General features: G+C 39.2%; 2 protein-coding genes across 20 annotated transcripts; both read right to left on the reverse strand.

Annotated features, from left to right (window-relative positions):
• Window positions 1-1,108: 1,108 nt before the first annotated feature.
• epb41l2 (erythrocyte membrane protein band 4.1-like 2) lies at window positions 1,109-88,857 on the reverse strand. Of its 19 annotated transcripts, XM_088932383.1 has the most exons (23): window positions 88,575-88,857; window positions 56,545-57,164; window positions 54,557-54,772; window positions 43,044-43,148; window positions 40,229-40,271; window positions 32,780-32,855; window positions 31,439-31,657; window positions 30,763-30,850; window positions 28,758-28,910; window positions 28,396-28,493; window positions 25,190-25,362; window positions 20,940-21,073; window positions 18,013-18,072; window positions 17,192-17,254; window positions 15,086-15,232; window positions 13,665-13,826; window positions 12,093-12,146; window positions 11,325-11,849; window positions 10,188-10,316; window positions 9,372-9,470; window positions 7,878-7,958; window positions 5,023-5,137; window positions 1,109-2,054 (listed from the first exon to the last, which is right to left on the reverse strand). In XM_088932383.1, the coding sequence occupies exons 2-22, from the start codon at window positions 57,151-57,153 to the stop codon at window positions 5,030-5,032; spliced, it is 3,342 nt and encodes a 1,113-aa protein (XP_088788509.1). In that variant the 5' UTR covers window positions 57,154-57,164; window positions 88,575-88,857; the 3' UTR covers window positions 1,109-2,054; window positions 5,023-5,029. The 19 variants fall into 19 exon arrangements, with proteins under 19 accessions (XP_088788509.1, XP_088788519.1, XP_088788528.1 ...); XM_088932393.1 differs by lacking the exon at window positions 18,013-18,072 and having other exon boundaries at window positions 9,351-9,470; XM_088932402.1 differs by lacking the exon at window positions 17,192-17,254 and having other exon boundaries at window positions 9,351-9,470.
• LOC148840300 (uncharacterized) lies at window positions 18,691-19,669 on the reverse strand. The gene has a single exon (XM_088932552.1). The coding sequence runs from the start codon at window positions 19,562-19,564 to the stop codon at window positions 18,932-18,934; it is 633 nt and encodes a 210-aa protein (XP_088788678.1). The 5' UTR covers window positions 19,565-19,669; the 3' UTR covers window positions 18,691-18,931.
• Window positions 88,858-102,392: the final 13,535 nt, after the last annotated feature.

Below are 102,392 nucleotides of genomic sequence, written 5' to 3' on the forward strand. Positions count from 1 at the left end.
TGCATTATAAACTCACTGATCACTGAACACCTAGCAACCAGTAGTCAAGCTGGTTGATGATGTTGCCTTGAACTGCTGCCACCTGCTTCCATCAGAGAAGCCATTCTCGTTGCCGTGCAACAGCAAAGGAGTGAACAACATACAGTAGTTTATATCATAGAAGTGACGAATGGGAGCTCGCAGTTCTTGGTTTCCTCAGGAACTGTGGGCATTTCCACAGGAAGCCACATTCCTCTCGGGGGTACTCAGACTCACTTGGGCCAGATTTCCCAACCCCCTGGGAAATCAAACCAAACTGGGTTATGCCACTGGTACAGTGCTCCGTCATTGAGCCGCTTCCTATATAACGACAGTGCACCTGACAGTTCCAGTCTCATGTTCAGCATCAGACCAGCAGCTCCAAGTTCTCCACCAGCTCCCCACATGGCAGGGCATCCTGCCCCGACGACCGCGTACGCCAATCAGACCAGACCAGTTCACCACCACAGCTTCCCCTTCTCCATCCTGCCTCGGCCATCTCCGAGCCCCGCCACTTCCCTCCGGAAGTCACCGAGCTCCAGCCCTTGGACTACCAGCCTGTCAGCAAGAACCAGCAGCCTCTTCCAGCGAGCGTCACAGTCTGGCAGGGCTCGGTGAAGTGCTGCAGATCGCGGACCGCCATGCTCAAGAGGCCCAAGAGGCTAATGCACTTGAGCAAAGGCAATGAGGGGAGCTGTGCAGGACTTATCTTGCAAGCTTTCCTGCACGACACGATACAAACCAACTCCACTGCTTCAGCATCTCTCCAGGCTCCTGCTTCAGTCCCTGTTCAGGACCTTGTTCCTCATCCAGCCCAGAACTCAGAGAAGCTCCCTGCTTCTCGGAATCACAGCTACATCCTCCCCTTTCCTGACTAGGGATCCTGATGACCGTGAATGTCACTTTCAATTGACTTGCATAAATGGCATTTTAGATTGCTGTGTTAATATGACTTCATTTTTTTTTTGTTTGTATGCATGTTTGAAGGATGTTCATGTACCCAGGAACACAAATGAAGTGCCTTGTGGAAGAAATAAAGTTCTTCCAAGTCTAAGAGAAGGTTCTGAGTAAGCAAATAAAAAAAACACACTTGGATATAAACAAGCTTTTATTTTAACAGCGTTACAGAGGAAAAACAAAACACATCTTTAAAGCTGCTAAAAACCTAAGTGTATTTTTGCTATACACAGGGTCAAAAAAGCAAACTGACATCAACAATGGGTTTCTGAAATTCATGTCATCATATTGCTAAGAAAAGTTATTTTTTATCTACAGGAAAAGATCAAATATTTCTTCAGAACAAAATTCTGAAAACAATTACACAAATTAAAAAGCAAATTAGCCAGAGGAAGATCTAAATCGGTTTAGACATCAAGACAAAGTGTTAAAGATAGCAAAAGTGTTCTAAAAATATAAATCAGATGAATTATGCCAGAGAGTTATGGAAAGCAAAGAATTAAGCTGCCTAAAATTTAAGGTTTTTATTAGGAAGAAGTTAATACAAAATACCTCCCCAACATGGAATGTTTAAGTTGACTGCATCTGAGAATGTGTTGGCACTGTAGTGCAATGTCCTTAATGACACAGTGCTTCGTCTTACCTGGTTCCTTTATATATATCCGAGGAAACTTTGCTGCACATTTTTATAGATTATGAGGTACATTGACCAGTTCCAAATCTAGGCTGCTCACTTAGTTATACTGTGTCTTAAGATGTATATTTGTTCACCCATCAGACTTCTTATGATGTTTGTTAATCCAATACCATTCTGTACAAACTAGAAAAGTATCCAAAGTAAATGTTTCTTACAATAAAACTGATCACGTATAAATTCTTTTTGTTTTTAATAATGGTAGACAAATTTGCAAAAGCACAGAAAATACAATGAAAATGATCTAAAAATGTTAAGTGGTTTTCTTAAAAAACAATAAAAATAATGGTATCATCCTCAGCTGTTCTTCTTGCGTAGCTGAACAGCTGCTTCATTCGGTGGATTTCAGGATTGACTTAAAAATCCAAGTGTCCTCTTCTCAGTTCTAAAAAATAGTAAGAATAACACAATAATAATAAAATCATAAAACAGCAAATAGAAGCAAAATACTACACATTTCTTTGAGATCTTTTTTTTTAGCTCTTCTGTATTCAGAAGATACTACTGTAGGGCTTGTTTATTCTTAATTAAAACTTTCTATAATTAATAATAAGCAAACAAGAGTTAGTTCAGCATTAATCAGCAGTGTTAGTCATACTGGCTTTGACGGAGCACGCAGCACACAGCACACATTTTCCCCTGGTGTCAAACTGTCGATGCTCCACATGTCGCTGTTTATGCCAAAGGGGGTAAACTGTTCACTTGGTAACAGATCACATCTTTCTTCCTATGCTCCCAACCTCTTCTGTAAAACTACAAAATTAATTGCTGGTCCAGAAGCCTTTCAATTTTTCTGAACATAAAAAATAAATGGATATGAAAAAACAGAAAGAGAAAACTCCCAAGCAGGTAGAAATGGTAGACTTCATAAAAGCAAAAGCTGATATAGTTCAAGGGGGGAAACTGAACTCAACAATTGCATGAATTTCGTTATCAAAAAATGAAAATGCATATATGGTTTTAGCAATATACTCATCCTTGTGTGCTGAAAATAAATATATATTGTAACGAAGGCTCCAATGTAGGGAAGAGCAGATCGCTACAATATGTATTTATCCTTCAGAAACAATCTCATTAGAACAGCTCCTGAGTCTGGCCTGGTTTCCTTCACAGCTTTTTAAGGCGTTACCCACTGGAAGGTGGAGGTACATTTTTTTCCCCCCCATCTGCTCATAAATTTTAAAAATGATGATGAAACACAAACTTAACAAGGAGTATGCCACACATGAAACAATGACTTGATAAATAAAATATTTACTTCTTTAGCCCTAGCCACCTTCTACAAATAAGACTATTGTTGTGTGACTTTTGCAACAAAAGGAACTCTAAATTGTACTAATCTATTTATTTTTCCAGAATGAGATTTGACCTTTCCTGAGGTGGTATTAGTGCATTTAAACTTCAGTGGTGCAGTACAACAGCAGTACAAGCTGAAAATAAAGGCTCTAATTGCATGTGAAAAAATACTGTGGTGGCAGGGCTACCATAGTTTTCACGGTCCCAACTTCTTTTGTATATATTTTATATAGATTATAGTTTTAATCACCTCCAAAGATAATTATCAATTACGAGATTATATATATATACAGTTCAGCAATCATATACATTGAGTGTACAAAACATTAGGGACGCCCACTCTTGAAATCAACTGACGAGGTGAATCCAGGTGAAAGCTATGACCCCTAATTTATTTCACCTGTTAAATCCACTGCAATCAGTGTAGAGGAAGGGGAGGAGACAGGCTGAAGAAGGATTTGAGACAACTTAAGACATGGATTGTGTATGTGAGGGAGAAGAAAAAATAGTGCCTTTGTGAAGTGCCTTTGAAAAGTATGTGATAGTAGGTGCCAGGCACACTGGTTTGAGTGTGTCAAGAACTGGGTTTTCCAAGCTCAACAGTGTCCAGTGTGTATCTGGAATGGTCCACCACCCAATAGACACCCAGCCAATGGCAGGCCGGTGGTCAAAAATGGCTCCGTCTTTGATGAAAGAAGTGAAAGGAGGCGGGCACAAAATGTGCACATCAACAGACAGTCGACAGTTCAGTACAACACTGGTGCAGGAAAATCCATAAAAGAACGCGCCACTCACCACACCTCAACATGGATGGGGTGTGGGAGCTGAAGAACTTTAAGTTCTACTTCTTTCAGGCCATGTAAACAGAACTTATTTTGGAGGCTATGATTTTTTGGAGGACAGGATGCCAGGGTAACACCCCTACTCTTTGAGAGAAACACCCCGGGATTTTTAATGACCATAGAGAGTCAGGAGCTCAGTTTTATGTCTCATCCAAAGGACAGCGTCTATTTTACACCATAGTGTCCCTGTCACTATGCTGAAGCATTAGGACCCACACAGTCTGCAGGGTGAGCACCCCCTACTGGCCCCACTAACACCTCTTCTAGCAGCAACCTTAGATTTTCCATCCAGGTACTGACCAGGCTCACACCTGCTGAGCTCCAGTGGGTTGTCAGTAGTGTGTTGCAGGTGATATGCCTGCTGGCTTCCAGTGCCTTTGAAAAGTGCCTTCTAAATGTAACTGCTTAAAACTTAAGTGTATAATGATTTGTACCCTATGCTCTGCACTATATTACTAATACTTTCTAATTAAACACGTGTCACTAATATTGAGCCAATTCCTAATACAACAAGGCAGATGGTAAAATGCCAAATATACCAGTGTAAGCTAAAACGTCATGAAATTTAACATTATATGCAAATATAATATTTAAACAAATGACATGCAGACAATTAAGACCTTATGAAAAATTACCAATTAGTTTAAAAAAAGTCACAAATACACAAATTTGATTGCTCAAGGCAAATTCATGTACCTCGCAAGCAGAAATTCATTTATAAAGAAACTTTGTTCATCCACTGTTGAAACTCTTCAATGAGAATAACATGTCTTTAAGCAAGACTTAAATTGCTGGGAGGCAATCGTTTGGTCTTAAAAAACACTACATAAATACAAGGAACTGTTATTGTTGTTCTTGGCAAACTGGGCTGTAATTTTGTGCTAGTGTAAACTGAGATGGAAATATTACACATACCTCAAGTGAACCACTCTGAAAGTGTGTGATGTGTCAAGATGCACAATCAAAACTGATTCAGATCTCACAATAATTACTGATCTTGGATATCAGAGGTACTGCAGCAAAGGTACAACCAACAAAAACAGTGATAGAAAGGAATTCAAGAAATAACCTAAGGCTGTAAAACATAATAAGAAAAAGCACTCCAGGCTGCGTGTAGCATTTGATAGTGGTTTTCAAAGACGTCAAGCCGGAAGATAATGTCAGAGAAGCAGAAGAAGAGGTGACGAGGCCTCTCTGAATGTTGCGGTCCCTTACCTGGCATTCAGTCCTCCCCCTCCTCTGTGAGCTCGGTCTCTTTGTGCACCACCACCCGGGTCACTGACATGTCAGGGTGCTGCTCTTTGGCTTCCTTAATTGCCTGGGCCAAGGCCTACCCAGAATTCCACATGCAAACACAGGGTGACGACAAAGTCAAAGAAAGTGGCAAAACAAAATGAAAAGCAAATCAGTCAAGCTTGCCCTGGTGATTTAAGCAAATTCACTTATTTACTTGCGATTCTGTCTGGTCAACAGGGTCTTGTATGGAAGAAGAGCAGAGCAGGATGAAACCGAGCTGAAAGTTGTTAACTGCAATGTTGAAATTAGTGGCACAACAGACTGAGATCATGAGATAAATCTAGCTGGTGAGCGAGTCTCTCCCTGCCCTGTGCCCAAGTACCCAACACCTGCATCTCAGTGTGGCCTTGTTTTTGTATCTAATGAACGCTCCAGGTTCTGTCTCAGCAGTGTGGTAAAAATGACAAGCTGGAGAAGACTTTAAAGGCTCTCTGACAGTTGTATTGGATGTTTCAGTACAGCAGAGCACAGAGGCAGAGAAAGATAGGCTAAACCCACAGGAGATATCCATCTTGCTTATTTTAATGGATTACTACATGTTTGGGATTACTATTGTTTTAGTTAGTAAATGTTATTTTAATTAACCTAAACCCAATGCAGTAGTACTTTAATTATCATAAGGTAGGATTACCTACTGTATGTCTCGTAACCACACATACCATATACTGTAGTATATTATGCAACTGTATAGGGGTGGACATGATCATATGCTAATTGGGCTATTTGTGATGATTCTTTGCATTGAACCCTTGCAAATGTTAAGACCCTTTTGTATAAACATCTTTTCTTTAAACAGGGGGACATTAAAACACGCCTTTTGAAGGTCACATTTTCTTTCCTTTTTGCCTAAAGTGGTAAAACACACTTAAAATACATATTTGCAAAAATCACCCTCACTATCACCAGTGAATACAGTCTCATTGTTCATCTGAGCTGCTTTCCCAATGTAAAGTACATCTCATTCATGTCACCAGCAGATCGATCGTACTTTCAAACAGCCCTGTTTTTGTTTTTTTCATGCTGAAGTGCAATCAAAGCCAAAACCAATCTAAGGGTCTACAAATAGAAGAATTGGAAAACCTGTATCCGTGTTTTTATTTTTGTGATGTACTATAAATATTTACTATTTTTGAGTCATTTAGAAATCCACGACACTCCCTATGGCTGAGAACCTCTGCTGTTCTGTAATTAACTTGACTGAGCTCATCTTGTTTATAAGCCTTGTCTGCTCGTTTCTGTGGGAAGGATGTACTGTCTGCTCAAACATTAATAACTCCAAATGGCATTACTATCATAAAGTTGTTTGTAAATTAATTTCTCAGATATTAAGTTCTGAAAACCACTTTTAATAAGCAGAAGGAGGTAAATTCCATATCAATGATAAATTAGTGGGAGGATTAAACTAAATATTTAATTAATATTTTCTTTACTCTGAACATGGATTGTTTATCCCTTGTGAGTACACATTTTCCAGTTGCTGAAAATTTCTACTAATGCACATGACATTTGCAAAACCATTTCAATAACAATTTATTGGAATCATGCCACTAAGCCTTTCCTACATTATATGCAAATAAAGAGATCAATAATATGGACAACCTTTTACATTTCCTGTACCATATAGATTTACAAAGTACAAGAATACTAAGTAGCACTGTTTTTTCTATTATATCAATGGTACAGGTGATAATTGGTGGATTTTAATGAATTGCAGTGTTATACACTGCTGTGAAAAAGATTTAGCATTATACTCTTTTTAAGCAAGCTTTTTCCTTCTTCATACAAAAACAATTCTATTGCAATCTCCTACTGAACATTTAGCCATTTTGTTTCAAACTAGAAGTTTATCCTGTTAGTTCTTTATTTTATAACAGGAAGTAGCATTTTACCATGATACACATTTACACACAGAAACTGGAGGAACATATGACAATAAGTCAATTATATTTAGCTGGTAAATGTGATGTATTAGGCACTACATCTCTTCATATTGCTCATGTAGTTTACCTTAAGTTATGAATATTTGTTTAAATTCTGATCAATGTAAATTAGATTAATTTATATAAAATTATATAAATTACATTAAAGTTTGCTGAACAACATGCTTGGTTTCTTCTTGCTCAGCTTAAGTTCTTGTAATAGTAGAAAGCACTAGTGGAGCAAACTACTTATGCTCATAAACTTGTTGACTATTCCAGGATCTAAGACTTCTGCACTGCAGTGTGAGATACCAAGAAACATATGAATAGGGATAACATTTTGTCACAGTAAAATATGTAAATATCACATTATCATTTAGAAATCCAAGACATTCTCTATGCATGAAAAGTATGGAACAGCAGAGGTTAACAGTATAGTCAGTACAGTCATAGCTGAAAGCAGCAAATCTAATGAGTAAGCCACAGGACAAATACTTTTCAATTGACAGATTCACTAAGCGGACAACAGTTACAGTTGAATTGTAATGCTGTTTGGCTGCAGCTTCAGTCTCAAACAGAGTTTGATTTTGCAAATTGTTTTGCCTTTCATGCATGTTTGCTACTGATTTCTATATACCAGCCCTATCCAAAATGTTACATTTATAATGGCAACAATGCACAGTAATTTAAAACACCTGTGCTGCTTACTTTTTAAGTTTAAGATTTAGATGACTGCTTAGATTTCAAAGCCAATGTGCAAATGTACAGTTTCCATGGTAGCAGCAATAGCAGTAACAATCATATTCCTAGCCATGACATCACAGCACAACTTCACAGAACAGAGCCAGTACTCACCTCATCGTGGTCAATGTCTGCATCTCCTGTGATGACAATGCGCTTTTCAATCCTGGTCTCAGAAAGTCCACCTTTTACTGTCTGAGGGGAAAAAAGTTAATCTAATAAATACACTTGTGGTTGGAGCATATGGATAAGTAACAATGGAATTTACAATTCAGACCTTAATTAAATGGAAAATCATTAGAAAAAAAGCAAATATTTTTGCACAGTTTTGTAGTTTCTTTACATCATATTCAGAAACTACTAATTACCAATACAGAACCATAAAAATAACTAAAAAAAATCAACCACAAATCCAAAATTGAAAAAATGAAATTTAATTTTAGAGAATTAATGTCTATGAAACACTTGATTCATTATAGCTTCCAATTTAAAAAGACTGAAGAGAATGGAACCTTTAATCTCTTTTTTGGGATATTACACCAAAGAAAATATCAATTATTAATGTGACAACATCAGAGGACAAGCTATGCCTTTTCTCTAAAGATACAACATTCTCAAGTGGCATGTCACTGTAACATTTGGTTGGTGACATGGCCCTCAGTGCACATTTAATGATGACAACACTCTCCCAGACTCAATTAGCTGTCATAGACATGACAGGCTTGCTAATGGCTCATCTACAATCTGCCGTCCACTCTGTCGCTAATGCTCATACCTACAGCGACAGCATCACCGTGTGCTTCCTGTCCACACCTATAGCTAGATGGATCACTGGCCTTCTCCCATTTGCAAACTCTCTTCTTTATGTTCTCGACTAGTGACAGAAGCTTACAATGAAGTTAGGGGTCGCCGACTTTAGATTACAGTATTCACTCCACACTTGTTGCTCAACGTTATTAACATCATCTCTTTGGAGACGGTAATTGTTTTTGACAATGTCACTAGTATTGTATCTATGCAAGACAAAGAGTCAGTTCATGAGATTTTGTGTGAAAAATAAAAGCGCAGCTGAAATTAAATATTTGTTATAAAACTCTTTTTAGGGTTTTAAGTTCTAAATGTGCATATACTGTGTACAATGTACATTTTTAACACATTACAGGATTTACGTTTGTTAGTTAAAAACGAAGTTAACCTACTGTACATGCTACAGATTTGTTCATTTGATCATGTACTGCTTTCTTCGGTTAGACCATTTCAAGATGTTAGATCTTATGTTTGCCAAGGGATTACTTGCAATACCAAAGATGGTGTCTGCAGGCCAAATCTCAACACTGATATCTGACAATTACAGAATCTACATCCAATGAAAATACCCTCCACATTCCACTTGAAATAACCCGAGATAATACTAGACACAGAAGAGAAACCATGGGTAAAAAGTTTTTAAAAGAAATAAGGAAGAACAGCAAAAATGAAGACTGGTAAAACTAAAAAAAATTGTAAAACAAGGAACTTCTCAAAATCGGGGTCGTCTCTGCCCCTTGACTTCTCGAACACAATGATACTAGGTGGTGCGTCACCTACCTGCCCTTCCCGAGCCATTACCTTGGTAATGTGTGTAGTGGTGGTGGTGCAGAGGGATTCAGAGGTGATGGTCTGTGCAGTCATGAGAATGCCAGGTTCACCTTCTCCACCGCCATCCAGCTTCAAGACAAAAGGCACTACAAGTTCTCATGCTTTCACTTAAGGCCGTTGCTGAACTAGGACATTCAAAGAACGCCCAAAGACGAAAAACTCTCTGGGACAAAAAGTACAAAATATGACACAGGTGCCGGACAATCCTGTGCAAGTAAAGATTACCGCAGTCAAAAGAGGTGTATTAAAGAGACGTAACTGTTTACGTAAGGAGAGTTGTGCTTTCCTATACAGTAACAATAAAGCTGGTCAATGCACATCTTTCATTGAAGCATCTTTATGATGAGGCTAAAGGACCTCACATTTATTTAAACTCACATTTATCAAGTACCGAGGCTGTACTCTTACGTCAGTTTGAAAGTTTGGTAATTATGTGCTCCATACTGTATATTCTATTCTCACAAACTGAACTTGCATTGATCCTTTTATTTTACTGAAAATTATAGTATTAATGTGTGCAATGAAAGCTAAGTACTTATTTTCCAATAATTCAAATCTATGCTTGTGGAGATCCACAATAGCTTACAAGCATGTAAAGATATTGGGTGAAATCCAATCAAGAAATATGGCAGAGAATTTTGTTTAATTATTATCTCTCAGGAAGTCTCTCAAAAGAGTCTCTCTCCTTCCATATACAGTACTTTGAACTGTTTGGACATTTTTGGAAAAATTGCCCTTTGATGTAGATGACTAACTTGTCATGATATCGTTTTTATGTATTTATACCTGAGAAGCTTCATATGTGATCGTTTTAGTCTCAGTGTGCACTATAGGAACTTCTTTTGTTGATATTTCCATTTTCTGGGCAGCGAAGGCATCAGAGATGGTCACCATCTCAGTCTTTACCACAGGAGGCTGCAAATGGAGATCAAGGCAGTGAACAAAACAAACACTACAGTCTTTGTCGGCCAGCTAATCCACACGCATGCCATGAATACAACATCAAGCACAGTGCCATCTCTACAAAGGCTAAAAGGCTCCGTTCTCACAAGTGACAAATGATCTCAGTACAACCCACAAAAGTAAAAGATTGGGCAGTGAAAAGTGACATTCGGTTAACACTATCAGTAAGTAAACAGATGGTTTAACCAGTAGGAGACAGCAAATACAGAGTTCACAAGAAAAAATTACAAAAAAAACTATTAAGTGTTAAAAAAAACTTCCAAATTCCAAAGGATTCAACATATTTTTAAAGCTACAGGATCAGTCACAATAAATGCTTTTTAAAAAACCCAACATAAATGATCAGTACAATAATTACTAGATGCTGTTTCTCTACCAAATGAGTTATCGGAAGGTCAAGATTTTTTCTTGTGTTCAACATAGAATTATGAGGGTTAAAAACTTAAAAGGAGCATTTTAGACAGGGGAAACGATCACATCGGCTTTCACACAGTGAGCTACACATGCATACTTCTCATAGCAAACCACATGCATTCGACAGACAAGAACACGTATCACGCTTCCACTAAACAAGACAAAACACATTCACATGGACTAAGACTGGGACACGGAAATAAATCATAAATAATAAGTGAATAATCAAGTTGTAAAATGCAACTAAAACTTAATGAAAGAATGGAATATTTCAACTGACAAGGGCTGCTTCAGTTTAAGAGAGGCAGCCAGAAACCAAGACCAAAGCAGGCAGAGCTTGTGCTGCACGACCAGCATGTTTCTGCATGGGGAGGTAACGGCGTTTTTTTGTCAGGCAACCCACTGTGAAAAAGAATAGGGCTTCAATCCCCACTCATTCGCTCTTAGGTTTTCAGCAACAGCAGGAATGGGAAGACAGCATGAGAAAGCGGCAGGTGGCACCAAAACGAGTCCGGGTCTAGAAAACCTCGGCGAGCCGGAATTTACCTCCGAGCAACAGATAACCTGCGGAATGTGCTCAGTTTCACTGTGAAACATGTCTCCGTTTACTCTGGGCTCCTCCACCGTCGCTGCTTCGGGCAGCTCCTCGGTCTCCATTCGGCCATCCTCCGCTTCATGTTCTTCATGCTCTTCGACATCTTCCTCCACCGCAGCGTCTGAAGAAGAGAGAGGCGCTGCGACTTCGCCTGCTGGCGTCTCTGCCGCATGCATGCTCTCCCGCTGGGAGCCCTTCTCCTCTGGTCCTGCTTTGATCTGGTCCGGGGACACGCCAGTCACTTCAGGATGGTACTCCACTTCGTCCTCGCTTTCGCTGTGGCTGCCCGAGGATGTGCTGGCCCTCTTCTCCTCCTTCTCCTGCTTCTCTGAAGAGTCGCCAATCTCTGGGCTAACGGCGGCCTGAGCTCCCGTTTTAACTTTGGGGGTTCTCCTGATCTCTTCAATGACTACCGTCTCTTCTATCTCAACCTCTGCCTGCTCGCCCGTCTCTGGTTTCTGTTTGTCATCTGAGCTCTACACAGGGAAACAAAACAGAAACGGATGGAAAACGCAAACATACGTGATGAAAGCAAAACAAAAAAAACAGAAGGGAAAATAAAAAAAGACAAACAGATGGTGAATGGATCACACGTGGTGTTTTGTGAAAGGTGTAAAACAGAAGGAAAAAGGAAATCATGAATGCTGAAATAAATGAACTCGAAACATGTGTAGTAGAAAATGATGCGATACTAAATGAATCTTATAACTAAAGTCCACCTCGGTAACGTCTTTGCTGCCTGGTTGAGATCCATCTGTTCTTGTTGGGGTTTTCTGTGGAACATAAAAGCAACCAAAGGAACCAGTCACTCAGACTTTACTATCATCGGGAAACACAACTATAGCACTGTACAGGTTCCACAGAATAATACTCTGGATACTTATAGAAATAAATGAGAAATATTTTTCTCTTGCCCTGCAGCAAATGACTATGACCTTTTTAAAAATGCACACTTTTACGTGCATTGTCACAAAAGTGTAAAAGAACCCTTTACAGTCCTATAGTATTTTATATTACAAACAAAGCAATGAACTGCACAATAAAAGCCTAATGAAGCCAAAACTGTTATTAGCACAAGCAGTTATAATGAAAGAATGATTTACTGATTACAAATGTTAAACCTAAATTTATGGCCAGTCCTTTAATCAATGAAAAGCAGCAGAGAATTAATTTCTGAGAAAGAGTAATACTAATTAGCTTTACAAAAAACATTGTCAACCATTAAATAATATATTCAGCACTGCTTGCAAAACCCTTTAAAGTCTTCCCATCTGTTACAGTAATACAGTTTGATTAGCTACAAAGTTTTTACAAAAGGTAAATAGGTATAAGCATAGGCTATACTTGGGTCTAGTATGTGATCAGAGTGAAGCTGATTCTGGTCTTTCTGCAGTGTTAAGAGAACATGACTCTCCCCTGGATACTGGTCCATTGAGAGTTACCCACTGCACTTCTCCTACTGCACTTCTTTTCCAGTTGAGCAAACTAGAGGGGTCAAGAGACCCGAGCCCAAGGCCGTACAAGGGGGAATACAGGTACTAACCACTACTTGATGCTTCCTCACAACAGGAGCAAAAAGACACTAAGATCTTCTGAAATACTGGTGAAATTTAAACAGGTTTGGTAGAACAAGCATCATGTATTTTTCTTAAAGTGAGAGTCCTCTAGGTAAATATACTACTGATTACATACTGATTAATAGTAAAATTCTTAGAGTCTGTATTGCGAGTTATCTGTGTATGAATGTAAGGAGAAGAGGTACTTTTCCTTAGGATCCACCTATCCATCCGTTACTGTAAAGCTGCGGAATTTAGAGACCCCAATTAACCTAGCCAGCATGTTTTAAGGGGCACAAAGAAACGGCCCAGATAACATGAAAACTGCCTGCAGGAGGAGTCCAAAGCCAAAATTAAACCGAGCACTCAAGAGCTGTGCTAACCACAGATCAATTCACAGTTCAGCCCCCTTTTCCTTCCAAATCATCTACTGTAAATACTGGTGCACTACTGGTGCCCTCTGGCTGCTGTCGCACCATCCAGGTGGGGCTGCACGTTGGTGGTGGAGGGGAGTACCCAAAACTTGTAAAGAACTTTGAGTGGAGTGTCCAGAAAAGCGATATGTGTAGGGATTTCATTATTATTTATCAAGTGTATTACAATTCTTAATTTAATGATGATGGACTGAGCATAAATTTAGAACAGTAATCCAAGATGGAGCTATGGGGAAGCACAGCAGAAGATGAGGCCTGTTAGTGTTTGACTTAAACACCAAACTGTTTTACAAGGAAGCACCTCAGCAGGCTGTGTGGCCAGACAGAGAGAGAGAGACTCAGGTGGAGCTATGACAATAGCACCCTCTGTTGTTCGCTTGGTGGCAGAAGAGAAGAAACCAGTGAAACCAGCAGAAAAGCTTTCTTTACTTAATAAAATGGTTGTTATCTCCTCTTCTAAACTCTACACAGGTTAGAAAATGAGAAGTAAAGAATCAAGAGTTAAGGCAAGGCAGGGACAAGACGACACCTACGAAAAGAAAACACGAGTTATTTCCATGAAGAACCACACTACATGCGAAAACCATAATACAGCAAAAAACAATTTTTATACATCTGCAATTTGAAGTGCAGGATCTTAAAATTACAGGAACAGTTCAAGGGATGAGATTTCAGAAAGGCTTAGAAATGAAGAACATGGACTTGAGGCAGCGGGACAGAAACATGTACAGTAAACCATAATGCTAAGACACTTGCCAAGTTTTAGCTTAATCATTATTCCTGACTTTTCATGGGTGTGAAACACAGAAGTCAAATGCCGATACCAGAACACAGGAATTAAACTATATAAGAACCCAGGTAATCAAAATGCATGTCAAGCACACAGATACAGATGACTGGAAACACCTTCAGAAATAATCCAGAAGATCCAAGGTACCCTGGTTCAATGATTTCTCTTCTTACAAATCAGCATTTCCCACACTTCAGTTTCCCACACTCATCAGGTAAGTAAACAAAAGTGCTATCTCCGTGTACTGTATATACACGAGTATGTAAACTGCATATATATATACACACCCAATTGCAGCAAAACAGAAACAGAAATCCTAAGACTTGAACAAAGAGAACATCTAAATCAAAGAAAAGTAGATAGAATGAAATTATACAAAAAGCAACTTAAGAGTCACAACAAATCTCTGTACTACAGTAGGTTTGAATGTGTAGCATCTCAGACAATTATGCTAAGGAGAAACATATAATTAAGTAGAAATGAGGGGAATATGACCATTTTTAGGTTATTAAGCTCTGTGCTCTTACCATCAAAGATACAAGGAAGGTCATCCTGTTTTCAAATTTTATCTAAAGATGTATTTGTAAAGTCACTCTACAACAGTGCAGCTCTTTGCTGGTCAGAGACAATACCTCATCCAGCCCTTCATGACAACTAGCAGTGCTGGATGATGAGCTGCTGGCTGAAAGCAGCACTGCTATGACACCTGGGGTAAAGTACAACGACCGGCGATCTTTTCAAGCTGTTCCAGAGCGAGTTTGTGACTGCACTGCTGCAGAGTCCAACTGATCTACAGTATGTGTAAGTGTGGTGAGCGAAATGTTACACGTTAATTGTATTAGTGTGATGGAGAGAGGAGGATCCCATCTGCCACCTGAGAGGAAAACCCCTTTTCCTTACGCCCCCAGCACGCAGGCGGATTGGACACATACCCCTTGTGTCTGCAGAGGCAAGGTTGCAGTAAGACGCTTTTCCCACTGATTTGGGCGTGGCTCAGGTGTGGATTCCATAAAAGAGCGCTTTAATTCACTAATACTAGCCTGATGTTTCAAAACATCCTCCTGGGTCTTATCCAGGTCCTAGCAGTAGGGGACAGGGTCAGCAGGGAAACAAAATGGGACAACGAATAACAAGGACATTACATTTTTTAAATAAAAAGGAAAAATAAAATATGCCAAGTCTCACTGACAGCTGAAACATAAAGAGAAAATATGACTATCTTCATAGCAAAAATATTCACGCTAAAAAATACTTAGTTGACCTACAGCAACAAGAACTATTATGAGTGTACCTAACTGAGGCTCCTGATACAATCAGTAGATGGCACAATTGTGCTATAAATAGTGCAGTACTGCCACTTTAATGCAAAATATAATGTATTTTTAAGTATTTCAAAACCATTAGTATTTAGAAATGTATACATCTTCTTATTTCTGGATAGAAACTTAATGGAAATATGAATTTTCTATTTACAATGAACCGTATTTGAAAACCTTTGGTTTGTATTCTGTGAAATGTACTTGTTTTATTTCAGTGAGTCGTGGCATATTTAGCGCTTCTGCTCTTTGTTTCAATGTGCAGAAATATACACAAAAAATTAAATGGTCAAGTAAATATAATGAAACGTAACAATACCTTGCATATTTTTCCAAATTTGATTGTCATTCATTCGGGCAATAAAGAACTAAATTAAACGATGAAAGAGCTCCTCTACATAGGATGTCGCATCCTGAGACATGAGGCACAATGTGTGCTTTGTCAAAATGTTCACAGGATCTCCGGGGATCCTCATCCATTCTTCTCTCACCTCAGTTCTGAGCTGCAGAATCACCACAGAGAGTTGCAAGGACGCCAGGTCAAAACGTTGAATAAACATTGCATCTGTATAATAATACAATTCAGACCAGTACCATAGTGCGTCTTCCAAAGACCCATACTTCAATGTAGCAAAGACTGAATCCAGGGGAATGGCTTGGATTTTAGTGCTTTTCAATTATTGTTGGTATATGGAAAGGCGGCGGAGGACATAGCGTTGTTATCACACGTCCGTGTTAAATTAATTTTTCACATGTAGTGCAAGGTTCTCCAAATTTACATGTGGGCTTTTTGTTCAGGGAACAGTATTCCCCAGTGCTCCAAGGTCCAAGCTGCATGGACAGCACACAGCTGCTAGCATCCAGTTGGTATGCAGGTCACGATCATGTTGTGGACTCATGACGTTTAGCTTTAACTCTGTAGCAATGGCCTGGTGCTTGACTGTGTCCAAAAATCCTTTGCAAGTTCAGAGCACCTCAAGCCTCTTGCAGGCACAAGTACTTTGGACCCCGCTGACGCCGACACCAGGCTCACCATCCACAGATAACTCTACAATCTTGAGCATCAGGGACTGAACATCATTTGCAAAGTTTGGTCTTCTTATTCTCTTACATTTGACAACATTTTCTCAAAAGCGATGTCATCTGACACCCTGTCCTCTTCACCTTATAATGTATAAGCTAGCAGATTAAGTGCTAAGAAGACATCTGTGAATGTTGTTACAAAGTACGCCTAGTTACTATTGCCCTTCATCACAGTCTTCATCACAGGATTTTTGTAATCTACTGACCATTTAATTTTTTATGTACATAGTTAGAAAACATCTAAGTGAGCTTAGTTTGTTACCATATCATAAATACTGTATTAAGCTTGTGATATTAATAAGAAAGCTACCAAAGCAGCAGTCCTCCTTTATTCAGGAAAAGATTAGTCTGGTTATGAACATGTTTACCAGATAAATCAGAAATCTGCATCTGATTGTGCCTGCCTAAACAAAACCTTGGAACAATAACATCCCCACTCCCGATAAAAAGAACAACACAGCAGGTGATTCACAGTGAATACTGTATGAAGGCAAGTATGCCGGTACTAGAAGGTTCACATGCACTCAGGATCCCCATGCAAATCATGCACAGTGTCCACAGACAGAGCCTGTGAGTGAAAAGCAGTCTTGAGGAGCAGCAGCCCAGGACAGGAGCAAGAAACAGCTGTTTTATACCAACCTCCAACATTAAATTGCTATGTCTGACATATATATTTTCCCCCTTTACTCTCAATGACTTCGTCTGTGGAATCAAAATGAAATAAGACAGTTGCAAAATGCAAAAAGCAGATAGTCCAGAAATAAAAAAACACCAATCAAAGGAATGTCAAAACCACTGAGGGCACAAAAAAAAGAACTTTTACAAAAACAAGCTTTTTAAATAGCTTCTAACTACATAACACCTCAAAACACTGCGTTAAGAAATTATCAGTGTTCACCTTCAGCATACACATTAAGGTAACTATATAAAAGGAAACCCAACAGCCAATTTAGTTGAAATGGGCAATATGAGACACTGACAGAAACGCTGTACTGTACGGAACAGAGTTCTGCTGAAATTTAGAATTGTAGCGGGTGAATGAAAAAATGAGTAATGACCACTATGGCTGTTAAAAAGCCAGAAGCTGAAGACCATTTAGCTTTGGTGGTATGTAACTAGACAGCTACTAAACAATGCATGCCCTGGTCATTACAATAAAGCAGAACAGAACAAAAAAAAAATCAAAAAGTACACCACTGGCACCACACAGCTGACTTTTCCTGCCCAAACACAAACAGAAGCTCCAGCAAGAAAAACGCCCAGGAATCCTACAAACAAGCCATCCACCTCCAGCTGCTGCGAGTTTCCTTCTTCTCCTTTCAGCTGTGTCAGGTTACCCACAGAGCCCACGAAAGACAGCACACCTTAGCGCAGCAGGCCATTCTAGTATCTAAAGCATGACCAAGTGATTTCAGAAGAAGGAAACGAGGAACCACAGAATGTGCACTTCCTTCACAGACCTCAGCCGCTCCCGCCTCTGTAGCTGGTGCTGTCGCGCCATCCACCTGCTCTCCTTCCACCTATACCGTTGTAGAAATGGTTGAAGGAGCGTTTGCAAAAAGGTGAAATGGAAGATGGGAGGCTTCATTCTGAGCAGCACTACAAACAACGTGGTGGAGAGAGCACCGTTCCCTCTGCGGTTCGTAGGCAGTGAGTCACAGCGCGCAATGAGGAGACACGACAAGGGCATGCTGGTCTTGAAGATCTTGCACTCTGTTTTTTTCTGTGCATTTTGGCAAATTCAGATAATTATGGTCACTCTGATTTATAAGATGTTCCGAGAACAAATTTGCAAAGCAGCTCTTCTGGAACCTCTGCATTTACTGCAGATGTTAAAGGGGGCTTTTTAAATGTGGCTTATATTTGTAGACTACTGCACTAAGACTAGAACTACCTAATATTTGAAAGGAGTTTTTCCAAAGATAACAAAGCAGTATAAACAACAGTATACAGATAGCACTGACAATATAATTATGCTATAACATTGCATTGACCTCCTTTTTAAAATGAAAGCAACACCACTTCACATACGATACAATGTACTTATTAGGAGCTAGACTACAGTTTCCTGAATTTTGTAGAGCAAAGTGCGTTCATTTTGTATAAGATTGCTTTTATTTTTTTATATAACAGACTTATTTTCGGCCTTAATGTTTATTTCAAACAAACTGAATATAAGCGCCTTGGGGCAACCTTGTTGTGAAAGGCGCTATATAAAAATAAACTAAACTGAATTTAATAACAAAACTGGAGTTTGTGATTTCACCGCCTTCAAGCTGGTGTTTCAATCGGATCTATTCTTCTATTTTACACAGAAAATCTTGCAAGGCTTAAGAAAAACAAAACAGAAAATGGACGGAAAAGCATGAATTGCAACAATCAAGCAGCAGGGTTACACACCTCCTCTTGCTCTGGTTTGTCAATCAGGTCAAAGTCACAAGGGGCGCTCAAAGAGGGCGCCTTAGGCTCCAGGTAGCAAAGGGACAGAGCGAGAGGAAGGGAGAGGGTGAGGGAGAAGGGGAGCGACTGGGATGCAGAGAGAAGCAGGGCGAAAATGAGAAGGAAGGAGGGGATGAGGGAGGGCGAGGTGATGGGGAGGTAGGGCTGAAGGCCGGGGGGCATGAAGGAGGCACAATCTTCGGGCAGAGAGGGGAAACAGATATACCCATCCTCATCCAGCAGTGAGGGCAATCTGAGGCTTTTGCACAAGCCAAAGAATGAGAAGTGAAATTTGGATTTTATCTCCACAGAGGTAATGCTTCCTTCTGCCAAGTCTGTGCTTGCTGGGGGAATGTCGCGGTTGCAAATGGGGATGTCTGGTGAGGAACGTGTTGTGACTTTCTCATGCTCTGGTGTGGCCATGGTCTCGGCATGCTCTTCCGAACTGGGAGGGGGAACACCAGGGTGCTCCTGGTCCAGTTCTCCAAATGACAAGGGGTCGTCCAGCTCAAAGATGGTATCCAGGTTCATGGAAAGGGATGCAATGGAGCCAGTTGGCGAGAGAGGGCACATGTGTAGTGACTAAACAGAAACCAACACCCCCCACCCCAGGCCGAATAAAATTGCAAAGTAAAAACAATAATGTGCATGACAAATAAATCGTACAGAAAGAGTGCGCGGAAAAAGAAAGGAAAAAAAAGAAACAGAAGATTAGTCTGTCGAGCATCTCAAGTCAGGAAGTGTAGCAGATTCAACAAATGGAAGCAGGCGAGACTAAAAGCATTGCAGTAAAGGGGAAAAGCAAGTGCAGTTTAGCACTGGGGTGGGACACAAGCACAGTCTATACCCTCCCCTTGCATTTTCAAAGGTAGTTACATTCATCCTGACTGGCGAGTAGAAAGAGATCCAGTGAGCCGGAACAAAAACTGAAATGGCTTTTAAGAACTGGAAGCAAGTAAGATTTCACAATTTTAATTACCGGCATATGAAATTCAAGATATTATGAAATCTGAGCATTAACAGTGTTCAACTGACTGTGAAAAGAACTTCCTATGGATTTAAATATTAATACACTTGTCAAACCAGTTCAAAAGTATGAAAAAAGACAAACAGCTATCAAGTCTTGCATTCATATGTTCAAAAAGCTCACAACAACCATGACTAGGTCCCCAATTGCTCCGATAGCAAGAGAAGATGCTGAATACAGTCTTTGATACCAAATTACATGACACTAAATACAGTCTTTGATAAAAAAAGAAATGCGATGTGGAATAATTCATTCAATGACAAAAACTAAAGTTAAGCTCAACACTGTCTTACTGTTTACTAAATAAAACTGTTCAGTGTGTCCAGTTAATAAAGACATATTGTAGCAGGAGTTTAGCTTTTAAGCACAGGAGACTTCTTTAGACATATTTCAGCTATGACTCCCTAGAACTAAATTACCTTCCTATATTTGTTTAGACAAGGAGTTCTTTGTAAACTGAAATAAGCATATCAAAATAATCAAAATTATCAACCAATGAATTAAGTACCCAGGTGCAATTTGTCACTGAAATATTGGCTTAAAGGAGAGCAAAAACACAAAGGCACTACAAAAGCACTACAAAAGATTAACCTGGATTGACTGAGTATCGAAAAAACAAGTCTCTTTCCACCCAATGCTTTATTATGGAAATCTTTAGAATATTTGGATAAATATATCTCAGGATATATACAGTACATCTCGTACCGAAAGGTATTCTTTTTAAACTATCAGCTGCTGAAGAAAGACAAGAACATTATTTGCAAGCACAATCACAAACGGAACATTACTGAAATGCCTGTGCAATGCTGCACGTTTGCAGCTTGTACAGGAGCTCAGTGGTGTTTTCCTGTGGTCAAGAACACTGCCCTTCGTCCTCCACAGCGGCCCCCAGGAGGCCGGACAGGATCCGGCCCACCTTACCTTGGACTCCTGGGACAGCTCCAGGGGTGTTCTGGGGAGTGTCCCGGCCTCTCCACTCTCCCTGCCTGCCACGCCGTCTGCCTTCCCAGCAGCATCAGGCGGCAGGCTCTGGTCAGCGATGTTGACCACAGGGGCTGAAGAGTCAAGGAGACGCTGCATTACAATCCCGCAAGGCCGGTTAGTAAAGCACTTCGGTCCCGGCTCTAATCCCACACTGGATCGGAATCATCCCACTTAGTCAGCTGGAGAAGGAAATCATTCGTAGCTCTTTAAAAGAAAACAGTGTGCTCTAGAAACGATTTCTGCTGAAATAAACCACGAATTTTGAACATACCATATGCCAGGTGCTGGGTTGGCGTATACAATTTCAAATACTTATTATTTACACAGGATGGGTATTATCCCAGAAAAAAACAGTTTCTGAAATCACTGACACTGGGGCACTGCAATAACTTTCCTGATGCTGAAAATTTCATAAATACATATGCAATACATATTTATGCATTTTGCAAAATTTTAAATCTGTAACTGGACAATGTACTCTGCCATTTAATTAACAACGCACATGTAAACTACACAATGAAAACAACACTAGAAGACACTGGAAATCGGAAGCTCTTAGGTGATCCCAATCTAATACTGTACACACAAAATAGTCACAGCTCATAAACTTGCTTATAAGAGAAATTTCTGTCGCATTCATAAGCAAGGTATTTAAAACCTGATTTCTAAAACTACTGCAGAAACTACTAGAGCAGAAATGGTGTAAAAAAGTATTTATGCAGATAGGGTTTAGTGAGAAAATACTACAAGTACTTAATACATAAAATTTAGCACATATGCTAAAACATTTTATCAAGCAGAAGTCCTATCAAGGTATTTCAGCAGTTTCAGCAGCGGTTAAACCCGGTCTAAAATGGATTAGAGATGTAATTTGAATTAGTTTGAATTATTGTCTTAACCTGTCTCCCTTATTTTCTGCATTATCATAAACTAAAATTCACTGTATACAACCGAGATGCCAGGAAAAATATGATTTTGTTGTTGAGAGCTTCTGAGCATTTCTCAGAAAATGTTGATGTAAATTTAATTTTTGAATAGTAAAGGAAGCCATTCCATACTGATGTTCTCCCCCCAAATCAGAAACTGGTAATGATGTTAATTTTACAATATGATACTATAACGTTCACACCATGGAAATACCCTGGGTTAGAACTAAATGACTGGGAGACAATTAAACCCGCCATTTGCAAAGCAGTAGAAGTCCACCAGGTGGAGCTGCAACACAGACTTTTTATGATGCCAAAAGACAGCACGCTGACTCCTTTTTCTCAAGATGAAGTTACTGTATTACTCCCCACTTAAAAAAATTACTGCTGTAATCCAATGATCAATCATTGGTCATTTCTCATAATCATGGAGTATGTCTCATCACTTTTAAGTACTGGCAAGTTTTTTTTTTTTCTCAACTCTAGAACTGGACAAAGGAACAAAAAATACAGGAGCTTCTTTTATCTGATCGAGTGAACAGAATGAAACATTCTGCAACAGACCAGGTGTGCATAGTATTATTCTGGGTAGCATAATTAAAACAATAAAATATCATTGTTTAATGAGCAAATAAACCCTAGACAAAGGTGTGATCTTCAGTAGGGCTGGTTTAAAGACGACAAAGAACATAACTTTGTCCAGCACAGCTGTGGACAGATTGTCTTTAAACAACGCAAAACAAAGGTAAACAGACAACACTGCATTGTTTTAAATCACCTTCACAATTCATTTTTGATAAAAGTCAGCTAAAAGCTATGAGTGCTGAACAAAAGTGAAAGCAGAGTTTAAAGAAAGAAATCTGAAATCTGTGAAAACGGATTGCTGCTATGACACTGACTCCTAAGAGGGACAGTATCCATTAGCAGAAGGCTCTTCCTGAAGCTCAGGCCCGGAGCCCACGAGCGGCTCACAAGCCAGACTGCTCTGAGATTCACTGCAGTAACTCTAACTGTGCTGGATATACAATAAGCTTTATGTCACGAGATCACAAGACTGACGCCGCAGTATGACAGCAGAACCAGATGTCATTTGCCTTTGAGGCCATCGAAAGCTTAGCTACACACCATAATAAATTGACGAGATGAAGTCTGGGGAAAAAAATCCATTACCACCACCTCTAAAACCATTACAGCTCTTACTAAAGGATGAACACAGGCAAAACCGATATCTGTCTGCTCTGCTAGGTTTTGTTGGTAGGGAGGAATGGTAAAGTGGTAAAGAGATTTTGTTTGTGAGAAATGAAAAGATGTTTTCTGAATTACAACTTAAACACGTTTGCATAAATTACCAATCTGGACTTGAACTAAGTTTTTGGTAGGAAAAAAATAAAACTGAAGTCATAATGTAATTTTGGAATAGGCCATGCACAGAGGATAGCATGTAAATCACCTCTCAATATTAAATTTACTGATGAAAGAAGCCAGTGAAAGGGCAGAGGAGAAACAAAAAGAAACACAGAAAAGCCTTGCTTGATTTTTGCCAACATGAAGACCTTTCCAAGTGTGAAATTATATAACACACCTTGGCTGCAGTACTAAAACACACATTTACAGTCTCGATTGCTGAAATGGATCATGTCCCCTGATCACAACCTTTGAGGACGGGTATGAATTTTAGAATAGTGTTTGCTACTGAGGCGAAGCAGGAATTTAAGGAAATTAAAAAAAAAACAAGAAAAAAGGACCCAATGCAAAGTCATAACATTTTAAAGGCTGTCAGAAACAGAGGGAATATCTGGGATCATAAAATTCTGGCGCCAGATCCTATGCAAATCCCATTTCTAAATGTTACCAAATATTCTGGGTGTGGTTCCCATTCAGCACATGAGTACTGTCAGAATAGCAGACGTCTCCCCCAGAACAGCACGAGTCCGAGTGAACACGTCACTTTCCGTACCGTTTTCTGAAGAGGGTTGGACTGAGAGGTGAAAATGAAAGCCAGGTGTGCCAGGAGGAGCACGTATAAAATCAGACTGAAGGAAGTCCTAAAAAGCCGCGTGTGCCATCAATCTGTCTAGTCATTCCTCTTCCGTTTCTCTCAACCTTCTCCAGAACAGTCCTCAAGCGTCCTCTGCTGATTTACAGAAACGGCAAGCCTTTTCCCTCAGAGCTGAAGTGCGATTTAATAAGGTTCCACTGCCTTCCTACTGAGGGCTGATCCAGGAGGCTGAAAACATTGCTAGGCAGATAATAATTTATACCCCAAACTGTGTACTCCAGCAGCAGGCTCTTTTAACCAAAGCAACTTTGAAATATCATAAATAAACAGCACATTGTCAAGAATAAACATTAAAACAAGATTAAAAAATATTCGCCATAAAATTATCCTCAGTAGTTACACACTGTTGTGCATATCAACCCAAATTCTAACCAGCTGCAGGAGCTGGCTGCAGGCCTTGAAACCACTGTTTTAATTCCAGTCTTAAAAGGAAGTCCAATGGCTGTGATAAAGCTCTGGTTACTGAGCTCCAGCTTACATAAGATTCAAAGACAGAATCAATACGTACAGTTTAAGCACACTTTGCAAAAGCTACAAAATTATTTGCAAACAATGATTTTCTCTCTTAATTTATATTAGGTCCAATTCAGATTGTCACTGCTAATGATTACAGATAATAGATTTTTTTTCATTTCGAAACTGACGATACCTGGAGACGATGATTTTTATTCCTTGGGTTTTTGTCTTTTTAAATCTTGAAAACCTTAGGCTGATGCCTCGTGGTTAATGAGAGGCACTGGGGCTCCAGTTAGATGCTACCCATGCTGACACTGTATCTCGAGATGTTGAAAGTCTCCTGCCCTCATAGGTTCAGCCATTGTTTAGGACGAACTGGCACTGCTCATTGCATAGGGTCACTGCTCTTAAATCATGACATAATTGTGAAGTGGTTTAGTAACTTTTTTTTACAAATATGACACAGGAAAAGAAACTTGCATGGTTTACAGATCTGTATCTGTCTCATTTCTCCCAGACATTAAAAAAAATGCAGAAAAATGAAAATAATAATCTAGTTGTATCTAACTACAAACAGGTTAAAAATCACCAAGATTTCTGTGTGTTGGCCAACAGTCACAAATAAACAAATCCCAGTTCTTCTAAGACTAAACTTTTTAACACTTTGAGAACACACCCGCCCTACACCTCAATGCATGTGTAGTAGGAGAGCTCGTGTCCAGTTCACCCACTTCGAACTTTCTTACCTCCATCAAGACTCCTAGACACCCGTTTACTGGAGGTCCTCTCAAAATAGGGGGCCGGCCTGTCGATGAGCGTGCTGGCCTGCCGGGTCTGAGCTTGGGTGCGCCCACTGTACCGGAACTTGGAGCCCAGCGTGAGGAATTTGGCTTTTGGCGGCTGCTCAGGTGCTACCAACCTTTAACACCCCAAAACATAACACACAAACGTTAAGAACTTAATAAGTGTAAAAAAAAGACTAATTTAATCATGTTCCTTTAGGTGCAACATATCTTAAATGTTCTACAATGTTGAGTATTCAAGTCGGTAGTAAAGAAACACTGCCTCAGGATGGTTGTCACATTATAACCTAGGACTCTGATAAACAACCCAGTTTCCAGTGCAGTGTCTCAGTCTTTGCACATATGCTTGTACCCCAGAGTATAATCAGGTCTGGAATGTGCTAGAAATTACGTCCTTTCTTTCCACAGTTGTGAGGTACTCTCTGTAACAGCTGCACTTCAGATGAGAGGTCATCAGAGGTGGGGGCTTGAAGAGCCGAAGGCTCCTCCACCTCTCTGGAGCACAAGAGACTGTATCCCCAAGCACACCCTGAACCTGAAGACTTCCAGTGTTGCAGGCTCTACCTACTGACTCACCCACAGCAACATAATCAGGATGCATATCATGCCTTTCCCAAGGCCCAGTTCACACTACGGCATTCCAGGGGAGAGAAGCCTTCCCACAGCTGCTGTATGCACCGCAGCTCAGCAGAGGGTGGGGCCAGGCTGAGACGCCAGTGGCACAGATTCAAAATTCCTCTCTCCAGATGTTTTTTTTTCTGGGTTACAAGCTATGCAGCATTGCTTCATAGAAGGCCACTAATATAACACCAACAGCCATAGCGCTTACATTTCCCCCCCCCAAAAAAGCTATCGCTTGTACGTGGGTCAGAGTGAGGTACAGATGGAAGAAGACAACTCTATAACCTAGCAACTGCTTCATAATCAGAAGGAAGGGTGTTAGAGATTGATAGGGGAACAAGAACACAGTTATCAGCAGTCAAGCTACATTAAAATTAAATCGATGTTTTATCAGTCCCTTACAAATTGTAAGTTTGTGAAACTGCTTGATATACAGTTCTCAAAGAGGCTTGCACTGAACACATTCAATAATAAGAAAAAAATAACCAAATGTATGAAGCACCTAATAATTTGCTGTTTATTTTTATAGAATATCAGCAACAAAGTCATGCATTAGTTTAGAGTCTAAAGCTTAGACTAAACTAGAGTTTAGTCAGCTTGCAAAATACCTTTTATAATTTGCAAAATAGATATTTTGAGGACATTCATAACATATCTATGGATATGATCTCTACAAACCATAAAAAATAAACCAAAGGAATTTGAAGAATGTATTAAATGTATTTGCTGGAAACATCTGAAAAGCAACTAAATTTTTCCTTTCACACAGAGAAAATGCGAACTGATGGAGTGAAGGGGGTGTGTGGATAAGGGCCTATTAATAAGCTATTTATAATAATATAACTTATTTAACATCTCACGATGTTATCATAAAAAACACACAGAGAGGGTAGCCTTCGGTGTAGAATCTGTCACAAAATTTGTTTCCCATCTAGTGTGAATCAATATTTAATGAAAGCTTTATGCCAATTTGTACTTGATGAGGTACTTTATTACAATACTTAACAGACAAAAGCATAATTATAAACACAACTATCTCAAGGTAATCTCTGCAGACTTATACACTTTATCTCTTTGGTACCAAGCGTCACTGTTTTTAGAGAACTTTGTTAGTGTATATCAATGATATATTGATATATATAATAAAAAAATAAGATTTAAAATTCTTTGTTTTTAGGAAAAAAGCATTAGGAAATCAGGTCAGACAGAACTATTATGGACATCCAATTCAAAATACTTCACAGACAGTTCACTCAATAGACAACCATTCCAAAGGCACTGAAACAGAGGGCAAGAGATAATTTAATGAGACAATACAAAGTATTAAACCATGCTTAATTAATTGGCAAGTTTTACATTTTCTAAAAAATAAAACTGAAATTGTGCACCTCTGATTTAGAGCCATGTATGAAAAACTTTACATTTTGTGTTGCCGATTCTGTTTATCTTTTCAACTCTGTCATAAATGGATTTAATTTACTTTATTTGCCATTCCTTTCTAGAGCTACAGTACATGGCTAAATTAATTTGGAAAAATGAGCAAAGTAGCAAAAAAAGTTAAAAACATAAAGGAGCTAGTCTGTAACCAAAAGGAAACCAAATCTATAATCACTCTTTTCAACATTTCAACACTGGATTTGAAAGCACAACATACGATTAAAAACTGTCAAAAGACAGTTTCACTATAAAAAAATCTGGGCAGGTATTAGAAATGAATCTGGATCTAGCTTGGAGCAGTAAGGACGGCGATGGTAACGATCGAAGTCGCACGTAGCTGAAGCACAGTGAATGATTAGTGGACTAAGCCCAGTAACCATGGTGTTAAGTAAATCCTTGAAAACTATCCTGTTCAAATGTGCTTAAGTCTGTTTCTGTAATTTAAGCATTGAAATACTTTCAGTAAGTAACTTGGGTATTTAATGATTTGGAAATGACTCAACTGGGGTACAGCGCTGTTGCTACAGGGAGTGTAACCATATATTACCCAGTGACCTGCTCTCCATTTGTGATGTGAAGGAAGAGCTAATGCCTCTATTCTGGCTGTACAAAGAGTGTAGCCATATCATCTGAGTTTGAAAATTAACTTGAAATATGCAGTGAAAGATCAGAATTACTGACAAATGATGTAATGTCTTTTTTGGGTTCCAAAAGTACTAGAAAAAAAAAGTGGGCATTCGTTACATTATCAGATAAAACTAATGCTGAAATGAATGCTCTATTTTTTTAGTCTTTTGAACAAAAATTCTCCCTAATTTATCCCAACGAAGCATGACACTACTACTCAATACAGTCTTGGTCGTGCACTGCAAGCATGCCAGATGATCTCCAAGTCGATGACATAAAAATCAGAAATGAGCTTAAGCTTCTCTATCGTTCTGCTATAATGCACACTGTAAAGCCAGACTTTAAACCTGTGTAAAATCAAGTTACTTCAGGTACTTTCTGTTCATAGTAACATGCAAGGAGGAAGCCACGGTGCGCTGTCTGATTCAGATTCCAGTGATTTCAGTAAAGAGGGCTCCACACACCTGAAGAAAGTGTGGTGCTCCACACAAACCTTCCACAACTTCTTGGCAGCCTTGTGGTTTGGCAGCTTGAATCCAATGGTGCTTTCAAATTGCTCTGTCTGGAAGAAATCAGTTGGATCCATTACTTCCTCTGAGCGTGTAATAGGATAAGATATGGAACACCTGCTTGAAAAGAACTACTGCCATGCCAGACAATTTAGGTTTAACATGGATGGGGGAAAAAAAATCTCAGATTTTCCATTTGTGCAATCAAGACTGTTTTCAGAGAATTATGGAGTATATCGTCTGTAGAAGGAAAATCTATCTGATGCAGTAATAGCATTCACCGTGTTTCTGTGAAAAACAGTTCTGTTGTTTCTTACCTCTCCTGGTCTAATTTTAATATAGAAATTGCTGCGTTTGTAGGAGATCTTGAGGATCTTGGGCCAGGCGAAACGATTTATTCGGAGTCTGTCTTTGTAAATTAGCAGTCCATTGGCACAAACACCCAGCATAATGTCTACTCCCTCCGAGTCCTAGCATGGTAAAAAAAATAGTATTTAAGAATAGAGTTTGCATTTCTTAAATTTTCATCATTCATATTCTAGCGATGTTTAAACATTACATTCAAAGGTAAGTGTTGAATACAAATTTGCACTTAATTTAAATTTGCACTTAAGTAAATTTATGAATAAAAGTTCACATTAATAAAAATAAAGGAAAGACCATGCCGCATGTTATACCAGAAAAAAAACACAATGGTTTTTAATGTGTAATGTGCTTGATCACCTTCAAAAGCCACAGAGAATGCCAATCTCTAACTCCAGTAAAGGACAATTAATATTGCTGCTCCACAAAAGAATTACTTAAAGGTACTTTTAACAAAATTGTTTTGGAATGTATGATTTTGAAATGTTTTTGGACAGAGAAGGTCTGTCAAGTTCATTACATGCCAACTGATGGGTACACAGGTTTTCTTCTGTTCATAGAATCTTCCATTTTTGTAAATATTCACATATAAAGTATATGATATGGTATTACACATTAGTGAAACAAACAATTTAAATTTACACTCCTGTACAATAGATAAAAAATAAATGCCAGACAGTTCACAAGATATGTATGGGCAATATTCTTAAAATTGAGAAGTAGATGTATTTACTGTATTCTTCTGTGGCAAACCAAATTAATTTGAAATTTGAAAAGTAGAGATTGTGGACAAAACCTCAATGTAAAGTTGTTAAATAAGGCTTCAGGCCACCACATAGAGCCTGTATGCACTGTGGCAGAAACTACCAGTTCACAATCAGGTGAGTATAATGTAAAGACATGGCTCTTGAAATTTATTTAAAAAAAAAACATGCCAGCAATACTGTTAGTCAACACTCTGTATAAAACAGAGATAAAAGGGAAGGGATATAACTACTGTAAACAATAATTCAATCATTGAAAAATACCTTCAAACATTACTTGGCAGGGAGATCTATGGAATTCTTTTATTTATTAATTTTTCCACCCACAAATCTAAATGCAAAAATAGACTTAATTATTTGTTTATACAGCTGATGTGTATACGGTCTGTTCCAAATATCATCTAATATAATTTTCCACTAGCCTTCACTTCACAAGAACAAACCACATCAAAACTACTTCCATGAGTCGGTAGGTTTTCACAGACCTATTTTAGATCTCTTTTTATACTGCAGACTAAAGACAATAAGATTTAAAATCTTATATTTTTCACATTGTCTCCATGTTTGTGGATCTAATAGTTGTGCTAAGGAAATCTCCAATGTACCTATAAACTGCCCCCCTTCTATTTCCGTTCTTTAAATATTTATTTTCATGATCCCTATGGAAATTGCTGCCCCTTGGCATAGGAGTATATTCCGAGTAATGATTGTAAAATGTGTGTGAAGACCAAACAAAAAACCCATATAGGCACCGCAGAAAAAAATAAAACCTGAAACAAATATGTCAATCCTTGTGATGCAAGTCTTGTCCACACCTTTGCAGTGGCACAATGTAATCACCGTCAAAGCAATTTGTCATTAAATGTCAATGTCAAAGCCAAAATGGGAAGATCTGTAAACCACCAACGCATGACGTCTTCATCCACAACCTCAGAACAATCCTGCAGTTCGAAGAAGGAAATCTAAAATACAATGCATTCCCTCTTCAGCGATACAAATCTCAAAACAAAAGAGTGTCATCGAACATGGACGTCATTGGGCGGCACTTTAATTAAATCATGTCCATTGTACTTTTATCTTTAGTAAAAACTCTTCCAACTGAAGACATAATGGCAACAGAAGTGAAAATCAGAGCCAAACGCAGCACTGTTACACAGTGAAATTTTTTTGCTTACTCAGGTCTAGAAGAACCCACCTTGGCATGATGCAGATCCACTCCATACATTGAGAGCTTCTTGGCATTTTCCAGGAACTGAGCATCAGCCTGAGCAGGAGTCAGACCCCTGAAGGAGACACCATTGGTACTCAAGAAAATTAACATTAACCACATGCATCTTACAATTATTATTACTGAACACATTGCTCTCCTCATTCTAAATAACTTACAATTAATTAACCATCATGCCTAACTCTTAATCAGATCTTTCATAGCTTCCTTTTGTATTGTTTAGCAAATGTAACAATTCTGCCTCATAGCAGTCATTTTAGGATTTCTTGTAGTCTTAAATGATAATACTCCACAGCAAAACGAGTGTCACTCGGGACCAGACCTCCAGCTCCCCGATTTACACCTTATTTTCTGCACACACTCCTTCAATGCCTTCGCACACTATTGTAAGGGGTGCTCTCAGAGGTGAATTGGGAGCTGGTCTGGAACAACTGACACCCTCAGCAGGAACCTACTCTTCATGTGGTTCCATAGGCATCAGGATAGAGGATAGAGGACTACAAGCAGGTGAGAGTGTTACAAACACTGAGAACTGCAGGGAAGAACTAAGAAACTAAGGCAGATAGAATAGCTTGGAGTTTCTGGCTCTTAAGTACAGTAAGAGGTACCGGAGCAGCGATAATGGAGCTGCTAGCCTCCTCACCTGTGTGTTTTGTACAGCTCTATCACTTTCTCTTCCATCTCCTTTGTCTGTGAGGGTGCAAACTGGAAATCACTAGTGTAGTCCAGGTGGTGCTCTTCAGGATCATAATCTCCCTGTTCGGCTTGCAGGGTGTAGGAGCCCAGCAGAGAGTGGGTGACAAAGGAGCAAGGCAGGCGACCCGAAGCAATATCCTGACGGAGCTGAAGGCACAGGAAATATCTGCACCAAGAGGGGGAGAAAAACACTTCTCATTTCCATTGTAAACCTTTCAGAAAAACCTACTTGTGGTCACATAACAGTAATCCCTCAGTTATTGAGAAACCCCTGTACGTGTTGTCGTTTAGTAATTCCTAAAGAACCAGTTTTCATTTATCGAGCAGATTTTCACACTTACGTGGCGGGCTCCAGTAAAGCACTGACTACATTAATCTTTTCTCTCAATTCTGGGATGCTGAGTGTTGTCGTTCCCCCCCCCCCCCCCCCAAGAAAAAATAAAATGTATATTCCTTAATTTATAACATTTTAACTCTTTTATAAAAATGACTTTTGTTTGCTAGGTGTATATAGCACAGGCTAGTACATAATGTTGAAGCATTTGCTAACAACTATCGATATAACTACTGGACTGGACCGTAAACAAGCAGATTTGTGATAGTTTTCCTACCTACTGCTTATGCATCATCTAATGACTTTTAGCATGTTACTCAGATAATTAATAACATATGAGAATATCATTTCTGTTATACAAGTTTTCACTTTACAATTAGATTTCAAGGAAAGAATTAAGCTCATTTATTGAGGGATTACTGTATACTGAAACAATAATTTCTGCACTATTGTACTAGGTTCATAAACAGCAATGAATGAGGTTTCAGTATGCTAGAATAAACACGTGATTTAGTATCTTCAATGCCAAGGAAATGCAAAAGCAGAAGCAAATATGGTTTTTAGCATCTGAGAGCACACTTAACTACATGTACAAATGATATGATCTTTTGGATAAAATAAGCTGTATGAGCTGTAGTGAAAGTCAGTTTGTTTTCATGGTTTTCAGAACTTCATGCTGTATAATACATAACATTTATACATATTGCTAGAAATCTTTTTACAGGTAAATGTAGTATGTAAGGAACGTACATTGAAACATATAAGGAACATTAAATGTTTCAAATTTGTCAACTTTATGGTTGTTGAAACAGAGTATAGAAATTGCATTTTAGATTTGCTTGACTAAGTTCATCATGAGGTATTTTTCACAAATCCTACACAGAGAACTTAAATTACATTTAAAAGCAGAACTATTGCCTGTTTCAGACAAGACTAACAAGAAAGGAAGATTACCTGGTTATATCTTCAGTTAGCTGTGATGGATCAGGAGGATAGAATTTTACATTAAAGGCAAACAGCCAAGGAGAGTCTGAAGAAAAAATGAAAAGTATAAAAAGCTGGTTAATTACATTTTATGGTGGAGAAAAAGACCTAGATCAATTTGCCATTGAACTATTCTGTACTCATCTATATACCAAAAATAGGCAAATGACCTACACTCTGTCCTTATTGTATATAGATTTTAAAAGAAAGGTGATTCAACAAACTAAACAATCTAAATAAAAAGCATGAAGGAAGGAAACCATACATCTCATTTCCTATTACAAATAAGGTACCAATAAACTTTGTCATCCTCTTAACAAATAGCTGTAACAAAAACATGATGCTCTCACCAATGGAACTGGGCCAGAACTGTCTCTATTAGACTGCTACATGGTACAAAGAAAAAAAACACACCAAGAGGATGTAGCAGCTGCAAGCAATTATATCACAGTAGAGAACCCTCAAGCTTTGAAGTTTTTTGCTGAACCTCTAAAAACTGCAACAACTCACTTTGGTTTTCAGTGGAGATACGGAACTAGATATTTTAATGCGGTGCTTTCAAACGGTGGTAATAAGAATGAAGAGAGTGACTCAGGCAGTGCTACAAACAGGTCCGTTCGAAGTTTGTAACTACAGAGTCCATCTTGGCTGTCAGATAAGACAGTATTTTACGTCGCATAAAAACCTAAATGTTGATATTTCCAAGCAAAACGGATTAATCACTATTCCTGATAAATTCTCACATACTACAAAACCAACTAAAAAAAATAAATGGTTGTTCTGTTTTATCAACCAAAACAGTTAAACTGTATATTTGATGACAGATTAAGACAGTTCTGTCCTTTGCTCCGTTCTTTACATAGTACAGTGTAAGCTGTCACAATCAAACAATTTAGCCCAATCCCCTCTTCAAATGAAGCCCCATTACCAGGATGATCTTGGGTTTAGAAGCCAGGTTCATGTCCAATGAGTGAAAGTGGTTCAGCCACACCCTTGATTCTCTCACAGAAGCTTGAATTAACTTTCTCTTGTAACTCAGAGAATCAGAACATTCTTCTATTAGTAGTATTATTATTCTGTACTCACAAACGTGGCTTTTGAGATACAGTAACAAGAACACAATAGCATAAGAAAGGTTGTAATGCAGTGGGGTTTTGTTTATTTGTGTTTTTGAGTACTTTGTTCCAAACACACACTTCTCTTTGTGCTGCCTGCTTATTGACCTAAATACGCCTGCACAATAATTTTTTCAAATGTAAGCATAAGGAAATAAATCACGACTGGACACAAAGCTTCTGAGTTACCTATTAATGTGAAGTGTGAATTTTCAATTCGATTCAATTTATTTTTATATAGCGCCTTTCACAACAAGGTTGCCCCAAGGCGCTTAACAAGTGACCATTCATTTTGTGAAGACAGAACAGAAGACCAGAAGATAACGGAGGAGAGGAACCAAAAACTCCTTAGTAAGGAGAAAAAAAATCCTCTAGGGGTCCAAGGTCAACTGGCTGCCCAACCCCTTTGGGCATGCTAACATTATACAATTAAAAAAAGGAAATAAATTAAAAAAACTGTGGAAAAGTACACAAAAGCACACTAGGAATTTATTACTATAAGCTTCATCGAATGGAGGAAGCACTATTAGCACCCTCATTCTGCTTCACTTGAGACTGTGGAGTTAAGTCAGCCTGTGGAAAGTTTGGAAATAAAATACAAAATATGCAGATGGTTTTAAAGCTTATGAAAGAGGAAATGACTTGTTTTTCCTCTGCAGCAGTATCAATACAAATCATGTAATGTAGCAATGTTTACACTGAGGTGCAATAATATTTCATTAAGACACAGAGCAGTATGATATCATCACTCATCATTTAAACCACTTAGAAACACAGCAACTATAAATCTCTATAAATGATCTGCCTTTCCAAATGAAATGTTGGTTTAAATTAGAGTTTTACACTTTTATACAGAGGAACTCCTTTCTGAGTGAGTAGAACCTGTGATTTCACCATCACATCCCATCACAAACTATATGAAGCTCTCCAAAAGGCAATCACTTATTTTTCCCAGCTGGTAATTCCATTGTTAATATTTGTAGTGTAAAGACACAAAGTATATTTATATCATCTAACATGTCTGATCCTTTCTCATGCATCCCAATAATGTCTGAGGCTGGAACAAGGAACTGCTATAAGTATTATCCAGATACTAGAGAAATTTCAGGAAATATTCATTGTACAGTATGTGTTTAGAGTAATTATTTTTGTATTGTAGTGTGAGCTTTTTATGACATTGTGTACTAAAATGTTTGTGTATGCACACATGATTTACTACATTCAACAAAAATGAAAAACCTCATAGTAAAAAGTGTAACAAACAGATGAGATAATCCTCAACGGAAACAACTAATTCACGGAAAGTTTCTCATAACCATGAGTCAAAGATAAAGCCATTTCCTCAAAGACCTGTTCCAAGCCAACAGAAGTCCCCCAGTGAAGCAAAAGAAAAATTAATCTAAAACCAGGATTTGGAGGAAAGTTTCAAGCTGGTCTATTTTAACTAGACTTCTTTTTCAGTCCCCATTCCCATATTTAACCCAGGCGCCCTTCCGTAGGATGTAGCTGGACCGTCAGCAGCCTGCTCTGTTGTGAGAGCAGAGACAGGTGTGCTGCTGTGCTCCTCATACCCCACTCACACAGTGGGGACGTTCGTGAACTGGGGGGCTGGCTGGCGTGGGCGGGGTGCAGCTTCAGACAAGCCAGAATGAGGACTAAGAAGATAAATCAATTCTCTTTCAGAAACGACGAGGAAACAAACTACAGAGCGGGCGGGAAAGGAAAAGGAGAAACGTATCGGTGTAACATATTTAAAACAGCCTGCCAGAGGAAGTGCAAAAGGGGGAAGCTGGAAAAAAATGTTGATGATGTTACGTGACCTTCTACGGCATTAATGTAGGTGTAATGTAATGTAATGTAATGTAATGTAACAACCCATCTGCTTAGGGTTTTTTTGAAAAGTAGAGTGTGACAGGCTGACATCATAGTGAGTAGGCCTTTTCCAGACTCCAACAACTCTTTGTGTAAAGAAGTACCTACTTAATTTTTAAAGGTGCTCAAGTCAACATAAACACTCAATTATTCATAATTAACTTGGTGTTTCTCATATTAGTGTTTATCCTGTCTTGAATGTGGTCTAAATACTTTTGAATTTCTTTTGCAGCTTTTAAAGTGTTTGTTAACTCTCCTAGTTTGATGTGATCTGCAAACTTATCCAAGTTCCTAACTTTTCTCCAGTTGAGATCACTGACATAAATGACATAGAGGAAGAGCAGGTTTTCTCATATAGCTCCCCTGGGGTACTCCACTAAACGCCACACTACAGTCTGAGCATTTACTGTACCTCTTATCTGTTCCCTAAACCAAAGTGTGATCTAAGTAGATACATTACCTTGAATGGTTAAAGTCTGCAATATGACAATTTCTTTATGAGCACTTTTACCAAAACTTTCTGAAAATCTGAATGTGCCACATTATATACTCCTTGTGTATCCATCCATGCTGGTGCTTGTTCAAAGAACTAAACTCAGGTGAGCAAGAAGTACTGTAAAATTTCTGAATCTATACTGATTACCCCTGAGAACAGTATTCAATCAATTGTATTTAATTGGTCTCTAATTGTTAGTTCAGTTTTGTTGCTCTTTACAGAAGAGTTTTAATTATTTTAGCACTTACTATTTCTATTGTATCTTTGTATGACTTCTAGGTATTTGATTTTGGTATTTCTGATCACTTCTTATGCATTTAGGACCAACTAGACCTTTGTCTAAAACTAAGCATTTCATGAAGGTTTGACACAGATAACCTCCTGAATTCAAGCAATACTTCCTTTATGTGCACAGTACATTACAAAACAGTCAATGACAATCATAACGCTCAACAACATGGATCAGGCACTACAGATCTTGCCCATGACCTCTGACCTTACCGAAACACCTTACTTTGCATCTAGTTATAGAGTGCAGATAGGGTTATGGTTATAAGGCAACACAAACAGGAAACCATACAGTACAGTATGTGCTCTATAAAAAAGATTTTATTTATAACCTTTGATTTCTCTAAAAGGTCAAATGCAAAAGTGTAAACGTTCTGTTAGAGAGTACAGATGGGGCAATGGTTATTATAGAACACATAGTTGCCTTTAAAAGCTTCATTTAAAAAAGCATTTTCCCAGTGAAAAGTGATATATTGGCATATCCACTGATTTTATTTAACACTGCTTCCTTCGATTATAAGCTTAACACTAAGATTTATAACGATCTTCTCACTTCTAAAAAACACACAAATCGCCCCTTTATTGAAAAACTAATTTAGACCCCGTCCCTGAACATTTATGTAATTACAGGCTAATTGCAAATTTACTGGCAAAATGTTGCAACCAGATGTAGCATACCAGATTCTATCCTACCAACATTCATCAGCATGTTTAAAGCATTACCTTAAAAAAACATGACTACCACAAATTAATGAAATTGGAGGTCTGGGCAATTTTTCTTTTTTAAACTTTTCAATTGGGTTGCACATATAGTTTCTGCACATAGCACAGAAACTGCCTTGGTTAAGATTTGTAAGATTAATGATCTACTGATGACTGCTGACTTATATACCAAGGCTGATGGCATCAAAAACCATCACATGTTTTGTCAGGGAATGACAAAGTTCTTTTTGCTGCTATCCTAAAGGGGTTTCATTATTTTTATGCAATATAAACTAACTGGTTACATTTGGTGGAATGAGGTCAGTTGTATTACCTCTGGCATTCTTCTGGGATCCATTCTATAGGATATCTGCATAACTAGCATAACTATGCCAGCAGCCATATCACCCTGCAACTCACAACTTGCAGCCCACTGAAGCTAAGCAGGTGTGAGCCTGGTCAGTACCTAGATGGGAGACATCCTTGGAAAACTAAGGTTGCTGCTGGAAGAGGTGTTAGTTTGGCCAGCAGGGGGCACTCACCCTGCAGTCTTTGTGGGTCCTAATGCCCCAGTATAGTGACGGGGACACTATACTGTAAACAGGCGCCGTCCTTCAGATGAGACGTAAAACCGAGGTCCTGACTCTCTGTGGTCATTAAAAATCCCAGGGCGTTTCTCGAAAAGGGTAGGGGTATTACCCTGGCGTCCTGGCCAAATTTCCCATTGGCCCTTACCAATTATGGCCTCCTAATAATCCCCATCTCTGAACTGGCTTCGTCACTCTGTTCTCCTCCCCACTGATAGCTGATGTGTGGTGAGTGTTCTGGCGCACTATGGCTGCCGTCGCATCATCCAGGTGGGGCTGCACATTGGTGGTGGTGGAGAGTCCCCACTACCTGTAAAGCGCTTTGAGTGGAGTGTCCAGAAAAGCGCTATATAAGTGTAAGCAATTATTATTATTTGACACTTTCCCAAATAATTACTCATCAGGACATTCATTTTTTAATAGTTATGCTGATAACATACATATACATCTGCATAATACACCTCACATTTCTTCAGTTGTTTCTATGCTCATTATGAATTCGGCAGATATACGCAACTATTTCTTGCTATTAAGGCTTGATTATTGAAATGGTCCATTTGCTGCTGTTCCTACAAAGCTAGAACATAGGCTGCAATATATGTAAAAATAGTATTGCATGGGTTTTTTTCTGCAAAGAAAGCAAACATCAAAAATCATCAGGCTTTTCATTTGTTAGCAGCTAAAATCTGAACTGACAAGATTTTGCTCTTACTTTCAAGGCTTCAAACGGCCTGAGCTCAACTGACGTCAAGGACTAGCTTTGTCATCACATGTGACAGAACGGAACTTGCTCTGACAAATATGACCCTCTCTGCGCATCAAGGACAGAGCGATGCCCAGAGGAAGACCATACCTTCAGAGCCATGACTCCACATCTTTGGAGCTCCCTTCCTAGATATATCAAGGACTCAAAAACTTGCTCAGATACAGTGTTTCTAAATTACACGTATAGACATTTCTGTTAACATTGTTGTTTTAATGTTATTTATTCTTTGCATGTTTTTATGCCCCATCTTGTATCTTAACTCATGTTTTGGATGTTACAGAATTTAAAATTTAATCCAACCACTTAACATTTTACCCAAGATTTAAACATATGGTTTGAGAACATACTGTAAATCAGCATGACCCTCCAGGATTGTCCCAAGGCAATAACTAAATATGCTGGAAAATAAATATTGACACACAGCGATCTGCTTTCCATATTCACATGAATGTTCGCTGTGCTTCAGTCACATACTTCTTCTTCTTTCTTATCTGCCCTGCTTGATCGGAATCCTTCACGTCCTTATAATCTTGCTTATCACTTTTTTTGTTACAAAAACATCTAGCTAAGCATGAATACTCACAAGCAGAAGTGGCTTGAGGTCTGCATGGATAGCTTGTTTTTAAGTGCTTGGTCGTAATTACTCTGTTCTACCGGTTACATGACTCCATCATGTTCTGAGACAGAGCCTACCATTTAAAGCCACTGAATAAAATAAATACTGAAACAGAATATAGGCAGGACTTATGCACTACTACTTCACTATTTGCTAAAATAGCATCCACAAACTCAGTAAAACCTGTACTTCATGTAGTAATTTTAACGTGACGAAAATTTAACCTACCTAACTTTTCTTAATGCATGTTTTTATAACAACACAAAAATAATGAGTACTTCAAGTATTTCTCTAGGCACAATTCCAAAAGGTTAGACAGTTTCTAACACAGCTGTACAGTTTGGAAGACACAATACTTATATCTGGACATATGCCCAGCCATGAGAACCTGGTGATGATGTAAATGGATACATTATGTGAGAAAGCTAACAGTCAAAAATATAAAGGGCAGAACCTCACAGCAGTTTCCAGGGATACAAATGAAATTCCCCTTGACGTATCAGACCTAAGCCTGGCACGCTTCTGACGTGATTTATAGTAAGTCCAGTGACCGCTGAAAAACTGGCTTCAATAGTCTGGTATTATTATGCTCAGTGCTGAGGAAAATACTTTCACATTTATAAAGATGAATGAGCATCTTTATAAATAAGCACAAAAGTGAAAACGTTCTTCTGAAATTTCAATTAACAGAAATGTGAAGCTTTTATTCATCCAGACTGCGTAGTTTTTGTTTTCTTAAGAGCAAGTGTTGGAGTTTATAAAAAAAAGCATTGTAAAAAAAAAAGTAATATAATGTATAATGTAATGTGTAGCGCAAACGCACAACACTCCCTCCATGGCTGACAGCTACTTTCTGCAAACCTACAAATGCCATAATTTTCTGGAGCTAAAAATGATTAATCACAGCACTAATCTTACTGTAGCAACGTCCATGCAAGTAGAATTAATTCAAAAGAAACAGAACGTCTAATACTTACTTCTAATTTGCCTCTTGATCTCCTTTGAAGGGTCCAGCCAACACTGAAAGGCAAGGTAAACAAAAATGACCTTTTCTAAGCATTAAGTAAGGAAAAAGATGTGAATAGCCACAGTTGTTCCCATGTAAATCCTATAAGCATGCATTACCAGTCGTACAGTACATTTTAAGATTTGACAGTTTGCATGCTTCTGTCATCCCACTATAATTCCCAATCTAAATCTAGTTGCTAGAGAGGGAAGTATCTGCTTTCCTAGTTTTCGGCTTTTTATAAAACTGGAGAAACAATGGTGCAAGTGGACCGCAGAACAGTCTAATTGGTAAAATATGGTCAGGCCCAATTTACAATAAAACGAAATTGAAATCTCAAAGTCATTTTGGAGAAAGAAAGAAAAAATCTTTTATTGTGTGGGATCCTATGAAGAATCCAGGGTTTGCAGAACAATAAGGCTATGATGATGTAATGGCAAAAACAGCAAGAATCTTTGAAGGCCAACAAAATATCATGATCTCTAAGGAATTTAGGTTGTCTGTAGCCATGGCTGTTGGCTCCCCAGACAATACCGCAAGCTTGTAACTAAGAGTCAGACAAGCGTGCCCCTGATGACAGGATTCTTTGTTGACAGCGTGAAACATTTTAGTTCACATTAACTTCCTAAGGTACTTTTTTTATTTCAACAAACATTTTTCATAGTTTCTGAAATAAGTGTACTGTGATTCATTGATCTGAGTACCTCTGACTAACATTATGAATAGACTTCCACCTGACGCAGCAAAAACATATTTTTCTACCAAAAATAAAGGAGTGTAATAAGCCAACCGTCATTCAGAACATAGCAGCTGTGAATCTTTGGTCATTTTTCGCTGAATTAGGATAATTTAAAATGGAACACCTTTCCTAACAAATCTTCAAGTTGGAAAACACACTGGATATTGCATACAGTTCCATATTGGTGCATATTGGTGCAACTCCAGAACAATCTTCCACAAAAATGTTTCTCTTGTGTTTTTACCCACATAAAACACAATACTAATTCACAAAACACATAACCAAGAGTAATCACAGCAATTGGCTCCCAAGACACATAAGATGGAGTTCATGTTTGTTATGTAAATTCATAAGGGAGAATGATATTTAGTTTCCTTGCTCCAACATACAGAACAACAACTGTCTTATGAAGGCTGTTACATACAGTAGTATATAAAAATAACATTCAATGAGATCTGGCTTGAAGATGAACATTTTTAAAACTTTTAGTCAATTTAAGGTATCATGGCATATTGGGGATGGTATATTTAGGAGATGATGAGATTTAGAGCACCTGCACACAAAAAAAAGTAAACTATTGAAACTTTCACAAATTGTACTCCACTTTGTACTTTTCCTGCCGTACTCATGTACATGTTGAATCGATTTGTGTTCATAAAGAGGTAACAAATTAAAGTAAGGTTTATTAAAAGGCTGATTTATATCAGGGGCTTGGGTACAAATGGAAACGATTATAAGACTTTAAATCAGATTAACACAGATTGAGAAAAACACATGGAGTATCCCATAACTCTGTACCATGAACATGATATATTACAGTATTCGTTCTCTTTTAAACCCAAACCTTTCGCTTAATTCAACATTTCAGTTAGGCTTCCTAGCTCTCATTCTCCTACGCCAAATAAAGCAGAAATACAAAAGTTGGCCCACAAGGGACTTAGAAAGCTACAGTGCTGTGGCAACACAGGCTAGAGAGGGCAAGGACTTCAAGAAACTTGTGTCCATGTAATGGAAGGCCGAGCAGATAAAGAACAGCTGCTCCTATGACCAGGGATGCAGTTCTGCACTGAGCTCAGACTGGAGAAATCAGCCATCCTGCTTGTCTTTTCGGTCTTTTGCATTTTTTTTAATGGATGTGCTATTGATTTCCCTCTTAAGTGGCCGGAATATGATCATGATTGGACTGTGTGTGATGACTACCTTAGTTTGGCTAACCGGCTGCTTGAAAGGTATAAGGTAGTGAGCAAAAGATTTGCCACATTTTCCATGGCAAACCAATCAGCACAAATCCCTCCTCTCTCAGTAATGCTTTAAAACCTAACTGCAAAAACAGGAATTTAACCTTTAAAAATTTCAGCATGGACTTGTCCAATCCAGAAGGTTTCAGAACATTTACAGAACTCCACAGCTGTCATTTTAATCAGGTCCTGACCACAAGCTCTTGCAGAGGGACCTCGTCACAGCAAAAGGTGCAGGCAGGAAATACAGAATTCAGCCTTAATCACCTGACTAGACTGTCAACAGCAATCTCTTCAGTAATTAGGTTTCATAATGTACTTATTAAAATAATTCCTGAAAAGATTATCACACTACTAATATTGTGCACCTTTTGCAAACTACTCAAATAAAATGGTCTTTAAATGTCTAGTGACCTCCACAAGTCAATGCAGTGAATAAAAGTAGAGTTTTAGAGTCCAACTTTCAATTAAATCCATTCCTGAATCAATAAGACTGAAATATTTAATAATGCATGAAGATAACTCACTGCAATCATACAAAATAAATCAGCTGAAGTGGGTTTTCTTCTACAATACCTCTAGGTTCTGTAATTCACTGGTTTTCTGTGAGTGGGATCTGTAAAGAATCCTGCAAAGAGGAGCCTTATTTTGCCAACCTAAACACTACCTAGTAATTTATCTGCAACCCAAAGATGTTGATTTGCCTTTAATTATTATTATGGAGTTGTATCTAACCACTTATCACAGGCAAGTCAAACGGTTCACACACATTAGTTATAAATGGAATGCCAGTGCCAATAATACATTACCTTTTGGTCAGTGTTGTCTTTGTACGCCAGTCCAAAGTAGTCCTTCTCCAGGAGATTGAGATGTTCACAAACTTTCTGAAAAAGTATTAGGCCCTTTGCCCGTTTCTAGAAAGACAACAAAATAAAGTTATGCCATTTATTATTTCAAAAGTTATAGCATTGTGGTGTTATGGTAGTTGATTTATTAAATATTGCACTAGTGATGTCCTGTGGTTTTGCACTTCTGACTTTTCCAGAGATGGAAACTTCTAATTCATTTCCCACTTCACTGGAAGGGAAGGTACATTAGTGTCACACAAGTGCAACTGAAGCACTGAACACAGGCTGGTCCACTGAAGAACACCACCATGCCAATTCCTCTCAGAGAAGGCTTCTCATTTACTACACAGGAAAACCACTGTAAAAAATACATTTGTAAAGATTTACTTAACTGAAAAAATAACACAAACTTAATCTTTTTAGATTAAAAAACTCACAATATCTAGCGTGCTATTAGTTCTGCCGAACGGCTTTTTGTTTTTAATCTTCCTTATGTTCTTATATTTTCTGTCAGAAAACGTACTTTAAAAGTGAAATGTGATATTTATTTTTTCATTCAAAAAGGTAGAACAAGTAGACGCTCCTGACTTCAACCTTGAATTTTTGGCATTGCCGTATGGCGTCAATACAACACTAAAAAACCCAGAAACATTCTCAACACCCGCTCAGTGTTCTGTGTTTAATGGCCGCTTGGCAGCTTTGACATTTGCTAACAGAGCAGAATTTAACAGGCCACTCGCATTATAGTAAAATCCCCACAGAACTTTGTGAACTATCTGTGTGTAGGTCCTTTGACACTAATGGTATTATACAACTATTTGAGCTGAATCGGTCTCCACAATAGGGACAAACACACTACCTCCACAGGCAATTTATTTTCCAGGCCTGCAGGAAAATCAAAAGGGACAAAGAACAATAACAACGATTGCTACATTGGAAAAAAAAAGAATACTGATGCATTTTTGTTCGTTTTTGTAGAGAGTAAAATATTTATGGTATGCCAGTTTAATAAATCATCCCCTGAAAAGACACCCAACATCAAACATTTTAATTGCAGCCTTTTTCTCCCCATCTCAACAGTTACTGTTAAACAGTCTTATCCAGTCGGAAAGGACAGTCAAGGAGGCAGTGTGATTGATTTAACAAGCAAAGACCCTCTGCTGATGTAAGAAGCATTTGGAGAACAAAATCCTAAATAAATGAGTAAACATTATAAAGAACAGACAATCCTTTATTGAAAATCATTAACTGAGGTTTAGGAACTCCCATCCAGTGGTAACAGTGAAAGGTACTGCCTTGCTACAAATTTAAGTGAAAACTAGCAAAGATAAACCCAAAGAGGCTCCAAGTTACATTTTCTAAAAAGTCATATTCCAGAGAAGGAGAGAAAAAAATACAGAAAAATGAAAAGAAGTGATCTCTGTAAGTAGAATATCAGCCTGAATGTGATCCTCAGTTCCTACTGCTCATCACACCTGAAGAAAAACCAGTCATCGCAGTGAAACATGTTAAACCGATTTCTTCAGGAAACCGGAGATAAAAATGAGTGTGCACAAATATCTGACTGGGTCCGTCACGGGATGTACTGCAGAGCGTGGTAATGCTAAAACACATCATCGTACATTAATAAAGGAGAGAATACAAAACAATCACAAGCAGTCTTGCAAACATCCACTGTTGCACAAACTCACATATACACATACTGTATTAATAATGTATACTAAGAGGACTAGATTTTTGACAGATGTTCTAAAGTGCACAAAGTATGGTCAGGCATACATGTCTGGCTGCCTAGGCAATGAAAAATTAATATAAAAACGCACTGATGCTTCAAAGACAGGTCCTGTCTAATGAGACTTAATTTATATTTGCTTCAGATACCCATGACTGGGTTTTGGAGAGCTCTTAGATTAAATGTCCCATAACAACTCATATTACTTACTCCTGAATGGATTTAATCCAAACCTTTTTCTACATGTTTTCAGTAATTTACTTCACATCTTGAACTAATCCTACCTGATCCCTACTGCATCACTCTCCAAAATGTAGAAACACACTTCTAGACGGAAGGTCAGCGTTTTATTTGCATTACCAAGTCTACATTTAATTTTTTACAGCTTTAAAACACTCTCCACGTATTGACTTCCTCTGGCATGTTTTAGCACATGTATGAAGATCAGAAAATGTGACAACTGCAAACCTTCAGCAGGTCACAATATCATCATCCATCCATTTTCTACCCACGTTCCTGAATACAGGGCTGCAGGGCAGCTGGAGCCTGGCCCAGCAAGCAACAGGAAGAGACTCCAGTCCACCACAGGGCACACACACCGGGACCAAATTGTTCCAGAAGCCAATTAACCTAACAGCATGTTTTTTGACTGCGAGAGGAACATACAAACTCCACACAGACAGCACCCCAGGTCTGGAACTGAACCCAGGGCCCCAGCGCTGCAAGACAGCAGTGCTGAACCACTGGATCACCATGCCATCCTATCGTCAGATTAGGAAAACATTTTCACCCTGCTCTGAAGTTCCACTGATCTTAATTTAATTGATTTGCTGAGTTATAGCTTAACTCTAGATTTTTTTAAGACAGGGATAAATGAGACTTGGGGAACACAGTTAATAAAGGGGATAAGCATGAGACATATAGAAATGAGTATGTGACTCAATCTGGTTTGCAACCAAAAAGACAGAATTGAAGTCAATGCTCTTAAAGCTCTGAGCTTCTAGTGCAGTGGCTTGGACTCAATACTGGAGCTTTGTCTGAGATTGTGATCATAGGAACCTGTACACCAGAACACTGTCCAGCAATGAGTCAACACGGATGCCATGGTGCCACTTAGGCAATTAAGAAAAACAAATTACAGTTGATCGGTCTGACCAGCAATCCAACAGGGAACCTTCTGGAGAAACGAAGATTTTGGAAATTCCAAAAATTGAAAAAAAATGAGCTTGTTATCTTTACATTACAAATGCACTAAATGAGTAGTTGAAGCATTTGTTGTGTTTTACTGACTCTCAGTACACATACAGATCATACTTCCCAGAGCAAGGGTACTGTGGATATACTGTACATTGAAATACTGAAGCTGTGACCTACTCCAGGAGTACCGATATCACAAAGGTTTGGGGACTCTAAAACATCTTCCGATATCCAACTTCTTTTCTATCAAGGGATTTAGAGAAAGTGGGTGTCATGCATCCATGCCATTTCTCTACCATGGAAAAGATCAGCATGGTTAGTAGATCTGTTCTTTTGGTATGTTTTAAACATTTAAATAAAACTAGATGATAGTAGACATCTATTCATTTCTAATTATTTCAGATTTATTCTCAATGTTATTATAGATGATTAGGAATCACTTTTGGCTCCAAATGTTGCAGCACATAAAATCCATTAATAATGCAAACCAGTATATATGCATATCAATGAACACAGAATAGGCACCACTGTGAAAAAAGCATGTATTTAACATTAAGGCTTGGTAGGGAAAGCCTTTAGAAAAACCAAGATATGAACTAGGACTATGCCTAATTGAATTTGGCAGGATGGAATAATCAAAAGCCTGGGCCGTCTCTTAATGACTCTGGCAGATACATGCTGAACAATGAGGGTAATAGGTTCTGCTTAAACAGGGTCATTTCAAGGCTTAAATGGGTAAACTATACTAAACAAGCCTGTTTTTATTCAAGATAAAGTTTATGTACACTTCAGATGGTATTAAAGAGAAACCAATTTGTCTTTGTTTCTGTATTAAATTTTTCTAGTTCTGTCAAGTTCAAATGTTTGATGGTTATTTGTATAACAGCATTTCATGTTTAACTGTTATTTGCTCAATTTAGAGAAAGGGATACAACAAGGTTTATTAAGTACTATTATTCTATTGAAGTACATCCATGCTTATGAAGATACTGTACAAAAGCAATTCACTACAACACAGAGCTTGTGAATTACACAAAGCATCAATTTTGCACCATTTGTCCGTGCTGTACATCTTCTTTAGGGATTAAGAACAATCACAAACATTCAAACCGAGGACCACAGAGCATGACTCATTTGTTTGCCATCATCTAGTCATCGGAGATCCAGTCTGAATTCCATCACCTCCCCAAGCCATCAGCACATTCTATCCAATCTCATGGTACCCAAAAAGTATCTCATCGTGATGTTCCATAACCTTTACCGATATGATACCAATAATAAAGGTTATTGGGTAAGTGCTGCCTGTCTCCGTTTGTCAAGAACCTGACATTTACGAACATATCATACATAGGTAAGAGTATTTTTACAAACTGTGGCAAAGATCTTTTTCTCAGTTTTAGACAGACCCAGGAATATCACGTTGGGTGTAAGATGAAAGATGTTATGACTTGAAAACCTGCCGACTTCCTTCTTCCGCAGGACTCGTCCATCTTCCACCTTGCAAGACACCTCTCCTGCCGACAGCCTCCAGGGGTCTGCCACTGACCGACTTTGCCTTCCCACATTTCCAGGAGACCCTGTATTTGACTTTTACAAGCAGGGGCAATGAGGTCCGTGTGGGCAAGTGTGATGATTAGCGCAGCCTAACCATCATTCTGAAGGTGAGAGACCGAGCAGGACGTCGTGTCACCTCATCACTTGTAGTATTTCTGAGCAAAAGCTTGGAAGTTACAGTATGCACGGTATTGTGGTGGATACATTTCACATCCCTGTCAGATACCCTTACATCTGGTTAATGTGACTAATACATGGATTATCAACCAAGAGCTTTAACAGAAGCATGAAAATGGCTTGGCAGAGATGTTGACAACATGGAACACAGGTATGACCTCTGTAAAGCAGCTTCCAGATTAGGGAGCTGAGAAGTCGGTGACAGACAGTGCTGTCCATATCATGTCATGTCTGCGAGACTTGCACCCACATGTTGCTGTAACCACCAATGCTGTCAATAAGAAGCTGCACAGTGAGATTACCATCAGTAATAACAAGCTCCTGAAGCTGTTATTAAAGCACTCTATGCCACCAAAAACAGCTAAATGTTCTCGCACACAGATCTCAATGAAAAATGTTTTTCCTACCACTGCCAAATGACACAAAGAACCAAAATGTAAAAATAAAATCCCTTTGACAGTATTCAAGAGGCCTTGATCCATGCGAATAAACATACGGTGTCATACAAGCTGGTGGCAATGAACCAGGATTTGACAACTATGGGGATAACTGACTACTCTAATCAGGTTTAAGGGTTTTCTAAAATACCCAGCTGCTTGGGGTAGCTGTAATTGTTGCTACATGGAAGTGGTGGCTCAGACAATCCATCTAAACCTGCCGATTGTTTTTTTCCCCATGTGGGTGCCTGGATCTCACTTGATCGTTATTTCCCTCAGTTGGCCGTGCTGCTGAAACTGATGGGGCACACCAATGGGGTCCGAATGCCCTGGAGTGGCATCCCTCCCACCCAGTGTGCAGTGTGGTTAACCTCAACAAGCTTGTGTACCTTTCATCTGTGCACATTGACAAGCACGCATCTTATCACATGTGTGCTTTCAGTGTTGCACCTTTGGTCATTTAATACTCAGGAAGTAACTGGTAATACAAAAAGGATACCAGAACCTTACCACTTTCTGTAGGCATATTACACCTTCTTACATATCATTTTTAACAGATTTATTGGTGAACACTAATAATTAGCAATAAATAAATTAAACTAATAATAATTAATAAATTTAATGATAAAGAGTGTTGCAGTATTTAAACACTACTGGTATGTTAAGGAAGGCCTTTTTAACTGAATTAAATTTCTGACTTTTCTGGCTTCTTGGTTTTTCAGTTTTCACAATTTCAGCTGAAGGACATTTAATGCACTGACCACATTGCTCTGTTTGATTTATATATCATTATTTTATCTGTATTGACCTTCGGGTTTCTGTATTGCCTCTTGCTTCAACCTGCCATTCCACAGCAACAGAAAATTATTTTATTTCTCTGTGCAGACCTGTTGGGACTGGCTGGGCATCAGACATGAAGTACTGAACTCCTGCACAAATTTCAAATCTGGGGTCAAGAGCAGCTGTCAGCACTTGTACCCGGTTTTTAATTTAAATATTCTACCTGCCAGCAAATATTTTCCAAAAAAATATGTAGCTATTCTGGCACTATTTTTAAACATTTATTTCTACAAATACACAGCAATAGTAGCAGTACAGTTATGTCATAGTCATTATTTTAGAATAGTGATCTTTAATAAGTATAGTATTATTAAAGTATTAAGTAAGTATAGCGCTTGAGCTTTTGTTTTAAGAAACCTTACTACAGCACATGGCCCGCATAGAACTCAAAACAGTCCCCTTACAAATAGGTTCTCCTATAGGACAGAAGATGACATTGTATAGTGTTCAGATAGACAAACAGACTCATGGACTATTAAGACTATTTCCAAATTCCTATATTACGGCTTTTAATAAATGGGAAAAAAACAAGGTCACGTATACATCTGTCCACATCAGAAAGTAACGTGGCTGCAATAGCACCACCACAATATGCTACATTCTCTGCCATGCAGCTTTCCTATTGCTGCGACGGCCATGCAGGTCCCAGTCCCCACCAGGCCCGGGAGACAGGTCTCCAGAGGCGTGTGCCTTCGTGCTCTAATTGGTCTGAGAGACAACCATGCCTCACTGGGTACTAATTGCGTGAGCCGGCACTGGCAGCTACATGTCAAGGGAGGGGAAAAGAGGCAGAGCTGGATTCTCAAGCTGAAACCCAAGAGCAGGTTCAGCACAAATAAAAATGAGTTTCGCACGTAAACAACCACTCTAAACGAAACTGGTTCAACTTTTATTTTTAAATGCTAGAAGGAATGATCTTCTAAATACAGCAATGTCAGCTTTATTACTTTCTTAACGAAACACAAATGTACTTTACTGTGGGGGGGAGAAAAAAAACAAATTCACTGAACAGACAAAATAAGGGCTTGGAGCCCCCACTCCAACACATTTCTTGTATTTCCTTTTAGAATTTACTATAAAGATAAAGCACATAAGGAAGAACAGAAGCTTTTTTACACCTTATAAATATTACAGAAAACTACAAATGTTACACATCTTACTAAAAATGCCACATTTTCTGGATGAATACCCTCTAACAATTGTATTTACCGATGCCTCAGCTGTACCACAGAAGACAAAGCTTGCACTGTTCACACTGTGCAGCTCGGAATCTGTGCTGGAGAAATGTTTGTCATCAGTATTCTGCGTATGGTGAAACATGCAAAATGCAAAGCATGGACACTTTTGCACATGCTTTACAGTTTCTGGACTCCAAAACAAAAAACAGTTATGGTCCACGTAAGCAGAGATATATACTCACACGTCCAACAATACACAAGTGATACTTAGAAATACACAGTGGATGGTACAAAGACTCAAACATCCTAAGATGATGAAGAATGTAGTGAAATAGCAGCTGAAATGTAGAAACTCATTTGAGTTCTCAGTACAATTTTAATGTGCAGTAAAAAGAAATCCACAACACAAAATTTAAACTTGGGGGGCCAGTGTCTACAGGATTTTATTCACACTCTATCTGGTTCCCGTCCTTAACTAGACTTACTTAACAACTTTTCAGGTGCTGCTGATTTCAAATGACCTTAAAATGCAGCTGACCTGGATACCCAGAGTGCACAAGAACATGAGGGTTCAGAAATTACATTAAATAATATAGTACTAATTAGTGCTGGGCGATAATTCAATAACGATAATTATCGCAATATAATTTTCCTCGATATAATTTTCACAAAATTTCGATAAATGTTCGATATAAATGTTTATGCTTTGCGCGAGTGCGTGTTGCAGACCGGGCCGCTAAAGTGGTGGTGTTGACCCACACGGTAGTGGCTGACAGGATTGGAGTTAGAGTGGAGAAATGAGCGACACTGAAGCAAATGTAGTGCTGCCAACGACCAGCTCGAAGGACGATGACGTCGTCTACAGAAAAGGTCATTCAACTTCGGTAATTTGGAGATATTTTGGGTTTTTACGATCAGACATAAAACAGAGCACTTTAAACTTTGCAGTCTGTCTGAGCCATCTTCCATGTGTGTTTTATCACACTGCAGTATTTAATTTTTCTATTAAGAAATTTATTTTGTAAATTTTACTCATGCATATTTTGACATAAAAAAGACTTGAATACTCTCTACCTCAGATTTGTTTAATGTTTCTGCTGTTTGGCAAGTGTTTGTTGTGTTCTTAAAATAAAGAGTTGTTTAATTTACCAATTAACTGTCTGGTTTCTTCAACTTTCACTCAGGAGAAAAAATCTGCCTTTAAACTTGAAAGAAATAATGATTTGACATTTATCGTGATAATTATCGATATCGACTGATATGAAAATATTTATCGTGATAATGTTTTTGGCCATATCGCCCAGCCCTAGTACTAATCTCTTAAATACAAATGATTGCAAATCCACTTACCTCTCCAAATCACAGCTGACCATCACCACCATTTTCCCCTTGAGTTTGAATCATCTTGCACAGTGTATTTATTCTGGATGGAGTCTTGAACCTGTGACCCATTAATTTCATTGCGACCATGCGTCAATGTCAGAACCTGCTGTTCTTATTGCTGAACTAATACTCCAACTCTAATTTGAGGCGACTGTACAATACTGAAGAACAGGAAAATAGTACTTATTTTCAAAAGTACCTTCACTTTTTCGGAATAGTGTATGCCTGTGTACTGCCAAAAAACAATCCTTCATTTAGCACCAAATTCTATTGTAGGCAGCAGCTACTGTTTGTCTCTCTACCAGTTTTAATCATACACGCTGTTTCATCTTAAAGCGGAAAAATGTGATCATTGTTTCATATACTGTTTCAGGCCACGTGAATAAAGGCTTCAAAGCTGCATCTTTTTTTAAAAATGTCAGTTTGTTTTATTTACTACTTTCAATATCCATCCACCCATTTTCTATCCACTTTATCCAGAGTAGAAATCTCTTTTTCCAGGGACACGGGGAGCCGGAGACTATCCTGGCAAGCAAAGGGCACAAGGCGGGGTACACCCTGGACAGGACGCCAGTCCATCACAGGGCACACACACTCACACACAGTGGGGCCAATTTTCCAGAAGCCAATTAACCTACCAGTATGACTTTGGACTGTGGGAGGAAAACCACACAGAGGGAGAACATACACAGACTCCACACTGACAGCACCACAGGTCTGGACCCCCAGAGTCCCAGTGCTACCAAGCAGCAATGCTTCCTCTGTATCGCTCCGGCTTTCAACGCTATTAACAAAACTGAATAACACACTTTCATGTTGACTTGTCAATGCTATTGAGAGGCTGAAATTTCAGAAGTCATGTACATGAAAGTCCCATTCAATACCTTATTACTAAGAAAATTATTTTTCGTTAAATAATATTTTGTCTCATCTTATTACCAGTGGTGGGCATAAAATAGCATATTAATCTGCTGATTACACCGGCCACTGGCAATCTTCCTTGCCCAGGGTGTACAACACCAGCCGCCAGACAGGCCCCTGCAGAGTGCTGAGCTGTTACTGTTGTCTGAAGTTGGCAAAGCATCATCTTGATTTATCGGGCACCAATCACATCCAGTGCAAGCTGAGACCTCTGCCGGAACACAGCTGGGATTTGAATGACCTATCATCTCAAGGGATCGTCATTTTTCCACTTATTGTACCTAATTACATCTCCCATTATTATATTATTCCAGCACGATGGCTTAATCTCAATATCATCACCTTGTGTCCGACGCTGACAGACCCACTGAAAGATTACTGGTAAAACTCTAAGTCACATGGCTTTACTTTAACTCGCACAGAAATGCACGCACTGATGTGCATTTCATTACCTTCCTGCCTGGAACAAGAACAGAAAAAAAGCAATTCAATTTCAAAACATGTGGTTATACCCACAGACAGCTAATTCTCTGGGTAAAAACGCTTTCTGGTATTGTTTCCCCTTACTCCAAATTATAAAAAAAAGTCAAGCCTGGTCTCACACACTGGGTTAAAATTCAGAACCGACCTTATAAATGTTTGAATTCTGATGACTGATTCTGCTATTACGCACAGAAGGTGCCAATAGAAACAGATACTGTATAACTATTGTTCTTCATTCAATCTATCTATTTTCTATCCGCTTTATCATATACATGGTGACAGGGGAGTGGGAGTCTGTCCTGGAAAGTAAAGGACACAAGGCAGTCCATCGCAGGGCACACACAGACACACATTCAGGCCAAATCTCCCAGAAGTTAACAAACCTACTAGCATGTCTCTGGAAACCAGAGCACCCAGAGGAAACCCACACAAACACAGGGAGAACATACAGACTGCACACAGACAGCACCCCAGGTCTGGAATTGAACCCAGAGCCAGAGTCCTGCGAGGCAGCAATGCAAGTTACTGCACCACCGTGCCGCCCAAATGAGTAACCTTCTCCCAGAACTTCCCTACTTTATCACTGAGTCCTCGCTAAGTAAAGAAGAGGTACTGGCCCCGTCTCCTTTTCTTTTTTACACAGCTCTGTAACAGTGCGGGAGTAGGAGGAGCCGAGGCGAGCACCGGTCAAGTCGATGACCCTTCTGGGGGGGGACTAAAAAGGATGGAAAATAAATAAAATAAAAGGATAGAGAAAATGTGCCGCTGTATAGCGAGGTGTCCAGGCTGGGCTAACGCTATCTAATGGGGTCCAGCTTCAGAAAAAGAACCCGCTTAGCGTAGCGGTATCCAGACTGGGCTCGTTTAGCCAGGTCCAGCCTGGAAGAGCAGGGAGCGCAAAGCCAAAACAAAATACAAACTCCAGCTGAGAAAAGGGGTCAGCCCGCCCCGATGGAGATGCACGGCAAAAAGAACAGGCAGAAAGAAAAGAAAATGAAGGAAAAACGACGGCCACAATGCTCGGTCACAATCGCCTCCAACACTGCCGCTGGAAAGTCCTCCCCTTGCGGGGTCTGTTGTCCCTCCGGGGAGGAGCTCAGTGCGTCTTAAAGGGCTCTGACAGCTGCAGCTCGTCCTTAATCGGCCAGGACAGCTGTGGTTGCTAAGGCAACACGTCACCCTTAATCCGGGGCTCCGCCTCCACACTGAATACGCCCCCCCGTGTAATACCACAGCTTGTACATTGTCTTCATGTGCTTATGTGCTCTTCTCACGTAAAAACTGCACCCAGTACTTCTGGGACAGGTTCTGCAACCCTTGCCAGGAATCATGAAGAAGGATGGGTGGGTGGATGGATTTTCTTCATTCACACAGTGTGACCCCTGGTCGAAAACTAGACCCTAATGCTGACAAATAAATGTAGTTTGATTTTAAAAAGATATTGATTTATTCATGTTTAACTATTTTTTAAAAGAAGGTATGAACACTTAAACAGCAAATGGAAATGGTGATCTCTCAGTTTACCTGGAGGTCACATGAGACAGCAAAGCATGTGAGTGTAATTAACCTTACCTCAACCTCAAAGGGGTGATCTGTGCCATCCAGCAGGGTGACATTGCACGTGACCATCTTCATTTTCTTGGGCGGCTTTACCGAAGGCTTGTCAGCGTTCAGGGCAGGTTTCTGGGCATGCTCCTCTGGTTTCTTGTCTCCACCAGCGTCCTTCACCTCCTCCTTCGATTCTGTATCCTTATCCAAAGTGTCTTCTCTCCTCTCCTCCTTTGCAGGCTAAAATGTGTTTAAAAAAGGGAAAAGCTTTATTAAAAATCAATTTGCATTACTATTAATGTGTGTGGTTATAATATTATTATTAATAATAAATAACAATAATAATAATAATACAGCATGTGATCTCCTGTCACAGCTTGAGGAATTTTGAACCCGTCTCTCAGTAATGCTCCATATGTTTGTACGTAAATATATTATGATGTGTCTGTATTGTAAATGTCTACAGATGTTGTGTTAATTGAACTGAATATGCTTTGGCAACACTATTGGACATGTCAATAAAGCTTCTTGAATTGACTTGATGTGGACCATTATTGGAGTCCATGATAATGCACATCAACTCTCAAGGTGAACTGTCCAGAAATCTCCAGAATATGATTTCATAAACTGCCACACAACATTCTGAGCATTAATAAAAGTTTATTTTTGCTTAATCACTGTAGAAGTGATGTCATTGGGTGGATCAACTTGGAAAATAAAAGCAATCTGTCTCAATAAGTACAGAAACTTCGGATGCCTGCCATGAGAATTTGCAAAGCTTAAGGAAACTGAATTCTCCACAATCATTTTATTTGGGCTTAAAAATGTTTAGGTGCAAATTCTACCACAGGATAAATTCCATTTTCCAATTATCCAAGTTTCACCAGATTTCAAGCTCCATGTATTCTATTATATAGCCAGAAATAGGCCATTAACTTCATGAACTAGATGCATGCTGCTGAAGAACTCTTAAAGTTCCTCCAATGCTTCACATCAGCATTAGTTTGTATATAAAAAATAATGCCTCACGTCATGACAAAGACATTTCAAGATCAAAGTACACTGTGAATATAAGCCCCTTATTTCTTAATTTTCCAAATAAATCTACAAAAAACGTAAAATAGCACCCATGGTTCAGGCAATTGGCTTAATTTGACTCTTATATTTCAGTGCCCCAAACTGAGCCTGCACGCCGTGCCAGGTGGAGAGCTCAGCAAAGTCCGCTGACTGTTTTTTTCTACACCTCACTACCACCTGCAAAACCCATGGATCAGAGTTGCTAGATTTCAAGGGGTAGCAATGTTTGCATAAACGTTCTACTAATATCATAATGACAGCAGATTTTAACTGGTATTTAGCAACAGAACCATTTGTATTTACATTTTTTAATCTTTAAACAGACTTTGATGATAAATTGCACATGATGGGATTCCAGCTACAGGAAAGAATCTCGGTATCACTCATGATGCTTGCCCTCTTCTGTTTCCAGTTTCTTTCCCTAACAACTCTTTTCCACCTTTTTCTAAATATGCAGATTCATTTTTAACAACCTATCCCACATAGCTCCTGGTTTCAAGTTTTTGTCTTTTCTAAGATACGACTTCCAGAAACACTCCATCAGCTGCTTAAGCTCCAAACCCTCAGGCTTGCTTAGAATTCACACCACATGGCTTATCAAAACCTCCATAAACCCACCCTTGTCTACCACTCTCCAGCACTCTCTTCCCGCCAGTCTATAACCCCCGTCTCCTCTAGACCTACTCTTCCAGGCCCACTCAGGATGAAGAATTCGCTAAGTAACCATTCTTGGACCCCTGTGCTAAAATCAGTTAGCCGGAAACATTCACACTGCATCTCCTAACCACCTCGAGACCCACCTGTTCACACTGCACCTACAGCGGCACGGATGCTGCACCGCAGTGCATTTAATTTACTCATTGTACAGCATGTTGCCAAAGTTTATGGTTCATGTCAGAATAGGCCCGTGTAAGAATGAGGGGGAAGGCAGGTACCTGGGTCTCGGCGCTGCTTATGGAGTGCTTCTCCTCCTTCTCGTCGGCCTTCAGCTCCTCCTGCTCGTGCCGGTCCTCAGCTGGCGAGACCCCCGCGCCCTCCCCGCTCTGCTCCTCCTTGCCCTCAGGCTGCGGCGCCGACGGAGACGGAGGAGGAGACTTCTGCTTCTGCTCCCCTCCCTCGCCGCCGTCCTCCTCTGCGGGCGAGCTCTCGGTGGGTTCCGCCTGGCTTGGGGATTTTGGCTTCCTCAGCCACGCGGGCAGGAAGCGGGAAAGGCCCTTGCCTGCGGCCTGCTCCCTCTCCTTCCTCTCCGCCGCCGGGCTTGTCCGAGCAGCGCTGCCGTCTGGCGGGGGGCTGGGCGAGGCAGGCTGATCTGGGGCCCTGCTGCCCGTCTGCCCCTGGTCCTGGTCCTCCGTGGGCGCCTGCGGCTCTTGGGGTCCCACGTCGTTCTCCTGATGCGGTGTCGGGGGGTCGAGCTCTTCCGCAGCCTCGCCCGGCGGCTGGGTTTCTGGGGCCGCTGTCTGCTCCTCTGGGGTCACCGGCAGCTCGTCAGGCTTCTCCGACTCCCTCTTCAGGTCCGCCTCAGTGCCCACTTCAGTCGTCATCATCACAGGTCACACTGGCCAGAGAAAGAAGGAATTCTACACTGAGTCACAGACTGGCACTCAGCTACGCTGGCGACGCTGGAACACAGGCCCGCGTGTCATTTTGAAAGGGCGTTTACATGCAGCTGACCATTTGTAAAATACTAGGATTAAAGCAGAAGCCCGTGTACAATTCTTACTGCTCATTTCACTCAAAAACCAATATCACCGTAACCAGCATGACACTGATGGATCACAAGCATCGCAACAAGGGAGATGTTATGTAATGATGTAGCAAAAACAGAATCATCACCATGGTTAAAACTGGACAAAAATAAATGGTGTACTTTAGTGGACAACGTCAACTTTAAAACTACTGACTTGAATGTATTGTCACTCAAAACTTAAGATCTTAAAAAAAAGGCAGAGGGATTACGTGTGGTACTGTAGAACCAAAAGAGAAGCTTCTGAAAAGGTGTTGGCTCTAGTACACATGCCAAAACTTTAAAACATCCATCACTCAATATATGAATAAAAATACAGCTCGTTTTGCCACTTATGACAGTATATGTTGCATCAGATGTTATAAATATCTCGATTTAAAGCAACATAATGATTGTTTAAGTATCTTTATTTATTAAGTAAGAAGAAACCTTAATGTTTCCAAAGGATAGGCATTTATCATGTGATGGCCATCCAATTATCAATTTGTTTGTTTTCATCATGCTCTGGAACACTACATGCCTCACTGAGTGTGGCATTTAGATGTCATAAAAGACAGAATTAAATCAATATGTGGTTCGAGTTAATGGCAGAAGCGTCGTCTTGTCAGGGAGGAGAGGCCTACATTTGCCGATATCTTTTATCAGGATTAAATTACTGCTGGTGGCTAATAACTGACAGACAACAAAGATAGAAGCACATTTTTATGACGTGAACACAAAGTTAAAAGCACATAGTGCTAAACATGATATCGTATGATCAATGAAAAAGCTAAAACATTTCTAAAAAGCTTAAATTCCCACACTTTGCAACTGTACTAAGAAAACAGGAGAGAAATCAACAAGGTGGGACATGACTTCATCCCAGAAATCCCAGAAAATACAATTTCTTGTATTAGGAATTTGTCTTTTCATATACCCCAGCTTGCTCTCCATGAGACACACAGACAGGGAGGGAGAGATAAGCTTGGGGTCAGAGCACAGGGACAGCCATTTATCCGGTGCCCCTGGAGCAGTTGGGGTTAAGGGCCTTTCTCAGGGGCCCAACAGAGTAGGATTCCTCTGCTGGCCGCGGGATATGAACCGGCAACCTTCCAGCCACAGATGCAGATCCTTAGCCACAGAGCCACCGCACTACACCATACGAACATCATGTTTGTATGGCAGACTTAGGATAATTTAAAAGTATTATTTACAGCAAACAGTCAGACTAGGCAATATTCTCCAGTAATGTATTGTACGCCACAAGACATAAGCCCAAAATCAGTCCTCCTATTAACAGTCTATTTATGAGCAAACAGATTGGATAATAGTGGCTATTACGGATCCAAAATTAAGTCTATATTTATTCCAGAACAACACTGGTGATGAAAGCCAGCTACAGTCGAAGAAAAGTTACAATACCTGCAGTTTCTGTATGCAAAAATGGAGTCAATAAGAATAGCACCGCACACAAAATTATTCAGTGTTGCTCATTGTCTATCAATGGTACTGGTTCCACTCATATCTGCCTGGCAGGCAGCATCTTGTCTCCCTTGTTCCTCATCAATCCCCCATGCCCTCAGCCAGTCACAGTGTGCCACAGGGTTCAGTCTAGGGCCCATTGCTCTTTATCATTTATACAATTTCTCCTGGACACATTATACACAAACATAGTCTTCAGTTTCATTGTTATGCAGATGATATTCAGATTTATTTTAAACCCCCCCTCTGACCTCCCCCCCTCCATCATTCATCTCAAGCTCTGGTTGACATCAAATTCCTTAAGATAGTGAAAAAACTGAAATTTTAGTGGTGGGCAGCAAATGTCAGATGGAAATGCAGGAGAGCTTCACAGTGATGGTGGATGGCTTCCCCATTCAGGCATCAGCCAAAGTCAGGAATCTGGGAGCCACACTTGAAAAATGTTCATGCATTTCCTATGTGAATTAAAGGGAATAAAGAATCTACAACAGGCATGCTGGAGTTTCAGATGGAGGAGATCAGCGGGGTGCCGAAAGGCTGCCATAGCTTCAGCTCACTAATTCCCTTTCTGTTTGCCTCGATCGCAGTACACAAGTTACCAGCGTAAGAGTTTTTTAAATGAGGGATCAAGGAGGGCCCTGTGAGGTCAGCCTGAAAACTTGGGCTCTTTCAACAAAGCAAAAAGATACACAACTTACTGCACATGCATCTTGAACCCTGCTATACACATTCCAGCTTTGGATACAGAGGAGAACCTCCTTGCACAGCAATTTAGAAGAATAAACTGTACTGTACAAAACCAAGAGCAAATGTCAAACAGCCACATTATCATTTTGACAGAAATGCTTAAAGTTTCTTATAAATTCAGCTGACTACAATCAATTTATTCCACAAAAAACAAGAACATAAAGCACCTTTACATACTAAATATATATATAACTTAAGTCAGAAAATTATTTCGAAATCAATATAGTGATTTATAAGCGGTACGACAGTCTCTTTTAATAAGCCACGCAACAAAAACCTGTCAGATCTACCTAGAACAGTCTGTCACTGCCATCCACAGAGGAAAGGGTCCTACAGAGATGAAACATCAAAGGGGGCTGAAATGACGCTTGATAGCAATGAGTAAGAAATGCACAACAGCAGTGGCACCTTCCACATGCGACTGTCTTTAGGTTCTTTACATCAGTCTTCAAGACCCTGATTTCTGCTGCTCCCTGTCATAATGATGACAGAGCTGCTGAAGTCAAGCTGACCCCACCCAGGTTTGACACCGCCAAGAAAGAGGCTACTCCATTTCAAGCCATACCGAGCCCAAGGGAGCCCAGGACTCCGCGACTCCCCCTCACTGCTATCTGACAGACAATGCCAAAGCATGCTTGTAGACGTCTGCAGGGACAGAAAATTAGAGGGCAAAGGGCAACCGCACAGCCCAGTCAGGTTTAAATTATATCATCTCTGCCTTTCAGACAGAGCAAAACCATAGCTAGCATTAAAACAATAATTCAGAAGCTCAGAGTAAATTTAATGTACAAAACCAAATCGTTTTACCATACTGAACATACATTCTCTAACATACTATATATACTATATAATATTCTTCATAAGCAATCTCTCCTATACAGTATATATAAACCCTAGTTATGCATTTTGCCTCAATCTCAATTTTTACCAAATTATCAGGAATCTGAACTTCAAAAGCACCCCTAACCCCCCCCCCCCCCACACTCTCCCCAAAAACAACAAGACGTGGTTTTGAAAACTGACCACATTGTCTTGAAAAGAACAATTTCTCCATGCTGTAAATCAAGGAATACACAGATTACCTGTAAGGGGAGGGTGACGACAAAGAAATATACTGTATCCTACAAATATAGAGCAAAACATATAGCTCGATGAACACGAAAACACTGTAAGCACCAAAGTCTTGCTAAAATGCAAATTTAAGAAAACCTAGAGGCACTTTTACATCTGAAGTCGGCCTGGACTTTATACCAGACATCCTAGGAGCCACCTGCAGATAAGAGTGAAGCAGGACCCTTTCCATAGAGCTGCTCCTGCTGGAGCCTTCAGCTTGCTGTCGGGAGGCCTCTGTGTCCGTGTCAACCCTGCGCTGTTTAACACAGGATTCAATCACCAAGAGAAACACAAACAGGCCACAGGACGAAATCTACAATGTATTTCAAAAGGCACCAAAGAAATGTTCAAAAGGTTTTAACTTTTAGGATGAAGTGCGCTGCACACCACAAAATAAAAAGTGCAAACAATCATGTCGAATGGTTCAATTATTACACTCAAGCCAGAATCTATGTCGCTAAGGAATGGAGTATGGGACCAGGAAAAACCAAGAAAGCGTTTACAGCTATTACTCAACTACACACAGTGAACTCTATACTTTTCTAAGGGAATACACACCTAGCCATCAGCAGAACTTAATTAATGAATTGTCAACTAAATGTTCATGTTCCCTCAACCAGCTGTGTGTCACAAACAACGATACTGTATATGGATGACCTCAGTGTTTGCCTGAAACAGTAAGGCAACAAAAACTATTTGAAACCGCAAATAAACCAGCATTAAAAGTTCTCTCACAATGGAAATAGCATGACTGCATTTGCAATATTATAATTAGTTGAAAACCTTTGTCCAAGGTGTCTCAAAATTCAGATAGATCCCGAGTTTACTTGTGAAATCACAAGTATAGCACTAACCACACAAAAGCAAACACAAACGCAGAAAACAGCTAGCCTCATAATAGAATTCATTCTGTAACAAGGTAGTCTTCATAAATCTTAAACGTTTTATCTGCTGTTTCTGAGGAGTTGCTATAGCAATATGATCACAGTTGTTCATGCAACTCTCTAACAACAGTGCCGATATCTCTGTAGAAGCTCTGCAAGACTTAGTTTAAGAACTGCAATAACACTATAATAATAATAAATCCCTCTGCAATCAGATGTTTTAGATCCTACACGCATGTACTGTATTTAGCTGTTCTTCCTTTATGAAAAAAGTATTTACTATCCTATTCTTCATTTAACAGAATGCTCACAATGCTCAGGGGAAACACAATGTCTTACAATTTTAATAGGAACATGCCTGATTCTGTAACTAGGTGTGACACTATCCAGTCCTCAGGATACACATGCACCTTCGTTTATTTTTCTAAGTTTTTTAAAGCAGAAAAAGGCCTTTCAAAGTTCGGACTGGGAAATTCAGCTACTGTTCTGCCACTAACTGGTAAATTAAAGCACTAAGAGATCTTTGTATGATGCAGCACCTACATACCGGAAGGTGTATACAGTATGCAGTACACCAGACAAACCGATTCTATAACAGCATTTCGTAGAATCTCCATGCATTCACCAGGCTTTTAACCATGGCTCTCCAACTTACAGAACATAACATCCAAACAAAAATACATTTTAACGCAACTGACAAAAGCCACCTATTTTTTGAAAATGCTACTGTCAGCACCACCTCCAACACTATTAATTGCAAACAAACCAATTCTATATAAAAAGAAGTATTGCAGCGCTTTAAAAAAAACCTCCAACAATAAAAAGATTATTCCTGCTTTCAACACAAACTGCTCCCCTAAAATGTTTTGAACATTATATTTTTTAATCCTACCATAATGTGTTTTTTTCTTAAGATTTAACACAATATATTGTGTTTTCTTTCTAAAATGCCTTCTGCTATGAAATCTAGAGGGTTTCTTGCTTCGATTTATTTTACTTTCCACAAAATAATTTAAGATTTTTTTTTAAACAGCACAAGCCCCTTGGTTGATTATAACCAAAGTAAACATTGGGCATTGTGAACTTCTATTGTATATAGACAACGTTCATTTCTTCTGTCAGAAGTGGAAATGACAACACCAAGTTTTATATTACACTGTGATCGAATGCAATCCTTATTTTACCAAGTATTCAGTCTTACTGGGCGTCTTCAAAGCCGAAACCTGACTTCAGTAACAAAGCTGGCAGTGGCAAAACTAGGGAAGTACTTGAGGAATCTTTATAATGTACAACTTCTAAAGGGAGAATTACAACAGAATATCAATTCATATCACTCAAAATAAAATTCAAATGGAGGGGAATATAACTTCTGGCATTTTATGACAGTCCTCTCATAATATCCCCTTGTTAGCAAACACAGCTGCACATACACATTTTTTCCATTTCTACTTGTCTCAATTCCTAATGAAGTGCCCAGAGCACATTCATTCTACTACAATATATAGACCCCTCTTATCCTTTCTCAAATGATTCTAGACATAGTCCAGGGTACCAGCAGCAGGAACGTGAATTAAGAAAAGGCAGACGGGTTTCTTATAAAGTTAGCACATGAAACACGTGTTCCAGTGTGGACTTAAGCAATGTGGGGACAGATAATGGTCTTCTGTGAGAGCACCGTTTGGTAGCAGTGGCCTTTTCCCCATCAGCTTCCAGGGGGCAAGGACAGGCTTGACCCAGCACACTCCATCACCTCCGAGCACCAAGTACAACACGTACTGTTCATAAGCATCTGACATCCCCCTTTGGAATTGTCTTTCCACAATCACTGCTTCACAGCCACGCAAACTGGACACTTGAAAGCCTTGTCCCTACGAAATTAGCAGCATCGCAAAATCTCCAAAAGGCCTCCTTCTGGAATAACTACTTTATGGGCTGGGCTGGGCAAAGTAGCCATTTGCACACACTCCCTACATCCCAGGTTAAACCTACAGCATAAACACATACGTTATACAAGGATGCACGTGTAAATCTGAAGCCCTTTTCCCCCCATTTTTTTTCATTTTACATGATATAACAGTAAAGCCAAACTCTATAAAGAGATCAGGAGAGGGAGTGGGCAATTTGTTTAATTCCTTTGTTTCAAAAGCAGAAAGACCATGTTCATGGGGGATGGCGTTTGAGAAGAGCCAGCGTGCAATGATCCAGACACCAGGGGGACTGCAAAGCTTGGGCTGGGGACAGCTGGAGGAGCATGGGAATGTCCTCGATGGGCACCCAACACCTGAGCGCTTTCAAAAGAGCGAAAGCAATCTGGTTGCTCTCGCCTGTTCGGTAGTTAGCAGTCAGCCAACTGAAGGAGCTCACCCAGCCGTTTCTTGAAAGAAACCAGGGTATGGGCTTCAGGGGCATGGCTGGGGAATTTATTCCACACCCCCAAAACCCTGCGGCTCGAGACCATCCTGCAGCCTTTCGGCCTACTGTCCGGGAGTAAATCTTTCATGCGTCATTGTTATATGGATTTATAATTGTCCCCATGATAAGCGAAAGACAATTTGCATTACGTTTTTCAGATCTTGTTAGAACATTTCTGGTTTTATGACACCAGTTGAATTGGGGAAAAATGAAGAAACTGTGGTTGCGGGGAAAAAATCATTTTCTTTGTACCAAACATACAATATAATTAGATTATACCCTAATATCTCTGGTAGCAAACGCATTCTCTTTCACAATGACCTGGAGTGTCTCTGGACATTATAAAGATCAGCTGTAAACAACATTTTATTTATGTACACACCATACAAAAGACCTTTTCCATTCTATGACTTTCTGAAGAACTGGAAAAGAATTTTGAGTAACATTCCGGAGGAAAACAAAGAAAAACGTTATTAGTTCCCTGATTCATTTTTGCAGGAAAAAAAAAGGGTGAAGTACAGGTCAACGAAACTGATGCCAGAAAAGACACTGAAGCCGTTTCCTCTGCACAGAGGCATGAATGAGGGCAACACACTCATCAAGTCCAGACAACAATCTTCTGTGCTATTAACTCCACACATGACCATGCTCACTGTGATCAAGTGACCCCACTCAAGGAGTCCACTTATCATCTCCATGTTTATTTTTTATTTAAAAAAGCAATATAGAGCAAGCGAGTGGAAAACAGTTAAAAGATTTTTGTTTACTCCTTATGTCAAACAGAACAATTCAGACCATTTGAGGAATACATTCAATACAGTGTCTTAGTCATGTTGTTGCCATTATCTAATTGCCTGATGTAAAACATTTATGCTTCAGAGAAAACTTTCAAGCTGTGTTGCAAACAAAAGTATAAATTTCCCTACTTTTCCAGCTTGATTTCAGAGCAGTCTTTGTAAACTGATTTTAGCTCTGTTCTTTACAGCAGTTATTCTCCAGAGTGGCATCTGTTTAAAGGAGAGGAAGCTTTTCTAAAATTGCAGAAGAGAGCAGAAGAAAAAATACCCCGAATTACTCTAGATCCAAGCACAAATCCGATTGTGTTGTTAAGAAGCAAAGACCATGCCAAAAATGAAAATGATCAAGACTGTGAAATTGTATGATAAGCACAATTGAAAACTGAATGCCTCTGGCCCAGTTGCAGGTATTAGAAGGAAATTGTGACATTGATATAAATCATGTTATTGGTCCAAATTCAATGCATTTTCCCAGTCTGGCATGTGTTCGCCAATGCATCCCAACTAGAATGTGATTCTTGTTCAAGCACAGCCTGCATCTTCCTGCGTCTCCTGCAGTCTCTAGCCCGTGTGGAGCTGAAGGACTCTGCTGCTCAGAAGTGTCAGTCATTTCCATACAAGATGAGGTTTTCACGGAGATGGGGAAGTCTCCACCCATAATCTACAACACACCCCAAGTACTGCTTTTAAAACAGCATTGAAGTGGACTGCATTTCAGTCCATTTTCAGAATTGTTTTTTCTTTTCTAAGAAAGATTTTGGCGAAAACGCTTTAAATGCTATCAGAATTGACCAAAGAATACTAAATTGTGTGCAATTTAAATTAGTTCGCATTTCTGTTTTAACGCAAGAAGAACACAGAATAAGCACATGAAGACAACGTGAAATAAAGACCACACCCTCCATCCTTGGATATAATATTATGTGCCCTGTTCTCTATTACCAGCCCAGTGTTTCCTTTTATCTCCTCAAAAAGGAGCTTTGTAAGGAAACAATCAGCAAAGTTTGGCAAATACTCAATGGTAAAGTTGGAAAATACCGGGAGAAGGGATTACTTATTCACAAACATGTAAGCAATAGTGGTACCTCACTGGATATAGGACAGACTAAATGAAATAAAGCCAAAGCAAAAAAATAAAACAGCCTTACAGTTGCTATCCGTAAGGCAAACAGACTTAGATTACATATTTATACTATAACAGTGCAAAGTAATTTTTTTACACTCTAGAATTATGTAACACATCAAGTGCTGCGAATTCTATTGACATTTTCTGCAGCACCGTTAAAGATTTCACTTCAGAAATGTAACATCATTCAACACGCTAAGAAATCCGTAATAAAACATGGTTGTGAACTGCGGAATGTAACACGCCCATCCCTAATGAACAAGTTATAATTCCAGCGAGACTCCAGAGTTACTTTTCAGATTACACATGAACCACAACAGTTGATATCACTTTGTAAAATGGCTCCAGTACTGAAGTTTAGACTTCATAGAATACATCACCGAAGAGCACATCTGCACTGAATATTCTGTAGTCCACCCTTATTACAACACAACCCATGGGAGCAATAACTATAAATTGTATGAGCCAGGACTTGCCCTGAAATACATTTAACTCTGTTTTTTCGCATCAAATTATGAACTGGTGTCCTCCATGTGCAACATATATTGTCTACATTGTACAACATACGCAGGCTGCATATTTTAATAGCAGCTATGTTTCTTTATGAATGTTCTACAAAAAAAGGAATGCTGGAACCAAACTTACATCTCTAGTTGCTGAACAGTTCTGATCCTCTTATGCAAGTATTCAGCGTTTTTTTACAAAACTGCATCATTGCTTCTAACCTCTCTTCAGACTAGGAGAGATATCTCAACATGAAGGGTTTAAATACTAGACAGTAAACTGTAGAAGAGCTATCACACAACTGTAATAGATCCCTAAATATTGTGACTGCAACAGAAAAGAGGCCCTGAATTTTGAGTTAAACATATGAAAGCAACTTGATCCTTATATTGAGTTTACTGAAACAGTATATTATGTACAGAAAGGTTTTATTTCTGAAATTTTAAACTCAGAAAAGAAAAATACAACAGTAGTAACTCCGTCTTAGTATTATGTAATGGACAAAGATATTTTCAGTCTGTAATGTGTAAAAGAGGCAGTAGACAAGACTGTCACAAAGCAGTTTTTAACCACTATCTCAATGTCAATTGAACAGGAAAGACTGCGAAATAAATCTTAAATATCCTGTTTTCCCAACCCTTCTTCCCTTAAAGACCTTTAGAATATAAGTAAACAAAAACAGTCTTCCTAATACTGGGATAAAGCAAGGTGACATATTAAACAAATTAAACTTTTTGGGTAATGAAGATAGATATTAATAAAATGATCTCCTGTTAAATTTTACACCTGATTTGCCCCTATAATGCAGATGTTTTAAAAAATATTTTAAAAACTACAGCATATTTTTATAGATATGAATCCAGCGGCATAAATTAATTGGATCCGAGTCCAATATGAATACAATTTTTCTGTTACAAAACTAAAATCCAGTTAATTCTGAAGTACCCTGAAAAGGCATTACCCATAATTTCTACTCTGATTTTTCCAAGTAGGAAAGCAAGGTCCTGTGCATCAAGAGGAATCGGAAAGATGTGCCATGTTTATTTGGAAAGGAAATTCTGCTCAGTAACTGAGTGGCAGATGCTGTTCATAATCAAGCAAAATACTAATGACAGCTATTTTTAAATATCACCATAATTTATTTTCAGTACAGTTTCTCACTTAAAAAAAAATCAGTCACATCTTCATACATTCCTGAAGCAACTGTAGAAAACACAAGCAGGAACTGAACATTTTGCTAAAATCCTATGACAAAGTTAATTAGGAGAAAAGGTTTTCTTTAGCAATTCAAGTCAATTGCAGTACTGCTTTCAAGAGAACTGCATTTGTACCGTGGCTTTGTGCTATTATCTGTGATCTCTGCTTCACAATCAATGTGAAGAAAGCTGCAGTTTACACAGTCATGCCTAAATACCCAAACACAAAAAATGGTGTCTCTGCAGATCTCAGCATACACAAACACATACTGTATTCATATACAGAGAACACCACTGTACTTAAACAGGAAAAATGGGAATGGACTCTAACTGCTCCTCAAAGCCTCCTTTTTCCTTTATTCTTTCTGAAAGACTGAGTGTTTCAAATTTGAATAATAATAATTTAATTGGTCAAAACTGGCCACTGTCGATTGTAAGCTCACTTGTTCATGTACTGCAAGTGCGGTCAGGCGTGCGGGGACCCGTCCCAGATACGACGGCCACCAGCCACCCAGGTGCAAGAGGCTTCAAGGGCCAGAGAAGGGCGCTTTTTAAAGAGCGTGTGGCTCAATACACAACACGACCAACCCACGAGAAAATAAAATTCCACAAAGCATAAGAAAAGGAAGTGCTCAATCCTGAAATCTTTTCATCTCTACCTCTGCGGCATAAATTGAGCGCCTTTCTGGGCGCTGATTGTTTCAGTGCTAGGATCCCTGCTTCTTTGACTTTTAGTTAAACCGTTAAAGCAAATCATCCTGCCGAAATCAGAAACACCTGTTCCTAATAGAAGAGGAAAGAAATCGTAAAGGATTTCACCGTTTCATTTTCTGTTTTTAAGACCACACCTCCTGATCTAATCGTTTTAAATCATTTTTTTACAGGATACATGTGTACACAGTACATCTAAACATATGGTATTGTAACGCAGGGGACGGGGGTCTTAAAAGGCCTGCTTGAGACTGGACTGAAAGAAGCTCTATTTATTTTCCCATGATGGTGCTTTCTGCACATCCTGCACTGTGGCAAATGGCTCTTGAACTCTGGCCCACATGACAAGTGGGGGAAATCTGCCTCGGACACACATTCCATCCTTTCCCATGGAAATTCAAACACGTCTCTTTTTTTCCTCTTTAAGAAAAGTCAAACACCTTTTGCAGTTTAGAGAGTTCCAAAGGTTTATCTGACACAATCATTTGAGGAAAGAATTAGTAACTGTAGCTAAATACTAAAGGAAGAAAATGAGTGCTAACTTTTCCAAGACTATTATTGACGCATGTTGTACAAGAAACAATGGTTTTCCAATTGCCATTCAGCATGTTTATGGCATGGGATAATGCATCTGGTTTTTGGAGCATTTTAAGCATGCTATTACTAATTCACATGCACACGCAACCAGTGCTGTATCCAAAAACCTCTCTTCACAAAGATCAAATGAACTTAAAATTAAAAGAAATCCCCACTGAGGGGGCAGAAAAACACACAACTGTAACAAAGGGGACACAAAAAATGTCTTTGCTTTTGGATGAGACCTGGATGAGAGACCTGCTGGGAAAAACTAAGGCTGCTGCTGGAAGGGGTGTTAGTACGGGCAGGAGGGGGGCGCTCACCGTGCGGTCCATGTGGGTCCTAATGCCCCAGTATAGTGACGGGGACACTATACTGTAAACAGGCACCGTCCTTCGGATGAGACGTAAAACCGAGGTCCTGACTCTCTGTGGTCATTAAAAATGCCAGGGCATTTCTCGAAAAGAGTAGGGGTGTAACCCCGACGTCCTGGCCAAATTTCCCATTGGCCCTTACCAATCATGGCCTCCTAATTATCCCCATCTATGAACTGGCTTCATTACTCTGCACTCCTCCCCACTAATAGCTGATGTGTGGGGAGCGTTCTGGCGCACTATGGCTGCCGTCACATCATCCAGGTGGGGCTGCACACTGGTGGTGGTGGAGGGGAGTCCCCATTACCTGTAAAGCGCTTTGAGTGGAGTGTCCAGAAAAGCGCTATATAAGTGTAAGCAATTATTAAAATCATATCCTGTGCATCTGCACTAAATGTAGAGAAATCTGTAATGTTTCAGCCTTTCTGTGTAATTCAGATCCCTCGTCTATTGAATGAGTGACTTAGTCTAAATAAATTCTTTATAAAACCAGCACAATAAGGTGAAGATTATGGTTATCAGGAACTTTAAGGTCCTGCATTCCGAAGTTTGTATCAGCACACATCCTAGTCAGATAGCAGTCCTAAGAAATAAGCTTCATTTAGTCCTTCACAAATTACAGCAGTTTCAAATCAGAGCTGTCCTAAGAAAATAATGAAAGCATAAGTTCTCAGTTAAAGGTAGTGGGCAGTTAGTAGTGACATGCACAGAGAAGGGAGAACCATTCCACTTCCTTCTATTAGTGGTCGGTAATAGTAAATGAATAAGAAGGTCTGTAAGCAGTAATTAGTATTCTGTGGTGGGTGCTTCTTCTTGAAAATAAAAACAAGAAAACTCAGTGGGATAAACAAATGGGTCAGTCGTGATTATTTGCACTTTGCTGCTAAGGCGGAAACGAATACCTCAGCTGATTTCCTGATGGGAAAAAAAAAGGAGACTGAGTACAGACATTCTCATACCTTCCAATCGCCATCCCCTGGGTAACCAAAAATAAGAATTGCGTGTCTTGTTTTTACAGCTTGCAAATTTGTCACTACTGATCATCCTGTAAAACCTCTTATCTTCTCCCCCTTTTTAGCCCCAAATACAAATATTTTTAAACAGGACAAGACAGTGGAAATGGGCTTTGCTTAATATGGCATACTTCTGAGAAGGAAGTCTCAAGCAACAGAAGAAACCCAATTCTCCTTTAAGCTACGGTTTGGTTTGCTTAATCAGAAACAAAGCACAATGCAAAATTATATGATGGAAAAATCACTTTCACAGAGAATATAATGTGGATAAAATCCAAACTGGATCATAACCAAAATAAATGTGGCCCACAGAAAAAAAAAAATTCAAAATCAAATGTGCTTTAAGTAGCACATTTATACTTCTTAGAAGAAATAATTTCAAGTGAGTAACAATTTCTAAATTTGTGAGGCTTTGCAAGAAACCAGTATACATCACCTTAATTGTCGAATAAACACACAAAAAAAAGTTTCGGAGTAAATCCAATCCACATTAGTATTTTCATATTTCCTCTGCAACTACAGAGCATCATTGATGGGTACAAGCTGACGATTCTGAAATAAATTCACATAATAAACTAGACATTACAACTTACTTGTAATCGGTAACTTTTCAAACACATGAACCCAACAGCAGGTATGAAAACAGGTTTTCCCTGATACATGTAGGGCATAGGGATCCGAAAGTCACAATTCATAGTGAAAAACCACATAAAGGGGAATTTCTCCCCATAGGAACCATGTAAATATGAAGCATAAACTTTTCCCATGAGACTGAATGGAATAGTGTTGGGGGAGACTGCAAGTTACAGTGTGCGTTTCAATTGCAGCTAAGCAAATACAGTACAGAGGGTCCCGTTTTAAGTCCAGGTAACATTCACAAATAGTACAACTTTCTTGCATAGAAAATACTTAAAGATGGGGAATAAATTAAATTTTTAAATGCTGGGCATGATGATTAGTAATCTAAGAAATGTGCACAAAAGAAGATGAGATTTTAATGTAAGATTTTCCTCGGCTCAATAGGTTTTCATTACCAGAACAAAATAAACCACAAACCAACTATATTGCTGGCACTTAGTGCCTTGAAAACTGCTGCAAGATCAAGGGTTGTTTATGTGGAGCTCCTCAATTCATCAGTGACGTCAATGCAACACGACACAACACAGGGCAATTTATAATGGGGATAGCTTGTACAAAGAGCATTTGTCACAAAACACTAGAGCAAATAAATTCTGATGGTTAGCAGACATTTCTACACATTAAAAGGCAGGAAGATGAAGCAGTACTTAACACTCCTACTAGTGATACATAGATGTTTTAACCAAATATTCGATCTATTTGATCGTATTATGGAAGCTACACTGCGGAGCACTGATATTTATTACATATACTGTACAACCAAATCTATTGACAACACTTCACATGGACAAAGACACAACCCTACTGAGTAAATGCTGACCACTCTGCTAGCAATCATATACCCCAGGACTCCACTCCAAACTCTTAGTGCCATGTGGTGTATACCGTCATCCTCTTTGGCAGAAGGTTTCAAATGGTCCGTGATCTTAAATTTGTACCCCACATAACTCTAGGGTTCACAGCTTGTCCAACACAGTTGTATGAATAATTCAGCCAATACTATAAGCAATTCCTAATGTTTGTGATTTGCAGTGGATGTTTTAATGTTATGCACCTCTATTGACTAAAGTACACAAATCAGACAGACTGGAACTGGAATCGTGTTGCTGATACAGTATGGCACATGTGTTACTCCAGGTTACTTCATATATCGGCACTTCTTTCCTTGATAGCTGCCACATCAGCTAAAAGGGTCATCTATTGCAAGTCCCAAATTTTAATTATCAGAAGACAAATTAGTAACCCACCTAGGAACCAAAGTTACTGCATAACTATACAAAATAATAGACCACATTATGAACTGTATTACATATTTAGTTAGAATATTGAGAATATAACAGTTGTTCATAACAACCAACTAGGATCATTATATTTATATTATTTCACCATATGTTTAACACTTTTGCAATTAAGACATAAAGGCGATTCCAAATTCCAAACTGGCAGACAGGCCGACATCACAGAAACAAGTTATTTTATTACTTTAAAAAAGTAATTAAAGAAAGTAGAGTAATTTATATAAACAATAACATACTTTGGCTGTTTAGAATCGGATTTTGGCAAGCCCATGCTGAGAAGGAAATGACAAGTTTACAACTGCGGCATGTCTCTTTAGATTAAGTTCACCATAAAAACAGCCTATATAGAGAGAAACTGCTCTTTTTGGTGACCACAATGGTCTTTTCAAGTTAGAAAAAAAATCATCAATCGTTAAATCCATTACTTTCAAGACAACTTTAACTCAAATTGTTTCTTCACTTTTTGACACGAGCTCTTTCATGTCGATTTGGAACCCTACAGATAATCTCTTTTTAACTATGTATGGCTAATAGCCAAACCACAGGCACAAATGTCTGGGACTCTTTATTTCCTTGATTATCCTATGTATTTCAAAACAAATACTGGAGAATGCTGACTCAAACCATTCAAACTTTTTTTCACTTTATAATAGTCAGTCAAGGGTATTATGTTACGGTGGGCATTAAGAGTATTGTTTTGCATTACTTATTCTTATTCCATAGAAGTGACTGCAGTGAAATAGAGTGCTACTCCATTATAACTTGACCCATTACAGTGGTGAACTGGCTATAGCACAGTGAGGTTGGGGCTCCTATTTCCTTCTTACTGTAATCCGATTCAAACAGCCCAGAAAACACAATACAAAGTGTGGCAAACAGCTGAAACCAAAATTCTCTTTCAGTTAAAGTGAAACTAGGTGCGGTTTCGTTTTAGCTGCATTTTCAAGAGATACACATCGCAGGGTCTGAAATTAAGGAAACGTCTTTGGCTCTGTGCTGGATGATGTCTCTACGCCTTCATTAGGACAATGACTTGAAAAATATCCTTTTATACTGTGATAAAGGCCTAGGAATCAGACTATGTTGACAACACTGACATTTATTGTGAAGTATGAAGAGCAGGTTAAATCGTACTACGAAAAATCTGTTTGCGAGATCATGAGAGCTGTTTTGCAAAACACTTTTTAATCACTTCTGAAGTGAGCTTTTATAACAGAAGTACACCAGAGCAGGCCTGGGGGGCCAGAAGGATTCCATTTTCTTTCCACCTGAGCTCTTAATTATCCAAGTGAAAATGATTATTTGCTCAAGCAATCAAACTGAAGCCTTTCCTTATTCTTAATTCTTAGACTGCCTTCCTAAACTGGTGAGAATTTCTTGGTCATTTTAAGGTCCAGTCTACATTCGCCTGGTTTTAATACGGTTGTATGTTTTTATATTGTTAACCTTTTGACATAACATTGCTAATTTGAGGCCTTCATGTAAAAGTTCTGCGGTACAGGAATGAAAGGGCACACACTGGGGGTCCACAAAAAAGCTCCACCATTCAGTGCACAAGGCAGCAGGAAGACCAGTGACCTGAGGGAATCTCAAGTGGGGCTGAGAAAGTTCATACAAGTGCCTGATGCAGAAACTTCTGCTTTCTAACGACACAGATGTACTTTTCAAACTTTTTCACACCCTCATTAGAACGCTGCACGCGAGCAAAAATAATTTCAGACGCACACTTGAAGAAAATAATTGCCGACGTGCACATAAATGGGGGAGAAAAAAAAAGATATAGCCCTAAATACCAATCTTGTATTCTACAACATTGTATCTATAATAAAATCTACAGTAAATCTGTAGTATACTGGCAATATTTGAACCTCATTGCACAATTCACAGTAATAGAAACAAGTTTAGCAATATCCTTGTTAAAAATATTTTACTTTTTAAATAGCAGTTTAATAATATAATAATTATTAATATTATTATATAATATATAATATATTGAAAGCAAATCCAATATATACACAATGATTATTTTTTGTATATTCTATATTAATATTTAAGGATTAACTATTATGCACAGGGAGACATCTTTACTTTAACCAAACATGACCTTAATTGTTTGGTAAGCACAGGCGAGCAGATAGATGTTCAACAGAAACACTAAGCAGCAAGTTGTCGTTGCACACAAGTCATAAACTGTGGGTTTGCAATACCAGTTCATATTTCACAACCAGCAATAAGCGCAGCAATTTAACTAAAAAAAAAAGTTAAAAATGGAGCCAATTAAATAAAACATGCCTGACAGAGTTCCAGTTCTGGAACAGAGCTAATGGAGCACAATGTGATGTGGGCGGTGCGATTTTGTCAACTTCCACTCCTCTGTCTTTAAGCATACAAGCACTGTCAGTTGTATTCTCCTTAAAAAGCGTGTTTTTACAGGTTCTGTTACTATCCAGCCATACCTGAAGGGTAATGCAGAGCAGAGGGCCAGGCAGGACTCTGCCCCTGGCTGGGTGCCAGTCCATGTGTGGGTACACACATACTGACAATGCCGAGGCACCGGTGAACCTATCCAGCACATACCACCACAGCGCCCAGTGAAACCCACAGAAACACTCACCACTTCCCAGTCCAGAACTGAACCCAGGACCCAAACACAGCTCCACTAGTGCTGGCTGTTCGTATCCCACCCTCTCAGTTAATGTTCCCTCTTGCCCTGCACAGGAGAGTGGCTGTGAATGGGGTCTTTACACAATTAAAGTTTTCCTCCCTGAAGTAAGAGCATAATTGCTTTCCCAGATGTTTTTCTTCATTTTACAGCTTCTTGCACTCTAGAATTTTCAGTTAAAACCCAAGATTGTACACATCACAGAAAAAAGCAAGTAGTAAGCTCCATAATTATTAAATACAACACACAATCCAGAGTTCATACTGAAGATCTTTATATATTGGATTTTCAGCAAGATGTTGCAAATTAAGCTTCACTCCACATGAATCAGGCCACTGTGACAAGCCTAGACTGCGCACTGTATTCACTGCAGGACATCTGAGTAAAGCAGTGCAACATGAGAGGTTCCCACAACCCTTCCGAATGGTTAAGCAATCTCTTACACAGGGTGAAGGATAATTATGAGGGCAAATGATGTCAAAAGCAAGAGAATGTAAAAGGAAATGTATCAGAGTTCAAATGTAATTGCAAATCCCTCAAGCACCCATGTCAAATTACAGTCTGATCCTACATACTCCTCTAAGCAGCCGCAAGAGGTGGGATTTGAAAAGAAAAGCTTGCTGGAGCTTCACACTCCTCTTCAAAATGAGACTAAGGTTTGTTTAAACTATCGCTCAGGTCTTCAATAAAGCATGTAGTGTGTTTAGACCACTGTCCTTTACAGAATTGGAACATGAAAAGAATTATTATTAAACAATTCTTCTTATGATCTTAATTCTTATGATCCCCACCCCCTCGTGTTCTTGAGTCCAGTGTAGTAGAAAATCCCAACCAAATACCATTTTTACTAAAATACAGCTGTACTGCAAACAAAACAAAGATGAAATAAATTGAAAAAAGGATGCAATTCAATTGGATTTCCATTCTACAACTTACCCTTTGGTGTATTTCACCTTGCAGATAAAGAACATAAAATGATTATTCTTTAATAAGCAGATTCACGCAGATTTACAAACAATTACCTTTCGGTCCTCCACGTTTAACAGAGAAACAAAGGGAGTCACATTCCAGCAGATATTTTTTAAATGAGGATGGCTTTGCATATTCTGTCTTGCAAGCATACGACCTCCTTTGCTGTTTTTTTACCCATAATCTGATGGATTTCAGGGCCAAAATAACTGAACCGGTTTCCTCTATTTGTTTTTCCTGTTTCGAGTCTTCAAGTAAACCTTAAGCAGCTGTTCGTACTTGGAACGTGAATTTGAATGTCACAGATAAAGGAATTTCCCACGACAACATAAATCCATCTTCCAAAAATCCTGATCTGCAAATGGTTCCCTTCAATTTCTTAAAAGAGTACGTGTTCCATACTCTTCAGAGGGTCTTTGGAATATACAGCATGTGAAACTTTTCTCTAGTTCCTTGTATGCTACGTGTTCCCAGAGTGTCCTGCTAAGTTCAGGTTTAATGGGCAGGTTTCTTCTTCCTTTTCCACCCTTCCAGACGAGGATATTCCATGCTGGTGCTCGCTGCGTCTATTGAATGATAACTCCAGCCTGGCTCCTTCACAGCAGCGGAAGCAGATCTCACCATCGGGCTGCAGCACAGCTACAAATCCATAGCGAGTTCAGCTGGGAACTTGGTTTTCGAACCTTTGTTCTTGCTTTCCATTTGAACGATTAAGTCCAAAGAAAATAGCCTGGTAGGACATCTTATCAAATAAAAATAAAAACGGGCAGGTATGGGGTGACAGCACTTGAGTGGACCGTAACTATTCAAAGTCACATTTGCAGGGATACTATCTGTCTGTTGCCCTTTTGTTCCAACAGACGTGCTTTGTTACTGAAAGCAACGGCTTCAATCTACATGTAGAAACTTACAAGGAACTTGACCATCTCAAGATCACGTTGTGTTATGCTCGCCCATGACGAAACATGTAACACACAAACTGTGTAGAGCAAATATTAAAAAGAGAAAGAAATTATTAGCATTAGGTCACACATCCAGCAGTGCTGCTCCCCTCCAACACCGTTACTCATACAAGAACCACTAAATCTGCGACAAGGCAAGCACATTAAATCACTCCGTCACTTCGATTTCAGGACAAAAGAGTTTCAATGTATTGATCCGAGAATTAAAAGAAGCAGAAAATCTTGTAGTTCGAACCCTAGACCTCTGATCTCTCTCAACGCTGAAGCATCCTGCAGTCCACCACAGGCAGTTCCTCCAGGACATCTACACTGACCACTGCGGCCAGCCAGCAGGAGACAGACCCCGGGCACACTGGCGAGTGATGAGTGAATGCAAAAGAGAGAAGACGCACATACAACACTAACAATCACGTGTTCATCTAACAGGCATTTATGTACTGTAATTGAAATGTGATGAAGGGAAAATGTACCGTTATGATTTTACATCACTGCCAAATATAGTCTCGAAATATTTAAGTTAGCAGCATAATGACAGGATTTATAAAATGTGGGCTTTTCATATTAGAGTCAAGTACTTAATACACTGAGTCACGACCATGAGACGGATACGGCTTTCTAACCATTGAGTAGTCTCCATATGGATTTTATAACACTGTATCTAAATCATTATAAAGTGGTTTTGTTACACGAATAACAGAAAAAATGACTCAAAATGATTCGGAAGTGGAAAGACGTGTGCCCAAATGTCACATGTGACACTGCTCAGGCCGGGTACTTGACTCAGAGTTGCTTTGAAGAAATGTCCATCTGCATCACTGGTGCAAACGTATCCCACTATGGATATAAACCTCAACTAAATCAAAAATATCTAGTGGATCTTTAAGGAATTATCCTTGATTAGGGTAATCACAGGTATATATATATATTATAAGAGTTAATCATGCAAAAAATCTAGTTAAAAAAGGGACATCACCACGCCATTTATTTTTCTCCTATTTCAGCAACTCAATAGCTAGACACAATTCAAACATTGTTTATTCCAGGTCTTGAGGCAGGCTAACCCCTGCTATAATCTGCAGATCCGGACTAGATGGAGCTGCATCAAACAGATCATGATCAAGCAATCCTTCCTAGCCACTGTAACACAGCTTGACATGAATCCACGTATTCAAGAACTCCGATTCAAGGCAAGGGCCTGGATTAAATGGGGTCATATAGCCAGGGAATGACCACCACAAAAGCACTCTTTCAAATCCTGGTACAACCTTTAAAGTCCAAGGTGCATCTATCACAAGCTGGTGCACCTATCATAGGCTGTTTCCATTAAATATCAATGTCTGTACTTAAAAAAAAAACTTTTAAATAGTTTGCATTTCAAATTCATGGGTAGCAATTAAAAATTGAACTATATCTGAAAATAATCTCGGTGACTTTGAACGTTACAGGTGCTGGACCTCAGTGAGCTGAAAAAACTAACCTCCTACAGTAACTTACAAGTCATCACAATGCCTACATACCCTGCTGCATGTAAAAATATATTAATGTCGAAGAAAAAAACAATAAATTATTAATGCATGCACTCAATCTTCCCCAGGGATTTGAATTATGGTCTCAAAATGGATTTACGGCAGAGACATGCAGACAGACCACAATCTATTAAACCCCCAGAGTCTTAAGATCCATTTGAAAAAAAAATTGTCTTAAAGCAAATATTCAGCTCTTAAGAAAGGTGGTGTGTGTAACAATGCTTTACTACCTTTTGAAAGCCATGAAGCAATAATATCAGCACAGTACAATTCATATGAATTAAATAAAATATATACATATACTCTGCTATCCAGTTTATAACAGTTTCCATTACTGCAACACACTCCTAAAAAGAAAAAACTTCCCTCTTTGAAACCAGAACAAAATTATTCAAATTTCTGCCTGCACACAAATTCAGGTTCAGTTCACTCTTCACCGTGGGCAAAGCAGTGTCACATAAAAAAAGTGAAGCATGCAATACAAAATCAGAAATGCAAAATATGTGCAAGTTAATACTGGTAACTAAGATATATATTAGTACTACAGTGCTGTTCTGATGCAGCCTAACTAGAAGCTAAGACAAATTTGATTATTTATAAATCATGCAAAAATTGAAGAGTAAAAGGAAAGTATTGTACTGAACATTCTGCTTCTATGTGGTCATGCGGGCACTGTATTGCTCTCCAAGTTGAAGAGTTGTTTGGTCTGTTAGAAACTTACTGTCCTTCAAATGGGAAGAGGACATGAGGGTGCAGATTATTCTTACTGGCCAGTGAAAACTAATGCAGTATCACAGTCCTTCTCCTTCCTTTGTAATTAAAAAGATTTACCGATCATCGCTAGCCACATTTGTGCAAAAGCAACTTTCAATTGTCACTTCTGCTTCCCAGCTGGCACTGCAGAAGCTGCCCGACCTGAGATGGTGAATCCAGTGGTGTCTTATTCTCAACTAAGAACAGTACTGAGGTGTCGCACAAGTGTGCAGACCCTTGCAATTTGCAACGGCCACTGAAGAGACCCACCACCTACAAAACAGCGTGAAATATGTAACAGCTGTAAGACATTTAATTCCTGTCTTATTGTTGTACTCCCTGACTGCCAGGAATATGGATGCCCAGCACTCAAATTATCTAAAGGGGAAAAAGTTACCATTTTACTTAACTTTGACACTATATTTCTCTTTGTGTGACACTATTTTTCCCACTAGATTGGACTTAATAATATACACAAGGAAATTGTGAAAAGGTGGCCTTAAATATCTTAGTAGATATCCGACAGCAAAACCAAACTCAAGTTTTATAAGGTGGTTCTTCATTTTATTTCCATCCATAATGGAGAGCCCGTAATGTCTCTTGATGGCAATGAATGAGAATGAACTCAAAATGTTAAGTGTCATTTAGTCAAACAAAATGAAAGGCGCAAGACACAGGATTTTTAAGAAACCTTCACACTGATCTCATGGCTTGGTAGACTAAACTATAACTAGTAGCAACCTTGATCACTACTTTCAATTTAGAGCTAAGTCTAAACAGCAAATGAGTCCTGAATTCCTCGCTTCAATTTAATGAAGAACAACTGTATTTAATTTCACTGAAACTCCTCACTTACAACTTTCTGCTGAGCCCCTGAAAGCACCCTGGTACTACTGCACTGTACAGTACAGTATTACAGCTGGAGTGGTATCCAGTTTCACATCTTTTTCTTAATTTAAATGCATTTTGTACGGTTATTAAATCACTCAAATTATTTTAATATAAACCATTTTAAGCATTCCAAGGTAAGAATTACAGTTTGGTCAGAAGGACTAAATCTTTGCATTAGACAATTCTTGCCATTTTGAGCTGTTTTTCAAAGGAAAAAATAATGTACATTCTTTTCAAATAACATTTTATGAATTGATAACCCAGCTAATTACTAATATTCATAACTCAGCTAATAATACATTTTTAAAACATTTTAAATTGAGCCAAGTAACTTACTCCAATTACCCTAGAGTAAGGGGTAGGTTTCCGGTTTTTGTCAGGACTAACACTTTGTTACAAACGTGCAATTAATATACAACAGAGGCTGGTTATTATATTAGAATGTTCATATTTACAACAGCATTGGCAACCCAAATGTAATGTGTACCCTAAAATAATTTTCAAACATTATAAAGACTTCAGCTGATACATAGCTTCAAGTTTAACTCTTGAAAACCATGAAAGAAAAAAAAACTTTGAAAGCAAGAGAAGAACAAAATTCTTCACTTGAGAAAATCACTTGAGAAAATGTGAAACATAAAACCTCTGTGTTACTGGACCTATTATAAAAAAACAAACGTAAACATCAGCAAAAATATTTTCTAGCTGAAAAGTATTCTGAATTAATAGAATGCTGTATTCATCTAATACATAACAATCCTGATTAAATTCAAGGGAAATAATGTTAGAATCGCATATCAGGCGATTCCCAGCAAAACACTGCACAATGTGCATTATCTACAACAGTAATGTGCATGGCAGGTTTCTGGGTGAAGTTTTGCATTATCTACTATACGTTAATTCATTAAACATGGTAAATGAGGTTATTCTCAATGTACTACAGTATACTACAGAGTGCAGTTCCTAATATACTGGTAAAAGGCTAGTTCATGCATACTGCAAGTGAGAGAAAGTGACTGCACCCAGCTACAATACTGCTCAAGCCCAAGTAAAATAAAGTGCGTTTTATCTTGTACAGGGTTTTCCAATGCTTACGATCATCAATATTGCCCATCTAGAATACAAATGCACCAGCCACAATGCAGTACAAGCTGAAGTGGGTATCAAGAAATGCGAACAAAACAAGCAGGCCTAATGTGGAACTTCACATTATTAAACAATTGCAAAAGGCCTTAAGATAAAGATTCCCATTGTCTAAACTTCCCTCGCTAACAAAAGCTCGTTGACATAAGGGAAGAGGCACATATACACAACGCACTCAGATGAGCTGGAAGAGGTATAAAAAAAAAATCAGTCAGCCACTCACATGCGCGCCTGATGTGAACAGGCAGGAATTAATTAAGCAGCACAAGGAGCCTTACTACTGTATAGAGCCCTAGACACTTCCATTACCTTCCTTGGCCAGGACAACCCACGTAACTCAGAACTGACCGATTAAACATTTAGACTACATGTCTATCCCACAAACATGTACCACAAGGAAACCCTGCGAGAAGAACGACCTAGGACTGGACTGCAAACAGTTCAGAGCTTTGTGGAAGACAAGCAGAGCCCAGCTCGCAGAGCTACAGCACATGACCGAGTTTCTGATTCAGGGTCTCAGCAACGGGTGCAAGGCAGGGCTTCACATTGTGGCCAGTGACTGAACAGAGCCCTCTGTACAGTTCAGTATATTAACCACAGTAAGAGGCCTAGTTATATCACAGAACACAGACAATGTTGCTCAATGAAAGCAACAAAATGTAATGGCGTTACTCTTCCATCGGGCCATTCTGAAGTTCATGGAGGGACGTTCCACAGATGGTCTGGCCCTCAGGCAGAGTCCCAGAGTGACCCAGATTGCTGTGATGGTGGTTAGCTCAGGGCTCCAGACCAGCCACAGCCCGCTTTCAAAATCGTTGCTCACACACTCCCTCTCATCAGACACAGCTGTACGGCAACAAACACCGTCAGGCAGGTGGACATTAGAGCCTTTAGCAGAAAGGGGTGCAAAATAGTAACAAAACAGACATTGTCGTTGTAAGATCCTCTGCTCTTTGATATAAACTAAAACAAGGCGAGTACATTTCAGTTTGATACTAAAAAGAAGATAACAAGAGACTCCAAAGTGCTCTTAGAGTAACATGTTCAACATGTAAATGTGTAAATAAAACATACCTTTGAACATAAATTTACTACATATAGATCTCTGGGTACTGGAAGTTATTAATTCCAGTACCCAGAGATCTATATGTAGTTTTCTTTAGTTTGCATGATTGCCTACTGGCTATTACTAAAGATTACTAAGTTTCCAAATTATCCTCTGTTGTTGACTGGAAAGTATTTTGCAGTACAATTTAAAACTATGCAGTTAGATTTAAAACCATGATGCAAAGCTCAAAAAAAGCTTAACACTTACAAAAAAGAAAAAGCTCTGCACAAGGTAACCTCAGACCCAAATAAAACACCTTTAAGCGGGACAAAGGATCTAGCAGAAAGCAAAATATCAGTTCATAGGAGAACACCACAATGATGCAAGTTGTAAATGACAAAGGCCACAAGTAAATGCATGTATTACTGTAATCAAGACAACATTCAATGTTTCATTTCATTTTCAACATTCAATTCAAAAACAGTATATTTCAAAGCAATCAGGATTAGAATCACCATCTGTGAGGCAATTTGGCAGTTCCATCACTGAAAGGAAATACCTGTGCTCTAAACATCTTTGTTGTATTTTATATTTACACATCAGTACACAACTGCCAATGCGGCCTTGCGTCTCAGCTCTAACTCCTGTACTGGACAGACAGAATAAGGAGCAAACATGCTTCTTCAACCCACCCAGCCACTCAATGAGCCTAGCTTCACGCGTCAACAAGCTGAAAGCTCTGCAGAGCGTGACAGGAGAGCACTGACATCACTGCAGGGTGGGGAATCCTACTCATAACCCCTGGGTCAACTGTGCAACATCTGGACCCGACAGTTCAAACTGCTCTGGAAGCCTTCACCTCCTAGTCCACTCAGGAGCGCCTGTAGCCTAGCTTATATGTTTATTTTTAGGAAAAGCCCACCAAGACACTCAGCTGCTAAGAACAATACTAAGGACTGCAGGAAGAGCAGCTTCACGTGTCAACATAACAATAACGTATGAAATACACACCCAGGTCTTAAATAGAATCCCTGAAGAGGAAACTCCTGGAAATTACTATGACATGGCTCCTGCTATTACCAGACATGGCTTCAATCTTTTGTTGTCTCACACTACGATAAGGTACAAGAGAATGAGAGAGAAGATCACTTGAATCAGCAAGGAAACACTATTGGGTATACAGACAAACAGCACTGTAATACTCTAGCTGAAGCTGAATGAAATCAAAACATATAACCATGATTAACCATGCTTGTATAATTTATACAGGATGATCATAAATTCATACAGAATTTAAACTGGAACTGCAATGCTATTTTTCTATTTCAGGGTTGGAAAGAATCAGCATTGATGAGTGTATTTCAAACCGCAATAAAAGTCAAATGTAAATTGGAGGTTTTACCTCATTTCCAGGTACGTGCAGCGCCATGTCCAGCAATTCAGAACAAGGCAACAAAACCTCCAGTCAGGCGAAGTGGGCCTTTGACATTGTAAACAAGCAGGCTTGTGAATACATCTCTTTCAATCCAATAGAAATATTGCTTTCAAATTAAACAGTTTTGCCGACAAATACTACTAACTTGCTCTAATATGATCTGCATGCAAAGTTAACATTTCTCCAGGGAAATTTCTGCTTCAGAACCTATACTTATTCACTCGTACATCAGAGTGCATTAGTCAGTGCGGTGACTAGTGAGCAGGAAGGGCCTCATCGCGTCACAATTCGTGGGAACTCAAATGCAAGTTTGCGTTAACATGGGAACTTACAGTACTTTCACAAAGTTCACGATTTTATGCTTAATTCAAAATTTGTCATTTTTTTTCTAGCCCGTCAATGAATTTATTTTGTTACCAAGATTTAATAACTGGTCTAGGACGTTTAACAACCTTCTGTTCAACCAATTATTTTACAACACAAACTTTCTTGCAACAAAGTTAAAAATATCACAGGATATGGCACTAATGCTTCAAAAGCCACACATTTATTAAACATAATGTAATAAAAGATTGAGGACACTGGAAGTACTTGCAGTCTGTGCACAACACAAGCATGCAAGCTCATGGCAAGATTAATTTTCTAAGCCTAGTTTTCAGGTTATTGAAAGTATTGGTATATACTGTATTTAGGAAAATTTTTGTAATACATGTAGAAATATAAAAAATATATATGAATATTTGTAAATCAGTATGTCTCTGGACTACGTTTCATTAAAGCAGGACAGAAACCAGAGCACCCAGAGAAACCACACAAGGCCATGATGGAGGAACCACTCACACTCAACACCTAAGCTCCACAGGCCAGAATCAAACCCAGGACTAAAGAACTGCGAGGCTGCAGCACTGACCTCCGCATCAAATGTCTGTAAATCAATTAGCAACATTTAAGACAATGTAATGTACCGTACATTACTGAAGTTAAATTAATTTAATTAATATTTGAAATCTCTGTGTGCATCAAAACAAGCATTCATCAGAGTGAACCTCACACGAAGCTCATCGCTCTATTCATGCACATTTGTTTTGGGGAAAAACAAAGTACACAGATTTTGGAGATTGATAACATGTTTTATGACATGTATACTAATGCCGCAGTATAGTGACAGGGACACTATACTGTGAAAAGGCGCCATCCTTCGGATGAGACATAAAACTGAGGTTCTGACTCTCTGTGGTCATTAAAAATCCCAGGGTGTTTCTCAAAAAGAGTAAATCCTGGCAAAATTACCAATCATGGCCTCCTAATAATCCCCATCTATGAACTGGCTTCATCACTCTGCTCTCTTCCCCACTGAGAGCTGGTGTGTGGGGAGCGTACTGGCACACTATGGCTGCCGTCGCACCATCCAGGTGGGGCTGCACACTGATGGAGGTGGAGGGGAGTCCCCATTACCTGTAAAGCGCTTTGAGTCCAGAAAAGCGCTATATAAGTATAAGGAACTATTATGACTGATCCTGACCACTCGCATGTCGCTGGCTGTTGCATACACACTACATCGCAGTAGATAATGAGATGCAGTGAGATAATTCACAGGACAGGAGTGTGATGAAGCGACAACCTGTTGAATGTCAGGCCCAGCGAAAATTAAGAAAAACACAGAAAGGAGCCAATATGCCATTCTTGTAAAATAAACAACACACCTCTGTGCCATTTGTACGTTCGTGTAATACTTCAGGTGGGCTAGCCACCAGTGGATCCAACACCTCTTTGAGATTGTTTTCTTTGCAAAGTAATCAAATACAACAGATAATAACTTTATACAGTAAGACTAATGCTCCATGTGTCATTGTTAAGCAATGACAAACATTTAGCAAACACTTTTGTCTGACAGCAAAAAAAAACACCGATGACAGCTCTTAAAGAGCGTTTTATTGAAAATGTTTTCCCCTGGGGCAAGCCCCTATCTGTTTTTCCTACAGAGCATTAATTGATTTGCCAGAGAAACTTGGGTAGGCCAGATTGTGCACAATCGAACACATCTGTATTAATGTATATTGAGTTTTAAAAATGCTTTCTGCACATATGATGACATAAGAGGGGAGTATTTAAAATTTAACAGGTGACATTTAAGATGACTTCATCAAGTTTAAATCACTAGACCACAGCCACCCAAAAATCTACAAAACTATGATATCAATGGAACAAGTACTTCTTCCTGTAACTTAAGTACAAGTAATCTTCCTCTATTCCACTGAGGAATTAAGTCACATTTATGGAGTTGAGGGTGTCATTAACGTGCTTTAGAAATTACCAGCTGGTGCACACTCAAGAGACTAAGAAATTTTCCATCCAAATTTTAGCACATGCAGCAACACTGTACCCAAACTGTAACAACAAAGTTAAGATCTTGTCAAATATAATGGAAATTTGGTAAGTCTCCAATCGTATGACCACTGTCTGAGAAAACTAAGCTGAGTGACCATTCCATCCGCTCATTTTCCAACCACGTCTTCCAATTCAGGGTTGCAGGGGAGCCAGAGACTATCCCAACAACCAAGGGCTCGAGGCAGGGTACACCCTGGATGGAACGCCAGTCCATCACAGGGCACACACACACACCTAGGCCAATTTTCCCAGAAGCCAATTAACTTAACCAATATGCGTTTGTACTGTAGGAGAAAACCAGAGCACCTGGAGGAAACCCACACAAAGACAGGGAGAACATACACATTCCACACAAACAGCACCCCAGGAAGGCAGCAATGTTCACCACTGCACCACAGTGCTGCCCCAGTTACCTTTCACGGGTGCCAACACACAACCCTGCCCTCCACAGTCTACCAAGTTTACGGAATTGCAAATACAGTATTCAAGTTAATTCTGTTCATGTTCTCAGACCGCATAATTATTTAAGTTGATATTGTGGTTACTGTGATAGATAAGTGTGAGAGAGAATGTCTGACACACAAGAATTAAGGGTCTTTATGATTAGCAAGATCAACTTGGCCAACCGAGACACAGGTTGCACCGTGGCTAAAATGATTTGTGCGTACCAGCAGCAGCAGGAAACGGATACTGAAAAGTGACGACTGACATCTTAGCAACGCAAAAAGACACCAAGTTATACTAAAAATTTTCCGACACAATGAAAGGAGATGAATAGTTTTACGGATTTTAAGCATGTTGATCACTGAAACATGCAGCGATTCCTAAAATGACCAAAATACGAAGTTAGCTACGAAGTAGTGTCTGTTAAGTACAGGTTATTATTATGAATCTTCATTAAAACTGAGGTTACACAGCTTTTGTAAATCATGCACCATGTGAAATGGTGAACCCAGCTGATGAACCTCTGCACAAGGTCTTACCTTGGACAGGCAGTGCTACTGTACAGGTAGGTTTTATGGGGGCAAGGCTGCTGTACAGTACTCAGATATTCACATACACGACTTCATTCATAAAACGGGGTCTCTCCCCTTGGAGTTTCTCCAGTCTTTACAAATTAAACAATTTCTTAATCACGGCGAATCAAAATGGGACTGGTGCTATCAAAGAAACGTGTTAAAATGTATATTTGATTACTGTACAGTCAACTGTTGCATTCGTTCTCAAAAATGTTATCAACCCATCTGTGTGTGATAATATACTACACAAGCAGTACAGTAGGAGGACGAATAGTTCCGTTATGCCCTAGCTACTGTACAGTATAATAAGGGCTTAATAAACATTACATTTAAAAGGTGAATCAAAACGAAAAAGTGGATTATTGTTCCGTCAGAGCTTTTTTGTTTTAAATAGAAATATAATAAATGTAAATTCAATTAATTCCCTTTGCTTTTCGCTCAACATGATTTTTTTCCCCGTTGTCAGCCAGGAGCAGGAGCTAAATCATAACCAGCGCAGACCGCTGAGCTTAAAATGGCGCCGTGGAGTTTTTTTTTTAAATCAACAACATACAGTAATACTACCAACAAGCGGCATCAGAAATTTGTGCGCACTGCCGAGCTCATTCAAGATGTAAAACCGATCTTAACCCCTTTAATCCAACAAATGCCAGATGTAATTTTGCCATACACACGCCGCATTGACGTGAACTAACTGTACAGTGCTTGACGATAGTGTACGTAAAACTACATTTAATTAACTAGATTACAAGGCGAAATTATAAAGGGTCTTTAATATATTAGTCAAATAAAACATTACCACACACTGCAGCGTGAAATATATATACACTACGAGGGCTTTTCTCTGAAGAAAGTCGCTCCTGTGGTGACATCCAAACAGATGCACGGAATGTGATTCGACTCATAAACTACCGAAGGACAGTAAAAAAAAATAAGGGAAAAAACAGCTGGGAACAAAAAAAACTTCCACAAATGTTAAAACAATGCCAGCGATGGACCCCCAAAAATGCAAAATCTCCCAAAATAAACATTTCATTCATGTTTACTACAAAACAAATTAAGTGGATTAACGTTGTTGACAGTGACTGCTGGGGTTACATGATGACACAGTAATGATGCCAGAGATTATGAAGAGCTTTTACAACGCATCGGCGGAGAAAAACAGCTGAACCTCACTGGTAGCATCGTGCAAAAAACAAACAAACAAACAAAAACTGAGCCAGAGCCGCTTTCAAAACAAAAACAGATTTCAACAAATCTGTTGACTGAATCACGCTACGCCGTCCGTATCAAGTTATTCCCCCTTCCTCTGCAAATGTATTTTCCCTTCCGACGGGCAACGCAGTTATTTTTGAATTCCCCGGCTGAGAGAGCAAAATGCAGGTCCTAAAGCTGTGCACAGCATCCGCAAGACGCTCAGAAACACCGCGATACTGTACACACAAACACACACAGGTACATCCGTGCATCCATCCACGTACCTCCGTTTATAAATCACGGCCGGTGAGGTAAATCAGCTATTACCAGTCCTTCTCCTGCTGGCCAGCCGGCCGGCCACACGTGTGCTCACTCACCTGGCTCCGAAAACAGTGTAGCGACTTGCAGCCTTCGAGAGCCGTCCGCGGCGACAACACTTTCCCAACACCAGCCCTCCGCTCCCTCTCTGAAATTGAAATTCCCAGACCAGATCTCGCTGGGAGGGAACCCCAATCCACCGGACACGTTACCTCCCCGCCCTCCTCTTCTCCCCCTCCCCGGACAAATAGGTCCTGCTCCATCCTTCTCCGATTTCATTGGCCTCCCCGGGCCCACCGTGGGGGCAACATGGCGTCGTGATTGGGTTCCTGCACCGTCTGTTGATGGAGAGCCCCTCCTCCCACTGACCTTGTGCCAAGGCAGCGGTGGTGCCGGCGATGCTCGCTGCGCAAGCAGGGAGAAAGGGCTCCGACTACTGTATGTGCGACGTACGTGCACAACTTTTTACAGGAGTTTAATGCGTTTTTTGGGGCGAGTTACGCCGGTAGTGTAGGTGACTTCACATTCACACATCGTATGTAATTGAATAATCTGGTGCTATGCGTTGACTCTTAAGACCATGACGTCTTTTAGCTTATGAAAGTTGTGAACGTCAGACATTCAGTGCACGCGTGTTTCACTTATAACGGAGCAGTTTAAGTAATACAGAGCTTTAAAAGGTAAAAGTAACGGATATCCCTCAACATGCTGCAGTGGATGGCCGCTCCACCTGTTCTTTTTTTTGGTTTAACTTTTGTCTTTTGACTTCAGTTTAGGTTCAGTCACCTCTGCCAGGAGTATCGGAGACAGTTCAGTGCTGTCCAGCTTGTGAACCTCGTCACGTCAAACATTACCCAAGTGTTAACACAAGTGGCAAGCGGGATGTGAATATTACAGATGAAGGAATTTCCCACAGCAACACTGGGGACTATAAATTAGGCTTCCGTATTCAGAGTGTACCTAGATGCTGTAATTTGAAGTCAGTCCCTAGTCCCTTGTGCTGACTTTATCCAAGAGGCGTGAGGCCATGTCTTTACAGCTTTTGGGGATAACCAGTCGGGACTATGTTTGTAAAAACAGGTTTCGCCACTTTTTTTATCCACTTGTAGTATCCGAATTCCACCGTAAGAAAGGCGATCTTATGTCTGACTAGGCCCGTGTGGACTCCACAGTAAACTTCGCCAGTTTTAAAAATTAGACGTGTTTTATTGACATTCACGTTGGTTTCGTTAAATAAAAAAAGGAGAGGTTTTCCACAATACCAAAACTATTCCTCCAAATTCAAGTGAACTAAACACGCACCTACACAAGCACGTCAGAAACCGTTGACCTCTAGTTTCCTCTCCGTTTTGAAAACTGAAACCTCTAGAATTTACACTAATGAACATCGGCGATGGGCCGTCTTAAAGGCATAGCGCAATGTTCGTGAATAAAACAACGTGGTTTTCAAATAGTAGAACATCAGCGTATTTACAGGATTGTTTTTAAAGGAGTATAACCAAAAATTAACACCTCACATGGCTCCAAATTAAAACATCACAAAGTGCGATATGAATATTACAGATGAAGGAATTTCCCACAGCAACACTGGGGACCATATAAATTATGATTCCATATTCAGAGTGTACCTGACCCCTGTTAGATGCTGTCATATGAAGTCAGTCCCTAGTCCCTTGTGCTGACTTTATCCAAGGGGCGTGAGGCCATGTCTTTACAGCTTTTGGGGATGACCAGTTGGGACTATGTTTTTAGGTTCTTCTCTTTTTTTATCCATTGTTCTATACAAGGGTATTCCTTCTTCTCCTCAAGTATCATTTCTAAATCATAACCATGGCTTCCTGCAATGACAGAACCAGGTTAAGCTACAGATATCTGGTCTCTTTGCAGCTAAAAAATGTTGGCTATGTGTTGAGAGCATCCTGGTGTCAGTGGTACTGTCCTGATATTACTGTATGTGGTTTCTCCTACTTGCATCCACGGAAACAGAGGACTGCTGCAGTTCAAGCAGGCAGACCTCACTGATGCGATTTGGCCCGTCTTGCTTATTTGGTATTTTAAGTAGATAAGTGAATCTGAAGTTTTGTTGGGCTGATTAGTGAGAGTGATGCGGGTCTGGGCCTCAACACCTATCCAGGAGCCCACAGCGTGCGGTGTGAAGAAGTGGTTCCTATTTTCTGTCTGTGATTTGCTACTGAGTGGGAAATAGTCCCCTGAGTTGCCCCAGTCTGTACCCCTTTGTATTTTACACAGGCCAGACTACACGTCTTTGCATCTATGGGGATCTGTTTTTGTGCAATATATGCCAGGGACTTGTGCAATACATTTATATGTATACTTATATTGTGCAATACAACTTTTTGTGTACTGTTCTGGTTTGTTCTGTGTCTGTTCTGGACTGTGAGTAACTCTTCTTAGTGCCCTTCTCACTGTACTGATTGTATTGTATGTATTGTATTATTATTATTGTATCATTCGTTACATTGTGCTGTGTTGACTGTGTTAAGCTGCTGTTGCACTGCAATTTCCCCCACGGGATCAATAAAGTATCGATCTATCCATACATCACATACATTTCTCTATTTCACCCTGCCTCCTCACAGCAGGTGACACTCAGATCCATTGTTCCTGTAAATGCTTTTAACATTTGAAAAAAATGTCTTCATTGTTTAAAAAAAATCCATAAATAAAGAAACATACAGTATTTCAACCCAGTCAGGTATTCATTATTTCTGCCTCTTCAGGTTAAAGGTTTGTGTATCCATTCCCCTTACGGGGTGAGTTTTAATCATAGTGGTCTAGCTCACACTACTCCTTATTTCAGACAAGCTCTGCACATTAAACGCATTCAGAACTTGCACACTAATATACCTGGATTAGGTCCTGTACAAGCGCTAGAATTATCCCATTTCTCGGACTCCATAATAACATTATTGTGTTGGGATTGAATGTTAACAGCAATGTTAAGATAAAAGCAAAGATAGAAATTCAAAGCATTCATTCCACTCAAATTCTTCCTGTTCCCTGTACAGTGCCTACAGAATAACTGGAGCTCCTTACAATATTTTTCTTTATGAAAGTATGCATTGGTTCTGTAGTAGCGTGTCTCCTTAAAAAGCATCTGCCTTTGAAATTTGGTAAATATTAGCAGCATATAAACGAGTATTAAAATGCAATAAGGAAAGACACAAAATGAAAAAATTGCACAATTACTGTATATGAGGACACTGAATTGAAAATCATCCTCTAGGGCAGATCTGTGTGCAAATAACAACCATTAGCACGTCACTGTCAGATTACAAGGCTACATATAAAAAAGACCGGATCAATAGCAGGGTTATCATTACCACTTTAGAAGAGAACGAGGTCTCGTTATTCATTATTAATTCATGGGTTGTCTCAGATTATATTTTAGGTTAATCGTCGTGTCTTTCTTTCAACATTCATTGGAAATACACAGCTGGAAATGACAGCTCCGATAATCCATGAGAAAGATGTTATTTGCACTTTCGGCAAACAACATTTGCGTCTGGACCCAACCTTAATGAAGAATTCTTTCAGCTCACACGCAGTCTTTATTGGAACCCATTGGCCTATCAGGACAGAGCTTCCCAGGTAGAGATACTGTACAGTGAATCTCCTCTAGCCATCGCAGGGCTGCTCCAACAATTCTCGTATCAATTTCCAGAGCTCAGGGAGAATCATACAAGAACAGCGTCTGCAACAGCCGCCTGAACCTACAGCTATGGGTTAGGAATCTCAGCCGTAACCTTAACTACTGCTCTATATTGACATTAACGAAGGCAAAAAAAACTGTCTCATGTTATCTTTTTAAAAAGCATAAAGTTTACTAACATACAACTGTAGACTGCATATATTTGTGATACCCTCAATAAAACAAAAACAAAATAATGTGATTTCAGCAATTAAATAACAATTTTGAAAATCTGTATGATACTGTGGCAGTACAGTTGCAAAATATGCATGATTTCACCTCATATTTACATGAATAAACTTAACTTCTCAGAAAATACCAGCACAAAAAATTAAAACTTAAAGTAGTGTGAGGCAGATACAGTAAACAGTGTAATCTACAATATTTTTACTGTGATACTTGTACAATATATTCATTTTGAGATTAATTCAACCATTTGCACTAAAACATTTGATTTTCTTGATAAAAATTTGCATTACTATGGTTAAATAGCAAAAATATAATGATTGGTATTATCTGACAAAAATAATGTGTGAAGGTAAAATAAATTACTTCCAAAACGTTTATATTATACTGTATATCATATACTATGCTCTATATCTAAGATATAACCCAACATCTCTATTGATTTGTATTAAATTAAACTCTGTATCTTTCTGTTGCTGTAATAACAGAAAAAAAGGATACGTTTTTTGGAACTTTCATAGATGCATTCATAAAAAATATTAATTGAAAGAAAAATAGAATGTTAAACAATCAAAACTTTTAAAAGGTATGATACAACTCACCAGACACAGGTGTCCCATGTTCCAGAAGTGATTTACATCATTCAATCCATCCAGAGTTTAGATTTAAAACAAACAAGCAAAAAAGAAGAAATAGAAAGAATTAGCGCATACTAAATGTTCAGTTGCTGAAAACATTTTTTTCAAGATAAACATTTATAATGTAGTTGTAGATATAAGATTCAAAGTACTCTCAAACTTGAAAAAAAAGAAAATTCACCTATAAAGAAAATGAGTTCTGTAAATATACATTCCACAAAATACTGATGCTCTTTGACTTGAATGTTATTCTCAATGATGTTACCGGAGTACAAAGTTTCTCTCTCTGCTACTATCTGATGCTGTTTCTAATGAAATTAGAAACAGACCATGGCGGCACAAATTTCTAAAAAGATTAGTAAAAAGAATTATTACAATCCACCATCTGGCCTGCTGATATCAAGCAGGATAAAACAGGTACATTAAGAGACACACAGTTTGCGTGTTATTAAGACAGCGTATAGGCGCCAGACATCAAGAGTATAAATGGCACCTCTTTGTATTTGAACAGAGCGTACAAAGGAAACTGTAACATTTATCTGTAGACGCACCATATGTCAGTGTCCTTTAAATAACCTGACCAGTGAAAATATGGTTCTAGCTGCGGAGGAGGATGAGACAGCCACAACCAACTCCTGCACTGTTAAACCCTTTTAACTTCAACCTAGTGGCTGAGTATCCCAAGGATCTGCAGCTGTAGGTGGAAGGTTGCCAGTTCAAATCCTGCAGCCAGCAGAGGAATCCTACTCCATTGGGCCCCTTAACCCCAGCTGTTCCAGGGGTGCTGTACAATGGCTGACCATGTGCTCTGGCCCCAAGCTTCTCTCTGTCTGTGTGTCTCATGGAGAGCAAGCTGGGGTATGTGAAAAAGACAAATTCCTAATGCAAGAAATTGTATATAACTAATAAAGTTATCTTATCTTATATTGCTTATTTATTTGGCGACATTTGCACAAGTTTTTTACAGCTGGGTATGCTGTATTACTGGAGCAATCCACTCAAGGATACAATACCAATGCCCAGTCTGGGCTTGAACCCACAGTGTTTGTCCCAAGACCACATTTACAGTACTTGACCTTGACTTTACTTCATGTTTTTCTTTGCCTGGCATTACCTGGATCTATTATGTTGTACATTTTTCTGGTTTTGTTTTTACTGCACTTTCCTGAATGTTCTGTATTTTGCCTTTGTTCCAATGAGCTTTCTTGGTGGGACTAAAGCTCAAATATGTGCAAAACCATTGGGCTATTTTGAGCCAATGAGAAAGAATATAACATTATTTTTAAAATTTATAATCTCTAACAAAATGGAACAGCCAAACATAAGAATATGAAGAAGCCAGGGAATCAGCTTCAACAACATGACTGTGCATACTCCCACAACTCTTTGTGTAAAGAGGTGCCTTCTGGTTTTGGTTTTAAATGCATAAAATGTCCATAAGACTGATATCCTTAAGTTCTCTGGTTCGTGTTTCACCATTTCTTTTAAAGAAGTCCGCCGGGCTGACCTTCTCAGTGCCTTTGAGGATTGTGAATAGCTGTATCAGGTCCCACTGTAATCTTCTCTGTTCAATAATAAAAAGGTTCAGTTCCTGTAGGACAATCCCTTCAGCCCCAGAATATATCTGGTTGCCTTTCTCTGGACTGATTCCAGAGCAGTATTTTTTTGCAACATGGTGACCAAAACGGTAAACAATATTCTAAATGTCTTACTAGTGCATTGTACAATTCTAACATAACATCCTAGATTTAGATTCTGCATTTTTAACTATATACTGTATCTTTCTATTTTTGTCTTTTCTATTGCTTCCCCATATTGTCTAGTACATGTAAATGATGGGTCAAGTAAGTCTTTTTCATTACTAGGCTTTTCAAGCTCAGTACTTCCCATTTTGTATTAATAGTTTATGTTTTTGCTACCTGCATGCAATACTCTGTACCTATTTACATTAAACATCATTAAGCATCATCTGCCAGGAGTTTGCGCAAACTTGAATTTTTATCTAAATCCTTTGGAATTTAATTTGCATCTTCTACAATGCTTAGTAATTTTACAGGGTTTGATAAAATAGTACAAAATAGTTATTTCATTTACTGCAAAGAAGGTGTACATATTATCCTTGTATAATTGTCAACACTTAAAGTGGGAAATCATGATCCTTCTGGCTTTTGGGGTTTTAAGCAGGAGGTGACAGAAAATTTGGCACATAGATAAAAGGGATCCAAGCTTTCATAGTAACATTGCTTTTTGTTCCTTCAATACCAGCTTTTTATCTCATCAGGAAGTCAAATTCACCAGGCACTGGATTGTTCAGCCATTAATAGGGATCATGAGCTGAGTTAAGACCATGGAGAGACAGGTAACAGTAGTTTTCCTTACTGATGATGTGTTCTTAGTAATAGTGATCCCATTCAGTATGAAAGGAACCACAGGTTCAGACATTAGGTGCCCGTGCCTGACTGAGGAACCAACAGTATTAAGCTATCATCTGTGGGACTATGACTGAACACCTCTGTCAGAATCCCCCCCCCCCCAAAAGATGGTTCTTTACTGTGATACTGGAAAATCTGCTCTGTGTAGTTCATCTTAAAATGTGTATAAACTGAGGTGAACCGCAATCCTCTCTGGTGATACAGTTATCTTTGTATTGTTTGTCTCTAAATCAAATATGACACATTCAAAGCTAATAACAAAAGGGTACTTATTCTTTTGTTAGAAAGGTCTTTAACAGTTTGCACAGTAATGTTATATTAGATACTTTTATTTGCAATTTCTATATTTGCTGTATCCTACCTTTTTATAAAGTAGAAGAGATAAATAATGTAGTACAGGTAGGTCACATTAGAGACTTTTGGTGTTACACTGGACGTACTCACAAACAATAGATTCTACTTCTTATGTAGAAAGTGTACTTCGTATGTAAATTCCTTCTATTGGAAGTGGTTGATGGAAATTATCACGTAGAAATATTGCTGTCTTCAAATTTTTCATATGCAAGACCACTTTCAGATCTTATTTTTTAATTTTGTTTTCTCCACCATTGTAAATCTTTTTATCTGAAAAATCTTTGATTTATTTAAATAGAATGTTCTACATCCTTTAAAGGCTCCCGTGAAAAGATAAGAATAAACAAGGAAAGAGAACAGCAAAGAAACTATAACATTATGACTTTGCTGTCTGTTCACCTCAGCTTCCGAAGCACTGGCCTCTGCTGTTCCTTCCTTATTCAGACAACCTTGCACATAAAATGTCTAACTTATAGCTTTTATATAAGCCTTTACTAATAATAAACAATAATACAATTTATATCAGATAGAACATGTACATTTTAACAATTCAAATTTTACATTGATACATACCTGTATAACCTTAATGAATATTAGCAGGGTATACGTGTGCAAGGTATTCATATTTTCTTAAAATTATAAAGCAGTACACTGTAATAGGTAAGTGTTTTGTTGCAGTCAAATGACAGAACAATCAATTGTTCAGGACAAATGCATTTCCTGGTAAACAACTTCTGTGTTATTTGCAGTTAGCACCTAAAATGAGAAATGAAACGGTGCCCAACCATGTTTCTCAGGCGATGCATTACAGTGTTTTTATAGGTCTCTGTACACCATTAACAGCTTAGGACCTGGGAGACCCGGAATAACAAGTTCAATTAGGTAGTTAAGAGGTTGGAATGAAAACTGATGTTAGACCCTGTGGCACTTGGCACACACAGAATAACACACAAATTCACACTTGCGAGTGTCTCTGCGGCTGCTGTTTCACCAGGACATGGAACTTCATAACTATTCATAACTATTGACTTTTCCTGAAACCTCTTTCACAAAATAATCTTTTAACAAATTAATGAAAGTAAAAATGAAGCGTATATCAGGAGTTTGATCATTTAGTCATTTCTTCAGTTAAAAATGAAAGTAAAGAACTGAAATATTTTGGGTTTCATTTTTGCCAACAAAATGATGGGGAAAAAGAACATTTTAAAATGAACATTTTAAACATTTAAACAACATTTAAAAGAACATATTTAAAGATAATCACATTAAAGCCTTCAAGCAAATCCTGAAGAGGTTATCTTTAGTGATAAGACAAGACTGAAGTAAAATAATTACTTTTGTCCCAAAAGTTAATTAGGATGAGAATAAATATTAAGTGTTTTGATGTCAAGTAAATTGCTTCACCATCAGCATTCCAGCATTGCGAGAAAAAAAAATTGATAAACAAACCACGGTAATGTGATCCCTGTGCCATTATCACATGCAGAGAAGTAGTTAATGTAGGAGGTTTAAATTCTCACCGGTAAGCTTTACAGTTGTTCCACAGTATTAAGATGAAAGGTGGAGGTGAAATATCTGAGCTTTGGTGTGAAAACCCTTCCTGAGAACAGCGTCCCTTTCTGCTCCATTCAGCAAATTGGTTTGCAAAACTGGTCCTGCTCTTACATCTGTAGCTCATGAGAACGGGGTGGTTTCCTTTGTGCTGCAAACCAATACCAGGGTATGAGATTACAAAACACAAACAAAGGTGTGAAAGGTGGAGGCAGAAGCAAATATTTGAGTTCCTTTTCCACAGACAATAGAGGTGTTATTTGAAGAGAGGTGTAGAACAAGCGCTTTATTTTATCCTGCACAAGGGGACTCAAACAAATTAGTAACATAACATAACATCACTTTATTAGTCCTATACAATTTCTTGCATTAGGAATTTGTCTTTTCGTATACCCCAGCTTGCTCTCCATGAGACACACAGACAGGGAGAGAAGCTTGGGGTCAGAGCGCAGGGTCAGCCATTGTACAGGGCCCCTGGAGCAGTTGGGGTTAAGGGCCTTGCTCAGGGGCCCAACGGAGTAGGATTCCTCTGCTGGCTGCGGGATTTGAACCAGCAACCTTCCAGCCACAGGCACAGATCCTTAGCCACAGAGTAAAACTGCTGTATTCAAAACATGCAACACACGTAACTTTAAATGTAGAGGGTTTACAGTACTTTATTGACTTTTTTTAATTTGGAATTATATATTTTTTTATGCTTACTGTTGTTATGATGAGATACTCTGGGATCTTTTCCTGCCCTTTGAATTTGTCATTATTTGGAGAAAAAAAACCAATAACAGCAATTACTGTATGAAGATAACAGCTGTTGATTCTAGCATCCCAAAGTATGTTAAAGCAGGGTGTATATGTAATTACTAACTACATCTACAAAGAGCATGTAAATGCATCATCAAAGCTCTAGTTGGAATATTTGTGAACCTTGATCAGTTTCTTCTCTCTTACAGAAATTTTTATATTGTAGTTATAACTACACATTTTGCATCATATTATAGCTGCTGCTCATTTATCTTTGATGTTTAAAAGTTCTACTCTAAAGAAATTATAGAAATTGAATGATAATAATAATAATAATAATAAAAAACTTTATTTTATATAGCACCTTTAAAGGTGGCTTCTCAAAGCGCTTTACAGGATGACAACAAATAATAAAAAGAAGAATACACAAGATAAAACACAATTACAATATATAGAGGAGACCGTGGATGGTGGTACTAAGAAAAGCAGAGGGGTGAAGAATGGAATCAGTTAAGTAAAGGCTTTTCTGAAGAAGAGGGTTTTGAGTCTGGATTTGAAGGAGTTTAGAGAAGGTGACTCTCTGATATCCTTGGGGAGAGAGTTCCAGAGCTTGGGGGCATAACAGGAGAAGGCCCTGTCACCCATACAATGTAGACGGGCTTGGGGGACAGTAAGGAGACCAGAATTAGAAGAGCGAAGGTTGCGAGGTGGGGAGTAGGGCGATAGTTCACACAGAGCCTTGTAGGTGAGCATGAGGATTTTAAAGTCTACACAGAATTTGACTGGAAGCCAGTGCAAGGCCTCCAGGATACGAGTAATGTGAACACTTGCACTAGACCTGGTCAGGATTCTGGCTGCTGAATTTTGGACATACTGCAGTTTGCTCAGAGTAGAGATACCTTAGATACCCCAGCGAGTAGAGCATTACAGTAGTCAATTCGAGAGAACACAAATGTGTTGATCAGCTTTTCAGCCACAGTTAGTGATAGCATAGGGTGTAGTCTAGTGATATTTCTGAGGTGAAAAAAAAGATGTTTTGATAGTATGCTGAACATGTGGGTCGAATGTTAAGCCAGAATCGAATATAACCCCAAGGTTTTTCAATTTTGACTGAAGCTCAAGTACAGAACCATCTACAGACAGGGTTACAGGACTGGCTTTACAAAGTTGATGGGGGGTGCCAATAAGCATGACTTCAGTCTTGTCTCAGTTAAGATGAAGGAAGTTTTGAGTCATTCATAGTTTATGTCAGAGATGCAATTTGATAGAATAGAGACAGTCACATCAGTGTCAGGTTTGGTATGGATGTATATTTGAGTATCGTCCGCGTAGAAATGAAAGCTGAGGCCATGTGATCTTAAAAGCTGATCAAGTGGGAACATGTAAATGCTGAAGAGCAAGGGGCCCAGTATTGAGCCCTGAGGAACACCAGACTTAACGAGACCTATTTCAGACCTGTACCCATTAAGAGAGACAAAGTGACAGCGATCAGTGAGGTAAGATTTGAACCATTTGAGCTCAGTGTCAGAAACTCCAAACAAGAAAGTAAGATGTTATGGTCAACAGTGTCAAAAGCATCACTGAGATCAAGAAGGATGAGTATAGACAGAGAACCAGAATCAGAAGCTATTAGAAGATCGTTGGTGACTTTGACCAGGGCAGTTTCTGTGCTGTGAAGTTGACAGAGGCCCGATTGGAGGTGTTCGAAAAGGTTGTTTGTCATGAGGTGGTTATGTAACTGAAGTGTGACAGCACGTTCTAGAATTTTAGAAAGAAAGGGTCAGTTGGAGATGGGGTGAAAACTGTTAAGATTGTCGAATGCCATGTTAGGCTTTTTTGGCATGGGGGTAATGGCAGCAGTTTTGAGGACCGTTGGTACAACACCAGTGCACTCATGGATTCATGTATAATATTGAGGACAATGGGACAGAGAGAAGAGAAACAGGACTGAAATAAAGTGGTGGGAATGGGATCTAATATAGATGTGGTGGGTTTCATGCGTGTAACTAGTTTATTGAGGGATGCTGAGTCAAGAAGAGAGAAGCTGGAGAGAAGGGAATCAGAGAAGTTGGATGAGGAGGGAGGAGGTATGGAAATGATATGTGTAGTGGAGAGAATGTGATGCCGGATGTTGTCAATCTTAGAACTAAAGAAATCTTAGAATGTGTTGCAAAGTTGTGATGAGGCAGGTAATGTGGTGGGGCAGTTTGGCTTGAGCAGTCTGTTGGATTGGAGAAAAGATGTCTGGGGCTATTTTGGTGATTTTCAATGATGTGAGAGAAGTAGGTGGATCTAGCAGACGCTATAGTAACCTTATATTCAGATAAGTAATCTCTCCAAGCCTGATATTTGATATCTGATATAATGATATTTGATTTCACTTAATTATATTCACTTATTCACTAATTACAGTATATTTAAATTAGTGATGCCCTGTACAAAAAGTGTATTGTGCAGCATGTGTTTGCTTTCTACGGGGAGGAATTACAACGTGCAAAAATTTTCCTTTTGACAGACAAATATTTCATAGTACATTTTAAGGAGCACATTGAAAAGAGAAGCCTTAGATTTAAGATAAACAGTAGGGTGACATGGGCACGGCGGCACAGTGGTTAGCAGTGCTACCTCACTGCTCTGGGGCCCTGGGTTCAATTCCTGGGGTGTTGTCTGTGTGGAGTTTGTATGTTCTCCCTGTGTTCATGTGGGTTTCCCACCACAAAGCCATGCTGGTAGGTTAATTGGCTTCTGGGAAACTTGTGACTGTGTGCACGTTCATGTCTGTGTGTGCCCTGTGACGGGCTAGCGTCCTGCCCAGAGTGTGCCCTGCCTTGCGCTTGTTGCTTACTAGGATAGGCTCTGGATCCCCCGCGACTCTGTGCAGCATAAAGTGGTTAGAAAATGGATGGACTAGAGGAGATAAACAAGTTTCTTTGGACATCTGAAAATGTCAGGTGGTACAGTCACATACTGTATTCAAGCCTAATACCACAGTGGAATTAACCGATACTGGTGTGTCCATCACGGGCTCAAAGACAAGCATGTGAGTGGTATGGCATAGACTCTGCAGAGATCACCAGTGATACTCACCACTGTTTTGGGTTTACCCAACCTATATCATAGATTCTCGACTGATTTAGGATCCAGATGTAGAGTGGGGATTGGGAAGAGACAATCTCAAGCTGGGACTGTCTTTTCTGAACTCAGAAGAAGAATTCATCCGAAGGTAGTGTCCTCTGTCAGTATCCAGTGTGTTTGCCATAGGTGTTGCTGGGTCATGACAGTTTAATTACTGGACTAGGCTACTCTGCTTCCTGTCAGTTGTGTAGTTATGCTGCTGGAGTCTAGGATAAATTAACACAAAATACCAGACTTCTTCACTATGTGATGTTCCTTTCAGCAGCATTATCACTCTTTCACTGAGCCAAGACAGTGCAATTACAGCAGGCAAACACCACCTTTGCACTTGTAAACACACAGCACACATATGTATGGATGTTTGTCATTTGATAGTCAGGAGCTATTAAAGAGAACAAACAGATGTAAGCTCTGTTAATAATAATGTTTTCTACAGGCATTTCACACAATATGTCATACAGGTTTATTGTTGTGCACTATTAACATATAGGTTGAAATTATATTATTCTTCTGAAGTGTCTCAACACATAAGAATCACATTTTATTAAATATAACGGTGGCGGTTAATACTTAGATATATACAGTAACTATAGTCTTTAACCCACTTAGTAATCTAAATTCCATTAAACAATTTTGAATACACCAGAAACTTAAAAACAGATTAGGCTGATCAGTAAATCTTGTAAACCAAACCGATCTCAGGCTTGTTTCTTTTGATCTGGAATGAAAAAAAAAGTATTCGACAAAATAGAAACACCAGACACTATCATGCAAATTACCAGATAATTATACATAACCACTAATTACTTAAATACAAGTTGTTGCACAAATGAAAGGAGAGCCAACCATTCACTGACTACATAGTTCCTCCTCCAGTACAGTGTAACAGTTTCATCTAATAAAATCATATCAGAGAGTAAGAGATCCATCTTTTGATGTCCCGAGGCCCCGATGAACATTCACACAGCACTCTTCTGCTCTGCGAGCTTGGTTCTGAGGAGTAACAGAACTGCCTGACCTGGAGATCTGAGGCACGTGCTAAAGAGAGCCCACTGGCACAGTGACATGGTAACTATGTTCATACTGATATAATATTTAAAAAAAACCCACTGATGCATGTCTTCCGTCAGT

The sequence above is a fragment of the Atractosteus spatula genome, chromosome 2, assembly GCF_055471065.1.
Source record: "Atractosteus spatula isolate fAtrSpa1 chromosome 2, fAtrSpa1.hap1, whole genome shotgun sequence".
Classification (NCBI taxonomy): domain Eukaryota; kingdom Metazoa; phylum Chordata; class Actinopteri; order Semionotiformes; family Lepisosteidae; genus Atractosteus; species Atractosteus spatula.

What these genes read in the sequence shown, in the direction of transcription:
- LOC148840300 (XM_088932552.1), bottom strand. Translation starts at nt 19,564, where the DNA reads ATGTGCCCTCTCTCGCCAACTGGCTCCATTGCATCCCTTTCCATGAAC.
- epb41l2 (XM_088932383.1), bottom strand. Translation starts at nt 57,153, where the DNA reads ATGATGACGACTGAAGTGGGCACTGAGGCGGACCTGAAGAGGGAGTCG. An exon ending in TGCCTCTGCAGACACAAGGG is followed by an intron (nt 13,827 to 15,085) that starts GTATGTGTCCAA and finishes TAACCTGTGTAG; the next exon opens with AGTTTAGAAGAGGAGATAAC. An exon ending in AGGTTATCTGTTGCTCGGAG is followed by an intron (nt 10,317 to 11,324) that starts GTAAATTCCGGC and finishes CTCCATTTGCAG; the next exon opens with CCTCCTGTGGTAAAGACTGA.